At 39.9% G+C, this 142,317-nt stretch overlaps 12 protein-coding genes, 1 long non-coding RNA gene and 1 other non-coding gene across 16 annotated transcripts; 9 read left to right on the top strand and 5 right to left on the bottom strand.

Annotated features, from left to right (window-relative positions):
- Positions 1–31,859: 31,859 nt before the first annotated feature.
- On the bottom strand, positions 31,860–33,587 carry LOC121756992. The gene is made up of 2 exons (XM_042152437.1): positions 33,245–33,587; positions 31,860–32,601 (listed from the first exon to the last, which is right to left on the bottom strand). Exons 1-2 carry the CDS (start codon positions 33,422–33,424, stop codon positions 32,098–32,100), a joined length of 684 nt encoding a protein of 227 aa, XP_042008371.1. The 5' UTR covers positions 33,425–33,587; the 3' UTR covers positions 31,860–32,097.
- Positions 33,588–66,085: 32,498 nt separating this feature from the next.
- LOC121757351 (transcription factor MYB63-like) lies at positions 66,086–67,735 on the top strand. Its single transcript, XM_042152900.1, has 3 exons — positions 66,086–66,340; positions 66,709–66,838; positions 67,095–67,735. Exons 1-3 carry the CDS (start codon positions 66,121–66,123, stop codon positions 67,534–67,536), a joined length of 792 nt encoding a protein of 263 aa, XP_042008834.1. The 5' UTR covers positions 66,086–66,120; the 3' UTR covers positions 67,537–67,735.
- Positions 67,736–71,154: 3,419 nt separating this feature from the next.
- Positions 71,155–71,745, top strand: LOC121757429 (agamous-like MADS-box protein AGL80). Its single transcript, XM_042152977.1, has one exon. It carries the CDS (start codon positions 71,155–71,157, stop codon positions 71,743–71,745), a length of 591 nt encoding a protein of 196 aa, XP_042008911.1.
- Positions 71,746–73,069: 1,324 nt separating this feature from the next.
- LOC121757965 lies at positions 73,070–74,205 on the top strand. The gene is made up of 2 exons (XR_006041282.1): positions 73,070–73,463; positions 73,583–74,205. It is a non-coding gene; the product is annotated as an uncharacterized LOC121757965 (long non-coding RNA).
- Positions 74,206–78,846: 4,641 nt separating this feature from the next.
- LOC121756806 (pentatricopeptide repeat-containing protein At3g24000, mitochondrial-like) lies at positions 78,847–87,580 on the top strand. Its single transcript, XM_042152201.1, has 2 exons — positions 78,847–80,588; positions 85,985–87,580. Exons 1-2 carry the CDS (start codon positions 78,907–78,909, stop codon positions 87,417–87,419), a joined length of 3,117 nt encoding a protein of 1,038 aa, XP_042008135.1. The 5' UTR covers positions 78,847–78,906; the 3' UTR covers positions 87,420–87,580.
- Positions 87,581–88,232: 652 nt separating this feature from the next.
- Positions 88,233–93,493, bottom strand: LOC121758034 (proteasome subunit alpha type-2-A). The gene is made up of 12 exons (XM_042153471.1): positions 93,344–93,493; positions 92,938–93,017; positions 92,783–92,859; positions 92,292–92,356; positions 91,627–91,673; positions 91,116–91,191; positions 90,404–90,471; positions 89,492–89,561; positions 89,144–89,229; positions 88,678–88,740; positions 88,530–88,595; positions 88,233–88,447 (listed from the first exon to the last, which is right to left on the bottom strand). The coding sequence occupies exons 2-12, from the start codon at positions 92,976–92,978 to the stop codon at positions 88,399–88,401; spliced, it is 708 nt and encodes a 235-aa protein (XP_042009405.1). The 5' UTR covers positions 92,979–93,017; positions 93,344–93,493; the 3' UTR covers positions 88,233–88,398.
- A 3,905-nt stretch (positions 93,494–97,398) lies between these two features.
- On the top strand, positions 97,399–102,207 carry LOC121758449 (thiosulfate/3-mercaptopyruvate sulfurtransferase 1, mitochondrial-like). Of its 2 annotated transcripts, none has more exons than XM_042153846.1 (12): positions 97,399–97,605; positions 98,205–98,393; positions 98,742–98,801; positions 99,017–99,079; positions 99,444–99,568; positions 99,674–99,836; positions 99,974–100,030; positions 100,389–100,447; positions 100,719–100,800; positions 101,286–101,349; positions 101,551–101,618; positions 101,786–102,207. In XM_042153846.1, the coding sequence occupies exons 1-12, from the start codon at positions 97,492–97,494 to the stop codon at positions 101,873–101,875; spliced, it is 1,134 nt and encodes a 377-aa protein (XP_042009780.1). In that variant the 5' UTR covers positions 97,399–97,491; the 3' UTR covers positions 101,876–102,207. The 2 variants fall into 2 exon arrangements, with proteins under 2 accessions (XP_042009780.1, XP_042009781.1); XM_042153847.1 differs by lacking the exon at positions 97,399–97,605 and adding an exon at positions 97,641–97,780.
- Positions 102,208–102,760: 553 nt separating this feature from the next.
- On the top strand, positions 102,761–102,833 carry TRNAR-CCG. Its single transcript has one exon. It is a non-coding gene; the product is annotated as a tRNA-Arg (tRNA).
- Positions 102,834–103,379: 546 nt separating this feature from the next.
- On the bottom strand, positions 103,380–106,311 carry LOC121758448 (phosphoglycerate kinase, cytosolic-like). The gene is made up of 7 exons (XM_042153845.1): positions 106,157–106,311; positions 105,862–106,071; positions 105,184–105,261; positions 104,827–105,087; positions 104,260–104,577; positions 103,925–104,083; positions 103,380–103,816 (listed from the first exon to the last, which is right to left on the bottom strand). The coding sequence occupies exons 2-7, from the start codon at positions 106,054–106,056 to the stop codon at positions 103,622–103,624; spliced, it is 1,206 nt and encodes a 401-aa protein (XP_042009779.1). The 5' UTR covers positions 106,057–106,071; positions 106,157–106,311; the 3' UTR covers positions 103,380–103,621.
- Positions 106,312–107,959: 1,648 nt separating this feature from the next.
- On the bottom strand, positions 107,960–111,554 carry LOC121759505 (phosphoglycerate kinase, chloroplastic-like). The gene is made up of 6 exons (XM_042155108.1): positions 110,984–111,554; positions 109,537–109,614; positions 109,146–109,406; positions 108,741–109,058; positions 108,505–108,663; positions 107,960–108,352 (listed from the first exon to the last, which is right to left on the bottom strand). Exons 1-6 carry the CDS (start codon positions 111,374–111,376, stop codon positions 108,143–108,145), a joined length of 1,419 nt encoding a protein of 472 aa, XP_042011042.1. The 5' UTR covers positions 111,377–111,554; the 3' UTR covers positions 107,960–108,142.
- A 2,840-nt stretch (positions 111,555–114,394) lies between these two features.
- Positions 114,395–118,054, top strand: LOC121757003. 2 transcript variants are annotated; one of them, XM_042152460.1, is made up of 7 exons: positions 114,395–114,858; positions 115,103–115,162; positions 115,298–115,393; positions 115,713–115,789; positions 116,334–116,410; positions 116,588–116,720; positions 117,467–118,054. In XM_042152460.1, the coding sequence occupies exons 1-7, from the start codon at positions 114,426–114,428 to the stop codon at positions 117,617–117,619; spliced, it is 1,029 nt and encodes a 342-aa protein (XP_042008394.1). In that variant the 5' UTR covers positions 114,395–114,425; the 3' UTR covers positions 117,620–118,054. The 2 variants fall into 2 exon arrangements, with proteins under 2 accessions (XP_042008394.1, XP_042008393.1); XM_042152459.1 differs by having other exon boundaries at positions 114,397–114,858; positions 115,298–115,546.
- A 667-nt stretch (positions 118,055–118,721) lies between these two features.
- Positions 118,722–127,833, top strand: LOC121759271 (nuclear cap-binding protein subunit 1-like). The gene is made up of 19 exons (XM_042154807.1): positions 118,722–118,921; positions 119,122–119,181; positions 119,429–119,485; positions 120,181–120,252; positions 120,333–120,395; positions 120,556–120,732; positions 120,886–121,017; positions 121,182–121,248; positions 122,015–122,214; positions 122,912–122,982; positions 123,405–123,489; positions 124,005–124,073; positions 124,203–124,321; positions 124,849–124,987; positions 125,461–125,955; positions 126,104–126,409; positions 126,546–126,715; positions 126,831–126,942; positions 127,427–127,833. Exons 1-19 carry the CDS (start codon positions 118,838–118,840, stop codon positions 127,532–127,534), a joined length of 2,586 nt encoding a protein of 861 aa, XP_042010741.1. The 5' UTR covers positions 118,722–118,837; the 3' UTR covers positions 127,535–127,833.
- Positions 127,834–128,614: 781 nt separating this feature from the next.
- On the top strand, positions 128,615–137,643 carry LOC121758658 (ATP-dependent zinc metalloprotease FTSH 12, chloroplastic-like). The gene is made up of 19 exons (XM_042154038.1): positions 128,615–129,141; positions 129,325–129,509; positions 130,210–130,436; positions 130,745–131,022; positions 131,447–131,524; positions 131,609–131,851; positions 131,940–132,071; positions 132,159–132,326; positions 132,957–133,069; positions 134,041–134,257; positions 134,399–134,470; positions 135,135–135,254; positions 135,337–135,453; positions 135,533–135,709; positions 135,861–135,980; positions 136,086–136,160; positions 136,737–136,844; positions 136,964–137,044; positions 137,217–137,643. The coding sequence occupies exons 1-19, from the start codon at positions 128,767–128,769 to the stop codon at positions 137,292–137,294; spliced, it is 2,964 nt and encodes a 987-aa protein (XP_042009972.1). The 5' UTR covers positions 128,615–128,766; the 3' UTR covers positions 137,295–137,643.
- LOC121758659 (peroxisomal 2,4-dienoyl-CoA reductase [(3E)-enoyl-CoA-producing]-like) lies at positions 137,618–139,599 on the bottom strand. Its single transcript, XM_042154039.1, has 5 exons — positions 139,201–139,599; positions 138,953–139,112; positions 138,556–138,725; positions 138,252–138,474; positions 137,618–137,921 (listed from the first exon to the last, which is right to left on the bottom strand). Exons 1-5 carry the CDS (start codon positions 139,384–139,386, stop codon positions 137,767–137,769), a joined length of 894 nt encoding a protein of 297 aa, XP_042009973.1. The 5' UTR covers positions 139,387–139,599; the 3' UTR covers positions 137,618–137,766.
- Positions 139,600–142,317: the final 2,718 nt, after the last annotated feature.

The following is a 142,317-nucleotide window of genomic DNA, read 5'->3' as shown; positions in this document are numbered from 1 at the left end:
CTGGCTTTGCTTCTTTCCTATATTTTTTTTGTGGCCCCTCTGTTGACTTTTTCCTTTTTCCATTTTCAGAGGAACAATATGCTCTGCAAACTCGTCACAGTTGAACTCTCTAAAGCGTCCAGCGATTATGATGAGATGCAGAGGAATTTGAATGCTGCTCGTCACCAGGCCGAACAGGCTCGGGCAGACTTTGAGAGGGCAAGGGCCGCTATGATCTCGGCTCAGGATGAAGCCCAGCGTGCCAAAGACGAGCTCATCATCCAGAGAGAGCGGTCGAAACAGAGGGAGGCGGCTGCCGTGGTTGCTCAGGGGGAGGCTCTCCGTGTTTACACGGAGAAACTCTTTTTGAGCAATCAATTTTCGGCCCTTATCGGTGATCTGCTGAAATTGATGACCGATAATGTTGAGCAGGAACCCGAAGTCGTCTTGCCGCTGTATGGCCGAGAGATTGCAGCGCGTCTCCAGAGTCTGCCGCTCCTTGAGGAGCTTGCGTCTTCATCGGTCCTGCTTTCTGCTGAACGAGTCCGTAATTGCCGTGCTGACCGTGACGAGAACATGGAGGCCATATTTGCCTCCTTGGGGCCTGTTTCACCCGCTTCAATTTTCAAAGAAGAGGGTGAGCAGGAAAATGAGGCCGGCAAGGAGACCGAGCAGAAGGATCAGCAGACCGGCGACGGGCACGCCGAGCAAGAGGTGCAGCAGATCGGCGATGGGGGCGCCGAGCAGGAGGGAGGGAGGAGGGAGGCCGAGGCTGAGACCGAGGTCGACAAGGAGAAAGAAGCTGAAACCCACAGGGAAGCCGGAGACGAAACTGGCGGAGTATGATTTCGTCTCCCTTCTCTTAGTTTAGTTTCTTTCTTTCTATTTGTAAAATGGCCTTGAAGCCCTCCTTGTGTAAATTTTTTCTTGTGAATGAAAAAAAATTCTTCTTTCTACACTCGTGTCTTCCTTATTGCTTTTCTTAATCTCTTTTACTCCTATTGTGGTTTACTGCCTGCTCGGTAAACTGAAATGCCGAACTGACATAGCTGCTTCGTATTCTTAACTCTAAGGAGCTGGAGGTACTTCACTGGAAGCGGCTATACTCTTTGGCTTTAAATGAAGCTGAGAAAAAAGCTATAGATGACCAGATGAAGTATGATGAACTCTTGGCTCGTTTAGTGGAGCTGGAGTCCAACAATAAGGACTTAGAGTCCATAAAGAAAGATCTGGAGGCCGAGCTGAATACTGTCATCGCTGAGAGGACGGCATATGAAGATTTCATCTGCGGGCGCGGGGGAATGACTATATCTGAAGTTCAGAATCAAGTTGATGAACTGTGGGAGAAGCTTCATGTACTCCGGAAGAACAATGTGCTGGAGAGCTCGGCTTGCCAACAAGTTGTGAAATCATTGCGGCGCTTGGCTTCTCTGTACGACATCATTCTTTCCCGGCGTCCCTCAATCGAGAGATTCCTTAGCCGTTTCCCGCTAACAGATGCTCACACTCCAACTCAAACCTCTAATCCACTTACTCAAAATTCTACTCCAAATCAGCAACGGACTCAGGAGCAACCGGAAACGTCAAGACAAGAACGCCCTGAAGTTCGTAGAGGAGTTGTGAATATGAGTGAGCAAGATCAGCGAATGCTTCGTGAAGAGACTCTTCGCCGCCGAGGTGCTAGAACTTCCCGGACTCAGGGAAGAGGCGGTAGGTCGATCAGAGCATCTCGTCCACCTACTTATTCTTCAACTGCTCGGAACGCCCGAACTCAGCATCATGAGGATTTTTCGGATAGGTGGCTCAACTTTAGCAATCGTAGACAGTAGAATAGTCCTTTGTAATGGTGTAACGCATTCTCGTAGGGCAGCGGAATTGTATGCCCAACAAGACTTAGTAAATGAAATTTTTTCATTTCGCTTCTATCACTGCGTATTTACAGTTCAGCGATTTTTTATTTCATTTATTGTACTCGTCCTCGGTCTTATGAAGTAAACTCTTCTTTGACCGGACTTAGTTAGTGTCCTTATTTGGCGAGTTTTATCGCTTGGATTGGACTTTCCCTAGTTAACCGGAGTGGTTTTCGGCTTATTGCAGTTCGTTTCAGACGAATTGCTTGTTTCTTAAGCTGAATTGTGGAATCTTGTATCTTCCTTAGAAGCTTGGACTCACAATTGTCTTTAATACATGATCTAAAAAAAGGGGATCAGCCTTTAAGGAACAATATACCTCAGTAACATTTATAAGAGACAAAACGCACATAGAGAGACAAATAAAAAGGACGAAAAAGATTTTAACCTTTTAAAAAACGACAAGTATAAAGAACAATAAAAATATGAAAGCACATAACCCTAGGACCGAACTAGACACAAGACTGACCGGACCTTGTCTCTTACAAATAGAACTTCTTGAGGTTGGAAATATGCCATGTTCGGGGTACTTGTTCTCCTGACATGTGGGTTAATTTATAAGACCCTTTTCCCAGGACTTCTGACACCCGATACGGACCTTCCCATGTGGGTTCAAGTTTGCCCAGCTTTTCTGCTCGGCTTACTTCATTGTTTCTCAATACGAGATCTCCCACTTGAAACTGCAGCTTTTTCACCCTTTGGTTATAATACCGGGTTACTTGCTCCTTGTACTTGGCTTCTTTTATGAAGGCCAATTCTCTTCTTTCTTCGGCAAGATCTAGTTCGGCTCTCAGTCCGTCGTCATTCAGTTCTGTTGAGAAATTAAGGGTTCGGGGGCTGGGTATACCGATCTCAACCGGAATTACGGCTTCAGTGCCGTACACTAGACTGTACGGAGTTTCACCGTTGGAGGTTTTTGGTGTAGTTCGGTAAGACCATAGGACTTGAGGAAGATTTTCTACCCATTGTCCTTTGGCTTGTTCTAACCGAGTTTTTAATCCTTTCACCAAAGTACGGTTTGTTACTTCCGTTTGTCCGTTTGCTTGTGGGTGAGAGACTGAAGTGAACCGCTGTTGAATATTCAACTCTTGGCACCAATTCTTGAATGTTTTGTCAGTAAACTGAGTCCCATTATCTGAAATGAGGATATGGGGTATGCCAAATCGGCAAACTATGTTCTTCCAGACAAAATCTAATGCCTTTGAGCTTGTTATCGTAGCTAATGGTTCAGCCTCCACCCACTTTGTGAAGTAATCCATGGCAACGATCAAGAATTTCATTTGCCGGGGAGCTTGTGGTAGTGGTCCTACTATGTCTATGCCCCATTGCATAAAAGGCCAAGGGCTTTGCATAGCACATAGATCAGTCTGCGGCGTCCTTGGGATATTTGCATGGATTTGGCATTTCGTACATTTCTTAACTAGCTGTACTGCTTCTTGTACCAAAGTTGGCCAATAATATCCCCATCTCAGAACTTTTTTAGCTAATGCTCTAGCTCCGATGTGGCTACCGCAAGATCCTTCATGAACTTCTCTAAGGATGTAATCCGTCTCTTCTGGTCCTACACATCGCAATAACGGTTGAAGGTAGGACTTTCTATATAGGACTCCTTCATGAAGTTCATACCGACGTGCTCGGCATGTGATTTTCCTTGCTTCTCTCTTATCCTCGGGCAGTTGTCCTTGATCTAGATACTTTAATATTGGCGTCATCCAGTTTGGTGAACTGGTTACTGAGTGGACTTCAGCTTCATCAATGCTTCTGTGCGGTAATTCCTCCACCTTTGAGCTCGGATATGAGGCCGACTTACTTAAAGTATCTGCTCGGCTATTTCCCGCTCTGGGAATGCGGATTATCCGAAAATAAGAGAAATTTCGGCTAATACTTTGCGCTTTGTCCAAGTATTTTTTCATCCTTTCACCACGGGCTTCACTTGTACCCAGCATGTGATTCACTATGACTTGTGAATCACAATGAATTTTGAGAGATTTGACATGTAGACGTTGCGCTAACTGAAGTCCGGCAAGAAGGGCTTCGTATTCGGCTTCGTTATTAGTGGTTGGGAATAAGAACCGAAGTGAATAAGTTACTTCGTGTCCGTCGGGAGCGATAAGTAGAATACCAGCTCCACTTCCTGTCTTATTCGAAGCTCCATCTACGAATCCAATCCAACAGTCCGGCGGCTCTACTTCGGGTTTCTGGGGCTGTGTTAGTTCATCATTGGTAGGATTTTTCTGTTCGGCAATAATAGGGATTGCCTGATCGAACTTTGCCTCTACAAGAAAATCTGCCAAGGTTTGTCCCTTGATGGCTTTCCGAGGCAGATATTCTATTGAATGTTCTCCCAACTCTATGGCCCACTTGGCAATTCTGCCTGATGCTTCTGGCTTAGTCAAAACTTGCCGAAGTGGAAGATCGGTTAAGACGCATACTTTGTGAGCATAGAAATATGGCCGCAGTCTCCTTGCTGCATTTACTAATGCCAGAGCAATTTTTTCCAGAGGTTGATACCTTGTTTCGGGACCTCTTAATGCTCGGCTTGTAAAGTAGATAGGACGCTGTTTTAGGCCTTCTTCTCGTACAAGCACCGCGCTAATGGTTTGATCTGATGCTGCTAAATATAAGAATATCACTTCGGCATCTGTTGGAGCAGAGAGAATAGGAAGTTCGGTTAAATAACTTTTGAGTTCGTCAAAAGCCTTTTTCTGTTCGGCTCCCCACTCAAACTTTGGTGCCTTCTTCAAAACATTGAAGAACGACATTTGCTTTTCGGCTGCTTGGGAAAGGAATCTATTCAGTGCGGCTAGACATCCAGTTAGCCTTTGCACATCATGTATGGACTTCGGCATTGCCATGTTCTGAACAACTTGAACCTTTAGGGGATTTGCCTTGAGTCCTTCCTTTGAAACCCAACAACCCAGAAATTTTCCCGAATCTACCAAAAAGGTACATTTTTGGGGATTGAGTTTGAGGTTGGCTTTTTTGAGCACGTCGAGAGTGGATTTGAGATTGTTTTCGTACTCCGAAGTGCTTCTGCTTTTAACAACTATGTCGTCAACATATACTTCAACCTCTTTTCCGATCAGGTGCCGAAATAGCTTATCTACCATCCTTTGATATGTGGCTCCGGCATTCTTTAAACCAAATGGCATCTTTTTATAAGCAAAAATACCGAAGTCAGTAATGAAAGCCGTTTTTGAAGCATCATTCTCATCCATTAAAACTTGGTGGTATCCTTTATACAAATCAAGAAAACAGAAAATTTCGAAGCCTATCAGAGCTTCTACTTTTTTATCTATGTTGGGAAGGGGGGTAGCAATCTTTAGGACAGTGCTTATTTAGATCCGTAAAATCTATGCACATCCGCCATCCTCATTCTTTTTTCTTGATCATCACAGGATTGGCCACCCAAGAAGGATATTTTACTTCAAATAATACATCCGCTTTCAGTAATTGGCGGACTTCGTCATGGATGACTTGATTTCTTTCTGCCGCAAAGAGTCTTTGCTTCTGTTTTATAGGCCGGACTGAAGGATCAATATTTAACCGATGTGTAATTACCTCGGGAGACACTCCAGTCATGTCCAACGGAGACCACGCAAAGACATCTTTGTACTCTTTGAGGAGCTGGATGGTCTTTTCCCGGAGTAGAGGTGTTCCCGCGAAACCGATCTTGACCGTTCTGGATGGATCATCTTCGTATAACTGAACTTTCATCGAGTTCGGCTCCGGTGTGACTTCGTTCATTTCGCCTGCCTCTGACTCCGGCTGCTGTGATTGCTATGCTTGATGGTGCCGATCTGATTGTTCGGCACTTTTAAGCGCAATCTGCAAACATTCTTTTGCTCTCTTTTGATCACCTCGGATGACTGCTATCCCTCCTTTAGTGGGGATCTTGATTGTGAGGTGATAAGTAGAGCAAATGGCCCGAACTGTGTTGAGCCAGTCTCTTCCCAGTATAATGTTATACGGGGATCGAGCTTTTACCACAAAAAACTCGATCACCGTACTGGAGCTAGTAGGCGCTCTTCCTACCGTAATCGGAAGGCTGATAATACCTTCAGGGCGGGTGTCCTCCTGGGCGAAACTTTTCAGAGGAAGTGGGGCCGGACTGAGCCGAGCTGGATCCACTTCCAGTTTATCAAAACATTCTTTAAAAAGAATGCTAACCGACGCTCCTGTATCCACAAACACTCTGTGGATCAGTTTGTTTGCCACTCCAGCTTGAATGACAATAGCGTCTTGATGAGGAGAAATGGCCGGGATGGGATCTGCATCTGAAAATGTAATTACTTCCTCCTTCTTCAGCCTTTTATGTGTTGGCTCCTCTCGATTGAAGCCTCTGCGCTCTGATTTTAGAGACGATTTAGTCTTCCCGGCTGGGAGAGCGTCAATAGTCTGGATCACTCCATCATATTGCGGCTCGTCATCGTCTTCGGGATCCTGTTTCCTTTTAGGATCCTGAGGAGCGCAGTTCGCACTTCTCTGTTTCTTATTCTTTTTCGGCGGCTTGCTTTGGTATTTTTTTAACGTCCCTGCTTTCACAAGAACATCAATATCTGCTGCCAAATTTCGGCACTCCTCGGTATCGTGACCGTGGTCTTGATGGAAGGAGCAATATTTATCCTGACTTCGGCGCGTGGCCGATTTCGTCATCGGCTTTGGTTTTTCGAACATATCAGAATGCAGTTCGAAAATTTCCGCTCTCGACTTGTTCAATGGTACGAACTGAGCGGGTGGTTTCTCAGGATTGAGACGTGGTCCCAATCTGTCTTGTACCGGTGCCCTTTGAATTCTTTCAAAAGAAGTTCGGCGAGGATGTCCCTGATCGCTATGATCGGGCTTCCTCTTGTCTCCTCTGGAAGAGCTGTCTAAAGACCGTTTTCGACGGTCTGCCTCATCAGCACGAGAAAACTGGTCCGCAATGTCCCACATCTCTTGAGCTGTTTGCGGACTGCATTCAACGAGCTTTCTGTAGAGAGCTCCTGGCAGAATTCCATTTTGGAATGCCGAAATGACAAGTAGATCATTGAGATCATCTACTTGTAGGCATTCCTTGTGGAATCTTGTCATGAAGTCGCTAATCTTTTCATCGCGACCTTGACGTATAAAAAGCAGCTGAGCCGAAGTGATTCGGGTTTCAGCTTTCTGGAAGAACCTCCTATGAAAAGCATCCATTAGATCTCTGTAAGATCTAATGCTGCCTTGAGGGAGGCTATCAAACCACCTTCTTGCGTTCCCGATGAGCAGCTCGGGAAACAGCTTACACATATGAACCTCATTGAGACCTTGGTTCGCCATATTATACTGATAGCGTCCCAGGAAATCATGAGGATCCACTAACCCGTCATAAGTCACTGACGGAGTTCGGTAATTCTGTGGCAACGGAGTTCTGGTGATATCATCCGAAAATGGAGTCTTCAGCGCTCCATACATAGCGAATCCGACATCTCTACGGTATGGTGGAGATGGAGTTCTCCTGTGATTTCGGTAACAAGGAGGAGAAGGAACATATCGGTGGTGAGGATTCTTTCTCCTGGAAGATACGACACTACTGCGGTAGTGACTTTCATGTCTGGAGGGGGAGGGAGAATCCGCCGTTTTCTTCTCCGGCTTCTGGCTCTTTTGCAGGAATGTTAAGAACTCATCCTGCTTCTCAGCCAAGAACAACTTGACAGCCTCATTCAAATCGAGCTGCTGGGGAGGCTCGGTGCGATGACTTTTTGAGTGGTTTGTTCTTTCACCGTGAGAACTGGAGGCAGATTTCTCCCGAGGCTGTTTTCCAGACCTACGGGCTGGACTAGCTTCCTCACGTTCATCACGGACGGAAGTATGAGTATTATGTGATCTGGTACGCATTTTTTGGTGGAAGAGGATCAAAAACTCGCTTTTATCACAGTTTTGGTTTTCTGTGTTTCCCACAGACGGCGCCAGTGATGATTTAGCGAATTTTCGATGGGAATAAATGCAAGTAATAAATGAAGATCACAACACTGAAAATTACGTGGTTCGATTTACTGAGGTAAATCTACGTCCACGGGAAGAATAGAGGGCAAATTTGTATTGCTTGATCTCGCTTACAGATTACAATACTGATTTGCTATCTGAGATTCAGGATCTAGAGAACTTAACCTTGATCTATCTGATCTAAGTTCTATTTATACATTCGAACTAAGATCGTGGTTTGCAGCCCTGGTAGGGGGATTGATAACTGCTTAATACCACTAAATAGATCGTGGGTGTAATGGAGGTCGTGGAGATCCTGCGTGGGTCCACTATCTCCTTGTTCGGTCGAATACTGAGACCGAACTGCTGAACTTTGCCGATCAGCTTTTGCCGATCTGAGAGTTGAGCTCGATTGGTCGGCTTTTACCGAGCTATAGGCTGTGACCGAACTCTTTGGTTGTGCCGAACTGATACTCTTTCTTGGGTTTTGGGCTGATGGGCCGTCACTGCTATTGGGCTCGCAATTATTGTTTAGTTGTTTAGTTCGTATCCCATCAATAACAATAGTTATGAAAATTGACCTTGGTTCACCTGAAATTAATTAAAAAACGAAATGGGGGTAAAAGAAAGAACCGAAAGTTGAAGGGGAGTCGAGTTGGACAGAAAGTGAGGAATCAATTCAACGAGATATATGAGAAATATGGAGTCATATTTATGTTTTGTTTATGGTTAGAAAAATTGATGGGTAAAAATGTATTTTGATAAAATTAACTAGGTATACTATATATGTAACATAGGAAAATGAGTAGCTACAAATATGTTTGAAAATAGTCTTTTCAGTGGGCTTTTTGCGTACCGGATATAAAACACAAGCTACGCAGATTGGTAACATAGCTACCAATAGGGGTGGCAAATCATGCGTGTCGGGTCGTTATCGTGTCGACACGATAACGACACGAACACGATAACAACAAACACGAACACGACCCGTTAAGAAAACCTCAAACACGAACACGAACACGAACACGAACACGACACGAAACCCTCAGATACGAACACGACACGTACCCATTAACGACACGAACCAATTCTGGTCAACACGACACGATAATAACACGTACACGAGATGACACGATAACGACTCGATAACAACACGACCTGATAACGGTTAAACCTATTAAAAATGAAAATAATAAGAATTAATAATATTAAAATATTATTTGTTAACGGATAACACGAACACGACACGAACACGACACAGCCACGTATTGTTAACGGATAACACGAACCCGACACGAACACGACACGAACACGACACGAAATTTTCGTGTCATTAACGGGTCGACCCGATAAGGACACGAACCCAATAAGCTCTGACCCAAACCCATTATTTTCGTGCCGGTTCGTGTCGTGTTATCGTGTCGTGTCAAAAATTGCCAGCCCTAGCTACCAAACACACAAATAAACTCAGATTACTCCTCTTGTCTAGCCGTAACTTAGCTATCAACGGCCCCTTAGTAGTAGTATAGATTTATGAATGATTAAGTAAACACAATCTCAACTCTTGATATTTTTCAATTAATTTTTTTATGAGTATTAAAGATAGCGAGTATGAGTTCAACTAATTACATAATAATCTGCCCAAAAAAAACCACCCACAACGTCAAAAAAAGCCTATAAACACTAAATCAAGAATGTCGGGGTAAATCCAAATTATTTAGGGCTGGCAAGTTTTGATCCGACACGAATCCGCAAGAAAATAATGGGTTTGGGCCAAACCTTAATGGGTTCGTATCCTTATTGGGTTGATCCGTTAAGAACTCGAAAATTTCGGATTGGGTTCGGGCTGGATGCGGGTTGGATACTGTTAACCCATTAAGAAATAATATTATTTTTATTTTTATTATTTATATTATGTAAAAAATAATGCTTTAGTTTAGTTATTTAATTGTTGCGGGTTTAAATCATGGAAAATTGATTTTAATCATGTAAATCAAATTTAATATGAGTTTCTAATCGTGTAATATGAGTTTCTAATCGTGTAATATAGAGTTCAGGTCGTTATCGTGTCGTGTCAACCCATATTATATCGTGTCGTTAACGGGTTCGTGTCGGATTCAAGTCGTGTTCAGGTTTGATGGTAGCAGGTCGGGTTCGTGTTTGAATTTGCAGTTTCCTTAACAGGTCGGACTCGGGTTAGGCTTTATTAGATTGGGCCGTTATCAGGTTGACCCAATAACGACTCAATCCGCACAATTTGCCACTCCTACAGTAATGCCAAAAGCACTAAATCAAGAAATAAACCAACACCATAAAAAACCAAAGAAACAACAAACACAAAATGGGTCTAAAATAACTCAAAAGTAGTACAAACAAGAAAGATATCATGAAATCGCCCTCATCATTCTAGTATTCACGCTCATAGAGTCATAGCCCATAGGATAAGAAATCAATGAATTAGGATAATGAGCCCACCAATGGCCAATAATTTGTACCAAGTGGGCCCAATAAAACGGTAGGACAGAATCACTAAATTGGGACTTTTGAGATGATAATTTCTAATAAATCGCTACGATAATAATTTTTATTTTAGGTTGGAGTTATCAAACAATTCTACAGAATAATATTTATTGATGAAAAATTATTTATTCTATTTATATACCATGGGCTTTACGTTAATTACTTATTGGGCTTGAGCTTTTAATTACTTAAATGGCCCATGGCCAGTTGGGTTGCCTCTATCACATTCAATTTTCTTGTGCGTCAATATTTTCCTTAAGATAGTTTACAAAAAAAATATACTCTGTATCATATATAGTCTTAATTATTAACAAATTATTAGTAACGAAAAATAAGTTGTGGTTTTTCAATCAAAGCCATTAATTTTATACTAGATGCAAAAATGAGTGTTATATCAACATTAACCAACTTGATAAATAGCACTATGAGAGATGATTATTCGTCACTCCCATTTTTCTAAACGGTTATTACATGATGATTACAAATAGAGTGAACTACAAAAATGGTCCTTGGACTATGAGCGAGATACCCATAGTCCATGGACTTTAAAAATATCGTCAGACATCCCTGAACTAAGGGTTTATCTCGAAAATGACCATTTTTCATTGTTTTCGGTCGAAAATACCCTTTTGGGATTTGGATGGTTTGGGCAATTTGATCTTTTTACACTTTTAACATTTTAAATCTGATATTATTTCAGTTATGTACTAAATATGATATTATTTCAAAATTATCATTCGTCTTCCATTTTGTCATCCTTCACTTTGTTTCTTTATTTCAATATTAGATTTAATTTTACAAAATTAAATTTTAAATTTTAATTTTTAAATATCAATAAATTTTTTTAATTATAAAAATTATTAAATAACAAAAATTAATAGTCATAATCAATATTTGATAGTGTCTAATATTTAATCAATAAGGTATGGCAATGCCTTAGTTTTAATCAATATTTAATAGCTTTAATCATAAATAGATCATGTAACACGATTTATTCTGAAATCAATATGCATATAATGTAAGACTAATATAATTTTCGTTTATTAATTTGAAAACAATCAAAATTTACTAGAAAATTTTAACAAAAATACTCCTTTATAAAATTTTTAGTAGGATCAAATTTTTAGTCAATTTCATAATATTCAATCACAAGCAATTATAACAACCGAACGAAGGCTAAATAGAATAGCTCTTATTTTTCCATAATGATTAATACAGAGTATTATTTTTCTGTACTTCTTCAATTAAGCTGAATATTATATTAAATAACAAAAATTAATAGTTTGAATCTATATTTATAGTGTCCATGAATTAATAGTTTTAATTAAAAAAATTTATTGATATTTAAAAATTGAAATTAAAATTTATTTTTATAAAATTATATCTAATATTGAAATAAAGAAACAAAGTGAAGGATGACAAAAGGGAAGAAGAATGATAATTTTGAAATAATATCAGATTTAGTACATAACTGAAATAATATAAGATTTAAAATGTTAAAAGTGTAAAAAGACCAAATTGCCCAAACCCCCCCCCCCCCCAAAAGGGTATTTTTGACCGAAAACAATGAAAAATGACCATTTTCGAGATAAACCCTACGTCCAGGGATGTCTGACGATATTTTTAAAGTCCAGGGACTATAGGTGAGATAAACTCATAGTCCAGGGACCATTTTTGTAGTTCACTCTTACAAATATACATCTTTCAATTAAAAAAAGCTACAAAAAAATGAACATTTGTTATTAATTTAGAAACAGCGTGTTAAGAACTTCGTCGTCCTACCAAATTAAGTTGGTGAAAAAATGACTAATTTCATCAATTTTATGTGGGAGCCTAAAAGATCTCATTAATCATTATATTCACTCCACCTAAATCTATTTTAAAATTAAAGGGTGAGGGGTACTAATCATATAACCTCGTTATGTATTAGTAAGATCTAGTAAAGATTAAAATATAAGTATTTTACCATGGCCAACCACAATTTGGCCACAACTAACAACCATTTTTATTAATTATAATAAAATGGATTTAGAGTAATTAAAGTTGGAGTCATTGTCCATGGTTAATTACCAACACTCTTAATTGCGAGTGGTTTGTGTTAGGTATATAATTTAATGATACATTCAATGCCTTAATTTACACCACGAGAAAAAAACCATAGGACATCTCTTTCGATAAAACTTAGGTAAACACTCTTTTCTATCATAAATCGGTTTCCAACCATAATATATGCGTACCTCTTCCCACTTTTTTAAGATTTTCTTTTTAAAGGAAATTAAACGATACATAGATATTGACGCAAAATTTAATTGAAATTTCAAGGAAAAATAAGCAACAAACTTTAAATTCATGAGACATTTTAGCCATCGCAATTAATGAAAGGATTTAATGATCGAACAACTTGGTCCATTTATTAATGAAGGCCTTCGTGCACGTAACAAATTTTTATTGTTCAACTTTAAAATAATTAATTTGGTTTTATTCAACTAATTAGTAATTTCATATGTTCTATGAACAAATTGGGATATAAATGATCATATTTAATATTTATATTGTACGCGGTCGGGTCTCATTTGATCTTGTAGTCAACACACATTTATAATACTACTTGGCAATTTTTTCATGAAGAATAATAGAAAAAATGTTATTTCAATAATTCAATTCACATGGAGTATAAATTAATGTACACCTATAAGTATCGGTGGTGTAAATGTGTTTTTTGATGGATCATAGTTTAAACTCTACTATGTTCTCATAATCTCATTCACTCTTTTAGTTGGTTGTGTTATTACTTTATTTTATGTATTTCTATTATTTTTTTGTTTTCTCTCTGGTTGAGTTGTGTGCGGCTTTTGATATAGACTGCTTGCTTGCTTCGCAGTTGGAACATTTTGTTGTTTATAAAAAAAATGTAATTTATTGTAAATAACTGAACTAATTCAATTTTCTAGTTACGCATATCAATTTCCAAACATGTATGTAAATTACTCAGCAAATATTAGAAAATTGGTATGACATAATTAAAACGATCGAGTAGCAAGGACGGTGTCGTTATTGAAAACGCTAAAACCGTTTCCTCCTTATCGAGTTCGTGGGTTCGACCAAGTGGCCTGATGGCGAAGAAGTAGCCATCAAACAATCCGATGGATGCGTATTTTTTTTGCGCCGAATTCCCTCTCAATTGGTCACATTGTGTTGGATTTGTTTACTTGATTACTCCCTCCGTCCCCGATTAATTGTCACTCTTTGACCGAGCACGAGTTTTAAGAAATGTAAAGAAAAGTTTGTTGAAAAAGTTAGTGGAATGTGAGACTCACTTTTTTATATTGATTTTATAATAAAATGTGAGTGAAGTGAGTTAGTGGAATGTGAGACCTACTTATCATTTATGGTAAAAATGAAGTGTGACAATTATTGAGGGACAGACCGAAATGGAAAAGATTGACAATTAATCGAGGACGGAAGGAGTACTTATTACTATACCGTAGAATCCCCTATTGTTTTACTTCGTTATGCAATATGAAGTTGGAGTAATTGAAGTGCCCTAAATTGATTGAAGTAATATTTCACCCAATCTCACCTAATAAAATAAACTTTTACTAATATAAGAAATTTGTATGCATGACGAATGTACAATGAGACAGCAAATAGTGTCTCGTGATCTCAGATTCTCAGCATGTCTAAACTTTCTTGTATAGTACTAGTATAGTAGGCTAACAACATATATGGATATGAAGACCTTAAGTTAAGTCACACCACATAAATAATCTACATATATTGGTAGATTCATTCAAGACGACAAATGCCATCTATTAATTAGTAGTATGATTTATTTTATAATAATAACTCCATATGTGTCACATTTTGATTTGGGACAAATTTTAAGAAATGTGAAAGAAGGTATGTGTATAAGGCCACCTGCAACGCGTCATGCGGGTGGCCCGTATTCCGTCACTAAGGGACGGGACGGCGGCGTGACGCGTTGCAGCGCCCCGTCTTGTCCCCAGCCCGTTCCGCGTTCCATCCTGCCGTGACGAATGGCGAGACGCCTCGCCACGCGCCGAGGTGACGTGGCGCGCTCCGGCGCCATGCGTGACGCCCACTCGCCGGCTCGTGAGTGGGCATCGTCACGTTGACGCAATAAATTATTTTTTTTAAAAATTCGAATTAAATAAAAAAATTTTAAAAATGAAAAACGGTAATATTACTGTTATATTACCGTTTTTCCTTTATTTATTTATTTTTTATTTTTTTACTCTATAAATACTCCTAATTCATCCTCATTTCACACACAACTACACATCTATTCTTCCCAAATCATATCCATTTCCTCTCCAGTTTTATCTAACTTCTCATCACAAAATGTCCGGCGACGGGAACTCTTAAATTATGTCATTTTTATCTTTTTAGGATTTTAATTATGTGTTTTTTTTTGTTTTTTTGAATTTTAATTTGTATTTTTATTTTATGTTGTAATTTTATTTTATTTTTAATGAAGTGTGTTTTTTTAATTGAATTTGGTTGGAAATAAAAATAAAAAATGAAATTGAAATTGAATAAGTAATTTAAGGGACCGACAGTTAAGGGACGGAGGGTTGCAGGTTCCGTCCCTTAGTTAAAAACTGGAGTAAAAAGTACAATGGGGCCCATGAATAGTAATTTAAGGGACGGTTAAGGGACGGATTAGTGACAGCATTGGGGATGACCTAAAGTTTGCTAAATGTGAATTCCAATTTTATATACTTTATTACTTTATTAAATGTTAGTGAAATAAGTAAATATTTTAATTTGTAATGATGAAGAATTGATCAAATGAAAAAAATGGGACATACATTGTCTGGCGAATGGAATATCTTTATTTTTGCAAAAATATAAAAAATAGTGTGAGTCACATATCATGTACTGCATAAACCTGGAGGCTGGAGGTAGCAAACATGAGGGGTCAGGCTGAATTTTGGTGCCCAGCCACATAATCGGGCCTAAACCTGTCAAAAAATTAAGCCAAATTAATAAATACTATAATAAAACTGAACTCTAATATAGCAAAATTTTCTATATATTATTCAAAATAAGCTCGCATATGCATAACTAACAAAAATCGGGCGAACTTATTGGGCCGGACCACAATATCTTGACGAGTCTGTAGGTCGTTTTCAAGTGCAATTTTATGTAGGCTTCAAGTTTTTGAGTGAGTCTTAGTTCCAATTACACAAGCTGAACCCTCGGGACGAACCAATTTTTTCGGATCACACGCTTGTGCCGTCTTGCATGTGTGTCCTTATTTCTATTAACATTTGTTTAGTAGGGGGATACTTTTTATTTATGAACTACAATTGTATTACTATATAATCTATATTTACATCGATGAGGAAATACTATCGGCTATTCTTATCTAGATGTGTGATCGTCGCTAACAGATAGCTTTCCTTGTCTCATGATCTATTTTCTTTCCCAACATGATTAAATATAGCATCATGAGTTCATAAAGGAACATTGTGAGAGTTTGAATTTGAATTTACATGTTTTAGGTGAAGTCTACTCAAACATTCGAAAGAGATGGTGTATTTTGGGGTAATATGGATTGTTGAGATAAAGAAGAGAGAGGGGGGCCATGAAGAAATGATGGTTAAACAGAGATTGCTAAATTGAGAGGGACCTAAGAATTAATTGGAGGTATTAATGGATGCTATTTTTATGGTTGCTTGATGGGTGATTGCAGGGCTCCCTATCATTTAAGAATGTAGCATGAGATTTTATTGTACAACCAACCTTGCATTCAATTCCTCATCATAAATTGATTTAGTTGCACACACAACAAGTTTTCTGTTCTTCCACTATTTCATTCATCTTAATTATATCCACACTTTACTATTCTCTTGCTTAAATGCATGCCCATTGGCCACCATTAAATATCTCAACACATGAGAGGATTCAAACAAAACTCATTCATTATTAGGAGGGAAAATAAAACCATTATTATATTTTTGTCACAAAATCTGCTCTATATGCATCTTCTTGCTTGATGAACTCAACATATTATTTCAAATTATATGTGTAAGCATAATTTTTTGTGTTAATACAATGATATACAGTTAGCGCAATGTTCTCATGTTCACATAGTTAGAAGGGATCACTAAGTTAGAAAGGTTTTAAGATTTTGGTTTGTAACCACGGACTGATCCATATTAGACTCATAAGGGGCAAATGCCTCACCTTAAAAAAAAATCATTTATACTATTTTGATCATAATTTTTAAATTTTTGAAAATATCCCCTATATATGCCCATTCTCTAATCCTTAAAATATCTTCATGTTTATTTTTGCCCCATCTATATAGAATTTCTGTCTCCGTCCCTGTTTGTAACGATGATGTTGATGCATGTGATATTCTACCGCTAATGTTATCTGCAAAGAAGTTTTTCAAAATATATGACGGTAATGATTATTGTTATCGAATTAATTATTTGTTAAATAAATTATTATCATGCGTCACACTGCCATGGATGTTTCAAAGCTATAGTTTGCAACGATGAGGTTGATATTTTGTTGTTCGACTATTACTGCTGTTATGAAGATAGTTACCCCAAATTGAGATTATAATTATTAGTAGTAGTTTATTTTATTATTCTTATCATATAATTGGTAGTTAAAACTATTGTTATGTCCATATATCTATATTATTATTCGTACAATCGAACTATAATCGATATAAATTATACTCAGAACTTTGTAAAAAAATGACAAATATATAGCTCTAATGCATCACACCGACGTTATACATGCCCAAGGTTTCGGAACCGAACCTTGAGCGCATTTCGCAATTACGGTTCCGAACTGACGGTTTTCCGGTGTTTTTTTGCAGTTTGGTTCGGTTCGGTTCTGAACCGCCAATTTCATGCGGTTCCGGTTTGGTTTCATAGATTTTCGGCGATTTTTCGGCGATTTTCACTGTTCCAGTTTTGAACCTGACAGGCCAACGGTTCCAAAAGTGGAGGTTGCGTTTCCATTTAAATATCACGGTTCCGGTTCGAAACCGGAATGCAACAATAACGGAAGCAGCTGAAGTTAGTGGATTCATGATAAATTCCTTGTAGTAACAAAAAGAAATGGTTAATGATACAATCAACCAATTAATTAAATTAGGACTTATTTATTCCATCGATAGGATTCACCCAGTCGAAGTCAATAAGAACTTCGAATTTAACCGGAACCGTAAAGCCAATTACGATTTCACGATTAACCACCTGAACTGTAAATCTTGAGCATCTCTGACCGACGTAACACTAGCTAAAAATAAAAATGCACTCGCATACATGATACACGTATTTTGGGATGATTTATCCAAACTCTCCTATCTTTGAAACTTCGGAGTTTTGTATAACAAGAGACTGCATTAAAACATACAGATTACAGTCTATATACTAGTAATATATGAAGAAAAACAATTTTAAAAGGGTAAAAAATGCAATTAAAAGAAATTGAAACTTGAGTACCTAGCTACTTGTAATACAAAATTTTGTTTGAAACTCATTTAATATATAAACACTATATTTTAGTAACATTTGAGGAATCAACCCTTCCAAATACTAAGTACTCTATGATAATCATTATTCAAGATAATAATAATAATAATAATAATAATAATAATAATAATAATAATAATAAACATATTATATAACTACTAGCAAGAGAACATTAATTACTCATCTATTTAGACGGTACAAGTTTAATATAATTCGGACTCACAAAATTTCATGGATAGTTCTTCGATTATAATTCAACCTTAATTAATTATGTACCGTGTTTGGAAGACATGTCGAAAATAGCACATAAACTATTCAATTGAATATTTGCACAGGTGGCTTAATTTGTAGTCGACAATATATAACATTAATTACAATTGTTATGAGAATAATTGCTGTATATTGTAGTTACACTTTCTTGATAAGAGTACTATAGCTACAGATGTTTAATTTGAAGGACTGACAGCTTACTTATAGTTATTACCACTTTCGAAATAAATTTCTCTCATGTGTATGAGAAAAATTTATGTGCCTTTAATAACTCCTTTTATTTGATACTAAGAATTGAATACATATTGAATTAGACAAGAACTAACTACTTGCTTGTAACACTTCGGGAAAATGACATTTAAAAACGATGACATTTGAGAGGTGATATATTTTACTAGATTGTAGTAGTTTAAGTTAAATTCAGGCCACAAATCTCCAAGATTATTTACTGATGATAATTCGTAAATAATAAAATTATGCAATCACATAAATATGATTGCACACAAACTAATGGTTTTATTTAATATTTAATTACCATTTAATTATTCTATTTTAATAAACAATCAATAATTTTAATTCATTTGACCGATATAATGTTATAATTTGGTTGTTTAGCATCATACTTTAAAACCCATCATAACGGTTTTACTTAGGAAAATATTTTCTGTTGATCAAATCGAGTACTAGTGAGCAATGAAACATGCCCAAAAAAACACATAAAAAACCTAAACGCACTGCAACAAAATCAGCAACAATGAGTTAAAAGGTTTATGCATCTCCACTCTAACCTAAACCCATGAAAATAAACAACTACTACTACTAAGAAAGAATTAAATGAGTTATTTATAACATCAATTATTTTGTCTCCACTCCATCTAAAGAAGGTAGTGGCAATGGTAGAGTTTTGGAAAAGCAATAGAGATATACAAGTACTACAAAGCTACAAACCGGAAATTCTTATATATTTAGCGTCGATCAACTTCCCCAGGATTTCTCTTGCCTCACTTCCTCTTTTTCTTGTGAAATTCCCTCCACTCGAGGAATTCATTAAGTCCTTTGACTCAGGAGTTGCCCCTTCGTAAAACAGAGAGTAGGTCTCTGCCTCTATCATTCGGTGGTTCGAACAGAATATAAAGATTTGGATGCTAGAAACTTACCATGAATCGGAAATACATCAGATCTGCGTAAACTAGAAGAAATGAAATGAAAACACGTAAACTGGGCATGAAATTTAATCAATCTTGCTCAGATTCACGTCGGATGCTTAATCCACTCCGGATCCAAGCGATCCGAACCCAACAACAGACAAAATCGACTCTATAACTCCGGTTTTCACAGATCTGTTCCGATCAACTCCGAATTCAAACAATCACAAACATCTCCACAACACCAGCGAACTCAACTCTCCGATTCATCAACAAACAGACTCTGATCACCCAGATCCAACCACAACCTGCATAAATTCAGAAAACAATTGCGAAACGCATCCAAAACAAGTAAACTAACTCAAATTCCAGAAGATCATAGCAGCAAAACCAGAAATCAACATCATCGACATAATTGAAAATAAAACTCGCATAAAACACGGAATAAATGGTAAAAACAACTAGAGGTCCGAGCTTCGAACAGCGAAGCTCGGCGAAATCAGCAAAGTACGAAAGTGGAAATTAAATTGTTTCTTCGCCCCACAGAAGGACGGTGTTACAACCCAATCGAAAACGCGATAAAGCTAGATGTGAACCCAAAGTGGGTCACCCTGAATCTCCCCACGAAAAGAACCCAAGTGTGTGAAAAGTGAACTAAGCTACAGGCTGTTAGCGAGGCCTCCAACCGAGAAGATCCCTCCAGCGTGCATGCTTCTCCCTTTTATAGATGCGGACATAACCTTCTAGAGTCTTCGTAGAAATCTCTATTCTACCCTTCAACTCCGAGGTTTCCTCCGTCAAGCAATTTTTCGCACATTGTTCACTTATCCGCAAGTTTCCTCGGGCGTGTGATTACCGCATTCCCTTCCTGGACCTGGTGGATTCCTTCTACACACCTGGCTTAAAACAAGTGTTAGACCCTGTAAATTCACGAATTTTCCCCCTAGACCTATGCATGAAATTAGCCTTATCAGGTATATAAGCATAAGGATAGGTAGTTGTTGGCTTTGAACCTTCCATAGTCGACACCATCGGATACACAGGCGGCTTAGTAGCGCGATGCTTTGAACTAATCCCCCATAGCGTGCACCGAGACAATGGTGTTAACGCTTAAACACCTCAACCTCATCCGTTCTCACGTTTTGTGTCCATTGCGGTCTTGGACACCACTTTAGATTCATAAGTGTGTTTTATGAAGCGACCACACTTCGCACTTACATAGGTGATTCTTAGTCAAGTACCTTGCCATACTTGGTCTCTATGAGAACTCCATCTCTTTGAGAACTCCATCTCTTTGAGATCCTTAAGAACCATTAAAAGTCATAGACTAGCCTTTACCACTAGGCAAGTTCTCTAACACTCTATTGCTCTCTAGGGAATAGATATAGTTGAGTGTTTCTCATGAACTCTCATAGCTTAGTTATCCCTTTGAACCAAGTTCTTGGGATCTCCAGTCATCATGGTTGGGTTACCACTATGATAATTCTTTAGTTTGTGGATTTCAAACCCATTCCCTCTAGCAACTTGTTCATTTGATCACGGTTTAACCCTTTGGTTAGCGGATCCGCTAGATTATCTATTGACTTCACATAGTCAATTGTAATCACCCCTGTTGTGATCAAATGTCTCACGGTGTTATGTCGTCGACGTATATGTCAAGACTTACCATTATAGAAGCCATTGTTTGCCCTTCCAATAGCTGCTTGGCTATCGCAGTGGATCAGCACTGGTGGCACTGGCTTAGACCAACATGGAATATCTTCAAGGAAGTTCTTAAGCCACTCGGCTTCCTCACCCGCCTTATCTAAGGCAATGAACTCCGATTCCATTGTTGATCGGGCTATACATGTCTGTTTTGTGGATTTCCACGATACAGCACCACCCCCAATAGTGAAGACGTATCCACTTGTTGAAAGTGAGTCTCTATTATCGGATATCCAATTGGCATCACAGTACCCTTCAAGTACCGGGGGGTATCTCGAGAAGTGTAGCCCAAGATTTTGAGTGTGTTTTAAATATCTCAAAACCCTCACAAGAGCTCTCCAATGCTCTTTGCTTGGATTGCTCATGTAACGACTCAACTTGTTCACAACACAAGTAATGTCAGGTCGAATGCAATTAGTCAAGTACATAATGCATCCGATCACCCGTGCATACTCTTCTTGTGCAACGGGCTCGCCTTTGTTTTTGCTCAAGTGAACGTCGAGTTCAATTGGAGTCTTAACTGGCGCGCCATCATAGGCTTTGAATTTATTCAATATCTTCTCAACATAATGCGATTGTGTTAAGATGATTCCATCAGACGTTCTTAGAATCTTCATTCCAAGAATTACATCGGCTAGACCCATGTCTTTCATGTCAAAGTTTCTCTTTAACATGGCCTTTGTATCGTTAATTACTTGAGTGTTACTACCCAAAATTAACATATCATCAACGTATAGACACACTATAACATGGCCGTTATTAGTGCTCTTGATGTAGACACATTTGTCGCACTCGTTGATTTTAAACCCATTTGATAACGTCACATTATCAAACTTCAAGTGCCACTGCAATGGCGCTTGTTTCAATCCATATAGAGACTTTACGAGCTTGCATACCTTTTTTCTCTTGTCCTGGTACTACAAACCCTTAGGGTTGCTCCATATATATTTCATCTTCTAATTCACCATTTAGAAACGCTTGAGATATATCCATTTGATGAATCTCAAGATTGTGCAATGCACCAATAGCGAGAAGCACTCGGATAGATGTAATCCTTGTTACAGGTGAATATGTATCGAAGAAGTCATGTCCTTCCTTTTGTTTAAAACCATTTACTACTAATCGGGCTTTATACTTATCAACTGTTCCATCGGCCTTAAATTTCCTATTAAGTACCCATTTGCAACCTAGAGGTTTCGCACCTTCAGGTAGATCTACCAACACCCAAGTGTGGTTTAGCAAAATTGAATCAATTTCGCTTTGAACAGCTTCTCTCCAATGCAGCCCGTCTGGGCCTGCAAAGGCTACTTTTATCGATGTTGGTTCTTCATCCAACATGAAAGCAATGTAGTCAGGACCAAATGTTTTTGGTGTTCTGACTCTATTACCACGTCTTAGTACTGTATCTTTTGGATCGGGCCTTGCACGCTTGCGCGATTCAGGCTCCGCATCCGCTGATTTAGAACTAGTGGCTTCTTCTTCCACTGGTTTAGAACTAGTGGCTTCTTCAATTCTTGTTTCAGAATTGGTTGAGACTTTTTCCTTGTCTTTGCAAGGAAATGTATTTTCGAGAAATACAACATTCCTCGACTCAATTGTTGTTCCTACTGTGATAGTCGATATTTCAGACTTGTGGACAACAAATCGATATGCACTACTATTAAGTGCATATCCAATGAAGATGCAATCAACCGTTTTAGGTCCGATTGTAACTTCTTTGGGCGTAGGAACCATCACCTTTGCCAAACACCCCCACACTTTGAGGTATTTATAGGATGGCTTCCTTCCCTTCCACAACTCATAAGAAGTAACATCTTTTCCTTTGAGAGGGATTTTATTCAAGATATAGTTGGCTGTCAAAACAGCTTCCCCCCACATATTATGTGGTAATCCTGAAGTCAGAAGCAGTGCATTCATCATCTCTTTTAGAGTTCGATTTTTGCGTTCTGCAACACCATTAGATTGTGGTGAATATGGTGCAGTCGTTTGATGAATTATACCACTTGCGTTGCATAATTCCTCAAACGGGGCTACATATTCGCCTAATCTATCGCTTCGAATCGATTTGATTTTACAACCAAGTTGATTCTCAACTTCGTTCTTATAATTTTTGAACACTTCTATTGCTTCATCTTTACTTCTTAAAAGATAAATGTAGCAATACCTTGTGCAATCATCTATGAAAGTGATAAAGTATTTTTTACCACCTCTAGTTTGCACCATCTTTAAATCACATACGTCCGTGTGAATTAATTCAAGGGGTTTTGTGCTTCGTTCAACCGAGTGAAACGGCAACTTAGTCATTTTTGCTTCAAGACAAATTTCACATTTATCTTGGATATCCAATTCATTAGTCTTTAGTAAATCTAAAGACTTATGCGCCCGCTGCCGGTTCCGCTTCTTTTTGGCTAGGGCGGAAGTGGTCGCGGCGGGTTCGGGATCGGGATCGGAAGACGGCTCCATGTCAGACAACCCGTACGATTCCGTACTGAAATCGGGATCGTACTGGGTGTCGGCGTCGAACGAACGATATTCGCCGCGTTCTGTACCCGGCCAACCCGCCTCTCCGCTAAACATAGGACTATTGAGACTTGAATCCATTTCGCAGTAATTATGTAAATGTAATAATAAGTTTCGAAACTGAAATCGTGAAATGAAATTACAAATGAACTCTATTTATAAAAAAACGAAACCACGTGCCATCGTCCGCATCGATCGTCCGCGTAGCCCACAGTGGGCCGGACGATGGAGCGGACGATGGCCTATCGTCCGTGTAGGCCGCAATGGGGCGGACGATGGCGCGGACGATGGACATCGTCCGCCCTATACTCCGCGCCCTTAGTATAGGGTGCGACGATCGTCCGCGGCTTATGTCACGCACCCGCAATGGGGCGGACGATGGCGGGCGCGCACGATGCGCGCCATCGGGCGTGCCATCGTCCGGCCCATTGCAGATGGCCTTATGATCCAAAAAATAAACATTAGCAACCTTTATTGCACGTGTGACCATTAATTAATCATCAAAGGTAGCCAACAACCATCATCACTCAACCTCATCGTCAAAGTAAATCTTTCAAATATTGTGTTTGTAATTAACATAAAATGTTAAGCTTATGAAATTATACATATTCCAATGGTGAGCACTATTCTTCATGATTATGATAAGTTCAAAGGCATAATTTTTTTTAAAAGAAAATCAAATAAATTCACGATTAACCCATCTTTGATTGAATGTAAAATTTTTTACTAATTAAGCTATACTTCATTGTTTATCTAAGATATTAGTTACTTCGAGAAAATTCCAATCTTTTTGGGATTTATTTCCTAATATCAATAAAGAAAAAGAGAAGTAATGCACATGGAACTAATCATCTACTATCACTAAATTACGCGTCTCTTATGTTTTTTAAGTAAAATAAAAAAATGGATTTACAAGTCAATTAACCCAAAATAAAAGTACTGCAAATTGATCGAGTTTTTAAGCACAAATTTGAACATAATCAAATGTAATCTTTTACCATATAAATTAAAGGTCGTCGACGATACATTTAATCATAATAAATACATCTAACTACTGTAGTACAGGGTGCATGATCGTCGTACGAACAAATCAACCCTAACATATAAAAAAACATTTTAAATTTAATATGCATGGTGATGAATTTTTTTAATAGTAGTTGTAAATTCAATGAATAAGAGGCTATACTAGCATGTTTTTCTAATCTAATCAAACATTATGTATATATATTAATATGATTAAACTTGTGTAAGCTATTTCTCACTGTGAATTTCTAAAAAAAAGTTGCGTTTTAAGAAGTCATTGTTCTTAGGGGTGCTTAAACGGTTTTGCGGTTCTCGGTTAACCGGAACCAAAATCGGAACCGGCCGGTTAATTACCGGTTCCAACTTTTTTAAATAAAATTGATTCCGGTTCGGAACCGGAACTGACGGGTTCCTAACCGGGAACCGGATTAAAATTTAATATACTAATAAATTTAATTAAATTAATTTTGAATTAAAGTAAAATAATTTGAAACATTGAGTAATTTTTTGATTTAGACAGTGTTACATTTGCGAGCTCTGTTTTCTGAAGTATTTAAAATGTTTAAACCGTGATACTTTGAGTCTACAACTATTTTTCCATACTATGAATATTATTGTATTGTTGGTTTGTATTTTTGTGCATTTATTTCAATTTTAAGGTATTATTTGTCATATTTCTAGACGTTGGATTATTATTTTTTTCAGTATTGAACTATTTAAAATTATAAATAAATTCGGACATCGGTTCCGGTTTGGAACCAGAATCAACCGGTTCTTAACTGGCCGGTTCCAAATCGGAACCGATCGGTTCCGGTTCTAGGATTTATGAAAATTTAAAACCGGTTAGCTGGTCAACCGGCCGGTTAGAACCGGAACCGACCGAATAAGCAGGCCTAATTGTTCTTAGAGCATCCACAATAGGATGCGGACTAGCCATAAGCTAGCTAAAAATTTCTCCTGCCATATCATTAAGGACTTCCTGCAGCCTGCCATATCATCAATGATTTCCTTCAGCCCAGCAATAGGCTAGCCAAAGCCCTAGCCTAGCAAATAAATTGACAAATATGATTAATTCATTTTAATTGTTGGTATTTATCAAATTTTAAAAAATGAAGTGCAATGAGTTGTAAATATAGAGTATAAATAAAAAAAATTTAAAAAATTTAAAAATCGCTTAGCCGATCACTCGCGATCGGCTAACTGTGCTAGTCCGCGGATGAGAGCTCGTCCGTCTTCCGGACGTCCGTCGTGTTAGCGTAACGCAATAGCTGTGGATGCTCTTAGGACTATAACTTACTTTAAGTGATTTTAATTATCAATAAAATTTAGTATTACTCTCTCCATTCTATTATAATTAAGTTATTTTATTTTAAAAAATAATATTTTTATTTTTATTATAACCGTACTTGTGTCGATACATAGGAAGACTCTAACCATCACGGTGAGTAACCATTAGTAACACATCAAATTCCTAGCCATAACAAGATGAAATAAAAAAAATCCATGACTCCTAGCTCAACTGGTTGAGAAGGGAGGCAAGGATACCCTCCATCCAGGAGGTCTTGAGTTCGAATCCTGGATGATGCAACCTGGGATTAATTTCCCATGTGGGCCTTTACAAGGCTTGTTGCCTTGGGGCTTGGCAAGCTGATGAGCCTTGACCCGTTCGGGACAGCGCTGGTCTACGGGCCGAACCCGTCGGAGGGTGGCTGGTCTACGAGCCTGACCAAGGCTAGTTCACGAGATCGAATCCGGCTGGAGGGAGGCTAGTTCACGAGCCACGAGGGTTGGGAAGGGCTAGTTAGCTTGCCAAATGTATCACGAACTCCGATGTATGTGTGTGTAAAAAAAACAAGACGAAATAAAAAGAAGAGCCACAAAGTAGATAACACAACAACTAACATGAATATCAAAACTAAAAAGAATCCAAAAAAACCACACTAACCAAATTCTCACATAACCTCGCAGCTAGGAAAATTTTGAGCACCAATCTTTAATCCACTACTCCAATCTCCATAGAATTAGTTAATCCTCTACATTCCATCTACAAACATGAAAAAGAACTTACAAAAGTCAGTTAATCATTTCAGATAATGATATATGACTTGATTTGATTTTGATATGAAGACTATTAATTTGATTGGTGCAGACTAGGAAACTATGTCGGGTCGTCGGCTTTTCAATGACTGAACAACATATTATTTTGGGAATGATTTATCTGAAAGTAAACTTGGTGGCTGATCGAAATAATAATTATAATCATCACCGCAATGATCATAAGTCACTAAAATAGTATTAATAAGAGTCATTATTGTTATTAGCTTCTATCTAAAACTATAACCTAATATATATAAAATGTTTCCCTCAATATTAATAATGCTTATGTTGTACATAAAATTTAATTTCGGAGTCATTTATTATAAATTCATTCCTTATAATAATTAATGAGATCATATATTGTTCAATTCACACTACCTTTAAAGCACACCGCTCATTTAATTACTTTATACATAATGACACATAAAATATATGGTACACATAATTTGATTTTTTAGTTTTGTTTTTAAAGATACTAACATGGTAACACCTTTCGAACAAACCGCCAAATCACGTCGCATGAAATAAATATTTTTGCACATTGTTATGCGTCTTTTTCATTATCAAAGGTTTAAAATGATAGTAAACAATTTTTTCACAATTAAAGTTAAAATAGAATAAAAAACACTTTTTACTGATATCTTTACAGATCTGAGTATATTGTGCTTTGTGGCGGATTCGGGATGTATAAAAGTAGTAGAGTCAGATACAATGAAGGTTGTCATTGATATTGTTTGTCGTAGTCGGCTAGAGAAACATTTATCACTTTTCGCGGTTGCTTCAGGTTTGATACAAAGTTTCCGCCTGCGGCGGTAGGCGTGAGATCACGCCGAGGGACCTCCGGAAAATGAAAGGGATGATGCCGAAGATGACACATGTGTCGCAGTGAAGAAAAGGACCATGAACGTGACAGACGTCAACCCCTTCACTGAAACACAAATCTTTTTATTGAGTATTCCAACAATTTCTTATATAAATCAACTCAGATACACAAAACCACTAGCCATACATGATACATAAGCACATTATACGATAATATCAAAACTTCAGTATTCGAGCATTTAATAGATCTTAACCGGATAATCTGTTGTAAGATTGGAAGTGGAAGTGAGGGATGCAAGTGTTGCACTTGAGGCGAAGGCTAAACTCTCATGGGATAATGGTGGGGTTAGGCGACCCATCTACATTTGTATTAAGTTGCATTAAAAATTTTTTATTTTACATTTATGTATGACTCACGTATTGATATCAACCAACGTTTTAGAACAAATATTACTCAAATAATGTTTTAGTGTTAAACTTAAAACAAACACAATCTCAAATAATTTTACATTTCAAATTAGAAAACAAAAAAAGAGAAAGAAGATGATGAGAGATGGGGAAGGTTGGAGGTTGAAGACATTTGATTGAACTGACACACTTAAGTAGGGTGAACGCTTCATAAATTGGCAGAGATACATAAAAGGCAATAAATGATATTTAACATTACGGTTTCATCTGAATTGGTAGGTATGCTATTTTAATAGCTATCCAATGCATATTACAAAAACAAAAAGTAATACACAAAAATTGTCATTATTATTATCGAATTTATTTCAAGTTAGGTACATAATCAATGAGTCGAGTAAATGCGATAATTAAGTTGATCATGAAACAATTTAATACAAATTCAAATACAATTAAGTAATATGGATACACATCTCTATGTATACCTATATAAAAATAGTGATGCATATAGAATTTATAGAAGTATTTAATATATAGGAACAATTGTCAAAATCATGATAGATAATCAAATTATGATTTGTTCAATATTTTTTAAAATCTGAAAAATTAAATCACGAAAGACAAAAGTTTAGCAATTATCTCATCCACCACATTTCCGGCGAAATATGCGATTTAATGACAACCAATTTCAAATTAACACATGGACATGGAAGTGTTACGATTATGTCGATTCACCTCTTGGCACAACATCACATATTTCGCCAGAAAAGGGATAATTGTTTTCAGATTTTGAAAAAAGTGTGAGACTAGCTAGAATTTGGTCATCTTTCGTGATTTATTTAGCAATTTTTCATATTATATATCATATTCAATAGGTTAATAAAGATGTCCAATTTTACAAGTATAAGTAGATAGACTGTGTTTCAATCATTAATTCTGCAAGCCTTGGGAAAAATGAGCTCAACAGTTACATTTGGAGCAGGATTTTATTTATGTGAAATAAATATATGCAACAGAGAAAGGACTACTCCTTCTCTGACACTCACTCACTGCATCGATTTGCAATTTACACGCTAGTCCCATATTTAATCTCATTTTTTATTTTTATATTTTTCTATTAAATTCGTTGATATTAAGATAATTCTGATTCATGGTAAGTGTTCCTGTCACTTTCGACATTTATGCATATGAAATATTTATGACAAGCTGTTGGTTGATGCTACTTCTCAACATTTTTTTCATTGTGGTTGCACTTATTTATATATATAGTAATTGAATTAAACAAGTCTCCAATTTAAACTTACAAAAGTAAAAAGTGTGGAGTATTTTTTAGTCCTTAGATTGTGAAGATCTACGGTTTGATCGATCTGATTTCGGTTTTTGGAAGATGGAGGTCGATGATCCACATTATGGCTATGCACAAGGCTCTTAAACTTGTTTATTTTTTCTAGATTTTCATTCTATAATATATTTTAAAATGTTAAATTTTAAATTATTGATAATCTATTAAATTTAAACAAATAATGAAATAAAATTCAGCATTAATTAGAGTTATGAATTTATATATATCTACTAAAAAAGGCAGGTAGGCATAGTAATGAATATTAAGTTAGCACCAAAAGTGAGATAAATCACAATATCATTATACACTGAGAAGAAAAAACAAACTTACCAAAGTTGTTTGCAATATTTCATTCTTTGTGAAAATTGTAATTTAAGTTGGATTCATGGATATGTACAAATCAAAGCAAGAAGAATCCTTAAATGAAGGAAATCCAAAATCTCAGATTGCCTTTTTGACGAATTGAAACGACTTTATTAGATCTGAAATTCTACATTACAATATATAGATATTAATAAAATTTTAGTGGTATGAATTAGGTATGAGTAAGTTAAAAAAAAGAAGAAAACAAGGTCGAGGGGAAATGTCAAATTCAGAAATAAATTAATTTTCCCTTTTTTCTTTCTGGTGCCACGCGCTGTATAAATAAATAAATGTAATGTAAATAAATAAAACGTGTGTTTTGAAAGATCAGATATCTGAATCAATTATAACCATTAATTCGATATATTGTTTCACACGTGTTGTTACCTGCACATATGAGAATAAAAGTCTATTTAATCTACTTTATTAGGTGACCAAACTATATAAGACATAAATTAAGTTATCTATGCTAGACTATATATATTTTTATGCACAAACTAGCTCAACCACAAAAGATGAGAATAAGCCCAACAAAAAGTTTCTAAATAAAGGTTATTCTTAAATAAAAATTTAATATATATTATTATTTTAAAATACATTAAAAAAAGTTAGTATATAATTTCATATCAAGTTGTAAGCTAAAAGTTTTAATAGAAAACTAAACGAGCCACAAGCTCTAGTTACAATGTGAGTATATGACTATGAAGCGCATCTTAATTAATATTAAAATGTTTATCATCTATCTAATAAATTAGAGAATCATTATTGATCCAATTTGAAGAAGAAGAAAGAAAAACTCTAACTATATTCTCGCAAGCAAAATATAAACGAAGTGACAAACCACTAATACAGTACACACAAAGGTTAAGTAATCAAATACATATATTTAGGACTAAATAATTTAATTATGTAGTTTAGGATTAATATCCGAACAATTGACCTTTAACCATATGATTCCCAACTATACATAATTACAAATAAATATCCGAACTATTGATAGTTTGAATACCAATAAAAGTTTGGCAATTTGCATTTTAGTTCACATGATCACATCACAGTCGATATGCCTTAGTCAGCAACAATAAAACTTGTAATTTAATAAACGAAACTGAAAGTATGAAGTATTAAATCCTACTTTTTCATAATTTAAAATAAGGGGTAAATTCCATATGTAAAGCATAATTAACTCACTTTGTATTAGTCCATAATTTAAAATAAGGGGTAAAATATCCAGTATAGTTCACATCACAGTCAATAGACTGGTCAGCAAAAAATTGTTGTAATTTTTAATAAATTAAATTAAAAGTCTGATAATACTATTAAATTGTACAATTTCATGGTTTAAAACAAGGGGTTAAATTTCATTTCAATAGTATAATTACTCAGCTATTACTAGTCCATTATCCATCTTCAAAATTTTTAATAACTCAACTGTTTCCTCACGCACGTGTAAGAATTACATTGGGGCATATTCATACAGGACAAAAAAATAAGGTAAGGTTTAGTTAGACTTGATTAGTCCCAAATAATAGAATTCACAATTGTATATATGTTGATATTATTTTAATAAAATACTATAATATATACATTTAGGTCTACATCCAAATTTTCTGACTTTTCCAATTCATGTGTGACAGCATTTAAATTGTCCTAACTCTTACTTTAATTGCTCTATAATGTCCTAAGGCATTCACTTGCATAAATGAGCGTTGAGTTCATTCATTTGACTCAATTAAATCCCAATTTAAATAACTCCTATGGATTCACGCATATTAATGCCACCATAATGTCACACAATTGTATCATATCTCGTTATAAAATATCATATCAACGCCACTAAACTATTTGATATTTTGTTACTACTTCACAGTTCACATGATCAACATAGGAAGAATTAAATAATTTTGCAGGTTATTTAATCTGATTATCCCTCTACGAATTGGTAAAACAAATGTGCAGGATGAAAATGAATTCTGTGCAAAATTGAATGAGAGGCAGAGTATATTAAATGAGGCAGAAGAAAATCAATTGCTACTCTTCACACAGCTGGGGAACTTAAAAATCTATCTCCAAATCCAACAACAAAGCACATTCAACTCAAAAGGCATTAATTCCAATTTATTTATTTTTTGCTGACAAAAACTCTTATGACAAAGTAGGTGTGTGTATTCAAAGATGGTAGGAAGAAATAATTCTCATTTATTATTTGTTAGGTGTATAAATCAATTACTTGATGCCGTAATTTCCCTTTTTAATGCGCATTTACTCCCCCTTTTGACGCCAAAATAAGTTAAATAAAACATTTTCCTCTTTTTTTTCAAGATTTCAACATAACATAATTATTGTAAATTTGGTGATGATCTATATTAAGATTCAAAGGGAAATGTGCATTCAACTTGATCATCTTAGCTAAAGATATGTATATACTAATTCTTTAAAAAGCTTATGAAACAACCTATTTTCTATCTTTACAAAAAATGGGAACCAATAAAATTTGAAATATGGCTCCAACCAACCATTGATTGAACTCAAATGGATATGTTGAGATCAATTCTAGGCTTCTTGGCAGACATAGGCAGTGGCACATTGCAGTTGCACCTAGGGCACTTTGGATTGGTGCTGGAGATGAGCACGTAGAGGAGACAGGTAGGGCATCCGGCTGCGAACGACGACGACCTCTCCTCCTGATCGAGATCACTGTCCTTGATTGAGGACGACGAGTTCGAGGGAAGGGAGGATGACTTGGACATGGATATGGAGCGCTTTCGCACCGTCTCCTTCTCCACCCTCTCGAGGGCGGACTTCACTTTATCCAAGGTGCATACGCTCTGGTACGGGGAGGCGGACGACGAGAGGGAGACGAGATTCAAGTCCAGCACCTCGTCGTCGAAGAGGTTCAGAGTCTGCTTCTTAGATGGAGGGAAGTTGAGGTCTTGTAACTTGGCTGCTGCCTTGCTCTGTTGAGGCTTGTTTTCTGTTGTTGATGATGATGAGTTTGATGAATTGCATCTCTGCAGATACACTTTTCCTGACTGGAAAATTTAACAATTGATCAATGCCAGAATCACTTATTTCATTCATTTAATCATAAACAGGTGATTATGTGCATCAGTGCGTTTTAAATCATATAATTGGACGATCAATTGAACTTTAATTGAAACACAAGGGAGAGAGGAAGGCAATGAATGTGCAATTAAACCTACGAGCTTCAATCATGGCAGAAATGCCTCCACAATCCCAAGAAAAATAACGGCACATATTTTCATCATCACGCCTTCAAAAACACGCTTAATCGGGGATAAATTCACACCAATAAAACTCATTAAATGCCTCATTTAATTAGCTCATGAATGATCAAAAGTCCGATTAATCATCGAAATTCCAAAATCGAGATAATACAAAACAAAATCATTCTACTCTCCACCACAAAACAAACCAAAATTCAACATACACCAATCAATTAAACTCATTAAATGTTTCCGTTAATCAGCTCATGAACGATCAAAATCGCGATTACTCACCAAATTCCAAAATCGAGGTAATCCAAAACAAAATCACTCTACTCTCCACCACAAAAACAAACCAAAATTCAACATACCAATCGATTACACTCAAAACAACAATCAATCAAAAAAATCACCAGCAACGAAAAAGTCACGCATAAAGCGATTGTACCTTTAGGTCAAGTCGCTTCTCCCAGCCGGAGGGGACCTGCAAGTCGAGGTCTAATTCTTTCGAATCAAGAGTTGTACATCCAGCGAGCAAGTCGCGGGTGATCGGAGCCGTCGGTTTGGGCGAATCAGCAGCGTCGCCGCCGTTAATCAATCTCACCAAGGAACTGACATCAGCAGCCATCGTAGGGCGGAAATTACAGAGTATATCTATCTTCTCTCTTCGATTGGAAGCAGAATTTAGGGATTTGGAGAGAGAGAGAAAGGAAGGAGTGACGGAAATGTTTGGGTGGAATGAGTTTGTGGAGATATAAATACAAGGAGGAGAAGGAGATTAAGATGATGAACTAAATTAATCAGCACCTATAATTAATTAAATTGCCATAATGAAGAATTGAATGTATATTGATTTTATGTGTGGGAATTGGGAAAGTTATAATTAAATAGTTTTGAATAAGTGTTTTTGATTTGGAGTAATAATTATTGATGGTTTGAGACAATAAATGTGGAGAGAATACATAAAGGATAGCTGTGAATTAAATACAAAGGCCTTTTGGCTTCCTTGGATAGGCCATTAATGACTGCTATTTTCCGCTCTATTTAGCTTCCATTTGTGTTTATGAGGTTTATTGCATCATTAATCACCTTTTGTTTTCACTATTAATTGAATACTAAGACTTGTTTGGCTCTCATCAATTTCAATTTCTTCATATGGGATATTAGTCTAAAATATTGCTCCTCTTAGTCTTTTAAAATATAAATTTTAAATGACACGTTTTAATGCGTAATTAGTAAAGTAAAAAAAAGCAAGTAAGAGATACGATATTCAAAGTAGTATTAATGAATAAAGAGATTCAAATTATTGGTAGTGCTTAGTAAGACTAATTTAAAATGTTCATAATTTCAAGAGAGACTAAAAAACAAGTACATAGTTCATATTATAAAAGGACGAAGGGAGATAAACTATGGATGAATTCTACTAGTATTTTTCACAAAATTTAAAAGTGATACTATTAAAAATAATAAACTTTTGAAAGTGTTCAATTTTTTCAATCCTACCCAAATAGTTTTTTCTCAGCATATTTTGAACCTATTTGGTTAGCCATGTAACCTAAAGCCATCCATATTCATGTCTCAGTACCGTCTCATCCCTTAACTATTCATGAGTCTCAGTATACTTTTTACCTCATCTCTTAACTAAGAGACCGCACCTGCAATCCTTCATCTTTTAACCATATTCCTTAACTATTCATTCAATTTCATTTTTCATTTTTATTTTCAACAAATTCAATTAATATTTCATTGAAATATTAAATTAATACTAATAATTCATAAAATCATTAAAAACCACGAAAATTACAACATCTGAAAATACGAAAATTACAACATCTGAAAATACGAAAAATTTGGGAGAAGAATAATGTTTTGAGATGAAGAATGTAGAGTGTTTGAGTGAGAATAGAAAGTTTTTTATGGTGGATAATTTGTGGGAATGATTTGATACTTATAGAAGTGATTGTGGGCTTAAAAAATAGAAAAAAAATTAAAATATTGGAAAAAATGGCTAATATTTTTTGGGGAATTTTTTTTTAATTTTCGATTTTTTCAATTTTTTTTAAAAAAATACATTTTTTCAACGGATATAAACGACGCTCACTCGCGGGCCGGCGAGTGGCCGTCACGGCTGCACGGGAGCTCGCTACGTGGCCAACGCGCTTGGCGAGCCAGCTCGCCAACATGCTCTCGGCGGAGGGATGCGGGACGAGACGGAGTGGTCGCATCGCTGGCTCGATGCTGTCTCGTCTCGCCGAGATGAGACCGAGCTAGCAACGAGCCAGCACTGCGGATGCCCTAAGTGACTTAGTCTGAATAGTATATGAAACGACGTCGTTTCAACGATCTAATTCTTGAAGTCGGTGTTTAATGATATGTGCTAACATATCATTAAATAGTATATGAAACGAGCCAGCACTGCGGATGCCCTAAGTGACTTAGTCTGAATAGTATATGAAACGACGTCGTTTCAACGATCTAATTCTTGAAGTCGGTGTTTAATGATATGTGCTAACATGATAAAATATGTTTCGTAGATCTACCAAATTTGAAGGTAGGTCGAATGACCTACCGTAAAATTTGACCATAATTTCTGGCTTTTAAGATGAATATCCCTTTTTTTTTAAAAAAAGTAAAAAAAATTGGTGACCTTCCTCACCACACGCACTTTTATATAGGTCTATTCTTTTGATTAAGATTTGGTGAAGATAGCTTTTTACTTCCAAATTTTCACTTTATATGACAACTTATTCTCCTAAAGCTGAAAATTGGTACCAACTCATTATGCAGATTGTTGTGAGGGCATAACTGATTTGTGGTGGTACTGACTTGGGGTGGTGTACCTAATTTAAAGCATAGAAATGTATAATTATCCAAAGTGTCGAAAAATAAATATCAACAAACATTTATTGAAACGTGGAGAGTGAATAGTTTTAATTGAATTATTTTCAATTTTATGGTGGTTCATATCGTATAATACAACCGCATTGTATTATAACAACGTCCATCTAAATTGGTAATTTGCTTCTCTTTCAACTATAAATATGGGGTTTTTAAGTCATTATTAAGGAATCATTACTAAATGCCCATTTATAAAAATGGCAACATTAGGGTGTAAATATATGGTTAGTTGTAGCTTTATTGTCTAAACTTTTAATGAATTTCAGTTTAAAGTTTAAATTTAAATTTATTTTCTATATCATCTGAATATTGTGAAATCGTTTAATTATCTAGTTTATAGTCTCACAACAACCGTTACCATGTTAAGTTTACGGCTAAATTCCAGTCTTTTATAACAAGACTAGGCTTTGTTAGCATAACAAGACGAAGTTCTCGATATATATAATCTACAATTTTGGTTGAATAGCAAGAAAAAATATTACCAATATCGCCATAGCTCTAGCAAAATTATTTCTCACTACCTTATTGAAATTGCCGATTAATACGTTAAAATCTTCGTCTTGGCATTTACGATGATTCATGCACCAACCAAACGAATAGTTGTAATACCATGGGAAATTAGTTGCAAGTTTGATAATGTTGTAAATTGAAATTAATGCTATAAATGAAATTTAATTTCAATTAATGCTTTAAATAATAATCAATCTCTATCAGTAACAAGTCACTACTTGGTCTTTGATCTCTCGTGTAACCCATAAATGCATGCTACCATATGTATCTTAGCTTTTCATGGTCGCATAGCTCCTAGAGTACCAATCTCTAAGCATCTGTCTCGTGTGGAATGTAAATTTCGAGTATCATCCTCTGGTCCATTTTACTAAGTGCCAAAATAACATTTTCTTAAATGATTTCCTTCCCCATCTTCCAATTGGGCTCAAATTCTTTAAAGATTACCTTCTATATCTCTTAATTTGACTCAAAAACTAGTCCGGTTCACGGTCGACTCAGTCGGTTTTTTTTAAAAGTTTAATAATCAAGTGTTTTTCACCCAAACAAACCAGACAACATACGAGTTTGCGGTCAAACCAATCGAACCGGTTTGGTCCTATTCTTAAAACCCTGGATACGATTAAGTTGAATTTTAAATTTTTTGTTACAAAACACACCTCACATTTTACATACATTAGATTACTCGAAAATCTATCTACCCGTTGGAAGGAAATCCTCTAATCGAGTGAATTCCACTTCTTCATACTCTTCCAATATTATATTACAGAAAATAGATTGAATAAATGTATTTTCAATGGCAATAGATAATGCAGCATTAAATTGTAGCATTTAAGTCAATATTAGTGCCCGGTAGTGCGAATAAATTGATGATACAAAATAGTTTGGGGTTTAGGTATAATTTAGGTGAAAAATTAAAAATAGGTTTGACCAGAGATGAAGAACATGGGTTTAGCATTGAATATGGGGTTGGATTATTTATGTGATGATGATGAAGAGTAATGGAGCATGGACATAATTACAAGTATTCAGCATTCAAAGAATTTTATTGTATAGCTTTTCTTAGTCAAATATATTTATATTTGGCTTGACAGAGAGTAATGGAAGCTGCTGCCCAAAATCACATTAATTCCAAATATGGTTTTCCTTTTGACTCAATTGGTACTTTCACTTTGTTCAATTACTCAATATATCTCTTCATGAGAGTTATACTATTGATTTTTAACTTTATAAAAAAGAAAATGAAAAAATGTATACGGTTCACAACTTCACATCCATCAGGCATCAACATTTTATTTTATTCATAAAAATCATAAGTACAATAATAACGTATCTAAAAAATTATTATAATGTGTGATTAACTAGTGTCCATCCCAAACTTTCAACATTTTTCATGAAATATCACATTATACATAAAAATGTGGTGATGAAAAATTGATTCACACTGCCCAAGTCTCGCTGAATATCGTATAAAGCATCATCATATGGCGAGCCAAAGATGAATTAGCATTTTTACCAGAAAGAAATATTGAGGTGAGTAGCTCAAAAAAAATTATAATGTGAGATTAAAGTATGCTATTTGTTTTGTGAAAGCAACCGTCAATTCTAAAGTCTGGTTATTATAGAAAGTATTTGAGCTAAACATGATTTGTTGTTACATTTTGAATTTTAAATATATAGCAATAAGGGCAAGAAAAAAAAACACCAAATATCGGTATACCACATATAACAGACTTATTGTACCGTAAATATACCAAAAAATATATCGCAATATCGACGATTCGAGCCAATGCTCAACGCCTTAATTAACTAAGCTAATGGCGATCCAAAAACACAAATTGGATAGCCCCAATCCACACAAGACAATACTGTGAAGAAGCAACAACAAAAGAAAGACAAAACAACACTGGGTCCATAAACATCAAACTCTATTTTTGTACATATCTCACTTATCATGTTCGTATAATATCAAAGAAATGTCCAAAAACTAAAAAGTGACCTGTAATTCACTTCTAAATTTGAGTAATATCTAAAATAAATCCCATAAAAAAAACTCACCATTTTATTGAAAAAATATGTGTAGTGCATACAGACAAGACCACTTTATCACCACACAAAATAAGAAATACACAATAATTCAGTAATACAAGACCACGACAAGATGAAAAATATATTGCGGAATTTGAACTCAAATTATAACTTTGTCACTTGAACTAGACTTCATTAGCTGCAAAAGATAAATAATTAAGATGAATGTATATAGATTTTGAAATGATATGGCAAATGTGTGGAAATACTATTTTGACTAAAGTCTCAAAATGGTCTTTAACATATTGCAATTTTTATTATTTTGGTCCAAAACATTATCTTTTGAATTATTCGGTCCCTCACATTTAAAAACGGGTCACATTTGGTCAATTTTGGACTATTCCGTCAATTTTTTGACGGTTTTAATTACCGGGTCACAAATCCGTCATTAACGCCGCCCTCAACGCCTCCTCCACCGGCCGCATGTCCGCCGACGAGCTGAACACCGTCGCCGCCAAATCAACGACGAGCTGAACACCATCGCCGCATGTCCGCCGACGAGCTGAACACCGTTCGGGTCGGGCTCGGGCTGGGCCAAATCAATCGCCTTCACCGGTGAAAAAATCTTCACCGCGCACCAGGATTGCAAAATTAGGGTTTGGACATCTCCAATTTCCCCCAAATTGAAAAATCACCAATTGATTTCAACTGCCTATCCGCCAAAAACTACGTCAAAATCTGCCGCCACAAGCAGAATTTATGGATCCAGCACGTCGACGTCGTCTCCGGACTAGCCGTTGACAGCGATCGCGACGAGCTCTACTCAATCTCATGGGATAAGAGGTTCAAAACGTGGAAAACATCTTCCGGTATGGCTTGCATCGACTCCGTCGGTTCAGCGCATTCCGACGTCGTGAACGCCGTCGCCTCCTCCGGTGGAACCGTCTACACCAGTGTTACGGACGTTCTCCGCAACGGCTCCGTGATCTTCCTTCTCGGCGGAACCACGAGCAATTTCCACGACAAACTCGCGGCAATTGATCGAACCCCTGCTGATTTGGTGGACGTCTTCCACAAAGCAACAAGAAACGTAAGGATAATTGCTTGTTTCACAAGATAGGTTTAGGGAAAATATTTCATTCATAAAAATAATGTGTTGATGAAATACCCTATTTTATACTAGAAACCCTAGGGCGGTTCGACGTATCCTAATTCATCCGGGAAAGAACCGCAAAGAAAACCCGAACGGGGCTTATAAATCAGGCCCGACTCAACAGTAAGTAAATTAATGTTTCAAAAATACTAAAACATAAAAGGAAAGAAATAAAAAGGAAACAAAAAGAATCGGCTAACTCTTGAACTTGTTCGGCGCCTTGAGCTTGTCTCTCGGCCTCAAGGATCTCTTCGACACAATCAATTCTTCACTTCGGTCATTCACGCATTGCGTCGTGCTGCTCGGCTGCGTCGTGCTGCTCGGCTCCGGAAGCGCTGCGTCGAGCTGCTCGGCTGTTGTCGCCTCCAGCTCGGCATGCTGCTCGGCTGTTGTCGCCTCCAGCTCGGCATGCTGCTCTGCTGTTGCGTCTGGTGTCGGGGGTCTCATATCAACCCCCCCTCCGTTAAAAATCGCCTTGTCCACAAGGCGAACCTCCGGGAACTGCCTACCAATCGCCTCAACCGGCTCCCACGTTGGCGTGAACGCATCATCTTCCCACTGCACCAGGCATTGCTTCTCTGGTCGGCCCTCGCGCCAACTAACGCGTTCTTCCAGCAACGCTACTGGCCGTGCCACCGGCCTATTCCCAACGAACTCCGGAGGGAGTTTCACCCCGTCTACATCACCTTCCCCCGCCACAAACTCCCGCAATAGACTTACGTGAAACACATTGTGGATCCGACTTCCATCTGGGAGGCGCAATCTGTAGGCTACTGGGCCAACCCTCTCCAGCACTTCAAAAGGCCCATAGAACCTCGGGGCTAGCTTAGCCGATAGTGGCTTCGCAACCGAATGTTGTCGGTACGGTTGCAGCTTAAGCCAAACGATATCCCCGACCTCAAACTCGACGTGGCGACGGTGCCGGTTCGCCACGTCTGCCATACGCTGCTGGGCGCGCAAACGGTTACGCCGGAGGGTGACCAACAACTCCCCTCGCTGCTTGATAATGTCTGCGACGTTAGGTGGTGTCTTTGCCGATGGAGGGGCTGCGACCAGGGACGGAGGCTCTCTCCCATACAAAGCGCGATACGGTGACGTGCCCAACCCGGAATGGTGAAAACAATTGAGAGCGAGCTCCGCCCACGGGAGAAAATTTGTCCATTTCGAGGGTTTATCCGAAACAAACGCGCGCAAATACTGCTCCAAACCCCGGTTACGGACCTCCGTCTGCCCGTCCGACTGCGGATGGTAAGCCGTGGAGAAGTGAAGTTTGGTCCCACTCAACCGCATCATTTCCTCCCAGGTTGCGTTAAGGAACACCGAGTCTCTATCCGAGACTAATGTCGTAGGGAAACCGTGGTGCCGCACCACTGTATTAACGAAAAGGTGCGCTACTCGGAGAGCGTCGAACTTGGTGGGAAGGGGGGCAAAGTGAGCATACTTTGAAAGCCTATCCACCACCACCATGATGACCGTATACCCGCGGGATTGTGGAAGCCCCGTGACGAAATCCATGGAGACATCTTCCCACACTTGCGATGGGACCGGGAGTGGCTGCAATAAACCCGCTGGTTTGCGGGTCGAATATTTCGTGGATTGACACACCACACATTCATTAACAAATGTCACCACGTCCTTGCGCATTTTTGGCCAATAAAAACTACTCGCCAGAAGACGGAACGTCCTCTCGTGGCCCGGGTGACCCGCCGACGGTGCACAATGGTGTTCTTTCAGCAATGTCCTCTTTGTCTTGGACTCCGTACTCACAAGCACCCTACGATGATAATATATGAGGCCATCCGCCCACGTCAAATGAGGGGGGGCGTCACCAGACTTGATTTTCGACGTTAATTCGACCAAATCGGGCAGTGATGCGGTCTCCTCTTGCAGAACTCGCATTACATCCGGTACTGGTCGGGCCAGCGCAACGAGCAGCTGGTCGTCGGTTACTGTCGTCCCATCCTTGGCGCGAGGCGACTCCCTGGGGGTATCGTCGGTCTGTACCCCCGACGTGTCGTGTTGGCGGGACAAGGCGTCTGCTGCCTTATTTGTGATTCCACGTTTATATTCTATCACGAATTTGTACCCCATAAGTTTCCGGACATAAAGCTGTTGGTCCGGAGTTTGGACTACCTGTTGCAACAAGTCCTTTAGGCTCCTTTGGTCCGTGCGAATAACGAACTCACGCCCCAATAAATATTGACGCCACTTTTGCACTGCCTCCACAATAGCGTATAATTCCTTATGATACGTCGATGCTGCTCTCCTGCGAGGACCCAATTTCTTACTAAAGAACGCGATTGGATGATTTAGCTGCATTAGGACTGCGCCAATTCCCACCTCACAAGCATCCGTCTCGACGCAAAAAGGCAAACTGAAATTCGGTAGTTGCAGTACTGGCGCCGAGGTCATTGCCGTCTTCAGCGCTGTAAATGCGGTCTCGGCCTCGGACGACCATCGAAACGCCTCCTTTTTAAGTAAATCCGTCAACGGGGCGGCTATCGTCGCATAGTGAGCGACGAATCGGCGATAATAGCCTGTCAAACCCAAGAAGCCCCGTAACTGTCTGACTGTTCCCGGCGTAGGCCATGCCGTCATTGCTTCTATCTTAGTTGGGTCAGCCTTGAGTTTGCCATTGTCAATGATGTGCCCCAAGTATTCTACCGAAACACTACAAAATGAGCATTTGGAAAGCTTGACAAAGAAGCTATTCGCGTGGAGTAACTCTAGGACTGCCTCCAAATGCTGGCCATGCAATTCTAGGGACGGGCTGTAAATCAAGATATCATCGAAGAAGACGATAACGCACTGTCTGAGGAGCGGCTGAAAAATGGCATTCATAGCCGCCTGAAAAGTGGAGGGTGCATTTGTGAGGCCGAAAGGCATCACAAGAAACTCGAAGTGGCCGTCATGAGTCCTGAAGGCTGTCTTAAAGATGTCACCCTCATTCATTCGAATTTGATGATACCCTGATCGAAGGTCCAACTTTGTAAAATATTTCGCACTGCCCAACTCATCAAAAAGTTCCTCTGCCGTAGGTATGGGAAAATGATCCGGGACTGTTGCCTTATTGAGGGCACGGTAATCGATGCAAAAGCGAAAAATGCCATCCTTTTTGCGGATCAGCAGTACCGGGGACGAGAAAGGGCTGTGACTGTGGCGAATTATACCCTGCTCCAACATATCGTGCATTTGTTTTTCAATTTCAGTCTTTTGGAAGTATGGGTATCTGTAAGGTCGAACGTTAATCGGTCTTGTCCCTGGTAACAGATGAATCCGGTGGTCAAATAAGCGGGCCGGGGGGACGCCGCGAGGCTGCTCGAACACCGCCCGGTGCGCCGTCAATACCTCCAGTATCTCGGCTGGAAGGTTAGGAGGAAAGCCTTCTAGGTCCTTGGTGGCCCCTGTCTCGAAAACCCTGTCAATTGGCACGATTTCATAGAACTCATGGTCTGCTGGCTGTGTTGTTAGTGTGTACAGCGAGTGTAGAGAAATCTGTCTCGGACCCGGCATTACTCCCTGCAAAAATACCGTCCGATCCCCTTGAGTAAATTCTAACGTTTTTCTGACAAAATCTGCCGATACTTTCCCTAGTGATTCCAACCAGTTCATTCCCAATATCACATCCGGTCCATGGTGAGCGAGAATGTGAAGATCTACCACAAATAAGCTACCCTGCATAGCTAACTTAGTGCCCCGCGAAATATGGGTGCAAAGCAGGGATGCCCAGTTGCCCACCAGCACTCGGAACGGTCTAATTGGAGTTAGTTCCAATTGGAGTCTCTCTGCAATCCGTGGATGGAGGAAATCAAGTGTCGCTCCTGTGTCAATTAATACCCGGACGGTAGAGTCCCCTAATGTCCCCTGGACAATAAACGGTTTGGAACTCCCACGGCCATCTAAGGCGTGCAGGTGTGATAAGTCTGCCGTAATCAATTCCTCGCCGGGAAGCTGTTCTCCCGCACTGACCTCGTGCGGGTCGTCCGTCTCATCGTCCATATAGCAGAGCAACTTGACTTTACAAATGTGGCCCGCGACCCATTTCTCGGGGCAATGATAACAGAGCCCTCGACGGGCTCGCTCCGATTTTTCCGCATTCGACACCCTAATTGGGTATGCTCGTGATCTGTCCGCCTCCCGGACAAACGAGTCCTGTGGTTGTGGCATGGCGGTTTGGTTAGAAACCGGAGCCGGGGTGGCTCGTTGCTCCTTGCCAGGCCACGGTCGGCGCTGATATGTCGACGTGTGCTGTGGTCGCTCATCATGAGTTGCGGCCAAACGCAACGCTAAGGCCATTGCCTCTGCCAACGACTCTGGGTTCTGTAGTTCGACCTTTTCTTGCAGAGGCTGTTTCAGCCCTTGAATAAAGATTGGAATCAAAGCAGACTCCGATAAATCGGTCACCCTATTGAGATACCGTTCGAACGTCGCGTGGTAGTCAGCCACGGTGGTCGTCTGAACCAGCTTGGCGATCAAACCCGTGTAGTTCCTGAAGCTCTGGGGGTCAAATCGATGCCTAACATCGTCCAAAAAATCTGGCCACGTAACAAATCCATTCGTCTCCCGATAATTGAATATCCACTCCGAAGCGGGAGGGTCAAATAGCATTACTACATAATGCAAGCGCTCCGCCTCCGGAACCCGCTTGTGATCGAAATAGTATTGCACGCGGGAGATCCAATTTGGCGCATCTGTCCCATTAAAGTGTGGCGCATCCATCTTTACGCCGGATGAATAATCTGACGACTGGCGGCTAAAACGCTCCCGATTTTGGGGCGGGTCCCAGCAGGTTACCCCGCGCTCCTCGTACGTCTCCTCGTCCCAATCGTCGTGTCGCTGTGGTAGGTCCCAATTATCCCGACGGCGACCCATTCCATACCCTGCATCGCCCCGTCGCTGACCAGGGCGGCTTCCTCGGCCGGGAAGCGCTCCCTCCCCACAACGATCGCCGCGTCCACCCCGATAAGGTCGAACACGGCCCCGACCCTGATGGTGGTAGGGGCGGTCATACTCCTCACGGTCGCTCCGTCCCTTCCCGCGGTGGTCCTCCCACGCGTGGTCGGCTTCTTCCCAATCAGGTTCATGGCCCTCTGTCTGCAGCGTCGGGCGTCGTTCCAAGGTATCGACCCGACGATCCATCTTGTCAAATCGCGCGTTCAACTGCGCAAAACCTAACGTGACTGGGTCGATGTGTTGTTGTCTTCCGTCGACGTCGCCCGAATTCCTCTGCCGCGTCAGGCCCAACTGCAGCCCCGACGAGGACTCTGCCGGCGGAAATTCCGCCGCCATCGATTGCGTAACTAACTAAAACTTGAGTAATCGGGATGAAAGCACCAGATGTTACAGACGTTCTCCGCAACGGCTCCGTGATCTTCCTTCTCGGCGGAACCACGAGCAATTTCCACGACAAACTCGCGGCAATTGATCGAACCCCTGCTGATTTGGTGGACGTCTTCCACAAAGCAACAAGAAACGTAAGGATAATTGCTTGTTTCACAAGATAGGTTTAGGGAAAATATTTCATTCATAAAAATAATGTGTTGATGAAATACCCTATTTTATACTAGAAACCCTAGGGCGGTTCGACGTATCCTAATTCATCCGGGAAAGAACCGCAAAGAAAACCCGAACGGGGCTTATAAATCAGGCCCGACTCAACAGTAAGTAAATTAATGTTTCAAAAATACTAAAACATAAAAGGAAAGAAATAAAAAGGAAACAAAAAGAATCGGCTAACTCTTGAACTTGTTCGGCGCCTTGAGCTTGTCTCTCGGCCTCAAGGATCTCTTCGACACAATCAATTCTTCACTTCGGTCATTCACGCATTGCGTCGTGCTGCTCGGCTGCGTCGTGCTGCTCGGCTCCGGAAGCGCTGCGTCGAGCTGCTCGGCTGTTGTCGCCTCCAGCTCGGCATGCTGCTCGGCTGTTGTCGCCTCCAGCTCGGCATGCTGCTCGGCTGTTGTCGCCTCCAGCTCGGCATGCTGCTCTGCTGTTGCGTCTGGTGTCGGGGGTCTCGTATCAACCAGCTCCGCCGACGGGAAGATCAAGGTGTGGAGAGCCTCCGCCTCCGGCGACAGGAGAAAACGGAGCTTGAAGACGACGCTATTGAAGCATGATTCGAGCGTGAATGCTCTCGCGCTGACGCCGGATGGGGCGGGGTTGGCCTCCGGCGGCGGCAGAGTGATTCTGGTTTGGGAGAGGAGAGACGACGGCGGCGACGATGAAGAGATGGATTTCTTCGTTGCTTGCTGCTTGAAAGGGCATAAAGGGACGGTGTTGAGCTTGGTTTGTGTTAGTGACGGATTTGTGACCCGATAATTAAAACCGTCAAAAATTTGACGGAACCGTCCAAAATGGACCAAATGTGACCCGTTTTCAAATGTGAGGGACCGAATAATTAAAAAAAAAAATTGGACTAAAATTAAAAAATCGCAATATGTTAAGGACCATTTTGATACTTTAGTCTACTTATTTTTAAATATAAGATACCTAGCTATCAAATCATGAATTTTCAGATAACGTTTAATGAAAAGGAATATAAAAGATGTATGAAACGAAATTTGCATTAAAGACAGAAAATAACTTGTCAAGAAAGTGGTTTAGTAATCAATTTTCTTGGATTCTAATCAAATGGAAGATGAAGTGAAACTACCTGCCTTGAAGACTTTGTCATTAAAATTGGATGCGCGAGTCTTATCTTTGGATTGATTTATCGGCGAGCTTTATTGTTTGCCATTTTTTATAAGAAAATTCTACTCCCGACCCCGATCCAATACCCGTAACTGAAACATCAACCTAATCACAACCAAACATCAATATAATCCGTTAGCTGATGTATGTTTGAATATTAATAAAATGCATATTCATGCACGTAATATCGTGGTATTATAGAGAATCTACTTAAAGGTTCAATAATAAATGGTACTATTAACAAGTAAAGTGTTAATATATACTTCCCTTCCAAACGCGTAACTCTAGTATTATTTAGAGAAATTATGTATAATTTAATCGAATTTATTTTGTTACACTTCTTTTATCATTAAAATGTGGAATTTACAAATATAATATTGTTCACTTCCAAGTTTAGAAAAGGTCATAGTTGTTAAAGACGAGGAGACTTAGAAAACTTCAAAATTTAATATTGGAACTGATGGGGTGCGTACTAAACAAGCCCAACAGCAGTGACGGCCCATCAGCCCAAAGCCCAAGGAAGAGTATGAGTTCGGCATTACCAAAGAGTTCGGCCTCAGCCTACGGCTCGGTAAAAGCCAACCAATCAAGCTTTGCTCTCAAGTCGGCACCAAGCTCTCAGATCGGCAACCAAAGCAGTTCGGTCTCAGTAAGAGTTCGGCCTCAGCCTACAGCTCGGCAAAAGCCAACCAATCAAGCTCCGCTCTTAGGTCGGCATCAAGCTCTACTCTCAGATCGGCAACCAAAGCAGTTCGGTCTCAGTTTTCGACCGAACAAGGAGTTAGTGGACCCATGCAGGATTTCCACGACTTCCAACATACCCACTACCACGTGGTGTCAACTCAGGCCACGATCGTAGGCCATAACCTACACGACATCCACGACTTAGGGTGGTGATGCAAGCCACGATCTTAGTTCATTGTATAAATAGAACTTAGATCAGATAGAAAAGGGTTAGAAGCTCTCTAGAGAAAAATACCATATAGCAAGTCTGTGTTGTAAGCTGTAATTCCAGATCAAGCAATACAAACCTGCCCCCATTTCTCCCCGTGGACGTAGATTTACCTCAGTAAATCGAACCACGTAAAATTCTCTGTGTCGTGATCTGTATTTTCCTGCATTTACTAACATCAACAATTCGCGGACTCATCACTGGCGCCGTCTGTGGGAAACAGAGAACCAAATTTGTGATAAAGCGAATTTTTGATCCATTTTTTCCACCCAAAAAATGCATACCAGATCGCAGAGTACCCGTATTCCTGCCCGTGAGAACCAGGAGGAAGCCAATCCATCCCATAGGTCTGGAAAACAGCCTAGGGATAAATCCACCACCAGTTCTCATGGCGAAGGAACAAGTCGCTCCAAAAATCGTCCCACTGAGTCTTCCCAGCAGCCTGATTTGAATGAGGCTGTCAAGCTGTTCTTGGCTGAGAAGCAGGATGAGTTCTTAGCCTTCCTGCAAAAGAGCCAAGAGCCGAAGACGAAAACGGTGGATTCTCCTTCCTCATCCAGACATGAAAGTCACTACCGCAGTAGTGCCGTGTCTTCCAGGAAGAAGAATCCTCAACCCCGACACATTCCTGTTCCTCCTCGGTACCGGAATCACAGGAGATCTCCATCTCCTCCATACCGAAGAGATGTCGGGTTCGCCATGTACGGAGCATTGAAGACTCCGTTCTCGGATGATATCACCCGAACTCCCCTTCCACAGAACTACCGAACTCCGTCGATAACCTATGACGGACTCGTGGATCCTCATGACTTCCTGGGACGCTATCAGTATAATATGGCGAACCAAGGTCTCAATGAGGTCCATATGTGCAAGCTGTTCCCCGAGCTGCTCATCGGGAATGCCAGAAGGTGGTTCGACAGCCTTCCTCAAGGCAGCATTAGATCCTACCGAGATCTGATGGATGCTTTCCACAGGAGGTTCTTTCAGAAAGCGGAAGCCCGAAATACTTCGGCTCAGCTGCTTTCTATACGTCAAGGTCGCGACGAAAAGATCAGCGACTTCCTGACGAGATTCCATAAGGAATGCCTACAGGTAGATAATCTCAATGATCTACTTGTCTTTTCGGCATTCCAAAATGGAATCCTGCCCGGAGCTCTCTACAGAAAGCTCGTGGAATGCAGTCCGCAAACAGCTCAAGAGATGTGGGACATTGCGGACCAGTTCTCCCGAGCCGATGAGGCAGACCGTCGAAAACGGTCTTTAGACAGCTCATCTAGAGGAGACGAAAAGACGCCCGATCATAGCGATCAGAGGCTTCCTCGCCGAACACCTTCCCCACCAAAGGAGGGATAGCGGTCATCCGAGGTGATCAAAAAAAGAGCAAGTGTGTTCGCAGATTGCGCTTAAAAGTGCCGAGCAATCAGTTCGGCACCATCAAGCATAGCAATCACAGCAGCCGGAGTCAGAGGCAGGCGGAATGACCGAAGTCACACTGGAGCCGAACTCGATGGTGTACGGCACTGAAGCCGTGATTCCGGTTTAGATTGGCATACCCAGTCCCCGAACTCAATTTCTCCTCAGAAATGAATGGTGACGGACTGAGAGCCGAACTAGATCTTGCCGAAGAAAGAAGAGAATTGGCCTGCATAAAAGCAGCCAAGTACAAGGAGCAAGTAGCCCGGTATTACAACCAAAGGGTGAAGAAGCTGCAATTTCAAGTGGGAGATCTCGTCTTGAGAAACAATGAAGTAAGCCGAGCAGAAAAGCTGGGCGAACTCGAACCCACATGGGAAGGTCCATATCGGGTGTCAGAAGTCCTCGGCAAAGGGTCTTACAAATTGGCTCACATGTCAGGAGAACAGGTACCCCGAACATGGCACATTTCCAACCTCAAGAAGTTTCATTTGTAAGAGACAGTCCGGTCAGTCAGTCTTGAGTCCTGTCCGGTCAATGTGCTTTATTTGGTTTGCTTGATCTTTGTTTCTCTATGTGCTTTTTATTTGCCTCTATGCGTTTTGTCTATGTGTTTTGTCTGTCTCTGTGCGTGTCGTCTCTTACAAATGTTACTGAGGTATCTTGTTCTTCGAAGGCTGATCCCCTTCTTAGAACAAATACAAGCACACGATTGTGAGTCAAAGCTTCTACAGAAGATACAAGACCACAATTCAGCTTAAAAAAGCAGTTCGTCTGAAACGAGCTGCAACAAGCCAACGATTGTGCGTCAAAGCTTCTAAAGAGGATACAAGACCACAATTCAGCTTAAACAAGCAGTTCGTCCGAAACGAGCTGCAACAAGCCAAAGATTGTGTGTCAAAGCTTCTAAAGAGGATACAAGACCACAATTCTGCTTAAAAATCAAGCACTTCGTCTGAAACGAACTGCAACAAAAGTCCGATTCTCGCGATAAAACTTGCCTGAATTAGGACAAGGGAAAGTCCAATCCATGCGATAAAACTCGCCGAATTAGGACAAGGGAAAGTTCGATCCCGGCGACAAAAATCGCCAAATTAGAACACAGACCAAAGACGAGTCCGGTCAAAAGATGTTTATTTCATCAGACCAAAGACGAGTCCGGTCAAAGATGTTTATTTCATCAGACCAAAGACGAGTCCGGTCAAAGATGTTTATTTCATCAGACCAAAGACGAGTCCGGTCAAAGATGTTTATTTCATCAGACCAAAGACGAGTCCGGTCAAAGATGTTTATTTCATCAGACCAAAGACGAGTCCGGTCAAAGATGTTTATTTCATCAGACCAAAGACGAGTCCGGTCAAAGATGTTTATTTCATCAGACCAAAGACGAGTCTGGTCAAAGATGTTTATTTCATCAGACCAAAGACGAGTCCGGTCAAAGATGTTTATTTCATCAGACCAAAGACGAGTCCGGTCAAAGATGTTTATTTCATCAGACCAAAGACAAGTCCGGTCAAAGAAGTTTACTTCATAAGACCGAGGACAAGTACGATGAAATTTTTCGCTAAGCTGTAAATACAGAGTGTTAGAAGCGAAAACAAAATTTCATTTTTCAAATCTTGTTCGGCACACAACTCCGCTACCCTACGAGATGGCGTTACGCTATTACAAAGGACTATTCTACTGTCCAGGGTTGCTAAAGTTGAGCCATCTATTCACAAAATCCTCGTGAAGCTGAGTTCGGGCGTTCCAGGCAGCCGCAGAATAAGCAGGTCGACGAGATGCTCTAATCGACCTGCCACCTCTTCTCTGAGCCCGGGAAGCCCTAGCACCTCGGCGGCGAAGAGTCTCTTCACGAAGCATTTGCCGATCTTGCTCACTCATAACCACAGCTCCTCTGCGAACTTCAGTCCGTCCTCGACTTGACGTCTCCGGTTGTCCCTGAGTTCGTTGCTGACTTGGAGTAGGGTTTTGAGCAAGTGAATCAGAGGTTTGAGCTGGAGTACTAGCATCTGTTGGCGGGAAATGCCGGAGGAATCTCTCAATTGAGGGACGCCGGGCAAGAACTATGTCGTACCGAGAGGCCCAGCGCCGCAATGATGTCACGACTTGTTGGCAAGCCGAGCTCTCCAGCGCTTTGTTCCTCCGGAGTACATTATATTCCTCCCACAGTTCGTCAACTCGACTCTGAACATCTGATATGGTCATTCCCCCGCGCACACGGATGTAATCCTCGTACGCAGTCCTCTCAGCAATGGTCGTATTCAGCTCGGCCTCCAGATCATTCTTATCGGACTCTAAGTCCTTATTATCGGCATCCAGCTTCACTAAACGAGCCAGAAGCTCGTCATTCTTCGTCTGATCGGCTATAGCTCTTCTCTCAGCTTCGTCCAAAGCCGAAGAGTACAGCCGTTTCCAGTGAAGTATCTCCATCTCCTTGGGTACAAAGCAGCTATATTAGTTCGGCAGCTGTACCGAGCAGATAGTAAAATACAACAGGAATAAAGGCGAGTACGAAAAGCTATACGAAGACAAGTGTAGAGAATTTTTCATTCACAAGGAAAATTTTTTTACACTAGGGCTTCAAGGCCATTTTACAAGGAAGAAACTAGACTAAGAGAAGGGAGACGAAATCATACTCCGCCAGCTTCGTCTCCGGCTCCTCGGTCTGGTACAGCTTCTTTCTCCTGGGCTACCTCAGCCTCGGCCTCGCCTCCTGCCGGCCTCGCCTCCGCCTCCTGATCGGCCTCCTTCTCCGGATGCCCGGCCCGCTCGACTTCGGCCTCCAGCTCCAGCGGCTCGGCCTCACCCTCTCCGTTGTAAGTCGAAGCGGGTGAAACGGGTCCCACAGAGGCAAAGATAGCCTCCAGGTTCTCGTCCCGATCAGCTCGACAACTCCGGACTCGGTCTGCAGAAAGCAGGACCGAGGATGAAGCGAGCTCCTCAAGGAGCGGCAGATTCTGAAGCCGAGCTGCTATCTCTCGGCTGTACAGAGGCAGCACGACGTCGGCCCCCTGCTCGCCTTTATCGGCAATTAGCCTTACCAGACTACCGACAAAGGCCGAGAACTGGCTGCTCAAAAAGAGTTTCTCCGTGTAAACACGGAGACCCTCTCCTTGGGCAACCACGGCGGCAGCATCACTCCGTTTCGTCTGCTCTCGCTGGATGACGAGCTGGTTTTTGGCAAACTGAGCTTCATCCTGGGCCGAAATCCTAGCAGCTCTGGCTTTCTCAAAGTTTGCCTCAGCCTGCTCGGCCCGGTGACAAGCAGCCGCCAATTTCCTCTGCATCTCAGCATAGTCGTTGGACGCTTTGGAGAGTTCGACTGCGACGAGCTTGGAGAGCATATCGTTCCTCTGAAAATGGATAAGGAAAAAAGTCAACAGAGGGCACCAAAAATACAGGACAGAAGCCAAGCCAAAGAATCAAGAAGACAATTCACCTCGGCGAAGTCCGTGGGCCATAAAAATGGCTCACAGATATGCTCCGAAGGAGGCGCCAAGACCACGTCTTTCTCTGGCGCTCTCGGGGGCTTCTGGGTCTTCCCCTTCCTACTTGCCGAAATCGACTCCGGCTTCTTTGGACCCGAAGAGGTCTTTTGCCTCTTCGGATTCTTCTCGGCATCAGGCGCCGAGCTGGTAGCCTTCTCTCTCTCCGGCTCCTTGGACTCCGAAGATTTTCGGGTAGCCTTGTTCAGCATGTACACTGCCAAAAAGCAAGAAAGCAAGGTTAGTTTTCTTCGTTAAAGCAGTAGAGCATAAAGATAAAGAGAAATCCTCACCCTCGGCCTCTTCGTCCGAAGACGAGATGTCGAACACGACGTCGCCCTTGACGAGCTCAGACTCCGTGTATTGTTTCCTAACTATGGGAATCTTGTTGAGCTCGCCATCGAGCTCGTCCAACGGTTCAGGCCGAGGATGACGGATAACGGACTTCGGCCCTCTCCAGGGAAAACTAGGAGCCGCAGTCCTATTATAAAAAAAGAAGCGATTTTGCCATTTCGGCCATTTGGTTTTACAAAAGGCCCTAAAAGGCTGTAAAGGGACCAAGTAAAACCAAGATCCCTTCCTTTTAAACTGGAAAAAATTAAGGATTGCCCTCAGAGACAGATCCTTATCTAGCCTACGCAGTTCGGCAGCAAAAGCCGATAAGTGCCTCCAAGAGTTCGGAGTCACCTGACCTAAAGGGAGTTGAAAAAAATCTAGCAACTCTACAAAGGCAAGGGGAAGGGGGAAACGAAGCCCGCATTCTAAGCTGGCTTCGTAGACGGTGGCGTAACCTTCCGGCGGCGAGTCCGCCCTATAAAGGTCGTCGGGAATCGCAACCTTCCCCCCAGGAAAAGAGTATTTTTCGTGAAAGGATATCACAGTATCCTTACTCAAGATACTGTGAAAATACTCTACGGTCTTCTCCCCGGATTCTTTCCGGCTAGAAGACCCCTTACCCCCTTCACCACCGCTACCAGACTCAGACGAAGAAGAAGCAGACATGGTCCTTACTCTTTGCAAAATCTGAGGAAATTTTTGAAAGCGGAAGAAAATCTTTTTCGCAAAGGAGATAGAGTGCAGAAGAAGCAGTCGCAAAAGTGCTTCAATGATGAAGAAGGGAGGTATTTATCAGATTCGGCGAAGATTTCAAAATCGTCGCACCGTTTCGAATCCCACCTTTTCAGGATTCAACGGCCGGATTTTACTGTCGCATTTAATGCAGCCACATGCAAGGCACGTCCCCTGACGTCAGCCTCCCCCGTACCTTTATCCAGAATGCCGAAGTGACTCGCTTCGCCGAAGTGATTCACTTCGTCTTTCGGGGGGGGTAGTGATGGGGTGCGTACTAAACAAGCCCAACAGCAGTGACGGCCCATCAGCCCAAAGCCCAAGGAAGAGTATGAGTTCGGCATTACCAAAGAGTTCGGCCTCAGCCTACGGCTCGGTAAAAGCCAACCAATCAAGCTCTGCTCTCAAGTCGGCACCAAGCTCTCAGATCGGCAACCAAAGCAGTTCGGTCTCAGTAAGAGTTCGGCCTCAGCCTACAGCTCGGCAAAAGCCAACCAATCAAGCTCCGCTCTTAGGTCGGCATCAAGCTCTACTCTCAGATCGGCAACCAAAGCAGTTCGGTCTCAGTTTTCGACCGAACAAGGAGTTAGTGGACCCATGCAGGATTTCCACGACTTCCAACATACCCACTACCACGTGGTGTCAACTCAGGCCACGATCGTAGGCCATAACCTACACGACATCCACGACTTAGGGTGGTGATGCAAGCCACGATCTTAGTTCAAGGTATAAATAGAACTTAGATCAGATAGAAAAGGGTTAGAAGCTCTCTAGAGAAAAATACCATATAGCAAGTCTGTGTTGTAAGCTGTAATTCCAGATCAAGCAATACAAACCTGCCCCCATTTCTCCCCGTGGACGTAGATTTACCTCAGTAAATCGAACCACGTAAAATTCTCTGTGTCGTGATCTGTATTTTCCTGCATTTACTAACATCAACAATTCGCGGAATCATCAGGAACCATATATATACTCGACACACAAAATATATATGAAGTATATGAATAAAATATGAGGGAATTTAGTTTTTTTTAGGATTTCAATTAGATTGAACGAGATCGTCATTGGCGTTTTCGAAATCAATAAAAAGATAGTAGGAGTAATATATTTGAATTCTACCATGCATACCAATACATGACTTGGTTGACTTATTTCTTTATTAATTTATAAATATTTAAATTGAGAAGTTCACAAAATACACTAAACACGCAGTTTTTAATGAGGTTTGACTTTATGCTTTTGCCTAATTCTCAAACCAAACATCCCATTTAATGACTATTATTAACAAAAATAAGTACAGCACTCGATATAAATTGCTAGACATTTCATTTAAACCAGCACCTATGTAAATTATTACTCCTTTCTTTAGTAAAGCCATTTATGTACATCTAATTTTCATGAATTAATAGTAGTAGCCTAGATGGATACTTCATTTCTAAATCCTTTTATTAGCCACAATTTCCTCTCTTTTCAATCCTATCAAAATTTAACCACAATTTTGCTTGTTCATAACCAATCAAAGACTTTATATATTCTCACCATCCCACAATAGGAGTCATATTTAGTTTGTGCAAGAATTTTAAGAAATGTAAATAAAAATGGATTGAATAAGTTAATAAAATGTGGATCTTATATATATTAATTTTATAATAAAATGTGAGTGAAATAAATAGTAGAATATGATGTCTACTTACCATTTATGATAAAAGTAAAATATGACTCTTATTATGGGACAGACGAAAATGGCAAAATATAACTCTTATCATGAGACGGAGGGAGTATATACTTAGTGCATGTTTGATATATTTCTTTCTCGAAATGAGTAATATAAATGACCCGAATTCTAGTCTTGTTTTCTTGACATGATAGTGCTGATAAGTATTGTCAATTGATAAAATATGTTATATAACAACTTATATCATGTGTTTAAGTCATTAAATATATATAAGATACTCCCTCCGTCCCGCTTTAGGAGTCCCGATTGAGTCGGGCACATGTTTTAAGAAAGTGTTTGAGTGTGTAATAAATAAATATTGTAGTGGATGTTGGGACCCACTTTTAATTGAGTGTGTAATAAATAAATGTTGTAGTGGATGTTGGGACCCACTTTTAACATTTTTTTACTTACTTTGTAGGCATTTTTTATTAGTTTATCTCAACCGGGACTCCTAAAGCGGGACGCCCGAAATTGATCAACCGGGACTCCTAAAGCGGGACGGAGGGAGTATAATGTATATGGAGGATATGAGGTCAATTTGATTTTGAATTTTTGTGGATTAATCAATTTCTCGAAAAAAAAGATAATAACAACTTAATTACGTATATTTTAATTTATCACGTGAAAAAGTGAAGCCACTTAGGCCATCCGCAACGTTGTCACTTATCCATCTCTTAACCGCCCCTTAAATTATTATTCATGGGTCCCACTGTACTTTTTTACTCCATCTCTTAACTAAGGGACGGAACCTGCAACCCTCCGTCCCTTAACCGTCCCTTAAATTACTATTCATTCAATTTTATTTTTATTTCCAACCAAATTCAATTAAAAAAAACACACTTCATTAAAATAAAATAAAATTACAACATAAAATAAAAATACAACTTAAAATAAAAAAACACATAATTAAAATCCTAAAAAATAAAAATGACATAATTTAAAATACAATTTTATAGAAAATAAAAAAACTACTCCACCGGCGAATCATCCCCCGAAGGCGGTGGAGGTGCACTAAAGCCGTGAGGAGGCGGAATGCCAAGTTGTGCTGCCATAAACGCAATTCCGTTAAGATAGGCTAGGTATTGGGGAGGCGTCATACGGGAAGTGTCCGCCATTGTGGCGGTCATGTACATGGACATAAGGGAGTTCGAGGGTCCCCCCGAGCCCGAGCAAGCCTGGCTTGATTCGGCTCAGCCCCTCCTCCCTCTAGCCGCCTTCGCCGCATTTCTCCCTTGCGGTCGACGGCGCCCACGGGAGGACCCCCCGGCATCGTCTGCCGTGCCCTCAACCTCCTGCAAGGCAAACTCGCCTGCGGCGCTGCCCGAACCGCCCTCACTAGACGAGTATTGACCACCCGCCGTGTGCTTCGTGCGCTTCGAGGTCGAGCCCGAGCTAGACCTCACACCGCCGACCCACCTTTCCTCGTATTTGACGACCTCTCAAACATCGACGTATTTGAATTGTTTGCCGGTGTCGTCGAAGTAGACTCGCAAAGCCGACCTCAGAATGTCGACTCCTGTGGCTCCACTTTGATACATAGTCGTTTCATTCTTGTAGATGACGCAGAACTTTTTGACCTCTCTGTCGACTCGGTCAAAGTGAGCGTGGAGCATCTTATATGTGCGGCGGCGGGAGCCCTTCGGCTTAATCTCGTGGTAGGCCGCGGTGACCTTTTCCCAGAAGCACTTCCGGGGTTGTTTATTCCCGATGATGGGATCGTACGAGACGCTGATCCAGGCATTGTACACCGCCAGCGTTTCTTTGGGGCCGTACAGATGCCGGCCTAGATTCTCATCCTCCTCCTCGTCCGCCTCCGCCCTGGAATTTCCACCGTCTCGGCCTCCTCCCACGCCTCGGCCTTCTTTCGGAGTGGGTACAACGGAATAATCCTCCCGAATCTGGGATAATCCATGCGAATACCTCGGGGGCGGAGGGACGGGCGTATGCATCCACATCAAAATGGGGTGGTTGGTACCCCCGGCGTCGACGAACCGGAACCACCACCGAGGACATTGTACATGACCTCCCAGTCGCCGAACGCGTTGATGTCGAACCCGCCAGAGCCGCCACCGCCAGAGTTCCCGTCGCCGGACATTTTGTGATGAGAGGTTAGATGAAAATTGGAGAGGACATGAAGATGATTTGGGAAGAATAGATGTGTAATTGTGTGTGAAATGATGATGAATTAGGAGTATTTATAGAGTAAAAAAAATAATAAGTAATACTCCCTCCGTCCCGGGCTACTCGCTCCTTTCCTTTTCGGCACGGAGATTAAGGAATGAGTGTATAGGAAAGTAAAAAATGACGGCTGTAGGTGAAATTTTTTTACTAAAAATGGAAAGAGTGCAAGTAACTAGGGACGCCCAAAAAGGAAATAAGTGCGAGTAGTGCGGGACGGAGGGAGTAATAAAAAAGGAAAAAACGGTAATATAACGGTAATATTACCGTTTTTTATTTTTAAATTTTTTTTTATTTAATTCAAATTTTAAAAAAATGATTTATTGCGTCAGCGTGACGATGCCCACTCGCGGGTCGGTGAGTGGGCGTCACGCATGGCGCCGGAGCGCGCCACGTCCCCTCGGCGCGTGGCGAGACGTCTCGCCATTCGTCACGGCGGGACGGAACGCGGGACGGGCTGGGGACGAGACGGGGCGCTGCAACGCGTCACGCCGCCGTCCCGTCCCTTAGTGACGGAATACGGGCAACCCGCGTGTCGCGTTGCGGGTGGCCTAATTATCACACGAGCCCTAGAAGTAATGAGAGCCCATCAAGGCTCAATTATCTGTACCAAGTGGGCCCGGTAACTGTAGAACTGCACCACTGCATTGGGCCTTTTGTGATGATCAATTCTTATGACGATAAATTGCTCCAATAATCATTTTTATTTTATGGTGGAGCCATCATACAATTATCCAAAATAATATTTATTCGATTTAGAATGTTTATTATTTACGAAATATTGTCGATGAGATGAGGTCAATGTATGGACATATGAAGTGGTCAGATCGATTACCAATAATGTGGTTAGAAAGTTGTGTTTTGTGTTGCCTATTTGATTTGAGCACACAAATGAGAAAATTCAAAATTGTGTTTTGTATGTTAAGTAAAATTTAATAAACTTAAGTAAGTTTTAAGGGATAGGCATGTAAAATACAAAATGTGGTCCAATTTTTGGCTAGTCTCTTACGATTTGAAAATAAAATATTATATTAGTATCATTTTTTTTTCTCTCTCAACATTGTCATTCTTGTAAAGCAATTTTGTTTCCTAATTTCTAAAAATAGGGATGAGCATTTGTTTTTTGGTTCGGTATTTTATCAAAACCGAATTTACATGTTAATAGAATCCGAATTACCCGAAATCTGAATCCCAAAAACTGAAATTATATAACAATATTCAAAATATAAATTAAACATTATGTTTGCTATTTATATTTCAACGGTGAAAATGATGCAATTAAATTGTTTTACACTTTGTTAAGTTAGACTTTTGATTGTTATTTATAGGTTTATTATTAATTTTGATTGTTAAGTATACTACTATTACACGTGTGACCAAATGAGATTATGTAATGATAGCATCTTTTGTAGATAAATATTTTCTATTTTTTTCATAACTAGTCATGAAATTGTTGTACGTTATTGAATATATTGACACAATAATCAATCATGGGGTCAAAACCTGCATCCTTTTCACTGACTCAGTCATTTACTTTAATAAAAATATGATTAGTAACGTACTTGAATTTCAACATTCTTCATCTACTTAGAAAAATCTCACATAATTTCACTACTTTTGACAAAACTTCCCTTTTGTTGCTGATGTTCGCAGTCCATTTCAACAGTCTTACCAACCTTAGAGGGTAAATTAAACAGATCAAAATACACCTACTTTTTAACCTTTCTAGTGACGAGTGCAAATCAACATGGATTACATATACATTCAATTTTTTAAATAATTAATTGTTTATCTTTGTGAGTTCTTTGCAAGTGGACAACGTTAGGATGTGCGTTGTTCGTTTGCTTTTATTTTCTTGTATTGACTCATTTTTTTCTACAATGGTCTATAATAGAGTGTTCGTTTTTTGTCTATTCGTTGATTTCCTTATTTCTTGTTGTTTTGAACTATGTTTGTGTTGCTACTATATTGCTCACCAATTTTTAGTTTTACGCATTTATTTTATATATAAAAGGGTAGAGCAAGAAATGGTGGAAATAAATTTAACATTCAAAATCCAAGATTTAATTATCTCTATTATATCCTTGCACTAGCCATTAATTGGTTTTAAATCTAGATGATTTTCGCTTAGCAATTAATTAATATGATGATGTGTGTCCCTAAGTTGCACTAGTTTGGTGTTGGAAATGTGAAAGTATACACATGTTTGGTGACTTATACATTGTGATTAGTCGCAAAAGATTTAATTGCAACTAGAATTTAATTATTACAGAATCATGAAAATTCCTAGACATTTTTCTAAGTAGATTTCCTACCCCAAGAAAAACTTGTAGCTAGTAACACATCAGCCGAATTATTGAAAATTAAGTTAATTCTGCCACAAAATGAGGTTTTACATCAGCCACACGTCAGGGGTAAATATATATATATATATATATGGTCTTGTTAGGTTGAGATTTTTTAGCTTAATTGAGAATTGAGATGCATTTTCAGCCACTCATTTTGAAATGTCAACTACAAGTAGATTATATCAACTAAGGGTATTATCGTCATTTCATTTCAATAGCCAGAATATCAAATGTCAACAACTCGTATTAAAATGGCAACAACTAAAAAAAAAATTATTTTTTTATTTTTTTAAAATTTTTTAAAAAAAAATTTTAAATTTTTTTTTATTTTCACGCGATGTCAACTACGATGTGTAGCCTGCACTTCAAATGTCAACAGGTTATAGTTGACATTATATGTGTATAGGTGATATGAATCGTATATGTAGTTGACATTATATATGTGCAGTTGACATGAATTGTATATGTAGTTGACATTATATGTGTGTAGTTGACATGAATTGTATATGTAGTTGACAAAAAATAAGAATAATAAAAAAAATAAAAAATCGAAAATTTTTTTTAATTTTTTTTAAAAAAATAAAAAAATATTTATTAAATAAAATGTATGATGAAATTACCATTCTGCCCTTTCACAATTAATTAATGTAAAAATATTTTCCATGTGGTAAATTCTGGATCACTCATTTAATAAAAATGAGTGGCTGATAATGCATCTCAATTCTCAATTAGGCTAAAAAATCTCAATTGATCACAACCCTATATATATATATATATGCAAAGGTATCGCTTAGTTAATTTTTTAACACGTGTGTTTAGTTAATTTTGTCAGGAAACTAAATTATTTAGTTTTGTAATTATTCTAAAAATATCAATAAAATGAAAAAATTATATACTAAATGAAATACATAAGCGACGCAATTGCATAAAGTATTTTAAAAAAATGTTTACTTGTTGGATCCATAATTTAAATAATCGTGGGATCGAATTAAAAATGACATAGACTAGTAACTCATTTGATTAGTTTGCCTAAACGTTTTCTTATTATAAAATCACCCCGAGGTTGACAAATGAGATTCTTAGTTCCAATGTCATAATCAAGTTTATCTTTGTTTATAGTTAAAAGATGTTCAAAGTCATGACTTAGGGAGAAAAGTTCAAGCGGACCAACAATGACAAAATAAAGTAATAAAACAATACAACATTAATCGTTTGGTATAAAAACAATATAAAAGCTAATAAATGACAAAAAAATCAACTAACAAACAACAAACAATATTCATGTGGCGCTCATGGAGCGAAACAATAAAAACTCTTGAAACCTAAATCAAAAGTAGCAAAATAAAGAGAGAATTTTCGAAGAAAAACAATCTCATCTTCTAATATATTTTTGCATTCATGAGTTTAAGTGAATATGTAATTATGGAATTTCTTATAAAATGTAAATTGCACTTCTACAATTAGGACGATTAAAAAGAGAGCAATTAATAATTATTTGAAATAGATAATCTCCTTTAAGGGATTGAAACGTGTACCCACCAGATTCATGAATGTGTGAATCCACTTGACAAAATAATAGGAGTATATAAAATTAATAGTGGGAGGAATTGGGACGTTTTATTTACCTATTTAGTAGAAAAATGTAGCTCCAAAATTGTAGATGTCACAATTAGGTATACATAACATCACAAAATAAATGTTGGCTTCCTTCCCTAACTGATCAAGACTTTGTTCAAATTTTTTTTTGCGTAAGTTATATATATGAAAACGTTTAACACGTATTGTTAAAAGCAGATGTAACAAAGAAATCAATAGTATTATTACTATAATTAACTAGTGACCTATTAAATTTTGTAATTAGTATAATGAGAAATAACGTGAACCGGTCACCTAAATCACAAAGACAATTTGCGATTCTTTTTTACCTGATGTGGACCATTAGTTTCACCAAATCATAACGTTCTACTACTAACTATCTTACAAATTATAATATGGTATATAGTAGTACACATTTTTTCAAAATTGGATCATACAGTATATTCTACTCCAATATTGTTAGATTCATGTCTTGTGTATTGTTATTTTGAATATATATATAGTGGAGATTTTGTTTTGATAGGATTGTGTTACAAGTTTTAGTTAGTTGTATTTTCTTAATTGCAATTATTGTTGACTAAATTTTGATTTTGTTTACGAGTTTGATTCTTAACGGTTGAACTCCTATTCATTATACTGTATTTGTTAGTTTGAGATTTATAATTTAAAAAAGTAAAAAAAATATTATTAGTGTGAAGCCATCATCAACGCACATAACTATTTATGAATCACACAACACTTATCACCTAAATACTTACGAAATAACACTCACAACTCAAGATCCTTACAGTTTAGCTATAAATCCAAACCTTTCTAAGTCCTGCAATCATCTTCTTGTATACTTGTAGCTGTAGTTGGTCATATTTCATACAAGGCTTTCTACAACACTTTATACATGATGCTTCTACTCGTGTCCCGCATTTCCGTTGGATCTGATCTCGGACATGTTCCGTGCCCCTAGAACGTGACCCCGGTGTTGCAGATGACCCAAGTTGAGTGTATCTATTATTAATTTGAATTGAATATAATTAAGTTGCTGTTTGTACTGATGTTGACTACATAACGATGAAGTGAATGCATTTTATAATTTATACATAAGAGCCTAAGATGATGAAGTGGTGATAATTTACCAATCATAAATCAAAATATTAAGTGTGACATAGTATATAGCAGTCCTGCAAATCCCTTTCTTGAAAATGTATATAACCGGTCACTAAAGTATTATTCACTCTACTTATAGTTAAACATTTAGTCTTTAATTGATTAAATCAAGTTTATTAATGTAGCTTTATTTGTAAAGATTGATTTTTTACACTTTTATTTAGGTCAATACCAATGACGTGACCTTTTAATTTAGTGAAAACTAGAAGCGTATATGCACACGCTTAATTAATGTTTATGAATTAAAGTACAACACAATTCCACACAAGAGAAATTATTATAGGCTTACTATATCAATTATTATACATTCATATAGGGGATGTTTGATTAAGGATACAACACCAAGAGACGTTAATGCCAATTTGAAAACAAAGATGCCCAAATTTTTCTTAAATCACGGTTGGCATTAACTACTATTAGCAATTTAGCATAATAATATGATATTCTTACTTTTAATAAACAATTTAATATATTTGAGAGTATATAAGATAAATAAAATAATTTTATAGTAGTATCTAATATTCTTCAAAGTTGTGATAAAATTAATCTATTATGATAGTATATAGTTATCCCACAAAAGTATACACACTTAGTTGAGCACGAGTTTTAATGCACAACTGGTAAAATAAAAAAGACATAAAACGAAAAAGTAACTGAAGTAGTGTCACTGAAGAACATGTTTGCCACTTAGAGCATCTCCAATGCTGGCGGACGTCAAATAGCCGTCAAATAGCCTTCACACTGCCACATCATCAGCACTACAATTCTCCTGCCACATCAGCTTGCCACATCAACTGGACATCAAATAGCCATCAAATAGCCTTCACACTACCTATCCACATCACTAATAACAATTATATAATTTAATTTACAATTGTATCAACATACATAATTTAATTTACGAGACAAATACGGAAAATTCGAATAATAATATTAAAATTTAAAAAGTACATTACTTTTAAAAAAAAGTACAACAATTTAAAAAAATTACAAAAAGTAAAAAGTACATTAATTTAAAAAAGTAAAACAAAATCACTCATCGCCGCCGTCCTCGTCTCCGTCGTCGCCCAACGCTTCTTCACTGCCGTCGCCGCCGCCTCCGTCGCCACCTACGCCGCGGCTATTCCCGCCGGTGTCCCTCCTCATCGCCTCCAGTTCTTCACGCTGGCTCTGGAGCAATACGCGAAGAAAATCCTTCACCTCGGGGTCCACCGCCGCTTGGAAGTCGGCTAAGGTCTTCACCATTTGAGCGCGCGTTTGTTGGCGCGCGAAGAATTTGAGCTCCTCGGTAGACCTGCCGAGGGGGGATGCCGAATGGACATCCTGGGAACTCGGTGTGCCCCCCCTCGCAACCTGCTGCGCCCGCCTTTGCCCAACCGGGCGAGGTCGGCGACCGAACGACCGAGGAGTCGGGACCTCCTGGGCCGTCTCGGGGAGGTCTGACGAACCACCGCTGCTGCCGCTATAATCTCCGGTATAGTTCAGTCTCTGCCTCTTCGGCCAGCCAGCGTCGACGCCTGCCCGGAATTTCTCCGACTCGTTGAGCACAACGTAGCAGTTCCAGTAGGTGAACTCATAGTACTTCTTATCCGGATCGGGGTAGGCTCTTTCCGCAATCCTCCTGCAGTCTTCCTCTGTTTGGCCACTGGTCTGCATGCGGAGGGCGTTGGCGTACAAACCCGAAAATCGAGAGACGCCAGCCCTGATTCGGTCCCAGCACTTCCGGACCTCCTCCCCGGTGCACGGTCTCCCTTCAGGGCAAAATGCCCTGTAGGCTGCAGCTATCTTCGCCCACAAGTTGACGATCCTCTGGTTGTTTGAAACGAGAGGATCGTCGCAAACACTCACCCACGCCTTGGCAACCGCAACGTTCTCCGCGTCCGTCCACTTCCTCCGGCCCCGGATTTCGGCGCGGGGCTGCGACGACTCGCCGACCTTCTTCGCCTTGCCCTTCTTCTTACCCCGCCCTACTCCCTGGCTTTGAATGAGAGTTTCAGAAACGTCGTTAATATCAAAACCCAAGTCCGCTAAGGAGAAGGTCTCCGAATACTGTGCATCCGTTGGGGTCGATGTGTGCGAAGAACCGGTGGAAAAATCAAAAGTCGGCCGATAGGCGTTGTCCCCCCCGTGCGTCGCCTGCGACTGTGGAATCATATGTTGCGCCGGTGGCATCATCTGCTGCGCCGGTGGCTGCATGCCGGGTGCCCACCCCGGCATCATCTGCATAGGGGGCTGCATGCCGGGTGCCCACCCCGGAATCATCTGCTGCCACGGGTACACGTTGTAGTACCCGCTCATTGGAGGCCAACCACCTCCCCCAGGAGCCGGGGAAGTATGGGACCCTGCCCCGGGAGTCGGGGGCGTCTGAGACCCTACACCGGGAGCCGGGGGAGTCTGAGACCATCCCCCGGGATTAACTGGAGTACCTTCGTAGTTGTTCTCCATTGCTCGTTATTGATCTTGTACAGAAAGTAAGGTAGAGAGAGAGTACTCGTTAAAACAAGTGGTGCGAATGAAAATGAGGTTCAACGCGCGTATATATTGTGTTTTGCGAAAAAAAAAAAAAAAAATATTTAAATACGACGCCGGTTTGGCGCCGATCCGGGAGCCACAATGGCGCCCGTGAGGATCGGCGTGGGAACCGGCGTCAGCGCGGGAATCGGCATGGCGACGCCGATTTTGACGCCGATTTCGCCCACGCCGGTTCCAATGGTTCGGCGTCAAACCGGCGTGGGCGAAAAATCGGCGCTCCGGTGGTGACGCCGACCATTGGAGATGCTCTTAATTGCCCTGCTAAAAAAGAAAAGTTTGGACGTCACCTCCTAAGTCTATGAATCAAGTCTCCATTGATTTTTTATTTTTAAAAGTAACTTTCTTTCTAAGGTATCTTATGAATCATGAATAACACAAAATATGAATGTCAATCCAACTTGTATAATGGTACGTCCATGCAAATTTATTATTTAATTCAATCAATATTACGTTGTCTTATTTTTTTGTTAAAAGACATAAATAATTAATTACTTGGGGGGGGGGGGGGGCGTGCTGCCTTCGATTTATTACACAAGTGCATCATAACACAATGAATAATGATTTATTTAGGAAAAAAACAATTTTTTTCCTCTGTCACCAACATTGCCTTACGCAATTCACCAAAACTTTGGAGAACGGCTTTGTTTTCCTTTTTTTGTCTTTTAAGAATTATTGGAAATATTTTTATTCCAATATATCAAGTAACTAGTTTTTAAAAATCAAACAACATCCCCAAAAAATTAGATATTTATAATTTCCTGTTAAACTAAAGACACGATTACAAGTTGAATATGCAATTGTTTCTTAATAATATTAAGTGCACAACTAAAAAATTAGGTGTTCCAAAAAATAACAAAGTAATGTATGATTAATAAGATATTCGTTTCGATAAGACAAAAGTCTCTTCATCAATTAAGTGTACACTCGTGTACATAAGTTTTTTCCTTCGAAAAATTAATTTCTTAATGGAAAAAATAGTGGTGGATCTACTAATCTATAATTAAATTTCAAAAATTTGGCACTATTGTAAGCCTTGGAATCATGAGTAATGACTAGTCTTACCTAAGTACATTGATTAATTTTAAAAATATGCAAAACTAAAAATCAAGCCATTTGAAAGTTGGTATCTATACTGATATTAGAATAAAAATAGTATACTACTGTAAAACAATACTCCAGGGGTAATAAAAATAGTATACTACTGTAAAATAATACTCTAGGAGTGTTCGGTTTACAAGATTGTATCTCGGGATTAAATAATTATGGGATAATTAGTCATAGCTAACTCTCTCTAACTAAAATAATCTCACAACTCAATCTCAGATCATATCTTGATACTATTTTATCTAAGACCCCGAACACCACCCAAATGTACGTGAATAACTGTGACCTCATATTTGCTAGGTAAATTTTGTTTTTGGTGATGTGTAATAATCTAGAGAATCTTGGACAAGGCATTGACGAATTTTAGGGTATTAAAGTCTTTATTATTATCGTCCAATCAAATAAAGCATACTAGTAAATTAGAAAATCAGTAAAATTAAGTAGGAAACCATTTGTTTCTGTATGTGTACTAGTCCTATATATAGGGATGAATGAATCCACCATGCAAGGATAGTTTTCTCATTTCTCTAAAAGCCTACTTTGTTTTCTTCTTCTTGTGTGAGAGAGAGAGAATGGGTAGAGGCAGAGCCCCGTGTTGCGATAAGACGAAGGTGAGGACCGGTCCATGGAGCCCGGCTGAGGATTTGAGGCTTATGAATTTCATTGGGAAACACGGCCACAGTAACTGGCGCGCTCTCCCTAAACAAGCCGGTAATCATCCTCGTCTCCATCCCCATCCTCGTCCTCATGATCATATATTCATAAATATTTTACTTAGAGTTATGATCCAACCAATAGATTAATTTCAGTATCATGCTAATTAGTATTTTTTGGAGAGGATGTGATTTCATTAATTCTTGTATTTTGAATTGAGAACAATGTAAACATGAATTGAATATGTTTGACATTCCAATTCTGTTAGACAGATTAGATGAAAAAGTTGGGATTAAACTAAGAATTAGTTTTATGAAGAGGTAGGCAGCTAGTTGGCTACTGGTAAATTAATCAAGGGAAATAATTAAATTAATTAGAGAGGTTGTTGGGTGATTAATTTAATTATATATATATATGGTGTGTAGGTCTATTGCGATGTGGAAAGAGCTGCCGATTGAGGTGGATTAATTACCTAAGACCTGACGTCAAACGAGGCAACTTCACACCAGATGAAGAAAATACAATCATCCAACTCCATAATTCTATTGGAAACAAGTACTATTGATAGTAACTCACTAACCGTCGTCGTAATATTCCATTTTGGATTGTCCCATGTTACTTGAGTCAAGTCATTTCCCTTATACTTACCTTGATCCCTCCTCATCTATCGCCTACTTTATATTTTTTGTATTTAACTATTGAACACAATTTTATTAAATCTCATGTCCAAAAGAAACGACTTAAGTAACATGGGACAGATACATAGTCTACAATTTATTGTAATCTAACAACCTAGGATGATGATGAACAGGTGGTCCAAGATCGCGTCTTGTCTGCCGGGAAGAACAGACAACGAGATAAAGAACGTGTGGAACACGCACTTAAAGAAAAGAGTCGATAAGAAAACCGATGATCAGGAAAATTCCATCACCACCGCCGCCACCACCACCAAACTACCTCCACTCTCCAAAGAGTCTCCATCATCTTCTTGTATGTCCGATCCGAAACAACCGGAAACGGGCGGAGGAGACGACGACCTCTGGCACGTGCTGGACTCACTGGACCCCATACAATTACACCCCACCAAAGAGGATGGTGGAGGGAATGAGCTTGTCCAAGAAGTAGAAATTGGGAAGTGGTTGAGAATCTTGGAGAATGAACTTGGACTAGCTGCTCATCAACCTGAATCTGCAACTGATCTCGGAATCTACAACTCAACCTATCTACCAAATTTGGACAGTTTCACTTTTTAACGACATTTCTCCTTTGTTTTGGTTGCGCTAATTTCCAACCAACGCAAGTTCAAATTTTAGTCTTTTTTCTAAAACTAGTTAGGTGACATACTATTTAGTTTCATCAAATTTGTATCCAATTCTAATTTGATGATGTGATGATATTGAAATGAAATTTAAAGTATATAAAGTATCCAATGAAATTTTTTCCTTATACTAATATCGTATTATTAATGTTTTAACAAAAGAGAAATATTACCATTAAATATTACTCCTAGTAAGCATGTGTTCATTGTTTGATTACGACTGTATAATTTCAGACTCTGCACTTGTCCCACTAAACAAATTCAATGAACTAGGGCTGTCAATGAACTGAGCTATTCGGGGGATATTCGAGGCTCAGTTCGAAAAAAGCTCGCTCGAAGCTTGATTGAACAATAAACGAGCTGAGCTCGAGCGTGACTTTGAGCTAGATAGTTTTTATTGAGCTAAGCTCGAGCTGCTAGGTTTGTTGGGCTCGCGAGCAATGTTTGGATTCGATTATACATGAACATGTTCGCAAACCTGCTAATCGAACCAGTTAGAGCATCCACTACACCGTCCCCCCACCGTCCCTTAAACTACTATTTGAGGGTTCCACTGTACTTTATTCCTCCATCCCTTAACTAAGGGACGGAACCTGCAACGCTCCGTCCCTTATTCCGTCCCTTAAATTACTATTCATTCATCTTGAGTTGTTATATAAAAATTTGAAAGGAAATTGAGATGATAGGAAGAATAGATGTGTAGTTGTGTGTGAAATGAGGATGAGTTTAGGAGTATTTATAGAGTAAAATAATTAATTAAAAAAACGGTATTATTACCGTTAGAATTTTTTTTCCTTTTATTTTTATTTTTATTTTTTTAAAAAATCAAATTTTGTAAAAAAAATATTTATTGCGTCAGCACGTGACGACGCCCACTCGCAGGCCGGCGAGTGGGCGTCACGCACGACGCCGGGTCGCGCCACGTCGCCTAGGCGCGTGGCGAGACGGCTCATCGCTTGTCTCGGCGACACGGGACGCGGGACGGGACGGGACGGCGAGCTGCAACGCGTCGCGGGACGCCGGCGCGACGCGTAGTTTAATAAACCTAAAACCGAGCCAATATATTAACATTCATGAATCAAGCGCAAGAAATATGTTGATCAAGGATTCAAGATCATATATTGAATTTTTCAGACTTTCACAAACTTTTAACGAATTCGAACTCGGACATGTATACTCCTTTCGTTTTCTAAAATTATACTTTTGGGACGACACGAGTTTTAATGCACAATTAATAAAACATGAGAAAAATATGAAGAACAAATAATTGGAGTATAGTTAATGGAGAATGAGATTCGCCTTATTAGAAAAAAACATCCCAAAAATAAAAATAAATTATTTTCATCCTCATTGCACACACAAACACACATGTATTCTTCTGAAATCATCTCCCTTTCAACTCCAATTTTCATCTCAAATCAACTCTTTTATTCTTCCCCCAAAGTTAATCGATCTAATGGATCCATATGAGCAAATGCGTCGAATAATGGAAGAATCACTTGAAGAAGATCGATGCCGGGAGGCGGAGGAAGCCGTGCCGCCCCAAAGACGCTCCCGGACTTACATCCATCGTAACCGGGAGGAAGCCGCCGCAAGGTTAGTCCGCGACTACTTTTGCGATAACCCGGTATGGGGAGATACCTACTTCCGTCGCGGTTTCCGCATGCGGAAACCGCTATTTCTCTTCATCGCAAATACATTGGCAGCCCGGGAAGAGTTCTTCCAAGAAAGGTTCGACGCTGTCGGCCGTCCCAGCCACACGACGCTGCAGAAATGTACTGCCCAATCCGTCAACTTGCGACTGGACAAACGGCGGATGTGTTCGACGAATATCTCCACATTGGAGAAAGCACTAGGAGAATGTGTTTGATCCAATTCTGCAAAGGCGTCCGGGCAGCCTTCACCGACGAATTTCTCTGGAGGCCAAGCACGAAAGATTGTCAGTTTCTATTCCACCTTCACGAAGAAGTGCACGGATTCCCCGGGATGCTTGGCAGCGTCGATTGCATGCACTGGCAATGGAAGAATTGCCCGGTGGCGTGGAGGGGGTCGTACACGAGCGGCCACAAAAGCACCCACCCCACCATTATACTCGAGGTCGTCGCTGACTACCGGCTATGGATCTGGCATGCGTACTTCGGGGTCCCCGGCTCGAACAACGACATAAACGTGCTCCACCAATCCGACCTCTTCGCCGAAGTTTTGGATGGTAAAGTGTCGGCCATCAACTTCACCGCTAACAAACGGTGCTATAAAATGGGGTACTATCTTACCGACGGCATCTACCCGAAGTGGCCAACCTTCGTGAAGACGTGCCCCAGGCCCGTGAACGCAAAGCAGACTCTTTTTGCACAGAAGCAGGAGGCTGCTCGGAAGGATGTGGAGGGGGCGTTCGGGGTTCTCCAAGCGTGCTTCAACATTATCAAAGCCCCGGCTCGTACGTGGTTCATGGAGAGCATGGTCGACATCATGTATACGTGCATAATCTTGCACAACATGATTGTCCAAGACGAAGGACCAGAGGCGGGAAATTGGTTCGACCCTGAAGCCCCCGGAAGCTCAACCGCAAGTAGTCCGCCTCGAAGTGGAGTGCATCCGTCTATACAAGAACAATTGTCTATTCGTGCAATGACTCGTGACCCTACCGCCCACGCCCAACTCCAAGATGATCTAATGGAGCACATCTGGGCAAAATTTGGCGGAGGAAATTATTACATTATGTATTTTTAATTTTTTTAGGATTTTATGAATTTTATGTTGTAATTTTATTTTATTTAATGAAGTGTGTTTTTATTAATTGAATTTGTTGGAAATAAAAATAAAATATGAAATTGAATGAATAGTAATTTAAGAGACGGTTAAGGGACGGATAAGAGATGGAGGGTTGCAGGTTCTGTCATTTAGTTAAGAGATGTAGTAAAAAAGTACAGTGGGGCCCAAAAATAGTAATTTAAGAGACGGTTAAGGGACGGATAAGAGACAACGTTGTAGATGGCCTAATATAACTTTGAAAAATAATTAGATTAGTTACATCCTAAGTAATTAAAAAATGCAGAAAAACTCACCCCGGCCCCGTCGCGTCCCTCCTCGCCCGCGACGCCTCGGGCGGCGCGGCGCATTCCCAACCACCCATTGCAGATGGTATTGTTCTTGTTGGAATAAGGAAATCAATTAATTGGAGAACAAGAAGGCAAGTGATGAAGATATGGCAAGAATAAAGAAGGAAATCAATGAAGATTATGGAAAATCAAATAAAAAGGATATTAGTATAATTAGAATATATTTTCCATGTTTAGCTAGAATTAGAGTCTATATATAGTTGTGTAACCATGGAGAGAATATAATTGAAGTCATTCACAATGTAGTCTTTAAAGTTCTTCCCGTCTTTTACTTTCCACAATAATCTTTTATTTTCCGCATTATATTTTCTAACATGGTATCAGAGCAGGTTCGATCATACGGATCGACACTGTCTCTATATATATATATATAAAAAAACCCAAAAAAACCCCCAAAAAAATCTCCTCTCTCACAATCGATCAAATTCTAAGAGATGGGTCGCAGCAAACTGAAGATGGAGATGATTGAGGAGGAGAAATCAAGAATCCTTACTATGAAGAAGCGAAAGAAAGGGCTAATCAAGAAACTCCACCAACTCACCACGCTCTGCGACATCCCCGCATGCATGATCTTCCACGACCCCACCACCAATTCCACCTCAGCCTGGCCGGAGGAGGATCCTGACCAGGTCCGCAGCCTCATCGAAGCCTACAAGGCCAAGAAAAATGACCCCAGTGGCGGAGTAAGGGAGTACTTGCTGTCGAATTTCTTCGACCAGCGGCAGGGGCAAGCCGAGGAGGAGCTCGAGAAGCTGCGGAAGAATAATGTGGAGGGCATGTTTCCGACGTGGGATGATCGCCTCAACTTCATGGATGAGGCCCAGTTGAGGGAATTGGCTGCCACGGTGCGCGGCAAGGCCGAGAACCACAACCAGCAGAGGAGGAAAGAAAGAAAGCATTGTGGCGAAGGAGGTGGAGCCAGTAGTAAGGCCGCAATGGCTGATAGAGAAGCGTTGATCGGCTCAAGAAGCCAATCACGGAGGAACGGAGCAAAGGCTCCATGGAGTTCAGCGATTACTCACTGATTTGGAGGTGGCAGCGAGCCATAGATCCGTAGATAAAATCTGAATTCAAGGTTTGTCCGGCCGAGGGGGAGAGGAAGAATGCGACCGAACAACTCCTTTCCAAATCGATGATGGACGTGAAGGCCAAAGAAGACCGATTTGATATTGCCGGAATGGCCTGAGAGAAGGTCTCCATTTCCTGCAGCAGTGCCTCCGGAAAAGGAGACAAAGAAGTTGATAAATTATCCGGCCTAGGGGGAGAGATGGCCACAACCAAAGAATGACTATCAGACCAAAGGAAAAGATGACGAGTTATCCGGCTGAGAGGGCGAGATATTGATCAACCGAATGACTCGTCTTCCAAGCAGAACCACCAGTGGAGAGAATACTGCTGGAAAAGAGCTGAATCCCAGACACAACCGTATGATAATCGATCACTGCTGCAAAGGTAGCCGTGCCGGAGATGGACAGAAGATGGCTGGCCCCGTCGAGAGAGAAGAAGCTACTGCCGGAGGACATGTTATCTGAAAAAAAAAACCAAAATTAAGCTTTGGACTGCAAATTAAATCGAGTCAAAGTTTTGGCTCCTAGACAAGAGCAAAAACTGTCTAGATTAGCTCCTCGACAAGAGTCAAAACTGTTAGAATTAGCTCCTAGATACGAGCTAAAATTGTCTGATGGCTCCTTGATATGAGTTAAAACTGTCTAAGATGGCTCCTAGATACGAGCTAAAACTATCTAAGTTGACTCCTTGATATGAGTTAAAACTATCTAAGATGGCTCCTAGATACGAGCAAAAACTATCTAAGATAGCTCCTAAATATGAGTAAAAACTGTTTAGACAAGCTCCTTGACACGAGTTAAAACTGCCAACAGAAAATTGAAGAGCTCATTGACACGAGTTAAAACCGTCAACAGAAAATTGAAGAATTCATTGAAACGAGTCTAAACTTTCAATGATGAATGAAGAGCTCCTTGAAACGAGTCTAAACTTTCAATAACTCTTTGATACGAGCCTAAACAATCAATGATGAATTGAAGAAGCTCTATGATACGAGCATAAACTATCAATGGAAATTGAAGAACTCTTAAATACGAGTATAAACTATTTATCAAATTAAAGATCGTGCAAGTTAAGTGTCGAAAAACTCGATACTTAACTTGAGGGGGAGTGTTGGAATAAGGAAATCAATTAATTGGAGAACAAGAAGGCAAGTGATGAAGATATGGCAAGAATAAAGAAGGAAATCAATGAAGATTATGAAAAATCAAATAAAAAGGATATTAGTATAATTAGAATATATTTTTCATGTTTAGCTAGAATTAGAGTCTATATATAGTTGTGTAACCATGGAGAGAATAGAATTGAAGTCATTCACAATGTAGTCTTTAAAGTTCTTCCCGTCTTTTACTTTCCGCAATAATCTTTTATTTTCCGCATTATATTTCTAATAGTTCTAATTTGATTTTGAGCAGAGGCGATTAGGTTTCGTTTCGTTTGAGAGGCAAATCAGTCTATCTTCAACGAATGGGTAAATTCAAAGATGACAAGAGCTCGTCTTCTTCTCCTCGAGGTGCTTTTTTCCGTTTAATAGTTCATTTTGTTGTGAGCGTGGAGTAGGAATTGTGGAGTAGAGGATCCGCTCTGAGAGATTTTGAGACTTCGGATTATTGTGCAGATGAATCGATGAGCAAAAGTCGTAGATCTCATAGATCTTTCGAGCACCATTCCTGTAAAGGTGTTTGCTCATCCTAATTTAAAGTTCGATTTCGATGAGAATTTTCACTCTTCAAATCTAAGCTTATTCAAAGTTTAATTTCGATTGTTTATTTGTTAAGAATTTTCACTCTTCTTCAGATCTAAGCTTATTCAAAGTTCGATTTCGATTGGTTAATTGTTGAGAATTTGGATGATATTCGCCAAAAGGCGAAGGATGCTTTCTTTGGCCACAAAGGAAGGATGTTCGAGTACGAGGATGTCTGGGAAGCAACCCCAAGCTTTTCAGCGGTTCCGAGGCTTCTAGTGTCCCGAAGAGAGCCTGGGTCTCCACCTCCGGACAGGACTCTGTGAGTGGTGCCTCCATCGATCTTGATACTGCAATGGAGGAGACGTCGGAGAGGCGACCAATGGACACTAAAGCGGCCAAGAGGAAGGGGAAGGCTGTGGTGGCTCCAAGCATTGCACTCGCTCAAGACCCTCAACTCGATGAGTACTCTGCTAGAATGGAAAAGCTAAAAAACGCAATACTGAACAAAAAGATGCTAGCACGAGATATGTCGTCTATGAGCTAAAAGTATAGGAAATGGCATCAAGAGCTGCTTGATTTAGTTAGAAGCCAAGTAATTCAGAAGTAATTTATGATTTTAAACTTCCAGTAAGTTCCCATGCCAACCTCTGTAGCTAATGTTCTTGTCTCATGAAGTTCACAAGATATTCTCCTAATCATTGAGTAATGTTCAAAATGTTACTACTTTCTGCAATGATCTTGATTGTGCCTTAGTTGCTCGTTGATTAGGTGTATCCTAGTAAAGTTAATATATTCATCATCAAATGAGATACATTTAAATGCTGCATAAGTAGTGCATTTTTCTGTTCTCATCTGTTTATGCATTGTTTTGTTCTTTTCTTGGAACTGTATTTATTGCATTGTTAGAGCATCCGCAGCGGTGAATGGACACGCGTCCGTCCGTCTGTGCCAGCGGCGCGGCACCGCTGCGCTCTTGCCGCTGGCGCGGCGCTGCTCGATGCATCGAACACGTCTGTGCCAGCGAGCAGCTGACGTGGCGCGTTCTGATTGGCCAACGGCATTTCCGTTGGAAATTCATTTTTTTAAAAAATCGAAAATAATACAAAAAATTAAAAAAAAAAAATCAGATTCCCAAAAATATGGCCGTTTTTACCGTTTTTCTGGATTTTTTTATTTTTTATTCCCAAAATCATCTATAAATACAGACATTTATCATCCATTTTTTGCATCAAATCACCTCTCATTCATCTCTCATTCATATTTTTTCATACAACTTATCTACATCTTCCTCTCTCACTCAAACCCTCTCAAATGGATTTCACCAATCTCATTGCGGAAGCGGAGCGCGAAGAACAAGAATACTATGATCGTGCCGCCTATGAAGCTTATGTCACCGCGAATACCTCCGCCCCTCCTCCTCGACCAACTAGATCAACTCGCCGCTACATCCATCGTGACCGAGAGGGAGCCAACGAAAGGCTCGTTGCCGACTATTTTTCCGACCAGCCGCGGTTTCCAGAAGATTACTTTCGGCGCCGTTTTCGCATGTCAAAACGCTTGTTTATGCGTATTGTCAACACATTATCCGGCCGTGTTGAATACTTTCAAACAAGTACAGACGCAACCGGTCGGCAAAGTCTCTCGGTGTTGCAGAAGTGTACGTGTGCCATCCGACAACTTGCTACTAGGCAAACGGCTGACCTCTTTAACGAGTATTTGCATGTCGGTGAATCAACTGGAATAATTTACCTTAAAAATTTTTGCGACGGCGTTCATTCAACTTCCGGTGAGGAATTCCTTCGGGCACCCACCACCGATGATTGCCAACGGTTACTTCGTCTTCATGAAACAGTCCATGGTTTTTCCGGTATGCTTGGCAGCATTAGAAGTGGAAGAATTGCCCGACTGCTTGGAGGAGGCAACACTTAAGTGGCCACAAAGGCGGCGGCCCAACACTTATCCTTGAAGCGGTCGCCGACTACCGCCTATGGATTTGGCATGTATATTTTGGTATTGCCGAATCCAACAACAACTTGAACGTGTTCTATTTTCACCACTCTTCAATGATGTTTTGAATGGTGTAGCACCGGCGATCAACTTCACCGTCAACGAAAATGCATACAACATGGGTTACTATCTCGCCGATGGTATCTACCCAATGTGGTCGACTTTCGTGAAGACGCTCAGCAACCTGCAAGACCCGAGACGGGTTCTTTTTGAGCAGCGTCAAGAGTCCGCTCGGAAAGACGTCGAAAGAGCTTTTGGGGTCCTTCAAGCCCGATTCAACATTGTGAATGCCCCGTCTCGACTGTGGTACGTGAAAAATATCACCGACATCATGTACACGTGTATTATCTTGCACAACATGATTATAGCTGACGAAGGACCGATGGCGGCTAGCTTTTACGACGAGGATGAAGCCGGAAGCTCAACCACGAGGTCTTCCAGAAGCCGAGGTGTGCATACGACGGTGGGCGAGAGGATCGAAACAAGGAACACAATGCGCGATACCCGAGCCCACATTGAGCTACAAGAAGACCTAATCAAACACATTTGGGTAAAATTCAGCCACGAGTAGTGGGTTTTTTTAATTTTATGAATTTAATTATGTAATTTTTAATTTTTAGGATCTTAATTATGTATTTTTTAATTTTTAGGATTTTAATTATGTAATTTTTTTTTTTTAATTTGTAATAGCAGTCTGGATATTTTAATGCATTTTAATTTTGTGGAAATGTTTTTATTTAAATTGAATAATAGAATGGTGGGACCCTTGAGCTTGTCCTTGCGGAAGAGCATGAATGTGGGTGTTGTGCTCTTTCTTAAGAGCAGGGAGTACGAGCACCCACAACCGTGCTCTTGCTAACGAGCACGGTTGTGGGCCCAACCCCACTTTTTGTGCCTGCTCTTAGGCAAGAGCACAACACCCACAGTCGTGCTCTTCCGCAAGGACGAGCACAAGGGTCCCACTATTCTATTATTCAATTTAAATAAAAACATTTCCGTAATATTAAAATTCATTAAAAAATCAAAATAATATTACAAATTACAAATAAAATAAAATTACATAATTAAAATCCTAAAAAATAAAAATTACATAATTAAAATCCTAAAAATTACATAATTAAACTCCTACAAATTACATAATTAAACTCCTAAAATTACATAATTAAAGACTAAAAATACCCCTGTGGTAGACTATTCATCCAGCGGCACTACCCCCAATTATTTTTGGAGACCCAATATCATGGCCTCATGCGATCGAAGTTGCGCGAGAGTCATAGTTGACCTATCGGCCATATTGAGTTGGGCCAAAATCGCCCACAACGAGTTGGTGGGGGGTGGAGGTGGCGCATAGGAAACGGGAATGGGAGCGGGTTCGGGAGCATCGCCGGATGGAGTCTCCACGCGACGGCGGTTGGCCGCCGCCTTCTTCCTTCCTTGCGGTTGATGTTGGGAACCGCTCGGGCCAGCATCGGGGCTACCCAAGTTAGCTCCGGCAAGTTGGCTAGCCACGTCTTTGGAGCCGGCGTCGGATAGGGATACCAACCTTGACCGTTTGGAGGAGCCGCTAGAAGAGGATGTTACGCCTCCCCTTTACTTCGGATGCGACCGCGTCTCCTGCCAAATGTTGAGGTACTTGAACGGCTTGTAGTTGCGCACCATACTCTCGTTGCGCTCGACCTTGCTTCTGCCGCTCCCCGCCGACTGCTCTTCCTGGAGGTAATATCCCTGGAACTTTTGGATTTCTTCGTTGGCTCTGTATATGGCGTTGCGCACCATACTCTCGTTGCGCTCGATTGTTCCCGCCGGCCGGTTTTCATTGTACCGGCGACAGATGTGCCACCAATAATGATCGCCGGATTGGTTCGTGCCAACCTCCGGATCTTCGGAGATTGACAAGAACGCCTTGAACAATTGCTCCATCTCCGCCGGAGTGTAGGAGTATAGTGTAGGAGTAAGTTATAGTATAGGAGTAAGTTATACTTTGAACAATTGCTCATATAGTGGAGGAGTAAGTTATACTTTGATAGAATTCCCATTAACTCCTCTGTGTTTTAAAAGCATCTTGGAGTTGTATTTTTGGAGTAGTTTTAAAAAGTTATTGAGATAGTAATTGGTTAATTGCAAAAGAATAGACATGGGGGCGGGGGCCACACCAATATAAAACATTCCAAATATTGTGGTTTGCCTCAAGTCAATGTGCACTCTGTAATTTCATGGTAGGTATGCATATGCCCAATATATATAAAAAGTGATGCCTCCAGGCTCCAATATTAGAAATCAGAAAGAGAAGCGAATAGCGTTTATTTTTTATTATTTATTTTATAATAAACCACCACAAATATGGAATATCTAATCCTAATCAGTAATCATTCGTGCAGAGGCTTTTGAGTATGAAGAGCGCTGTGAGAATATGTGGTAAATTATTAGTAAAGCTTTTTTACATTGAATACTCCATATTGGTGTTGTACGCCTTGTTTGAGATGCAAGACTATCTCACTGAAGTTTGGGGGCTAAGTTTCACCCACGCTGCTGGAATCCTCAACGTCTGGAACGGTATCTGTTTGCTTCTCCAACCTCTCTTCCTCTATGCTCGTGCTCTGCAGCTCATCCTACACTCTGGTGAGAACCTTAAAGAGGACCGGATAGAAAACATGGCAAGCATGTTCTCCTGCCTTATGATACCAATGTGGCGGAGTCCGATGAAGAAGGCACAAGCACTGAAACTACTAATCCGAAGGAGGTGAAGAGACGGTTCAGTGAGATCTTTAGCGGGCTGGACTTCATGTGGTTTTTGTTGTGGGCCGGGAAACTAACCAGCTGCTTCCACTTCCACCCGACTCAGTGCAACCATCCCTGCTGCGCTCCTATGTGCCCCGGTGACTTCATCGCTTTAATTTGTGTATTTTACTATTATGTCTCAATTGTTTCATAAAATCTCCTTTGGGAACTAGGGGGCTGATCGTTTTATGTTAGCTGACTATTTTTTTTTCTCCTATCAATATTTATTAAAGCATTTAATAGAAATCTGTCTTTTTTAAGGTTGGTTGATCGTTATGGGTGATGTGCTTTTGATTTTTAAGTATTCTTTTGTCGTAATTTCGAGTTATTATCCAATACTTCCTTCGTCCTAATTATGCTGAATCAAAATATTTGGACACGAAAATTAAAAAATTGTGTTAAATAGTAGGAAAGATAAAGAAAGAGTAAACATGATGGAATAAAATAAGAATGAGAGGATGTTTTATCTAATTTAAAAAATGAAACTACTTTTTTTTTTCTACTCAAAATGTCAAAATAAACTATTTTTCAGAATAATAGTAGTAGTACTATACTACTCCTAGACTCCTAGTATATGAAATTAAAATAACATACAAATTCCAACTGAATCTTCCTGTTTTCTTCCTTCAGTTCATTCTACGACGATTTTATGCTGGTTAGGCACGGCAAGAAGAAGCTCTCACCTTTCAAGTTTGAGTCTTCCTTCAAATTCTCAACCACAGATTCATCAAATCCATCTCTAAAATGCAGAGAAGATCCCAACACCCACATGGTTCAATGCATCATCAGCAATCCCCATTCAGAAATTTCAGGATTTTTCCAGAAAGGCTTTTCGCTGATCACGAACGAAGCCGTGGGGAAATCACTGCATGCTGTGTGCCTCAAGGGATGGACTCATTTAAGCATCTTTCACACCAACACACTGATCAATATGTACTCGAAACTTGGTCAAATCAATTATGCCAAGAAAGTGTTCGACATAATGCCTGAAAGAAACGAAGCTTCTTGGAACAACATGATCTCTGGATTTGTGAAAGCCGGGTGGAATCAAGATGCGTGCGGACTGTTTCTTGAGATGTGTCGCCGAGGATTCGACCTGAATGGCTATAACGTTCCGAGCTTGTTGACTGCATTTAGTAGGTCGGGGGATATGTTCCTTGAAGGGCGGCAAATGCATAGCTTAGTTTTGAAGATGGGTTTGGAGAGCGATGTGTACATAGCGACTTCACTTTTGCATTTCTATGGAGGGTATGGATTTGTTTCTGATGCGGAGATGCTATTCGAAGATTTTCCTGATAGAAATGTGGTGTCTTGGACCTCTTTGATGGTTAATTGTGCAAATGGTGGATTGTTTTATAAGGTGATTGAGTTATACCGGAGGATGAAACGCGAAGGGATGAGTTGCAATCAGAATACCTTCACTACAGTTATTAGCTCTTGTGGAGCACTTGATGATGAGAATCTGGTTCATCAGGTGCTTGGTCATGTTACTAAGGCAGGCCTTGAGACCAATGTTTCTGTCGCGAATTCTCTTGTATCGGTTTTTAGTGGCTTCAGCCTGGTCGAGGTTGCCAGTTATATCTTCGACAGCATGGATGAGCTCGACACCATATCGTGGAACTCAATACTCGCGGCATTTGCTCACAATGGGCTTGCAGAAGAGTGTGTTAGATACTTCCACTTAATGCGTCTTAATCAAGGGAAAGTAGATCAAAGCACACTTTCTACAGTGTTGTCTGTGTGTGATTGTGTGGATAACTTGAGTTGGGGAAGAGGGATTCATGGTTTGCTGTTCAAGCTGGGATTGGACTATGATATCTGCTTATCGAACACTCTTCTTAATATGTATTTCGAGACAGGGCAATGGAGAGAAGCTGAGAAGTTGTTTCACAGTATGCCGCAGAAAGATTTGATCTCTTGGAATTCAATGATGTCAGGTTATGTCTTGGCCGGGAAGAACCTTGAAGCCTTGAGGGTGTTGAGAGAACTTCTCTACATGGGGAACATGACAAATTACGTTACTTTTGCTAGTGCGTTGTCTGCGTGTACAAATGCTGAATTTCTGTCTGGAGGGATAATTGTGCACGCACTTGTAGTAACATCTGGGATCCATGAGAATGAGATAGTTGGGAATGCACTAGTTACCATGTATGGGAAGTGTGGCGTGACACAAGAAGCTAGTAAGATTTTTCATTGTATGCCGGAGAAAGGATTGGTTACTTGGAATGCACTGATTGGTGGTTACGCAGAGAATAAACAAGTTGACGAGGTTATAAAAGCATATAAGTTGATGAGAGGAAGTGGTGAAGATCCAAACTACATAACCCTGATGTTAGGAGTGAAGGGCGGAAGAGAGGCAGAGAGCACGGGATATGCTCTCCAATCACACTTAATAATTTGTAAATGCAGAATAGAGAGGAACGATCACTTGATTGAATGGAATGTAAAGAAATATCAATCCTCCGCAGAGGCCTACGACCAAGTCGTCCAATACAAATGATCTCTCCAAGATATCTTGGACTCCCTAGCTTACATTTATTTATACTGTAAAATAAATACTAGAATGCATAAAATTAGGAATCCCATGATTTGCTCCATTTACTCCTTTGCAGCCTTGATTTAGGAATCCCATGATTTGCTTCCTTTACTCCTTCGCAGCCATGATTTTCTCACTTCCAGCTGACTGTCCCTTATGATCTGCTTCCTTGATCTTCTCACTTCCACTAACTGCCTTCCCACTTCCTCGGCGGCTGTAAACCTTCCAGCCGCTGGTCCTATCAACTGCCCCGGTCGTCGAAACAGCCTTGTCCGCAAGGCTGAAGAATGGAAATTGACCCTTGACATCTGCCACATCCATCCAAGTAGCTTCATCTTCCTCCAACCCGTCCCATTTGATGAGGACTTGGTCAACTGTTTCGCCCTCCCGCAGATCAGTACGCCTTGACAACACCTTCTCGGGTAGAATTGGAGGGTCAGCGCTGACGAGCCCGTCCGGCAGCGTGGCCTCCACCGGTGCATCCCCGATGGCCCGTTTGAGAAGGGAAACGTGGAATACCGGGTGGATGCGGGACGAAGCGGGAAGCTGCAAACGATAAGCTGTCGCGCCAATGCGAGCCTCGACCCGAAAGGGCCCGAAAAAACGCGGAGCTAACTTCCTGTTTCGGGCCGTGAAGAGGGTGGACTGGCGATGGGGGCGGAACCTCAAATAGACCATGTCACCCACGCTGAACTCGACATCCCGTCGCCGCTTGTTTGCTGAAGCTGTCATACGGTCTTGAGCTCGCCGGAGATGATGGCGTAGCAGTTCCAACACCTCGTCGCGAGAGCGAAGAGTGTCTATGACGGCTTGGGCTCGAATCTCCCCCGGGAGGAAGGTATGCAAGGTGGGCGGAGCTCGACCATAGACCACCTCGAAAGGAGTCATGCCCGAAGCCGAATGGGTGCTGGTGTTATAACAGTACTCTGCCCATGCTAGCCACTTATTCCACTGCTTCGGTCGGTCAGATGAAAAACAACGCAGGTACGTCTGCAAACACCGGTTCAAAACCTCCGTCTGCCCATCTGTTTCGGGGTGATAGGCGGAACTCATCTTCAATGTTGTTCCCGTGGCCCGAAACAATTCCTTCCAAAATGAGCTGAGGAAAATAGGGTCACGATCAGACACGATTGACCTTGGAACGCCATGAAGACGAACCACCTCGTGCGTGAACAGCTCCGCCACCTGCCGGGCTGTGAATGGGTGTCGAAGGCCTATGAAATGACCATACTTGGAAAGGCGGTCAATGACGACAAAAATGCAGTCAAACCCCCCTGCCTTCGGTAGACCGGAAACGAAGTCCATGCTAATATCCTCCCAAATACGGTCCGGAATTGGTAGGGGCTGCAAGAGACCGGCGGGAGACTTTGTTTCGGTTTTATGCCTCTGACACGTTGCACAAGCCGCGACGAAATTTGTGACTTGCTTCATCATTCCAGGCCAAAAAACGTTTGAAGCAACCCTGCGGTATGTTCGGTAGGCGCCAGAATGTCCACCGGTAGGCGTGATATGGAACTCTGCCAGCAGCCTCGGTATCCATGGGGAATGGGGGGGGACCACAATCCTCCCTTTGTAAAACAGAGTGCCGTGCACCAGCTCGTAATGAGGGGAGGTTGGCTGTCCGGCCTCCAGTGCAGATTTGATTTTTGATAGGGCCGGGTCCGAGGACAAAGTTGCCTGAATCGTTGACCATTCCGGCCATGACGGAGTTGAGATGGCGGAGAGTTCCAGCACGTCCTCATCTCGACGGGAGAGGGCGTCGGCCGCCCTATTCAGCTTTCCTTCCTTGTATACGATAGTGAAATCGTAACCCAATAACTTGGCCGCCCAATTTTGTTGCGCTGGAGTTGCTAGTGGATGAGCTAACAGTTGACGCAGACTGCGCTGATCCGTGTGAATGATGAAGCGGCGGCCCAACAAATAGGGGCGCCAATGGTGGATCGCGAGGACGAGGGCCATGAGCTCCTTCTCATAGGCTGATTTTGCTAAACTCCTAGGGGACAAGGTTTTGCTGAAGTAGGCCACCGGTTGACGTTCCTGCATTAATACCGCCCCTAGGCCTCGGCCCGAGGCGTCACATTCAATCACAAATTCCTTCGTGAAATCTGGCATCCGGAGTAAAGGTGCGGAAGTCAGTGCTTTTTTAAGAGCGTCGAAAGCGGAGGCTGCCGCCGTTGGCCAGATCCAAGCGGCTTTGGCGTGGGGTGTCGGTGGTTTCTTTAAGAGCTCCGTAAGGGGGGCTGCGATCTTGCCGTAGTCGCGGATAAAACGGCGATAATACCCTGTTAAGCCGAGAAATCCGCGAACACTCTTTAAAGAAGTCGGAGTCGGCCAGCGGAGGACCGCCGAGATCTTGGCGGGGTCCATTTTAACACCCTCAAGGGACACGATATGCCCAAGATACTCGACGCTGTCCCGCCCAAGAAGACACTTTTTGGAGTTGACGACGAGGGCGTGAGCGTGCAAGGCTTCAAAAACACGTCGAAGGTGGCGCATATGATCTGCCCAGGTCGTGCTATAGACGAGGATGTCGTCAAAGAAAACCAAAACGAACTTGCGTAGCGCCGGCCTGAAGATGTCGTTCATCAAGCTCTGGAATGTTGCCGGGGCGTTGGTGAGGCCGAACGGCATAACCAGGAACTCATAATGACCGGAATGTGTGCGAAACGCCGTCTTGGGCACGTCGTTAGGGGCTACCCGGATTTGGTGATAGCCGGCTTTCAGGTCGATCTTGCTGAACCACTTGGCCCCATGTAGTTCGTCAAGTAATTCCTGTATCACTGGAATAGGATATTTGTCGGGAATGGTCCGCTTGTTCAGTTCCCTGTAATCGACGCAAAATCTCCAAGAGCCATCCTTCTTACGCACAAGGAGTACCGGGCTAGAAAAAGGGCTAGTACTTGGCTGAATCACCCCGGAAGTCAACATCTCGGCGACGAGCTTCTCCATTTCATCTTTCTGTAAATGATTATACCGATATGGGCGGACAGAGACGGGGTCAGTACCTGGTCGCAGAGGTATGCGATGGTCAGTGCGGCGGCGGGGGGGTAAACCCGTGGCCTCCCGTGTGATCGAAGGGAACTCCTCTATCAGTTTCAGCAGTTGCGAATGGGCTGCCTGGGACAGGGACGAGCTGATCCCGAAAGGTTCCGCCACGACCTCTTTCTGTACCGAGTGGAGGACCCAGCAGCAGTCACCTTCCTCGAGGCAGCGGAGGTCCTGGGAGGAGCAGGCCCGCCGCATTAGAGTTGGATCGCCTTTGAGCGAAACGTGCCGGCCGTCGACTGAAAAATCCATGGAAGAGTGCTGCCAATTTGCCCAGACGTATCCGAGAGAAGCGAGCCACGATACCCCCAAAATTACGTCGATGTTCCGGAGGGGAAAGACATAGCATGAGACCACAAACTTCTCCTTCTCTAATGTAAGAAGCACGCCCCTGCAGAGCCCTGCTGCTCGTCGTGTGGTCCCGTCGCCCAACACCACCGAGTAGGGCGATGTGGGAGTAATCGGCAGCTGGAGCCGCTGGGCACACTGTTCTGAAATGAAACAGTAGTTAGCGCCGCTATCCACCATCACCTTGACCTGTTGTGAGTCGATTTCCCCAAATAATTTCATTGTATTGGTCGTGTCCAGCCCATTCAGGGATAGGACGGAGAGCTGCGGCTCCACGTTGTTGTCCACAAGTTCTGACTCCTCGGGATCTGAATCAGCGGCTGATCCTTCTTCCTCCTCGCAGATCAGGACGTTGAGCGTCTTGGGGGGGCATCTATGAGTCGGCCCGAACTTCAGGCCGCACTTGACACAGGTCCCTGCTGCTATGTGCCGCCTATACTCCTCTGGAGACACGTTCCGGAAGCGTTTGGATAGGGGTCTTGACGAGCCAGAGGAGTGAGAGGGGGATTGGGAGTACCCCTTTGAGAAAGAGCGAGCTGGCTGGTTTGCATATGTTTGTGGCTGGGTGGATGATTGGGTGGGCGCTGATCGCGGGGGCTGGGCGGATGCCATCATGTCAATGTCCAACGCCAATTCGACCGCATCCTCATACGTAGTGATTTTGGCGGCCTTCATTTGTAGGCGGACCTCAGGGCGAAGTGCCGCCATAAAAAATCCCAGGTATTGATGACACGAGATATCTGGAACCTGTGCGAGTCGCGCCTCGAAAGCAGCCACGAAGTCCGTTAGGGAGCCGGTGTGACGGACTGCGGCGAATGCTTCATATTCATTCAAAGCTCCATTGCCTCCAAAACGTTTCATCAATTCCCTTGCAAATCGAGCCCACGTCAGATCCGGGACTCGTTGTCGTAACAACTGGTACCACGGGAGGGCAGCGCCTGCCAGAGCTACCATGGCGACGCCAACCCGGTGCTCGGGAAGGGTTTCCGAGATCAGAAAAAACTGCTCTGCTCTTGCCAGCCACGCGAGGGCCTCTGAGCCGTCAAAGGTAGGCATGGGTGACGTCGATACACCACCCGCAGCTGTCGACTTTGACCCCCGATTCGCTGAGGTGGCCTCGTCCTCCGGTCCGGACTTATCCTTCAGCTTGAGTGAAGCGAACCCCGCACGCATCTCCTCGCGCATGGCGTTCAGATTAGAACGTACCTCCATTACTTGGTCGTCGGTGCGGCGGAATTGGGCATTCAGTTCAGTCACCGCCGCGTCCAACAAGAGCCTGCCCTGTTCCAGATTTTCCGCAGCCTTCTCCAATTCTTCCAGCCGCGTGTCCGATCGAGAGCTAACCATCGTTCACCGCACCAATTGTTAGGAGTGAAGGGCGGAAGAGAGGCAGAGAGCACGGGATATGCTCTCCAATCACACTTAATAATTTGTAAATGCAGAATAGAGAGGAACGATCACTTGATTGAATGGAATGTAAAGAAATATCAATCCTCCGCAGAGGCCTACGACCAAGTCGTCCAATACAAATGATCTCTCCAAGATATCTTGGACTCCCTAGCTTACATTTATTTATACTGTAAAATAAATACTAGAATGCATAAAATTAGGAATCCCATGATTTGCTCCATTTACTCCTTTGCAGCCTTGATTTAGGAATCCCATGATTTGCTTCCTTTACTCCTTCGCAGCCATGATTTTCTCACTTCCAGCTGACTGTCCCTTATGATCTGCTTCCTTGATCTTCTCACTTCCACTAACTGCCTTCCCACTTCCTCGGCGGCTGTAAACCTTCCAGCCGCTGGTCCTATCACCTGATCAATGTTCTTGGATCTTGTTGTGACCCGAGCAACCTTCTGAAGCACGGAATGCCCATGCACGCACATATATTATCTGCTGGATTTGAGTCTGATGTGTATGTAAGAAACTCACTGATCTCAATGTATGCCAACTGTGGTGATCTTAGTTCAAGTAGTTCCATATTTTGTGCTTTAATAAACAGAAACCCTGCAACTTGGAATGCTATGGTTGCTGCCAACGCTCACCACGGCCATTGGGAGGAGGCATTGAAACTTCTCCTCGACATGCAGAGGGCTGAAGTGGATTTTGATCAATTCAGTCTTTCTGCATCCCTTTCCGCTTCAGCAAACTTGGCTATCTTGGAGGATGGCCAGCATCTTCACTGTTTAGCTATCAAAATCGGTTTTGATAGCAATCATTTTGTTGCAAATGCCGTCATGGATATGTATGGAAAATGTGGAGAGCTTGATGATCTACTGAAACTGGTTCCAGAGCCAAAAACGCGGTCTAGATTATCATGGAATATACTGATATCTGCTTTTGCTAGGCATGGATGCTTCCACAGGGCCAGGGAGACCTTCCATGAAATGGTGACACATGGAGAAAAACCAGACCATGTCACCTTCGTCTCACTTCTATCTGCGTGTAGCCATGGCGGTCTTGTAGACGAGGGTCTTGAGTATTTTGCTGCAATGACCACTGATTTTGGCGTCCCGGCTGCTATAGAGCACTGTGTCTGTGTTGTTGATCTCCTCGGACGAGCAGGAAGGATTGCTGAGGCCGAAGCATTCATAGAAAAGATGCCGGTTCCACCTAATGACTTCATATGGCGATCACTGTTGGCAGCAAGCAAAACCCACGGGCATTTCGAGCTGGGAAAGAAAGCAGCTCAGCACCTCCTTGCAGCAAACCCATCTGACGACTCTGCGTACGTGCTCTACTCGAATGCGTGTGCTACATCAGGGCGATGGCAAGACGTGTTGGGACTGAGGGGGAAAATGGAGTCTCAAAATGTGAGAAAGAAGCCTGCCTATAGCTGGCTCAACGTGAGGAACAAAGTGAACACGTTTGGTGCAGGACTTGAGTCACATCCAGATTCAGAGAAGATATCTATTAAATTATTAGAGCTGAAGAAGGAAATCAAAGAAGCTGGTTATGTCCCTGACATAAGCTTTGCATTGCACGACACAGATGAGGAACAGAAGGAGGATAATCTGTGGAAACATAGCGAGAGGCTGGCTCTTGCGTACGGGTTGCTTAGCACGGAACAAGGCTCCACTCTTCGGATTTTCAAGAACCTTCGTGTCTGTGGAGATTGCCATGCTGTTTACAAGTTGGTGAGCAGTGTAGTACAGAGGCAAATCATACTGAGAGATCCTTATCGGTTCCACCATTTCAGTGAGGGCAAGTGTTCTTGCAATGACTATTGGTAGTCTTGTGAGATTTTTTCACCTTCTTTGGTCTAAATTTTGGTACATTATCATTTGTTGCCTGAGAAATATCGATTCATTAGTTTCTTTCTTTTCTTTTTCTTTATCTTGTAGCTTAGCTCTTAGTAATTACTAATAATCTGTCAGTGCTGTCAGTTGAGTCACTACTGGTTACATACTTACATTTGCTCAACAAAAAAACTGAGATACCAAAACAGCATATTGGGAGCAACTAAAAAAATAGCAGACTTGGGCATAAAATAAATAAAGTAGAAACTTCCCTGAAAAATAGAATTGAGAATTGGAAAAAACAAAAATTGCTATATTGAAAGTCGAACTCCAGACCTCCGCTACCGAGCTTACTAAACGGGTGCTCTAACCAACTGAGCTATAAGAGCTGCTTGTTAACTTTAATATAATATCGAAATTTGAACGCTGTATATTATACGACACTGATATAGAGTAAACAACTCTTGTTGATAAAAATCCAAAACATACACGATTCTGTTTTTGGTTGGGTACCTAAACAACAAATCTTGTTAAATTTACTTTTCCATCAAGTACAATGTAGTGTGTATTCCACCTAAAATAGTTACCACTCAAAAATAATTTTAAAAAGAAGCTATAGTAAAATTTTAAACTTATCTAAATTTGGGCATATAGTAAAATTTTAAATATTAGATTGAGCACTAAGTCCAACTTAACGACTCAATTTTTAATTTGATGAGTAGTCACCACATTAATTAACAGTCGTCTAGCCATTGAGCCTTCAGATGCAGGTTTTAAGGTTATAATGTTAAAAATGGAGCAAAATAGTAGAGCTAAAAAAGTAATCGAAATCAGAAGTCGATACAAATTTCAGTTGGCACAAATCTAAAATCTTTGATTGAAATACAATACTGGAGAAAGAGAGGTGAAGTTATCTAGCCAGGAGCAAAAGGCAACACATAATAATAGTTGGAAGAGTGAAGCTAGAAGTCGACTATTCCGCCTCTTGCAAGTAATCCTCCACTTCAGATGGGCTCAAAACCCTGCCAAAAAAAACCAAAACCATCTCAGATACATTGGTGCGTGCGTATTTCCACAAGCTTCATAAAGACAGACAACACTCACTTGAATATTCTGTCGTTGCCAATCATGCCAATCTCGATATTTTTGCCAGAAATTTGTCCTTCGAATCTGGAAATCGGAGGTGATGATTTATTAATACTAAACCTGCTTCTAGTCAATGGCTAATAAGTTTAAAGAAACAAGGCTTTACCCCTCCTTCAATGTCAGAATCGCTGTATGAACAGCATCGTCAAGTTCCATCTCCTCAGTATACCTGCAGAGAATTCCACGAGTATAAATTACCAAAACGTGAAACAGATGGAGTATAGCAAATTCTAGTTGAACATCATGGAACTGAAAGAAAATTAAGTCAGCCTAGACATGTCTAGATATGAAGCTTTATGTCACCCTTAAAGAAGTGATAATACAGTATGGAGTACATTGCAGGTGTTACGCAAGGATCTTATTTTTACTAACAGCAACTAATCTCATAAAAGTTCAAATAGGTTTAAAAGGAGCTCTATTTCATGACATTAATTATAAGTAGAGATTTTTGAAATGTAAGATTTTATTTAGCTCTTCCCATAACTTAAATCAATTTGTTTGAGCAATCATGCATAATCCTCGTCTTTTAAGAAAGGTCTTGACATCACCAAAAAACTCTAATAATAAACCACCTCTTCTCCAGAAATGTCTTTGCATTGGAAACATTCTTTCCCATGGCTGAAGCTTTCCAAGAGAAGTATGAACCTGAAGGATCGACCTACAGGAGAAAAACAAAAACAGGTACGGTGAAACCAGAAATGTTGTTCATTCTTGACATAATTTTTGTATCATGCAAGTGGGAGTGTACTACAAACTAAGAGCAAGATATGAGTATGTGTTACTGAAAAACTACGAAATGAAGTTCCTCTTCAGGGGAAAATATTCTAATACAAGATAAATATAATGCCGGCCATCAAACTAAAAAACCAATGGAACAGAAAATGCAACTCAAAATTTGATAGAAGAAAGTTTTCATATACCTGATATAGCTGAGGGCCCTTGTCGTCATATCCAGCAACCAAAAGTGACACACCAAAGGGCCTCACACCACTATCATAAAAGCCAGAGGTTTTAGAAAGTTAATTTAGTAGGGTCATTGTCATTTAGTTGCTAGTATTTTATAAGTATTTGTAAGCAAGCATTACATAATTTTAGTTCAGCTTCAGCCCCAACAATTGAGGAGAACATAAGGTTTAAGGAAACGTGGATATATGTAACCCTGTTGAGGATGAGTTCTTTAAGTTAACTTTCTACACCTCTAATTTATAATGTTACGCCTGATTTGCACAACGAAATGCAGAGCAAAAATCACTTCCAACTACCAAAAGAACATCTACTCTGTCTTTCCACATGCCCACTGTGCTAAAGGGCCAGACAGAACACTCTGGCGGACAGATTTATGCGCTAAAAGCAGAACAAAAATCTGAACAGATAAAAGGTCTTATGAGGGCTACCTTAATGCTACTCAGTATAAATCAGAGACTCAGATATAAGTTCTAACTGGAACTACTTCCTTAAGTATCGGGAGCCCAAACATGCATATTACAATAAACTTGCAGAATATAATGACTGGACCAATCCATTGGTAAAAAGAACAGCCAATCCATTGGTAAAAAGAACAGCCTTTGAAAGGAACAGTAATAAAGTAGAAAAGGCAGTGGCAGTGATCATAATGAAATGACTAACAACATACATAATGAAATGAAGAAAGGGAATACATGTAATTGACACCTTAATCCTTATGATGATAAATGCAGTTTACTCATACAAGGTCAAAGGCAGGCAAAGCCAACAGATGAAAGGGACCAAAATAAAGGACCTTGCTTTTGTAGAATAAGATGGAAAAATGGGACAAATTATCTGGGACGGAGGGAGTAATAAATAATACATACCCTGACTGAGTGAATTCCTGCATAACAGTAGCAGTTTCCCTCACCAATTGAGTCACGGGAATTGGTTCCTAGAATTATGTTGGCAGATGACTGGGGGTCAGTATAAATTGAAATAATCATGCTCTATACAGTATACAAATGGATATTACATAAATGCGTACAGTTAGCAGTTAGTTAGCACTACCTATGGGATATTATGTGCCAGATAACTGAATTTTGTAAAAGTAAAAAGGCCGCAATAAGTAAGTGCAGCTTCATAGAGTAAACGTCCCTAGCCTTTCCTCTTGTCATTCTTTCTCTTTTATTACTACTACAGATGTGAAATGGACTACAAGGGAAAATCAGCCAGCACTTTGATTTAAAATATCTAAACTGACTTAACATATAATACTGCCACAGGACTTCCTACATGTTCATACAACTTCCCACAATTCATAGATCTTCTATTAAACCTGAACAAGCATAGAAACGCTAATTCAGTAAAAACATAAGCAACAGCAAGATCCATCTTGCAACACGTTATTGACTGCTTTCGGTTAAAAATTTCAGCTGAAATATTCAGAGGCATACTCCAATATGTGATGATGTGTCATTGTGATATTTCTATAAAAGAGAAAAGAATGTATGTGCAAATATACTGCTATCTGATAACAGAAATATTTTTTCAAAAAAAAAGATTAGCAGATATATCAGTGGGCATAAATTTACATACTTTATAGAGACGATAATATTGCTCCGCCTGTTTTCTACTTTTTCGAACCAATACTCGAGAATCAGGGCCCATGCCACTGCACAAAAGAGAATATATTATCAAGCTATCAGAAAACTCTCAAGAAGTTGGAAGGTTGAGAAGAACTCAATAGATGCTGTTTTGAATTAAACATAACTCATCAGAGAAGGTTAAGCAATCATCAATTCACAAAAGCAGAGATTTTTTTATAAAAAAATGGGTAGCATAGCTTTTGATGAAAGATTTCAAACATTTCATCATTCTTAGGTGTTTATTTTATACCATTAAATGCCAATGCCAAATAGGGGTCACTATTTTTCAGCTCACAAGCAATCACATAGTTGTAGCCAACATCAAAACCAGGCACATTAATATACAATTATATCATTAGTGGCCTCCAGATGATCATTCTCTTTGCATGTCATGCTTTGATTTCAGCAAGTCCCATCAAAATAAAGCAAGTTCACAGGAGTATACCAATACGAAGACCAACCTGTATACAACTCCAATATTTGGAGTCAAAGTCTGAATTTTCTGCACCTGAAAGAAGTAGATAAACCCTCAGAAACAATTTATACCCATCGGGCCACCAACACAATTAGCAGATTTATACAAGTTTAAATTCAAGTTCAAAAATAACCAATGCCCTTGAAACAGCTAACTGGTTGCAAATTCCATGATTAAGTTAATATATGAAGCATTAAGAACCATACAGAATTTTGTATGCAATGGAAAAATAATAATTAACGCAAACTTGTCAAAAATAATTTTTTTATTGAGTACACACACCTCAGAATGCAATGCACAATATCACAAAAGCAAGGGGTGTGTGTGTGTGTGTGAGAGAGAGAGAGTACAGAAGTTGAGGTTTTTCATGAACTAGTCAGATTCGGATCACTCAGGCAAAACAAAAAACCACACCCTACGGTCAGTATATATTAATACTAATGCTAGCTGTTTATGCATAAACACTTCAGTTTATCAAAACGTGGACCTTAAAGACACTCTGGCACTCTAGCGGAGAGTGCAGAGTAGCATCTATTTCAACATTACAATCAGAATAACCATATGGCATCCATGTCAGCATTACAAATAGAAAAACGTGTCAAACGGAAAGAAATATGCTGAAATACCATAGTGAGAGTATGTGAGACTTACTGATGCTTCATCAACCAAAATCGATGGCAGTTTCTTCTCAGTTGCAATAACAACGCCATTAGAAGCTGCAAACACCCCATATGAGCATTCTTACTCTATGGAAAAGAAAAATTGGTACATCTCTATTGTGTTTGTTTGTGTGAAGCAGGAAAAGTATTTTCAATGAAACACCAGTACTGTAATTTTTCTGATATATAGTACTTTACGAAGAGCTTGTTGTTAAGCTCTTTGGAACAGATAATGTAATAGCAAAAACCTTCAGCGATAACTTAACAATGATAATACTTTTTCTTAAACAATAAGAGAAACTGTGGAAGCCCACTTGTGAATGTAACCCATTCATACTCAACAACTACAAATCAAACTCTTATGCAGTTGTAGTTTGGGTCATTTGTCAACATATGCATAAACCAACTCATCACTCAGGCAGCCTATCCAGAGAATGTCCGGTGTTCAAAAAACTGACACTAGGAGCAGATAGAAGAATTCACCTTTAATTCCCAAAGAAGTTTGCCCAGATCCAACTGCAGTAAGAGCATGTTCGATTTGAACAAGTTTTCCTGAAGGGCTGCACAAATGGAAATGAGGAATAGGACATTATAACCAACACGCCACCAAATCATGAGTGCAACCGGTTAATGCATACCTGAAAGTGGTGAGGGAGAAAGAATACTGACTATCACCCATTGATTTCTCGACAAACTATTACCAATCCTGGTGAGCAAACTGCAGAATTAATTAAACGATCAGTCTGATTATGCGAGTAAGAAATATAATAACAATTGAAGCTAGTGCCCTAAATATGCGTAGAAATCCAACGTCGACAATTATAATCCGACCGAGAAAAAAGTAGAGAAAAATTTTCACAAAAACATTAATATCTATGGTAGATATAAAGCAGAGTGCTGTGATCTACATCAAATGCGGCAGCTACGAGCCAAACTGATGAAAACGACTTGCTTTCAAACAGAGAAAAAAATGTCCGAATAAAACTAATCACGACTAACTGACCGAATAAATATTGAATGAAGACACGGACGTCCGTGTATTACCTCAAAATTACTTGTGAAATGAGCTTCCCGAAATGCAGTAGTGTGAATTGCCAGAGCTGGGAAGGCACTTTATATTCGTTTCTTGGAGAAGAAGAAGAAGATGGTTCCGAATATATGAGGATTTTGGGTTGTAGTTTTAGGCCCATTAAGATGAAAACAAGGAAACAATGTTTGAGGATTTAGGCCCAAACTGGACTTAATTAATCTACCTTCTTTTGAGTGTTTTTATACAAAACTATAATCATTTGTTTGAACCATGAAAACAAGGGAACACACACAAATTTATAAAGTACTACTACAGTCTACATACAACCAATTTAAGTTCAACATCCAAATTTCGTAGCTTTCTCTTTATGCATCCACTAAGACTAAGGGTTTTAACATCCAAATTTCGTAGCTTTCTCTTTATGCATCCACTAAGACGGAGGGTTTGACTCTTCTTATAGTGACAGAGCAGCTGCTGCAACATGAATAATACTCCCTCCGTCCAGCAATAGCAGTCTCATTTCTAAAAGGCACATTTAAGAAAGCATTGAAGTGTGTAATAAATGGTGTATAATAGTGGAATTTTGGGTCCACTTAAAATGTTTAATTTATAATTTTCTGATTTTAGTTTTTTTTATCACTATTTTTTATTCCAAATTATATATCCAACAATCAAAGATTTAAAGTAAACAAACCACGCTAATTGCAGTCACAATCACAATATGAAGATTTAAACACCAAGAACAGAACCAGCTCAAGTCAATATACACTGCAAAATCCAAACTTTAATTCAAACCCGATGTGAATCAAAATTTTATGAAATTAATACTCCAATACAACAATGTTTTGGACCATAGTCCAAATCAGACACACAACTAGTCGAAAAACCCTAATTACACTTAACACAACAATTAATTTCAAGAAGAGAAAGAGGATTAGGGTTCGCTGTGAGAGAGAGAGATAAGGGACAATGTTTTGGACTGTATTCCATTTCAGAGAGAGAAGGAGACGGCCGATTCGGGTTTGATATGGGATGGTGGAGGCGGCGCGGTGGAGGCGGTGGGCGATAAGGAGACGGTGGAGGCGGCGTGGTAGAGGCAACGTGGTGCATGCAACAGAAGATAAGGAGGCAATGGCCGCGGCGCGATGGAGGCGATGGAGGCGGCGAGGGATTAGGCTTCCCAAGAGAGAATGGGAGAGTGAGAAAGAGAGAGAATGGGAATTCTCGCAAATGAGGGTAGAGAATGGGGGTTGGGGTGGAAATTAGGGAATCAATTTGGGGTTTTTTAATGGCATTTTTGAAATTGAAGTGAATAAGTAGGGTAATTAGATTGTCCAAATATGGTAAGTAGAACCGGGACTCCTATTCCCGGACGTCCCAAAACGGAAAAATGGGACTCTTATTACTGGACGGAGGGAGTACGAGGCTACAAGGGATAAAAATGGATACTTTTTAGTATCGCGACACTGAAAACATCGGCTTCATGGATGGTAGCAAGCTACAAGAAAATAAGTATCCAAGAGAAATGTTGAAAAGTAGTCCACGAGTAAAATAGAAAGAACATTGCAATTCGAGAGTTTTGTACTCGCGACCTTGTGCAAACCAACGACTCTAGAACCATGACTTGTAGTACCAATCTTAAGCAGTACCAATCTTAAGCAAGTTTTATGATATCTACACAGAAATTGTTAGAGCATCCACAACCGTACTCTTGCCAACGAGCACGGATATGGGCTCGCCCCCACTTTTTCTGACTGCTCTTAGGCAAGAGCACAACACCCACATTCGTGTTCTTCCGCAAAGACGAGCACAAGGGTCCCACCATTCCATTATTCAATTTAAATAAAAACATTTCCACAAAATTAAAATACATTAAAAATACCCGGAATAATATTACAAAATACATTAAAAATAAAAATTACATAATTAAAATCCTAAATATTAAAAATTACATAATCAAACTCCTAATCAATAAAAAATACACAATTCAACTCCTAAAAAAAAAAAAAAACCACTACTCGTGGCTGAATTTCACCCAAATGTGTGTGATTAGGTCTTCTTGTAGCTCAACGTGGGTTCGGGTATCGCGCATTGTGTGTCTTGTTTCGATCCTCTCACCCACCTTCGTATGCACACCTCGGCGTGGGGGAGACCTCGCGCTTGAGCTTCCGGCTTCATCATCGTCGTAAAAGCTAGCCGCCCTCGGTCCTTCGTCGGCTATAATCATGTTGTGTAAGATAATACACATGTACATGATGTCGGTGATATTTTTCACGTACCACAGCCGAGACGGGGCCTTCACAATGTTGAATCGGGCTTGAAGGACCCCAAAGGCTCTTTCGACGTCTTTCCGCGCGGACTCTTGACGCGGCGCAAAAAGAACCCGTCTCAGGTCTTGCGGGTTGCTGAGCGGCTTCACGAAAGTCGGCCACCTTGGGTAGATACCATCGGCGAGATAGTAACCTATGTGGTATACATTTTCGTTGACGGTGAAGTCGATCGCTGGTGCTACACCATTCAACACATCATTGAAGAGGGGTGAAGAATATAGCACGTTCAAATCGTTGTTGGATCCGGCAACACTGAAATATGCATGCCAAATCCATAGGCAGTAGTCGTCAACCGCTTCAAGGATAAGTGTTGGGCCGCCGCCTTTGTGGCCGCTTAAGTGTTGCCCCCTCCAAGCAGTCGGACAATTCTTCCACCTCCAATGCATGCAGTCAATGCTGCCAAGCATACCGGAAAGCCATGGACTGTTTCGTGAAGACGAAGCAAGCGTTGGCAATCATCGGTGGTGGGTGCCCGAAGGAATTCATCACCGAAAGCTGTACGAACGCCCTCGCAAAAAATTTTAAGACAAAGGATTCCAGTGGACTCACTGACATGCAAATACTCGTCGAAGAGGTCGACCGTTTGCCCAGTAACGAGTTGTCGGATGGTACACGTACACTTCTGCAACGCCGAGAGACTTTGCCGACCGGCTGCATCTGGACTTGTTTGGAAGAATTCAACACGGGCGGACAATGTGTTGACAATATGCATAAACAAGTGCTTTGACATGCGAAAACGGAGCCTAAAGTAATCTTCTGGAAACCGCAGCGGGTCGGCAAAATAATCGGCAACAAGCCTTTCGTGGGCTCCCTCCCAGTCACGATGGATGCAGCGGCGAGTTGATCTAGTTGGTTGAGGAGGATGGGCGGGGGTATTCGCTGCGACATATGCTTCATAAGCGGCACGATGTTGTTCGTAGTATTCTTGTTCTTCGCTCTCCGCTTGCGCAATGAGATGAGTGAAATCCATTTGAGGTTTTGAGTGAGAGATGAAGGTGTAGATATTAAGTTGTATGAAAAATATGAATGAGAGATGAATAAGAGATGATTTGATATGAAAAATGGATGATGAATGTGTATATTTATAGATGATTTTGGGGGTGAAAATAAAAAATACAGAAAAACGGGCAAAAAAATGGCCATATTTTTGGGGTTGGGAAAATATTTTTTTTTATTTTTTGGTATTATTTTTCGATTTTAAAAAAATAATTTTTCAACGGATATGCCATTGGCCAATCACACGCTGCCACGTCTCCTGCTCGCTGGCACGGACGTGTTCGATGCATCGAGCAGAGCCGTGCCAGCGGCAAGAGCGCAGCGGCGGACAGCTTCTCCACGCCGCTGGCACGGACGGACGGACGGACGAGCACATGCTCTCCGTTGTGGATGCTCTTAGAGGCAGATCATGCAAATCCCTAGTGTTTTATATACTCCTTAATTTTAAACAAAAATATAAAGATTTTTCCTTTAAAAAGTTGTGATATACTACTGCTATAAACCACTTTTAATTATAAATCCCACCGAATTATAATGATTATATTTGCCTACGGGTATCGCTCACATTTATTAGATGATACAGATTCTAAAAGTTACCCCATAAAAGGTTAGTTTGATATATTTATGAGGAAAGTAAATATTTTATAATTGAAGGGATATATTTTCCTAAAGTCACAAATTTTTATAAATGAAATAATCATGTTGTCTACTGAAGATTTAGTATCTTCTCTATTTGTCTCCGTCTTCGCATCTCTACATATACAGAGCTTTAATCGTTCAGAATTTAATAAACAAAGAGATTTTGTGAGTGATTAATCAATTTTAAAAGTTTTATAATGGCATTTGGAGTATTGCGTAGGGCCCTCTTCTCATCACACTCCATTCTTCACTCTACTTATTCTTTATCAACTCTCCTCCAAAAATCCCAAAGCTTTACCTTCATATTCACCGTAAGTCTTCAATTTCCTTATTCTTCTCCACGACTGTGTATTTGGTCTTCCCTCAGAAGTTTATTTATCCATTATTTGTTATAGTTCAAATGAACTTTCCATCGACTTCCAGCGATTGCTGATTTTCATTGCTATGAAAATTTCTGTTTCACTTACTTCAACGAATTCTTGGAGCGTATGTTTTGGTTTCAAATAAAAATAGAAAGCATCACAATTCAAGAATTAATCGTCAGTTAGATTGCTTTTGTATTTAGGATACTTAATCTATCCGTTTGCCCTTTCAATTTGATTAATTATTATGTGTAGGCATATATTAGTAGCTCTGATAATAAGAAGTTTCATTGCTTCTCAATTTACTATTTCATTCAAAATTAACCAGTAGTCGTGTTTGGTTTAGGGTGAAAAATCTATGCTTGTATTTAGTGAACTTTTTGTTTTTAAATGGGAAACTAATTGGTATACATCATACTCTGCTGCCAGAAAGTCCTGTTTAGAAGCTTTTGGTTTCATTAGTTGGAATAGTGTGTGTCTGTGTGAGTGGCACTTTGTTTGGTGGGTTGATTTTTCATTTGCTAATGTTACTTCCTCTCTGGTGGCAGAAAGAACAATTGACCTCATGCTCGGTCTCCTCCCATTTTTCATATAAGGCGCTGGGTTCAGTTTCACGTTTCATGTCCACAGCAGCTGGTGCATCGCAAAGTTTTCTTACTATGCAGTCCTTGTCAACGAATGAGCCTGTTGTTTCAGCTGACTGGCTTCATGTAAACCTACAAGAACCAGATTTGAAGGTTTGTGGCATTGCATCACAATCTCGCAAACGTTTAAGTCATTGTTGACTGGCTGCCCTGTTTTAGTTCAGTGTGCTATGCTATGGATTACATGTTTTTCCATGCCATTCATTGCCAAAGTGGTTTAATACAGTATCTAATGAGAACAATTTCTGGAAAATGCATCTTTGTACTTGATCCGATTTCCTACTAGACTTTATCCGTGTTTACTTTCTTTCATTTCTTCGCCTATAATGATGCTGAGAGAACACAGAAAATTTTATATGAGTTGAAAACTCTAATTCTACTTTTACTCGAGAGTCGGGTTATAAATATAGCTCTTTTAACTTCGTGCACAATTATGTCCAGGTGTTGGATGCATCCTGGTACATGCCAGATGAACAACGAAATTCAGTTCAAGAATATCAGGTGATGATCCATTCAAAGATATGTTATTCATTTGCTCATTTCTTTCCTTGTACTATCAAAGGCTTCACCTATATGCCTATTATAATTTATAACCACTTGTTGTACAGCTAATTATTCCCAAAATTGAATTCGGTGATATGATTATTTCATATTTAACAGTGTGATTCCCCTTTCTATAGTCTTACATTGGAAAGCTCTGTTGTACTTTTTAACAGGTTGCCCATGTTCCTGGTGCACTATTATTTGATATTGATGGCATCTCAGATCAAACTATCAACGTAAGATGCTCTATTAGTGATGCTCCTCCCTGTGGTTTCATTCCATGCAAAATTTGATTGCTTTTGTTTAGTTTTTATTGCCTTCTCTTCTGGTAAGGCTTTGTGGATATGTTACCTCTTTGTAACCTGCATTAGTTTATTTGGGTGCTCAAATAAGACGATTGAATTTATTTTGATCGTCATTTTTTTAGTTTTCTCATTGTGGTATTATAGCCAGTGGTCGCAGGGTCCATCCATGTGTCTTTAAAATTTATATAATAGTTATATTGAACTTTGTCTTTAAAAAATTTATTTATTATAGATGTGTTAATCATTTTCATGTGTCTGAGTAATCTTAAATTCGTTTGCTCCATGTTGTAAATAGTTGCCGCATATGTTGCCATCAGAAGAAGCATTTGCTGCTGCTGTTTCTGCCCTTGGCATTGAGAATAAAGATAATATTGTTGTTTATGATGGGAAGGGAATTTTCAGTGCAGCTCGTGTTTGGTGGTGAGTTTGTAGTTTAATAGAATCATGTTTTCCATAAAGATATCAATCGAAGACGACATTGACAACACGGTAAATAACTTTTGTGTACTTTTGTTCATTAACCAGGATGTTTCGTGTATTCGGACACGATAAGATTTGGGTTTTGGACGGTGGCTTACCTAGATGGCGTGCTTTAGGCTTCGATGTTCAGTCGAACTCATCAAATGATGCTATATTGAAAGCTAATGCTGCATATGAAGCGGTAGAGGAAGTATACAAAGGACATAAGGTATGTTGTGTGCTACCAACGTTACATACTCCCCTTATGTACTATGGTCAATTTTCTACTTTTTGATATTCCGTGTAAACTTTATGCTTCGTTTATACTATCAGGAATTGGACTAAGAAACACATAATATTTTACAGGTACCAATTACGTTCCAAACGAAGTTTCGACCGCATCTGCTGTGGATGATGGAGCAGGCATGTTTTGTTTACCTTCCGTATTTTTTCCTTCTAACCAAACTTCTATTGGGAATATGATGTCGATGCAAATTATTTCTATTAAAGCCAGAGTTCTTAAATGTGTGATGTCATTACTTGTATGTCAATGTGTGGGAAGTGAACGTGTCTTTTTCATGTATATATGCAATTTTGTGAGCTACCACATTAAGAGCTGTGAGATGGGATTGCGTCCTAGCAATTATAATTTCTTCGGGAAAGATTATAATGTTATATTAAAATCGAGAGATTGTCTTATAAATACGTTGCCATTGTTGTCTCACCTCTACTGCAAAGAGGTCTGATTGGGACTTCTAAGAAGGTGGTGGTTTGTTTTCAGGTTCGTAAAAACGTCGAGGAACAGACATATCAACATATTGATGCTCGCTCAAAAGCTAGGTAGATCTCGTAATTAGCCATTTCTTTTGCAATAATGTTTCTTAATTTCACTAGAGAAACATTTCCTTATACATACATTTCTCATACCTCTGTGCGAAAGATCACTTTTATTTGTTATTTGCACTATATAGTTCATGATATCATACTTTAACAAATATTCTATGATTTTAAATACATTCCCCCTTTTAGCATATAGAAGCCCAAGAACGGGCTAGCATATGAAACACAAAATTCACAACCTTGTATCTGCTTTATATTTTACTTCTCATAGATTTGATGGTGTTGCACCGGAGCCACGGAAGGGGATAAGAAGTGGCCACATTACAGGGAGCAAATGTCTTCCCTTCCCCCAGGTAATAAGACTCTAAGCTCAGCTATGTGTTTTCATTTGTGATGTGAAAAGTTTAGCTGCACCTTTTTTTTATTGTTTCATTCCATTTTTTTCCTTCTGGATTGTGGTTTGCAAGTCTGTCTGCTACTCCTTGTTAAATAAGAGGTAGAAACATGATATTCGGGTAATTTTATGTGTTTTCATTTCTTTATCAATCATTATTAATCTTTAAATGATAATCTATTTTTTAGCATATTTTACGATGAAACGGCAACATTTCACCCGTAGTCAGAAATCAAGTCATAGAGACATCTCACCGGCTGTTTAAGCCATATAAGCATTCTGGCTTCCACCCCAGCTTAAATCAAGTCCTAAGTTCGCATTGTGAAAAATGAGAAAAATTGAAAGTTCATGTCAGTTCATGTGTAAAACCTGAATTATGTTAAAGCTCGTGTACTTCGGAACCGTTACCCCTTTAATCTATATCAATATGGGGTTCCCTTACAGGTGTTGGATGGTTCTCAGATGCTCCTATCTGCAGATGAGCTGAAGAAGAAATTTGATCAAGAAGGTAAGAAATACCATCCTCCTGCATCCTTATTTGAACTCGTAATTGGTAAACCATTCTGTAGCTGGTGTGCTGTTTGAAAATTTTTCACTTTTAAATCTTATTCGTTGTTATTTTTAACGTTATTTATATAAGCAACAGAGTTATGTCTAGATACCTGCAGTTGCTCGACAACATTTGACTGGGGCGCTTGATCTTTTACAGGGATCTCACTGGACCGCCCCATTATGCTATCATGCGGCACTGGTGTGACTGCTTGTATTGTGGTATTGGTGAGTGCCTCCCTTACTCAGCTTCGTATATTTTGTGGCGTTTATCTCGGGTGATAGATTGCATGATCTAACGAACTCAAAATTATCCAATCCATCAACCTTGAAAGTATTTGTCAGTGAATATGGGTGGAAAATGGCAAGCTAATACAGTTAAGGTTGCGTTTCAGGGCCTTCATCGACTAGGGAAGACTGATGTTCCGGTATATGATGGTTCGTGGACAGAATGGGTAATAGTTGAAGATACACCTGGGGTTTGATTAGTATTGATCGCTCGTGGACGTCCAAGGGCGTGAAGTTTTTGTTCCTGTGGTAGACACTTCTCGTGGCATTTGGGTGGTGAAGACAATAGCCAAGCATGGCAACATCACATCAATTTTTCTCTCTTTCTTCGATTCTATTTCCCAGATGATGAACATTGGCTGTCATCTTAAACTGTTTCTTTTTGAGTTAAAAGGTCTTTATTTTTATCTTTTTCTCCATCTGGAAGTTGAAACTGAGTTCCAAATAGTGTGAAGATTCATTTCATCCAGAACTCATTGAGAAACACCTGCACTTGAATGAAGTGAATTTGAAGCTATATTTACTGTTACTTTGTGATAGTGAATGAAGCTCACAATATGACTGTGTGTAATAGCGTTTTCACATGTTTTGTAGTACTAAAAAATCATGAGACAACATGTTCTGTACTAAAAAAACATGTTAAAAGGCTATTTATAACAAGAGATAATACTATCTCCATCCACCTAAATCAGTCTTAGTAGTGGATGTGGCATGTGAAGTATTATTAGTGAAAAATAAGACACGTTAGAGTCTTAGAGAGAAAGACTTGCTATAAACCAATAGAGACCAATTTAAATTGACAGTCCAAAGTCGAAAACATGATTATTTTTGTTAGACGTAAGTAGTAGATCGTAACTAACTTTAAGCTTCATATGGAGTACCAGTATTCACTTGGTCCAAATCACTCTTACAATTGCAAGAAGTGTCCTAAATCTTAAATTTTGTTATTTTAATTTATTGAAATTGATTCATAATCTTACACTTGAATTTAAAAAAAATCATGATGTGGCATTGGAGAAGATGAATGAACAAACTAAAAAGATATGTTTATTATAGTTAATGCTAGAGAAACAGACAAGGAGGACCGCGTGGCCTAATGGATAAGGCGCTCGCCTCCGGAGCGGGAGATTGTGGGTTCGAGTCCCATCGCGGTCGTCAACCTTTTATTTTCAATCATAATTTTTCCATTTTTGTAAAATATGGAGTATTTAATATACACATTATTGCCCTTCTCTTTCCAAGTTTTTTGTACTCCATCATCCCTAGTTTTTATACAGATAGTATTATTTTCGCCCTATATTTATTGCTATTCTATTTTGGTGTTTCCATTTTTATTGTCCACCTTATTTACTTCTGTATACAACGGTGATATAGGAATGACAATTCTTTGCAGGCATTTTTACTTATTCTAAGGTTTTGAGTTATTTACTTAATAATCTAAAATTAAAAATTTATGTGTTCTTTTTTAAAAAAAAATGATTAATTAAATTCAAACTTCAATCGTTCTAGTTCAAATAAACAAGTGAATATGTAGAATAAACCAAGTTAGACATGGTATATGTAATTTCATTAGTGGATGCTATATTAGTTGCCTATATCACTAATATTTTTTTGTTTATTTTAGTATAGAAATTAAGTTTACATAAACAAATTAAAAATCTCACCAAACCATTTGGTCCCAACATACTCAAATATTGGTAATTCATCAAAATGCAACAACGCTTCACGACGTTAATTTAGAAAAGTGAGTGACTGTGCCTTCTAAATACACAAAAAGACGCATTTCCAAAAGGAGAATCGTCAAGGAAGCAAAAATCTCAGTTATTACACCAAAATATATTGGTGGTGATTATTAGCAATTTTGGCCTCTACCACTCTACAAGACCAGCGGTAACATCTCAAGACGACAACTAAAAGCGCATAACATCGAAACAACACATAGCTTAAGCATCATTGAGTGCAAGGACTCCAGGTAGCGTCTTTCCCTCGAGAAGCTCCAAGCTAGCACCACCTCCGGTTGAGATATGGCTCATCTTCTCTGCGAGTCCAACCTTCTCGACTGCAGCAACTGAGTCGCCACCTCCTATGATTGTTGTCACTCCCTTGCCACTGAGTTCCGCCAACTTCTTCGCAATAGCCTAAACAGGAACCATTGCAAATCATCCAGTTTAAAATCACATCCAGCAAAATGAAACTAGGCTTAGCTGTAAACATGAAGATATAGCGTTTTAATGATGAACCGATACCTCTGTTCCTGCTGCAAACTTGTCAAATTCAAAAACACCCATTGGGCCGTTCCAGATTATTGTCTTGGTAGAATCAAGAGCTTCGCCAAATGATTTGATCGAATCTGGACCAATATCTAATCCCATCCACCCATCAGGAATGGCAGATGCTGCAACGGTCTGAAGGTGAAAGCAGCCATTAATATTTATGATGAACAATCAAAGATAGCAGCGAAGGTGCTCACAATTCTAAATCCAAGGCAATAATCACCCTTGATCAAATTTAAGATTATTTGGAACATATATTACCAAACTACAGCTGAGTTTTAATTACCACTTTGGCAAAAACTGCATACCTTGCTATTGGCATCAGCAGCAAACTTGTCAGCAATAACTACATCAGAAGGCAGCAAAAGGGATACTCCTTTAGCCTTAGCCTTCTCAATGAGAGAAGTTGCGAGATCAAGCTTGTCAGCCTCCACAAGTGAGGATCCCACCGCAAGTCCTTGGGCTTTGTAGAAAGTAAAGATCATACCACCACCAAGGATCAGGACATCTACCTTGGCCAACAGTGACTCAATAACACCAATTTTGGATGAGACCTTTGAACCTCCAACAATGGCAGCAAAAGGCTTCTTTGGGTTAGACACAGCTCCGACTAAATAATCAAGTTCCTGAAAAGCATTAAATGGGCAGCATTATAATTTCAGAATGCAAGTTTGTTGATACAAATGTCTATTGCAGCGTTGACGAAACCATCTAAAACTGAATGCTAGAAACCCAATGGCAAAACTTTACCATGCAATCCTTAAAAAAACATTTGAAATTACTATGTAGACTACACAGGATTGGCTTGATTCTTTGATGATGTAGATAAGGATAGTGGCGTGTATAGAAGCACAACAAAAGATTAGTTTGCTGACCTTCTGCATAAGGAATCCAGCCACAGATGGCTTCAAGTACTTGGTAACTCCCTCTGTTGAGGCATGAGCTCTGTGTGCAGTTCCAAATGCATCATTAACATACAAATCTGCAAGAGAAGCAAGCTTTTTTGCAAATTCGGGGTCATTCTTCTCCTCTTCCTTGTAAAACCTAACATTCTCCAGGAGAAGAACACCACCATCTGGTAATGCAGCCACCAACTTCTCAACTTCTTCACCAATACAATCATTAGACATCTTGACCTGACAACACAAGATAACTCAGATAAGCAAAACACTTGGCCGCAAAATAAAAAGGACGTAGATTGACATTGAAAAGGCAATTGATGTTCTAAGAACCTCTAGTCCAAGAAGCTCGGATAGTCTAGGAACGAGAGGCTTTAAACTGTATTTTGGTGTGACACCTTTTGGACGGCCCTGAAAACCAACAATATACAACAGAAGATCAGAAATAAGGTAACACATCATACATGGCAATTGAATTAATACCAACATTTCAACATCAAGCTCAGACAAAATCACAGTAAGACATTGGAGACTAGCGCACAAAAAACTAGTAGATATAAACAAATTGCCTAATAAAAACGAAGAACATGTGACCAAGTATAATAATCAAAGAAAAACAGCTAATATATCATGAACAAATTATAGTATCTACACAGCTCTAACATCAAAATATAACATGAACAAATTACAGTATCTAACACACACTAACATCAAGCAGTCATAACCACATATCTTATCCAATCGACCTAGAAAACACAATTAACCAAACAAGATCCACACTCCAAAGCAGTACCCAAATCAAATCTCGAGATTAAATCGCAAAGTTTAGAAATTTATAGAAATGTAAACATCACGCCATGCTACAAATCCACAACTTATTCAAATTAAAAACAAATCCACAATTTCAAATTAAGAAACGAATCTGAATAATCTTCTAGCAGCATATGTATAAAAAAAATACGAATCCTTCCAATTTACACTACCAATCAGTAATATATCTAAAATACGTACAAGGTGGGAAGTGAGGATGATTTTAGCACCATATCCAATCAAATACTTAATGGTAGGGACGGCGGCTCTGATCCTGGTATCATCGGTGATGTTGAAATTATCATCCAACGGCACGTTCAGATCCGCTCTCACGAGAACCTTTTTGCCCTTCAGATCGGCTTCCTTCAGCGTGCCCACGCTCTTCTTCGTCGCCATTTTCAAATCAAAATCCTGAACAAAACCGATCGAACAAAGAAGAATTAGCTAACAGTATAAGCATATAGATCCGGCGAAGATAAGAGAGATCGAGCCATACGTTAAAAATCAATGAATGGATCGGTGGAAAGTGATCAGTCACGAGTAGATGGAGTGTGGAAGAATCGAGAGGGAGTCATCTTTTATAGATGTAAGTTAAGGCGTAGGTTAAGACCATTATGCTATATGACGCCACCCGACCAGGTGCGCATTTTTCCATTTTATAAAATAAATTGAATACTCATTTCTAATTATTAGTAAAAATATCTATACGGACTTGTAGCATAATTTATTTTCTGATATTTTACTTATGTTTTTAGGGGATCTTTGACTTGCTATTTATCTCTATTTATTACTCCTGTGATTTTAGTATACTAGTTTTTTTTGGCTTGGTGAACACGGTATCTAATGAAAATCAATGAATCTTAATTACGATAAAATTGTGGGCAAAAATAGTTAACCTAGTTTCCTACCAGTAGGTAGGAAATTGTATCTACGTGTTCAGTTTACATGATTTGGCTTCATTTTCAAGAAAATGACGGCTCCTTGTTTGAGTGAGTTGACCAAAAAACCCTTACAAGGGAGGTGAATAGTGCGTGCGGGCCATGAAAATAGTATAAACTGAACAAGAGAATTGTAAAGAATTGAACCCATTTCTCATTTCGAGGGCTTCTAACAGGGAACAATTTACATAAATATTCACCAACTATAATACCTTGTTTATTATCAATTAAAATCAACACATATATATATATACACATTTTAATTGTATAGAGTGTCATTAACATAAGTGAATTTTTTGTTGATAGTTATGTATAAATTTCTAATTGTATTGCATATTAATATACACAAGTTATAACATGTAATAAAATCATTAAAATTAATTTGTTGCCATGAATTCAGTTGTTGTAATGATTAAATAGCAATTATTCACTCAATGTTATCAAGGTGCAACAATACAAGTATGGACGTATTATTTTCTATGAATTGTATATTGCAAATAACTAAGAATAAGTATATTTACAACTACACGAGCGTAATAGTAATAATTATTACTAGTATTGTGTAGATCATATAATTGACATTTTTCTTTAACTACAAGTCTACAAGCTTAATATTTTGCCAGGAAATTATATTCTCGACAAATGTTTAAGATTAATAATAATAATTTGGTGCTGCCAAAAAAAATTTATTTGTCAACTTTGGAAACAAAGCATGAGTGGTGACTTAGAGCGTCCACTATAATGTGGACGCGGCTATAGCCGCGTTTGGGGCGGAAGCGGGGCGGCTTATAGTGGGAAGGGTGTCCGCCGCGGGGGTGGACGCGGCGGGTGGGGGGAGGGGCGGCGGACGCGCGATCGCCGACTCCGGGGCGAGGACGCGGCTGAGGGTGGCTGGAGAGAGAAGGAGTGGGGCTATAACCGCGGCTGTCTATTGCTATAGCCGCGGCGGTTCGATTCGGGGGGCGGCGGTGGGAGGGGCTGTCCGCCCCCTATAGTGGACACTCTTAAGCTCGTAACTAATTATTCGAAATCTTACATAAGCAATCTCAGTTATATAATTTACTATAATGTACTACGTATTATTTATTTTTTAGTCAAATCATGTAGGTTTGGATGTTATTCGGTTTAAATTGGTTTCATTATTGTAAAAGGAGTATTAAATTCGCGATATGGTATCTTGTTTCCAAATTTGAACATTTTCATATTTTGAAATAATTAGGGTAAAAGAAAGATCCAAAATTTTGAATAATAATTGGGGTCATTTGGATTCATCCATGGCTTCAAATGAAGAAGAAATATGAGGTGTAGATAGAACACAAGGATAATAAAAATGAAGAATTGGTGTAGTGTGAATTGTGAAATGATTAAAAAAAAGAGTTCTATATATAAAGAGGATGATTGAATTCCTTGATTGCTTATTGAGATCTGAACAAATGGCAAGAAGAGATCTATAGCACCAAACTCGCATTCTATTACATTTCTCGTTTACAAAAGAAGATAGGTTAGAAAGAATCTAGAAGAGTGCTGGCTGCTGCTTCAAGGCCTTAAACAGCAACCGGCGTGGCTTCATCCAGGGCAACCACGCCCGGGAGCGCCTTCCCTTCTAGAAGCTCCAAACTTGCACCACCACCAGTCGATATGTGGCTCATCACTCCCGCGACTCCCACCTTCTCCACAGCTGCAACGGAATCTCCACCACCAATAATCGTGGTCACTCCTTTCCCACTCAGCTCTGCAAGCTTCTTTGCAACCGCCTGGAAAAGGACGAGAGATTCAACATATAGTTCTCACTAAAACTCGTTAATGACACGTCCGGACAAGATTTCACTTTCTTGGAAAGCTTTCTGGGACTGATACATCACTCAAGTAAATAAAAGAGCAATCTTTTTATCAAGAATTTATTTACCTCTGTGCCAGCAGCAAACTTGTCGAACTCAAACACTCCCATCGGTCCGTTCCAAATAATAGTTTGCGTGGTGTCCAAGGCAGCATTGAACGTCTTGACAGAGTCGGGTCCAATATCCAATCCCATCCAGCCATCAGGGATTGCCGATGCAGGCACAATCTGCATTATTTTATGTTTGAGAAACTCAACTGTCGAAACCATATTTGGAGGTCGAGAAGGATTAAAAGAAGCCAGACCTTGCTGTTTGCATCTGGAGCAAACTTGTCGGCTATAACAACATCAGTTGGTAGCAAGAGAGAAACTCCCTTGGCCTTTGCCTTGGCAAGAAGTGATGTTGCTAAGTCAAGCTTGTCTTCTTCTACCAGGGACGACCCAACCGAGAGGCCTTGTGCTTTGTAGAATGTAAAGATCATTCCTCCGCCCAATAGCAATATATCACACTTCTCTAGAAGCGATTCGATCACTCCAATTTTGGAGGAGACCTTCGAGCCACCAACAATGGCTGCGAATGGTCTCTTCGGGTTTTTAACTGCTCCATCGAGATAGTCCAGCTCCTGAAGCAGCAAATAGGCACAATAAAGCCACTGCATTAGTAAATAAATTTAAATGTTGTAAGAGCATTAGAGTTAAGAAAGTGTAACCTTTTGTAAAAGGAAACCAGCAACTGAGGGTTTAAGGAACTTAGTCACTCCCTCAGTAGAGGCATGTGCTCTGTGGGCAGTACCGAATGCATCGTTGACAAAAAGATCAGCCAATGAGGCGAGCTTCTTTGCAAACTCAGGTTCATTTTTCTCTTCCTCTTTGTAGAACCTCACATTCTCGAGCAAAAGGACGCTACCATCAGGTAATCCGGAAACCAGTTTCTCGACCTCTGGACCAATGCAGTCATCGGCCTTCACAACCTGTTTAAGTATGAATTATCAGAAGAAAGCTAATCTTTATTTACTTCTAACAGCCCTTTGCAAATGCAGAAAAACATGATCTCTCCTATTTGTTCCTCTTCCCCTGAAATTTAATTTCCTATAATTGTACCTGGATACCGAGCAGTTCAGATAGCCTGGGAACAAGAGGTGCAAGACTGAATTTCGGAGTGACACCCTTTGGCCGACCCTGAAAAAAGCAAGCATACGAACAATAGGTGAGTCCACAGTGTCGAGACCAGTCTCATTATTCAGGCAATTTTTTCAATCTGACAACTATGACCTAGTGAAGAATGACTGATACTGTCCTGATGAAACCGAAGGCACCAATGCAATAACACAAATATATATATATATATATATATATACACACACACACACAAATTAAACCTACTGTTTTAAACAGAAAACTACACTGAAACAGAAATTTTGAATTCCCATAGCCAAATGCTAGCATCTAATTGTATAAATTTCTTTAATTCTCCATTACAGGCAATAATGGGGTATGAACTATGAACTTGTTCACAATCCCTTCTAGTATCAGAAACAAAACATAGTTTTAAAAAACAGATTTTGAGGCCCAAACATCAAATGAATTACACACAACCCGAGCGAAAAACAAGAATCTGAGCTGAACCAAGCAAATCAAAGTCATACAGTCAAGATTCATAAGAACAATTCAGCAAAACAATATCACAAATATGGAAAATGAAGAACAAAATCAGCATTCCATAAAGTCGAGAGCTTTAATTCGGAGAAAGGTTGACTCACTAAGTGGCTGGAGAGCCAAATGTTAGCATCTAATTATTCCACTTCTCTAATTCTCAGTTACAAGCAATCATGAAGTATGAACTTATTAACAAACTCTTCTAATATTGGATCATGAGGATGAAGCCTATGGCTATATCACAAACAAAACATAGACTACGAATCAGATCATGAGCCCCAAACATAGCATGAATTCTACATAAACTGGTGAAAAAAACAAGAATCCAAACTGTCCCAAGCAAGTCAAGGCCCAACAGTCAAGATTCATAAGAACAATGAGGTTCAAAACAATACCTCAAATATGAACTGAATAACAAAATCAGTATTCCATAAAGTCGAGAGCTTTAAATTCGGGCTGGAGAGCCAAATGATAGCATCTAATTAGTCCATTTCTTTAAATCTCAGTTACAAGCAACCATGAAGTATGAACTTATTCACAAACTCTTTTTTGGATCGGTAAATAAATTTAAATTTAAAGGCCGCGTTGTGGATGACTCGGACCTGAGACCTCGGTCATTAACCTCTCTAATGCATGGCCAACTCACACACACTTCGCAAACTCTTCTAGTAATGGATCATGAGGGTGAAGCATATGGCTATATCAAAAACCAAACATAGTCTAAAAATCAGATCTTGAGCCCCAAACAACCCGTAATTTTACATAAACTGAGAGAAAAAAACAAGAATCCAGACTGAACCAAGCAAATCAAAGCCAAACAGTCAAGATTCATAACAACAATGCAGATCAAAACAACAACCCAAATAGAAATCAGGCGCTTAATCGGACTCACCAAGTGACTGGAGAGAATGACTTTAGCCCCATTGTTAATCAGATGCTTAATCGTGGGAATCGCAGCCCTAATCCTAGTATCATCAGTGATGTTCTGATTGTCGTCGAGGGGCACATTGAGGTCGGCCCTGACAAACACCTTCTTCCCCTTGAGCTCGGCGGCGGAGAGGTCTCCGACGCTCTTCTTGGCCATGGTGGCGGCGCCCCTGAGGGGCTTGGCGGCGGAGAAAAATCGCAGCTTGGTGGCGACGTGGTGGGCGAGGAGGGGGTCGGCGGCGGCGAAGCCCAGGCGGCGGAGGGAGGTCTTGGCGAGGAAGCGGGTGGTGGGGGGGTTGAGAGAGGCGGAGGACTTGGGGATGGCGCAGAAGGCCGGAGAGGCGGCGGTGAAGGCCATTGCTGCTATCGGGGAGTGTTTTGTGTGGTGGGATGGAAAGATGGAGAGTGAGAAAGTGGGGTGTGTATTTGAGGGAGAGAGAGAAAGGGGGTTTTTTGTTTGTGGTATGGGATTGAGATTTCTCTTATCGTTGAATAGAGGTTGAGGTTGAGGTTGAGGTTGAGGTTTCGATGATTTTCTGGTTCACTGTTTGAGTGTCTTCTTCTCTTGTGGTTAAACAATTTATGCCTTTCAACTTTTCGGTTTTGCATTATTATTTCTTGCCCTCTCCTTTTTCTTATATTTTTTTCTTTAGGAATAATGGCATCTACACTGGCTTTCGTCCAGCAATAGTCCAGCCATAAACTCCTCCTACCACATCATCAGCACTAAAAATCATCATGTCACATCATCAGGACAAGTAAATAGCCCAGCAATAGCCTAGCCACATCACCCCTAATTATATAAAATAAATAATTGGCAATCACACAAAATACGGAATTAAATTTACGACACATATACGGGAAAATCTAATTATTTTATTTAAAATTTAAAAAAAGTACATTTTAAAAAATTACATAATTAAAAAAAACTAACGCCGTGCAATCCTCCGCGCCCACAACTCTTCAATTAATCCTTTTGGAGTCGAATATGAGCATCTGTTTGGCGCATGTCGGCATGTGCTTGGAGGAGGCCGGCTTCATCGTGCGGGACCCCATTTCGTACGTTGGGGGCAGCTATGACATGGCTTGGACCGGCTTCATTATCATCGTTGACCCAACTAGTCAGTCGTACACCTTCATCTTCGACAATCATGTTGTGCATGATAATACATGCGTACATTATATCAGCAATGCAGTCGATATGCTACAAACGCGTTGGACCCCTAATTGCCGCCCATCGAGACTGGAGCACACCAAATGTGCGCTCCATGTCATTGCGCGCCGACTCCTGGCGTTCCGCAAAGTAGGTCTTCCTCTCATCCGATGCGCATCTGATCGTCTTCACAAAGACGGGCCACCTAGGGTATATCCCATCCGCCAAGTAGTAGCCCATATCATGCTGGGTCCCGTTGGCGACAAAACTGATGGCCGGACCGACGCCCTGGCACAGCTCGTTGAAAAGGGGCGACGAGTTGAGGACGTTGAGGTCGTTGTTCGACCTGGCTATCCCAAAATACGCATGCCAAATCCATAGCCGGTAGTCAGCAATGGCCTCCAGGATCATCGTGGGATTCTTTCCCTTGTAGCCGGTCGTGTAGAACCCCTTTCAGGCAGCGGGACAGTTCTTCCACTCCCAATGCATACAATCTATGCTGCCTAACATACCCGGGAACCTATGCTTCTCCCCGTGCATCTGCATCAGCTCCTGGCAGTCTTCGGGGGTAGGGCTTCGAAGGTACTGCTCACGGAAAATTTCAATCACGCCCTGACAAAAATACTTCATACATTCAAGGGCGGTCGACTCACATGTCTCCCGCGCCTTCGTAGGCCAACTGCCTGATTGTCGCAGTGCACTTTTGATAGGTGTGTGGCCGGGTATGCCAGCCGCATCGTGCCTGAAGCGGAAATACAGATATCGCTGCTCCAAGGCGTTAACAATACGCATAAACTGGGCCCTGCTCATCTTAAAACGGCGCCTGAAATGGTTGTCGTTGAACCGCGGCTCCTGTGCGAAGTAGTCTGCGTATGGGCGTTGATGTGCAACTACGTGATCAAGTTCAATCACTGTTCGGCGGTGGACAACTGGTCGTGGTCGAGGTCGAGGTCGAGGTACTGCCGGCTGCAAGCCCCTCTGCAGCAGCCGATCAATCTCACGGTTCGTATATGCCTCTAACGCTTCGTTCATTCGACTATCGTACTCCTCATCATCCCTACCACTACCACCACTACCACCACCAACGTTGCTCATTTCCCGCTGTTGATCTTGTACAGAAATTAAGATAGATAGAGTACTCGTTAAAACAAGTGGTGCGAATGAAAATGACGTGCAAATCGCGTATATATAGTGTTTCGAAAATTAAAAAAAAAACATTAAATTCGCTCGCCGGTCCTGAGCCTGCAATGGCGGCGAGCAGACCGGCGAGCGCATCGGCGAGCGCTCGCGAATCGGCCAGAGCTCGCCGATTTTTTTGCCGAAATGGCGCTCGCCGGTTCCAATGGTTCGGCGAGCGGACCGGCAAGCGCCGAAAATCGGCTAGCCGGCCCGCTCGCCGCCATTGGAGATGCTCTAAACGGATTTTCATTATTACTACTCCTCCTTCAATACGTTCCTATTCATTTTTATTTATTTATGTGTAGTCCGTTTTTGGAGAATTTTTCTCCCAAAATGTGCAAAATAAGATTACAATAGAAGAAAAATTAATAAATGGCATTATATATTTAAAAAATATTCACACATAGTCATAGGATTTTTGATCCATCTATATTTTTAAAAAATAGTGAGTTAAATCAGAATTTTTATAACTTTCACAATTTTTAAACATCCGATGAAAGTTATTGTAACTTTATATCTTTTGTCATATATCATCACACATATATAATAAACCATCTAGAAAATTGATCACTATAATGTAGAACAATGCCAAATTTTTCTACAAATCAATGAAAAATTATAATTTAAATGACAATTTTCAGCAAAATTTTAATCGCATGAAACAATTTTGAGAGGTATAGAAGTTATGGCTTAATTCGTACTCCACATCCGTCTTATTATAGATGACACACTTGGCAAATGACACGAGATCGTAGGAGATGTTTTGTGTATTAAGTGGAGAGAGAAATAATATATTTGTATTAATGTGAAAGATTATTTTTTTAAAAAGAATGTGTGACATCTTTTATAAAAAAAGAAAAAAAAATATGACATCTAATTAGAATATCTCTCTAGCTTTTAAAAGTCAATGACAATAGTAAGTCAACCAAAAGGTGATACTACTATGATCATATCAACATGACCGGGCTTTTAACTCTGAGGCCCAGTATAACAGAGTCCAGTTCCTAAATCGAGCCCATTAATCTAACCAACTCCAACACCAAACAAAGCCCAAACGCAGATAATTCAGGAATTCATGTTCTCAACCAAACCATTCTACTCTCCAATGGCGAAATCATCACCAGTTTTTCTGCTCTCCCACGCACCCCCACCGTTGCTATGCCGACCGTCTCCATTCATTTTCCACAGACGATTCCTGCGCAGAAGGATCCACGGACGCCGCGCCAGAATCAGAGCGGCCGGGGAGTGGCAGGACTACGAAGAAGCGGTGAAGAAGAAGGATCTCGCAGGAGCGCTTCGCTTCCTCAGGCTTAAAGACCAGCTTCAGACCTCTTCAATTGAGTCGACTGCTCAGTCGAATGAGGATTTACGCTTGTTTGAAATTGAGCGGGATTTTCAGGTGCTGAGCACGTGCCTGAACGCCGATGATATGCGACTTGTCGGCACCGCCTACGCTTTTCTAAAGGATCGAGGACTGTTGGCCAATTTCGGGAAGTATCGGAACATAGGTAATTCACACCTGTTAGTTTGATTTCGATGTTTTATACTGTATCGGTGAATGTGGAGGAGGTCGTGCCAAAGGATGGAAAAAGGGGAAGGAGATATATAATTAAAACAATAAGGGATGGAATTAGTAGAAATACAAGGAACATCTTCAGCACATTGCCTGTCATTTTGCAAATGGGTAGACTATTCAAATACAATTTGAGGTTTTAGGTGTATGAATAATGTTGTATTCGTGCTCCGATGCAGTTTTAGGGGAATCAAGAGAAGTTACACCATCTGTGTTGAAGTCTTCCACTGGCTTAGAAGGTATACGATCATCAAAATATGCAGTAGTATAACATATCTTGCTATATTTCAACTCGAAGCTATGAAAATATTTTGGTTGCAAATTTTATTCATATATGATCAATAATTTCTCTTACATTTCTGTTGCTGTTCCAGTGTCAAAGTTCTCTCCCAAAAAGTGGGGAGTTTCTGGGAGCTCTAGTGTTGTTTTAATAGCTGTACTTGCTGGAACATCTATACTGATAAATCAAGGTATAGACATCCGGCCGAACCTAGTAGCAATTTTAGCATTGTCTATGCTAGATGCTATTCTTCTTGGTGGCGTATGCTTAGCTCAAATCTCTAGTTATTGGCCTCCATATAGGCGCCGTATCTTAGTTCACGAAGCTGGTCACCTTCTTGTGGGTAAGCCATCCTAGTAAAACATGTTTTCTCCACACTATATCCACGTTTAATTATGCATGGCTATATTTTTTTTCCTACTACTCTACGCCTGGATGAAAAAGCCTTAGCCTGGCGCTTGGATTTACTTTGTCTATTACAATAATGCTGTAGCTATGTGAATTTGCAGCATATCTAATGGGGTGTCCAATACGTGGTGTAATTTTAGATCCTATCAGAGCAATGCAAATGGGCATCCAAGGGCAGGTACTTCATTATCCTGGGTCAAAAGTGATATATCAGTTATTAACATATCACTTAGCCGAGCTTAATCCTCCATAGCTTCTTGGACTCTACCATAATTTCAGAGTGGTTGTGCTTTAAAGGATTCAATAATTATGAGACTAAGTGTTGATGTTCAGTTTATTTTTGAGAAATTTGAAAATTTTCCAAACAGAGTGACTGGTGATGGAAACCTTGTTCTCTGGCGTGTCTGTTGATTCACCGTTCATCTTTGTACTGGATAATCTGGATTCTATTTCTTTGCCCATCTTTCAGTCTTGAACTTTAAAAACATATAGGGGCTGACGCCCGACTGTTTCTCTCAACTTGGTCATCCATGGTGATAGAGCACTGTCCCAGTTGCCAATTTACATCTCAGATTTCTATATATTCCTCATCACTGTTTTCACGTCCAACACTTTCTATTGTTTTTATTCCTTCTTTTGACTTCAGGCAACTACTAAAACCTTGCTTCTCTATGAAGCTTCTCCACGAACATATTTTATGCTTTCATTATGGTCTCTTGCAGGCAGGAACACAGTTTTGGGATGAGAAACTTCAAAATGAGCTTTCTGAGGGCCGTCTCAGTGGGTCCGCCTTTGACAGGTTGGTGGTGATAAAATTCGGTCAGAGAGACTCTTAGTAGTATCCTCATAATGCTTTATGCATTTAATATAGGTTGGTTGGAAAAAATGTGTACGTTGTAATATGGATGTAAATTGTGATGTTCAAAGTGTCTTCTGGGTTGTAAGTCTTTATCAAATCCAAGTTCTTCATGTTTAGGTACTGCATGGTGCTTTTTGCTGGGATTGCAGCTGAAGCTCTCATATATGGAGAGGCTGAGGGTGGAGAAAATGACGAAAACCTCTTCAGGAGTATCTGTGGGCTTCTAGAACCCCCATTCACCATTGCACAGGTCTTCCTTTTCTAAAAAATGTCTGTTTTTGTGTAGTCCGAGCTATTCACTTTGCTCGAGTAAGTATTGAGAATTAATCTCCTGGTCAAGCAATGAATGTAGGCACCAAGAATTCTTGTCGTAGGGTTTAATTGATCCTCATTCATCCATGCACATAGTAGTTGCTCCAGTGACCAATAATCTCAGTTTTAGGGTTTAGGGTTATATTTGATCTCATTGATGGGGCACTATCACCATCCTATATTCCTATGTAAGTAAGTAGAACTGGGGTTGCAGTTTTGGGCTGAGATAAAAATTTCTATTTTAGTTATAGTTGGAGCTCAATATATTAGTATACCGATCAATGTGGGAAGAGAGGATGGCCGAGTGCTCTGTCTGCGAATGTTATCATCTCTAGCTTTGTCTGCAGACTCAGCTTAGTGATTTGCAAAAATGTGGAACTCTAAGATGAGCAATTAAAAATGGGTATAGGTTGTGAGTGTCCACGCTACTGTGAACCAGATACAAAATCAGCATCACTATTGTTGATGAGTCTTTGCTAGAACAAAACCTGGGTTTTTGATAAGCATTAGTGGTTACTCAAATATGTGGGTGGATTTTTTGATTAGACGCATAATAGAGCAGCCTAATGCCAAATAGCTATCTCAGTACTTCATCCAAACTCTAGATTCCTTGCCAATTTAAATGCAATTACTAATAAGAATATTGGCTTTCGTAATAATGTATATCATCAATGTGGTTCACAGATGTCAAATCAAGCCCGTTGGTCTGTGCTGCAATCGTACAATCTGCTCAAGTTGCATAAAGCTGCCCATAGAGCAGCTTTCATAGCTTTGGAAAGTGGAGGTGAACTGAGTCTAGTTATAAGGAGAATTGAAGAGGCTGTGTCTTCCACATAGATGAAATCCATGTGTATCGCTTGGTGCTGTTGGCCTCTTGAAGTACACCCAGATGGAAGAAAATGCAGTAGAAGCACAATCTGTTTCGGCTCCATGAGTTCATAGACATTCTGAACTGACCACACACCATGGCAGCATATGGTTCTGGTGTGGGTTCTTCAACAACTCTACTGCTCGGGGGGCTTCAAGAGCTTCCATTCGAAGCATTTCACTGCAGAAGATTGTTACGGTGGGAATAGGAGAAATGCTGTAAATAAGGCAGAGTGATGAATACAGGGTAAAATAGATCAGTGCAACAAACAGTAGTTTGCTTTGGCTCAATTTCTTGCAATCAGAGATGATAGATATTTTTTGTATGCTGGTCTTATTGTTTATACACTTTTTTGGTATTTATCTGTTTCACACGTCTTGAATTACTATGATCCTTTATAGTTATTGTCTGTTAGTTTATTGAGCAAATTAAATTGTTGATTGCATTGTACCCATGAACCTTCTAGTGCATTGTACTAGTAGACTGCTATGAAAAAACTGAATTAATATACCTCAGTAGTTGTTAGTAAAAGTTAAAGGGGGGAATGTGCATGTGTTGCCTCGTGGTAGATTGATTAATATTATGGCCAAAGGCCACCGATTTAAGTAAATTTAAGTTTATTTGCTAATTGAAAAAAAAGTTAAGAGTAATTTTTTTTCAAAAAATATTTGTATATGATAAATTAAGTTAGTACTACTATGTGTTATAACAAAAACTCATAGTACAATTTTTTTCACATTTTTATCAGACAGCACAAAATACTATAACAACATTTTTTTCCCCAATGGAAGTTGATTTGGAAAAGTTGCAAAGTCTACACAATTCCTCCAATTCCTCTAACTCAGTTTTTAAGGTGTTCAATTTCACTATTTTAAAAATTAAAATATATTTTAATTATATGATTTGTTCGCCGGTCTAATTATGGGAACAATTATACTTAACTTATTAATATTTTGATGGGCCAATATATTTTATACCTGAATTTAATTATTTTATATACTTTAATTTCATTAATCTTTTTTAATGGTGTCCAAATTATTCTCACAGCACTAAACCACACGCTCAATTTGTCCCCAAATATATCGCCCGCTCCTATAATTTAACGTTGCGCTAACTTAAAAAAACCCTCTCCAGCTCCACTGAGCTCGCGCCACCGCCTTTTCTTCCGACCTTCTTCCGCCGCCGGAATGAGTAGTTGGAGAAGCCTGGTGCTTCGACTCGGAGAGAAATGCGCCGAATACGGCGGGAATACCGATTACAGAGACCAACTCGTCAGTCTTAATTTCTTCTCTTAAACCCTAATTTTGTTTTTTTTTGGGCTCAATTTTTAATGTCTGCAGCGGTGTAACCCTAGAACTATGCTATTCGTTGCCTGCCAACACTTGCATTTACATCAATGCTCCAGTTCTCAAAATTTTAATATATCTCGCCGAGAATTGCTACTTGCTCATCTTCATATATTTCCCCGCAGGAAACTTGCTTTGGTGTGGTTCGCCGTGAGCTGCCGCATTCCCAAGATGATATTTTATCTGTAAGGAGCTTGCTTCCATTCCTAGTGCTCAATGTTCTTTCCTTTTTGACTATGTGTAAATTTTGTTTCCATCAATATTAATTTTGGGTCTAGGGAGCTTGGTTTTGAATTTTAAACTAAGTTAGTGGAAGAAAGGGGCTTAACAAAATTTTGCTAAGTTATCAAGTCTAGCATGCTTAGATATCATGTTTACTTTTTTATTATTATGAGGGCTCAAGCTTCTTGCTTTTTTATGGTATTGTGGCAGTTCCTTCTCCAGTGTGCAGAACAGTTGCCTCACAAGATACCTCTCTATGGGACACTGGTATGATTGAAGTTCTGTTTACATATTCATTGTCTTATACTTGTATTATTTTGATAAGTACTAGTAATATACACTTGTCGATAGTCTGCATATATCAATTTTACGTTTTCGGAACATGGATGCTTGAAGGTATCTCTGTGATACTCAACTAGAAAATTGAATGGATGGATGGATTCAAGAATCTATCAACTGTTTTCTCTTTTCATAATAAATACTTATTATGGTTAAATAAAATTTCTTTGATGACCTTAAGTAATCTATTTCAACTATATTTTAAGGAAATCATGATGATGCATATTCTTGAAACCATTTCATAAGGCTTCAATGTTGTATCTATGTTTTGTACCCTTTAATAGAATAGGATAGGAATCCACCATTACACCATATAGCTGAACGACAGATATTCGATGAAAATCAGGATCACTGTCTGCCACACATTTCTTTTCTAGAAGCAATTTTACTGTATGCTAAAATTTGAAATATGTGCTTACCTGACTCTCCATTGGGATTCCTAGGTTATTTCTGAGTTCTCATTCTCATTAGACTGTACTCTGTAGTATGTTACTGAATCTTAGTGAATATTTGCTTTGTCTGGACGTAGAATTGCTACTGATGTAGCATAATGTTTTTGTGATCTTTCTCATTGATAAGAACCTTTTCAGTATACTTATATATAGATTCTCCTACTATTGTAGGTTGGTCTGGTAAATTTGGAAGATGAAGATTCCGTCAAGAGAATTTTGGAGGACACATATGGAAATTTACAGGTAACAACCAAATTATAGACTACATTTATAGGACATATGTTCACTTAGACAAAAATCTGTTGATCATTGTTTTCTGGCAGGCTGCTTTAGATAGTGGAAGTTGTAACAGGATCCGCATACTCATGCGCTTTTTGACTGCCTTGGTATGTGTTAGTCGTAAAATTCTTTGATCTTCACTCATCTGGTGCTAACTAAGAAGCTAATGTACTCACTTCCACACTTTGTATAAAAGACACATATCTCAGCATTTCATGTAATTATGAAGTTTGTGCTATTGTGATTATGAAGTGATCCGTTGTACAGATGTGCAGCAAAGTTCTCCAACCGAGTTCCTTAGTTGTTTTGTTTGAAACACTGCTGTCCTCAGCTGCCACTACTGTAGATGAAGATAAGGGAAATCCCTCGTGCCAAGCTTGTGCGGACTTCTATATAATTTGTATCTTGTCTTGTCTCCCTTGGGGTGGAGCAGAACTTGTTGAGGTAATTTTAACTTTTGTTCCACTTGATGATGATGATTCTTCAGTTATTTGGTTTCAATTATTTAGTGAGAATGATAAAAATAATACAGGGCTAAGGTGCCCTAGTTTGGCTGACCTTTTCGAGATGATCATACAAGTTTTTTTTTATTGCCAGCAAGTCCCTGAGGAGATCGACAGGGTCATGGTAGGGATACAAGCCTACATGAGTATAAGACGGCATGTTTCTGATGCTGGCTGCTCTGCTTTCGAGCATATTGAAGATAGAAGTCAGGATGATGGTGGAAAAGTATGCCATCTATCTCTCTGTTTTGTATCAACATGATGTGTTCATGTGTTCTTTCTCTTTCTTTGAATTTTGCATGTAACCTATAAGATATGTGAAGGAGGATGTGGACACCCTTTATATTACACACCTTTGAGTTTCCAGTTGTTAATCTGAGTGTCTTTTAGGATTTCCTGGAGGATCTTTGGAGCCGGATTCAGGATCTCTCTAGCAAGGCCTGGAAGCTGGATAGTGGTACTGTTTCTGAATCTAATTGTTTTCTTTATTTCATCATGCTTCTTGCTGTGCTCTATTTGGGATGCACACATGATACATCAATTTTATTTCTGTACGCAGATATACTTATTTGTTTTGGTAACCTATGTCTGATCTTGATAGTTGATAGAACATCTTCACATATGTAGAGCATTTAATATAAGTTAACTTCTTCCATTTGTACAACTATGAATTATCCATTTCTCCTTTGGTTCATTAATAAGTTGAGATTGATAGTATGTTGTGTCTTTCAACCTGGTTTGCTTGATCTTTTGTAAGTGGAATTTAAATTGCAAGGACAATCCCATTTAAAGAATCAAAGATATCAACTTTCATATAGTGGCCATTTTCAATGTATATATGAACACCAGACAACTTATTTTGCAAAATGTGAGGTTTTCTTGTGTCCATCAGGAAGCACCGACAGTAACTGAAATATAAGTAGCAAGTGGACACTGTGGGCTTCAATTTAAGTTCCTGTTAGGCATGCTGGCGTGGCTTTCCTTTGGTTGTATATGATTCTCCTAAGCAACTATTATACTATATCACCTTCATTTTCATTCTTGGATTCTTGATAGTTGTGTAGAGTAGATTCATTTGATAGTGCCTATGAGGAAGCACTGAAATCTAAGAAGCAAATGAGCTTCAATTCAAATTGTTCTTCAAGCATGACTGTGGCTTTGTTTTCTTAAGATTGAGTGCGTGCATACACACGGATTATTTTCTGAATGATATTCCTTTTTAGTTCCTAGACCGCATCTTCCGTTTGAACCACAACTAGTAGCTGGGAAATCTCATGACTTTGGTTCCTTGAACTGCCCTGAGCTTCCGGAACCTCCGGCTTCAGCTTCGAGCATCACATATGGAAAACAAAAGCATGAAGCTGAATTGAAGTATCCCCAGCACATTAGGAGAATTAATATCTTTCCTGCTAGTAAATTTGAGGTAATTTTACTGGACTATACTGACATTTGAATGGCCCACTTATTTGCACCTGTTATCCTTTTTTTGTGCCTGCATTATACTGTGGTTGGTATAGTTTTTCTATTTATCCATTGAACTTTCTACGTCATGCTACCCTTTAAGATTTGATTTATTCTTTTTGGAGATCATTCTTTTACCTTGAAGAGTGCCCCCTTTTCTTTGATAATCAACATTTCCCTTCTTCTTGGGCTAAAACCTTTCACCAAATGCAGAAGAATTTAGCACACTTAGCTTAATCATGAAATATGGTTTATACAACTGAATTTCAGGAAACTTCAACATAGTACTGTTAAATGATGAGTTTAAATACCTTCTCTCCAATAGCCAAGTTTCCGTCATTCGGACTTACATTATTCATTTTCTCTTTTCCCTTTTAATGGTAAATTGACAATATCACGATGTTAGTACCTGATGCTTAATGTAATTCTTGGTCTCTACAATCTATTTTCGTTGTAGAATGATAAGTAAATTTTTGAACTGTATAATGTATTTATGAGCATAAAACATGTCTGTTTTTTGCGTTGTTTTCAAAATAAAATGAGAAGTTGATTCTTGAGTTGTATTTACTTTCCTAGATGCCGATCAGTTGCATATAATTCTTTCTTCATCCCTGATACCTTATTAGCGGTTTGTACCCTTGTTTTCGTTTTCTTTGCAGGACTTGCAACCGATAGATCGTTTTGTCGTGGAAGAGTATTTACTGGATGTTCTGTATTTTTTAAATGGATGGTTAGTAGCCTGTTTGAACTTGTTGTTTGTATATTATTTGTAATTGTACTGCTGAGTACTAATTTAGCGAATTAGGATGGAGACTTGGTAGGATCACATCTAACACATGTATTTGGAAAATACCTTCATTTAATCTGCAGTTCTAGAAGTCAGTGTAATGGCTTTGAACTATCTCTGTGTGTTATGGAAGCTAGGAGCATGTTCTATGATAATAAGTTTGTCAGTATATAGAAGATAGAGAGTAGGTCATATCTTCTTTTGATTTCATCTAACTTATTTAGTACCGATCAGTTTGTTATAAAAACAATAGAGAAATATTTCTGGCCGAACACTTCTATTCATTGTACTCACTACTCAAACGTGATTGTTCAAGTATCCTTATTCTTTTATTTTAATTTCTTTCCTTGTTTCTGCAAAGCTAGTCGAAAGGAGTGTGCTTCATCCATGGTTGGCCTGCCCGTTCCCTTCCGGTACGAGTACCTTATGGCTGAGACAATATTCTCTCAGGTACATCTTAATGGTGCATCATTTTATTTACTTTGGGTTGCTCTATGTTGAATTTGATGTTTGAAATTTGACCATAATCTATTCCTGCCAAACCTGGTTGGAAATATGTAAACATTGGGTTTAGAGTTATTAGCTATGTCCTATGTGAATGTAATCATGGCTGCAGAGCATATTTTTTGGGAGTTCAGGCGCTGTCATTTTCTTTTGTTGGTCTCAAATATTAGAAAGCTGGAGTCTCTTTGGATTTGGTATTAAATTAAAGATTGTCTTGATGTTAACTTCAATTGCCATCACTCCTGAGAAGAAAATTAGTCAACTTCAATTTGTTTTTTTTTGGTAAATTTGTAATAGCTCTGTAAGTAGTGGAAACAGTTGGAAAATACCTTTTACTAATTACTAGCAGTAATTTTGGGTAGGGGTTGGGTAGAGTTTGATGGAGCGTGCCTTACCTTAACCAGTATCAACTTTCCAACGAGATAAGGTATTGCTTTTTAATGTTTCTCTCTTACATGCAGATTCTCTTACTGCCTCAACCTCCTTTTAGGCCAATTTATTATACATTGGTCATTATGGACCTATGCAAGGTATGGTTATCTACTTCTGCTTCTATTGCCCATGACAGCCAACTTTGTCTTGTAAAGCATAATTTGCAACTATAGTCTATACTACTAGCTATCAAGGATATCTCAGTTCTTAGTGCAAGATTTTTCCAGGCTCTTCCTGGTGCCTTTCCAGCAGTTGTGGCCGGGGCTGTTCGATCACTTTTTGATAAAATTTCTGAACTAGACATGGAGTGCCGGACTCGTCTGATCCTTTGGTTTTCACACCACCTGTAAGTTAATATTCACAATATCTCGGATCTCCACATTATAGAGTCCACAGTTGTAACAACTGCTTGCTTTACACATTCTTGTGGACCTCACACTGATATCTTTAATTAGGCATCATAAACAAGTATTGACATGATTTATTGTTTCTGAAAGCATCTGGATTCCACTGATGGATATATTTGTGACCAAAATGGAATCTTTCACTTGCTCATTGTTAGCATCATCGGGAATTATTCTGGCAGATTAATTGATTGTTTGCCTGTTTCTAATTGCTCCCCCAATGTGAAATCTCTGACATTTTAGAGGAACCGTCAATGTTTTCTTAGTTTTATTTAGTATTTTACACCTCAATTTTTCCAAGTGTCAGTTTGTTATATATAGTTCATATATCAGTTTCTAAGCAGTAAGATGTACCCTCATGAATCAGCTGTTTATGAACCCCAGATCATTTTTTTCATTTAAGGGGACAAACTTGTATTTAGACATCAGTCTTGAGTACTTTTCTTCTGACTTATTTTTTGTGTTTCAGATCAAATTTTCAATTCATTTGGCCATGGGAAGAATGGGCTTATGTCTTGGACCTTCCAAAATGGGCCCCACAGCGAGTGTTTGTCCAGGAGGTTTTGGAAAGGGAAGTGCGCCTATCATATTGGGACAAAATCAAGCAGGTAAATTTGTTTTTTCATAAATTACGTTCTGGTTGTCATTTTTTACCAGCCTCCAGAATTTAGTCACTGAATCTTATGTGACAGATCATTTGCGAACATGTGTAAGTTTTCATGTGAAATTCTGAAAATTTTGTATAATATCAAAAGTTATTAGGCAGACCCCTTATTGCATGTCAGATGATATACAAGTCTTTCGTGTGATGGTGTAACTTTGCTTCTTCCAAAATCAGTTAGCTTGTTGCTACTTGCTACTGGATCTACACAGTGGAAGTTAGATAGTGTTTCTTACATCCAGCTTCTTCACTTTTAAATGTTTAACTTTGTTGTAAATTTGATGTTGCTACAACCAAATGCTTTGGAACTAAACTAGTACTAGTAAATACATGTGAATACAAGTATACAACATTTGAATCATATTTCTATAGTTTTTCAATATTGATTCAAGTAATTTGTGTTTGTCTGCATTCATATAGAGCATAGAGAGTGCCCCTGCTCTGGAGGAGTTGCTTCCCCCGAAAGGTACGGCAAATTTCATATACAGTGCTGAAGATGGAGATCAAACCGAGCGCGGCCTCTCTTCAGAACTCAGTGGCATGGTTAAAGAACGAGTGACTACCCGTGAAATTATTTCATGGATTGATGATCATGTGCTCTCAACTCATGGTGTGGATGTTACTCTCAGGGTGGTTGTTCAGACCCTTCTCAATATTGGTTCAAAAAGTTTTACCCATTTGATTACTGTATTGGAGAGGTATGGCCAAATTATTTCAAGGATTTGTCCGGATCAAGATAGGCAAGTTATGCTGATTTCTGAAGTGAGTTCATTCTGGAAGAACAATGCTCAAATGACTGCTGTGGCGATAGACAGAATGATGGGATATCGTCTTGTATCTAATGTGGCTATTGTGGGATGGGTTTTCTTGCCATCAAATGCTGATCAGTTTCACGTTTCTGATCGTTTGTGGGAGGTAACACTACTAACACGCACAATGAGATCCTTTGTGAACCACATCCTTCATTCTAAATTTTTGCAGCAAATCAAATATACAAGGGAAACGGTTTGGTTGCCTTGATCTCTTGATTACTTTTTCTGTTTAACCTTCTTTTCATCTACAGATACTGAGAAATGCTCTTACGAAGACATTCAATCGTATTACTGATTTAAGAAAAGAGGTATCATCCCTCAAGAAGAGTGTTGTATTGGCTTCTGAAGCTGCATCTAAAGCTCAAGCTGAATTAGAGGATGCTAAGTCAAAGATTACTCTTACTCTTGTGGATGGTGAACCAGTTCTTGCTGAAAATCCTGTGAAAATGAAGCGGTTGAATGCAAATGTTGAAAGAACAAAACAGGAGGAGCTTTCTACTCAGGAATCATTAGAAGCAAAAGAAGCCCTTCTTGCACGAGCCGTGGATGAAATTGAGGTATATAGTAAATATCCAGTTGGAGGGTATTGTTTAAAGTTTTCATGATATGCCATGTCTGGAAATTGTCTTGATTATGGTATATAATGAAGAACATCAACCTTCAATTAATATATAATTGCTTTGGAGCCTGCAGGAATTGTTTTTATGTTTGTATAAAAGCTTCTCTGAGGTATTGGCAGAACCACTTCAAGATACGGATGGTTCCTTGCACCCATCTTCTGTTGAGGCAGACGGAATGGCTATTGAAAATGAAGACACTACGGCAATGGAATTAGATAAAGAGGGTGGTAAATCTGAAAAAAGGTGTGTTGTACTTAAACTTTCCAAGGTCCTATTGTATGGACATGATATGGTATTTTAACTTGGACTTCTACTCATTGTTGGTTTCGGGTGCATTGTTGTTCCATCATGTTTGCAGTGATCTGAATGGAGGAAGCACTGTAAATGGTTATAATGTTGGTGAAAGGGAACAGTGGTGTTTAACAACCTTGGGTTATGTGAAGGCCTTTACACGTCAATTTGCTTCAGAAGTAAGTTCCTATGCTTTCTCCAAGTTTTCTTTGCTGTTTATACGATTCTTTTCCGTGGTTCAAAAGTATATCATTGCTATCTAAAGTTGATTACTTTAAGAGATGTCAATTTTGTTTCAAATTGATAATGACATGATATGATAAGGATATGAACTTTACTTGAACACAAAATGGTAATGACGAGTTACAGTCCAATAGATACAAATATGAAACTCCAATGGATAACACATAAATCCCAGTAAAAGTTAACCAATATATACTTATATATTGTTTTCCTTCTTTTTAACCATTTTCTGGATGTTCTTCAGTTATGTTCGGTGCATAATGTAAATAACTAAATATTGAACAAAATAAGCATGTTTTAATGAAATTAATGTTGGTGTAGGAACTATGTATTTAGGTCTCAGGATTGCTCTAAGCTCTTGGTCCATGCATATACTATTGCGTCTTTAAGTGATTTCATATTTCTGTGTCGTGTACCCAGATTTGGCCGCTTGCTGAGAAATTAGACGCCGAGGTTTTGACTCTAGAAGTTCATCCTCTTCTAAGGAAAGCTGTATATTATGGTTTGCGCCGGCTTGATGAGTTTTAGTTTGGTCTTTTTGTTCCAATTATGAGTTTTGCTATCATCAGTGTGTCAAAACACAATCTCTAGACAGCAGATATGAACGAGTCTTGGTAAGTTGTGTAGTTTTGATTAGAAATGATACTTGATTTATAGCTTATCTTAGCATTAAAGATCGGGATATTCTTTTTTCTTTGCAACTAACTGGGAGAAAGTGTCTCGAATCCAGACATTCTAGTAAAATTAACACATGTCTTGTACTGTTCAATACCATCTGTCAAAACTTTAGTACTCTTGTGTAAAATGTTATGCAACCTTTCTTTGAATTTTTATAGTTTATAGCTTCAGTTTTAAATTATTTTTATATAGTCAATTTCGAGAAGAGGTTGTTCCATAGCGAATAATAGTCATATCAATGCCAAGAACAAATTTTTAGTTTGATGCATATGCTTTGTTAGTAATTTCAAGACTAACATTGTGTTACTCGCAACTTTAGCTAAGAAATGAAGACTAAATTTGTCACACAAAAGTTAAAGAACGATTACTATCGTAGTTTAAGTAAAAATCATCCTTTTTATTCACTCGAAACCATCCATGCATCATATGGACATATAGTCATAATTACCATATATTTTATTCTATGGTTATGGTTTATTATACTCCTCCTTCTGTCTTACAAAAATATGCACTATTTTCTTTTTAGTCTGTTCCACAAGAATATGCATTTTTTTAATTTTAGAAACTATTTTCTCTCTATTGAGGTGTGATTCATTCTCGATTTACAATACTTGAATTACATTTTTTTCTCCATGTCTTTCATACCTTATCAATTTTACATTAAAATTCATGTCGAACCCAAAATGCATATTCTTTGGGGACGGAGGGAGTAATAATTAAATACATTGATAAAAGTTGGGCTGTACAAAAAATAAATTGAAGTTGAGAATATATGTTGAAAATTCGTTGAAAGGTAAAAGTACATTCAAAGTTGCCAAATATGTAAACAAAATGAAATACAGGGGGTTTATTTATAATTAAAAGAAACATGAGAGGTATTAAAATAATAAACTAAATTGGCGCTTTTAAAATTCAGATAAAATCAGAAAACCTTGCATAACCCAAGCTTCTTCTTCTTCTCCCTTGTGTCGATATGCCAATAGCTCAATGCAGCTGAGAACTGCTGCAAAGAAGAAGAAATTTCAGCTGCTATTCCAAAATAAAAAATATCTTAAGTTGTAAAAGAGAGATTTTCTCTTGCTATGGAAATAGCGACAGTTCAATGGAGACCAACAGCTCTTCACTCCGCCCCATTTTCCGCCCCTTACGGAAATTACAGGCTGAAAATTTCACGGCGGAAGAGGTTTATAGTTTCAGCCTCTTCGTATTCTTCAAGTGATCCAGGTGGTTTCTCCTGGCTGCGGCTTTCTCAGTCCATTCGCCGCGGTTCTCAGCGGTTTTTTGAGAATTTGGGGGAGTCGGTGAAGAGGGAAACCGGGTTTGATTTGAAGGTTCGAGTAGATGAGTATTCGGGAAGGGCGAAGGACTTGGCGCAGAAGACGCAGGAAAAGGTAGAGCGCGTGAACTCCGAGCTGCTGCCTCAGTTTATTGCTTGGAATAAAATGGAAAGTTGGAAGGTATGATTTTTAGTGCTATAAGCTATGAAGATGGGTTGAAGTAATGTTTAGCAATTAGCGCTGCAATCCCAGTCTTTATTGGGTATGTGTATGTGTATGTGTATGTGTATGTGTATATGTGTATGTGTATGTGTATGTGTATGTGTATGTGTTTCAGTATTCGAGCGATTTTATGTTTTTCAGGATGTAAAGAATTGGGATTCAAGAAGATTGGGTGCTTTACTGTTATACGTATTTGTGGCTGTTTTTTCCTTTCGAAGCATATTTAAAGCGATCCGAGCTCCTATTATTGAGCGTGAGAAGAGGGAGTTGGCTGAGGCGTACATGGAAGCATTAATTCCTGAGCCTACACCCACTAATTTGAAAAAGTAAGTGGTGTTCTCATCTAACTTTTTACTGCTTCTTGTGTTATTCTCCGTGTTATTCTTAATCGGTGGGAAACTAGTAAAATCGTATCAGCATGTAATGTTGAATATTTGATGCTAGAAAGTCAAAGTGGTGACATTTCTTGGCATAGTTGGATCCGATAGTTTACTTGAATGACAGTTTGAAATGTGATATAGAACGAATGAGACAATGTCATCTTTTTTTAGTTATAAGGATTCACTAGGTGATCAAATGATGTGATTATATTTTTTAATTTTATTTCTGAACTATTCCTTCAATCCCTGGTTGCTGATTGCATCACAAGGAACATTGCACAAGTTTTCTAAGCTTCTAAGGGTGGCTTGAAATAGGCAGTGTGCTACAATTCCAATAGGTTTATGTATTAAGAATTTAAGCTAATAGCAGAAGTTCTTGGCATGCACATGGTTGGTTACGAATGAAGCTGTTGCAAGTGATGGCTAGATTTGAGGAATTCCCGAACCCTGAAATCCATTTCACAGTAACTTTCGTTTTATTGCCTAAATGACACACTATGAGATGAATCTTACTTATAACAAGGAAAAGAAAAGAAACATTGTTTCTTTGGACAACTACATAAATTTCAAAAAAATTGCTTTGGTCCGGATGAAATTGGTGGTCTGTTTTCTTCTTGCTCAATAATACCTTATCTCGATCATGTAGATTTAAGCAAGGTTTATGGAGGAAAGCTACTCCCAGAGGCATGAAACTCAAAAGGTTTGTTGAAGGAATTGATGGGACACTTGTACATGATACTTCTTTTGTTGGGGAGAACGCATGGGAGGATGATGCAGAAAAGGCCCAAGAAAGCATAAAAAAAGTAATAGAACAGGACTCAGCATTGAACACTGAGGACAAACAGGTTCTCCAGGCAGATTTGGGTCTATCAGGTTTGTTTCTTGTGATTCCTTTAGTTTCATGGAGATTGGGTTTCATATGGTATGGTTTAAAATTTTCCTCTACTCTAGGTTCCAGGATTTGATAATCAATTTTACCATCAGCTGAACAGTTTTTAGCTTTCCAGTTTAAGACTCAAAGATTGCCAGCCCCAGGAATATTGTTGAGCTTGTATTGCTGTTTGTAGGAGAATTACTTTTTTGCATGAATTCGAGTTATGCTGTATAATCTGACTACTATGCATACAAGTGTTTTATTGCCTGTGTTTTTCCATGGTCTTTCTAATTGGAGTTTCTGACAGGTGGGAATCAAGTAACTGGAGGAACATGGCGCGATAGGCTTGCAGTGTGGAAAGAAATTCTTCAGAAGGAGAAGTTAGCTGAGCAACTGAATTCATTAAACTCCAAGTATGCGGTGGAATTTGACATGAAGGAGGTTGAGAACAGTCTTCGCAAGGATGTAGTTGAGAAGGCCCAAAACCAACAAGGAACAAGGGCGTTGTGGATCTCCAAAAGATGGTGGCGCTACCGTCCAAAACTTCCTTACACTTATTTCCTACAAAAACTTGATTCCTCTGAGGTACAATTATACCTTTGTTCTTCCTTCTCGTTAATGCATGATTTGTTGGAATCTCCCAATATGTAAATATGGTGCCCTCATTCAGACTGATAATATTATTCTGTAAGATCCTGAGCGCAGTCATTGTGAATAGGCTTTTAATTGTGGCTTTGAAAGTCTCAAAATGAAATCCCTTGCATAATGCTGCCAGGAAGCACATATGTTTCAATATATTCCTTTAATTGGAAGTCCCTTACATAGTTGTTGTAAAATGGAGGCACGGTCACTGAACCATATTTGGCATGGTTCTTGATCACATAGAAATCAAAATCATAAATTTCAGAAGGCACTATTCTAAGATTCAAAATGTTCAAAATATGCCATATTATTCTTAGTGCAACATACATATACACACACAAACTTATACATTTTCTCATTTTTTCAGGTTGATGCAGTTGTCTTTACAGAGGATCTAAAACGGTTGTATGTGACCATGAAAGAAGGGTTCCCTTTAGAATATATTGTGAGTATAGTGTCATCTTTATGTTCTGACAGTGGTTTTCTCCTTTGGCTGGACACTTGCTTATTTATTGATCGTATGTCTTAGGTTGATATCCCGCTTGATCCCTTTTTGTTTGAGGCGATATCAGGTTCTGGAGTTGAAGTAGATCTTCTGCAGAAACGGCAGATCCATTATTTTATGAAAGTTGTATTTGCACTGTTGCCTGGAATACTAATCTTATGGTTCATCAGGGAATCTCTGATGCTTCTTCATATTACAACAAATAGATTTCTTTATAAGAAATATAATCAGCTTTTTGATATGGCATATGCTGAAAACTTCATTTTGGTGAGGGCTCATTCTTCTTTTTAATTTTGTGAATCTTTGGTTTTTCCAGTTTCGGAGTAATGTGTGATATATTTTTCATTTTACTCAGCCAGTTGGTGAAGCTAAATCCATGTATAAAAGTGTAGTATTAGGAGGAGATGTCTGGGATCTTCTGGACGAATTGATGGTATATATGGGAAATCCCATGCAATATTATGAAAAGGATGTGGCATTTGTTCGAGTAAGTTAACAATATCTCAAAGATGATTAAACATTATATCTGAAACATGAATTAGACACTAAAGGTGTAGTTTATGCTGTCGTGCAGGGTGTGCTTCTATCTGGACCCCCAGGAACAGGGAAAACACTCTTTGCAAGGACACTGGCTAAGGAAAGTGGACTTCCCTTTGTTTTTGCTTCTGGTGCAGAATTTACTGATAGTGAGAAGAGTGGTGCTACAAGAATCAATCAGTTGTTCTCAATAGCAAGAAGAAATGTAAGTGTCTGTCTATCCTCTCATTCTGTTGTATATTGTGAGATACTAACCGTGAGTAATAGTATCAGTATAAAGATAAGTTTCACTGAACACCTGCTCAACAAGATTTTTTGGGTGGCTTTGCTATCATTGCTGCAGGATTCAAAATCTAAATGTTTGAGCTTTCCATAAATTAAAAGGAATAACAGATGGGTTGAGTGTTCTGTATGTATTCCGATAATTAGATGGAGCAAATTGTACATTTTTAACAAGAAAAATATTAGATTGTATTATGATGAATGCATATTGTTCTATAGTTTCCAGAGATGAAAACTAAAGGATCAGGTCTAGTCTTGTTTGAAATTTGCTTTCAGTTTTGTAATCTACTTTATGCCATGTTACTTTTATGTGCTACTTCTGCGGAATTCCTTGAGGAGCAAAGAATCTCTAACTAAATCATGAAGGGAACCACATCTTCACTTGGAACTACTCTTCGAATTCTGTGTCTTTGTCCTCAATCATAAATCATGTCATCTTGCACTACCTTGAAAAACTTTTAGGGCCTGGTCTGGCATGCTAACAGAATATTCAATGAGCTCATGCTGGTTGTTGGAAGACATAGTGCATTATGACACTCTCCTTTTTTTGTAGGCTCCTTCCTTTGTATTTGTGGATGAGATAGATGCTATTGCCGGAAGACATGCTAAGAAGGATCCACAAAGAAGAGTAACATTTGAAGCACTAATTGCTCAGCTTGATGGAGAGTAAGTGATAAATATGTGCATACTAAGTACATAAAGTTCATTGGCATGGTTACTGTTGGTATATGGTCTAGTCCTTGGATTCTAGTGAATCATCTCACTCACCACTCTCTCTGCATCTTATTAATGTATTTTCTGTTAATAATGGAAGAGTTAGTAGAATAGCAAGTATTTCATTCTACAATTTGTCTGGCTGCCCAACAAAGAATGATTCTTATGTCTCCTTCAAAGACTATAAAAAAATTTCTTTTTCAGTCAAGATAGCTAGAATAAAAGAACAAAATGGAGTGGGTAACATGTTGTCATAAATTATGCAATATGCTTAGAGTTTGCCACAATTGGTCCTTGTTCTGCAACATGCATGCCCTAGGCTAGTTTGGAGAGCCTCTGGAAGGAAAATGGAAGGGCAAAATGTTGATGGATTTTGGTTAGATTGTTTTGATAGTCAATGTTATGGGAAGCAATTGGATAATTCATGGTTTTTTTAATTATATTTATATGACAATTTCAATCCTCTTTTTAAATGTGGATATGTAATAGATGATCCCAGACCCCAGTGTGACATGGCAACTCAAAAATGCATGATAAATTCAAATATTTAATTTCCTTTCAAGCACTATTTTCAGTAAGCCTGCCATATAAAATGTAGACTGTTCAAATGATTAATGATCTGGGGCAAAACAATGTGAAAATCAAGAGGTCTCTACTAAATCATGATCTTCCTTCATTATTACTCCCTACTGTTGGTAACTTAGTATCACCTCTGACTATTTGCCTGGAACACAGGAGTTGTCTCGGAACAATACCCATCCTCGAAGGCCATATATGGCCAATGATTTTTGTCTATTATGAATCTAAAACTGCTGCTCATATTTTATATTTATAATTTTTTCAGTGTCATTCACTCTTGTTTTATTCTTATTGGCATAGTTTTACTGTTTCTTAAGCATGACGAATAAGTAAATTGTTTGCAGGAAAGAAAGAACTGGTGTTGATAGATTTTCATTGCGGCAAGCTGTTATTTTCATATGTGCTACTAATAGACCAGATGAATTGGATTTAGAATTTGTTCGTGCTGGACGTATTGACCGCCGTGTATATATTGGGCTACCTGATGCAAAGCAACGAGTGCAAATCTTTGGTGTTCATAGTGCTGGGAAAAGACTTGCTGAAGATGTTGATTTCGAAAAGGTTGCTTCTGCTTAATGCATTCTCATTTTTAAGTATGATTCTTCTTTTTTCTTATCACTGATTGGTTAGAAGGAACTTCCCAATCAAGTATACGATTCATGCTCAAATGTAATTCTTGTTACTCTTTCACCATCTCTGTAGGTCGTCTTTCGCACTGTCGGTTACTCTGGAGCAGATATACGAAATCTAGTTAATGAAGCAGGAATAATGTCTGTAAGTTTATTTCTTATGATATTTACTAGTGCACATGTATTCGGTGTTTTTGGCTGTTTTCTTGTGTGTTGCCTTCACTCATACGGCATACGCACATTGAACCCTGAAATGAATCATGGAAATAAAAACAAAGCACTGTTCTTTGAATTTGACTTGTCCTTTTTCAGTTTGGGGTCGTGCAGAAAGGTTATTGTTCTACTTCTATATATTCTCTCTCTTTATCTATCTTTAGTCTTCTTTATGTTTGAAATGCTACTTGCCAAAGATGATTTTCTTTATAGTTTATACCTTTCCATGTTTGTCCAGACCATGGTAAGATGTTGATATGAATGGATTTTGTATATACTTTTTCATGTTTTGTTTACTTAATTCATCCCGAGCTTGAAAGCTACCACATTTTGTGTATGAGTTTTCTTTCTATTGTTGGTTGCTATGCTGCAAGTGCATTTGACATTTGAGATCACTCATTACTTTAGTAAAGCACCCACCTCAATTCTCATACTACAATTATCGAGTCACAGAATATGCAGTGCCCATCGCCCATTTTATAGATCACGTCAGAATTTAATCTCAAATTTGCCCACTAGCTTTGTAGGCTTTATTAGCAATTATTCGATCCTTGATGTAAGTTTTTTCCTTATTGATAAGTTATGTGTGTAAGCAGGTCAGGAAAGGACACTTGAAGATCTATCAACAGGATATTGTTGATGTCTTGGACAAGCAGCTACTTGAGGGGATGGGTGTGCTACTCACAGAAGAAGAGCAGCAGAAATGTGAACAAAGTGTACGGCTTCTTTAGAGTATTGAAGACTGCTATTTTATATATTTTCTTTCATATCTGTGATATTACCCAAACACTTCTATAGGTATCTCTAGAAAAGAGAAGACTTTTGGCAGTGCATGAAGCTGGTCACATACTATTAGCTCACTTATTTCCTCGATTCGACTGGCATGCATTTTCTCAGCTGCTACCTGGTGGAAAGGTATTGTGTAATATGTGGACATAACCTTTTTATTTGGATATGTATCTAATGGATTTCAACTGTTTGTCTGCTTGAGCAGGAGACTGCTGTGTCTGTCTTTTATCCTAGGGAAGACACGGTAGATCAGGGTTATACCACCTTTGGGTACCTGCAAATGCAAATGGTGGTTGCTCATGGCGGGCGTTGTGCTGAGCGCATTGTATATGGTGATGACATTACCGATGGAGGAAGAGATGATCTTGAGAAAATTACCAAGGTAACATGAATGGGTGCTGAACCTTACCAATAACTATTTATCCAACTCCATAGTGGAAAGGAGAAATGGGAAATTCATTATTGTCTTCACCATTGTTAGTGTTGTATGTGGTGATTGCACTGCTGATGTATTGTTACTGCATCTCTTTCAGATTGCTCGAGAAATGGTAATTAGCCCAAGAAATCCCAGGCTAGGGCTCACTGCATTAACAAGAAGAATTGGGCTCGTTGATCAACCAGATAACCCAGATGGTGAAATTATAAGATACAGGGTATAATTTACTTCAGTATGGTGAAATATGAAGTAGATGATGTGGCTCTTTTGTTTTAAGTGTTTGTTCTCTAACAATAATTTTCTTTAACTTTCTTCGTATTAGTGGGATGACCCGCATGTAGTCCCTGCAAAAATGTCAGTTGAAGTTTCTGAGCTTTTCACAAGGGAGTTAACAAGGGTAACTTCACTAAGCCTTGGAATATTTATTTTGGTCGTATGAAAAACTATGTGCAATATGTTGCTTTACGACTGCTGCCTACTACAACACTTGTCGTACTATCGTTATTTAGCTCACAGATAGATAGGTTAAAAACTTAACTATTCAATCTCATAAGTACTCATCCTTATTTAGACCTGACCTTAGTATCTACAGTATTGCAAATTATTCATGTATACGAGGGTGTGGTTCTAAAAGTTATGCTCAACGTGTCTTTCATCATATCTGATTATGTGTTGTGCATTAAATATGTGTCATCAGCCATTCTGATTAGGGAACAAGCATGCTACCCAACCTGCCCAAACCAACATCTCTGGTTCCCCACAGGTGTGAAATACGAACAGTCGGATCAAATAAAAGAGTTTATCGTCCAACAAGTTGTATTGAAACCAATCAATCATAACTACAGGAGATAAAGTAGTACAAAGGGGAAATAAATAAGATGGAAGCATGTCAATTAATATTCTGTTAATCATCTTATATTGTTTCGACCTACTTAATAGTGGTAATGAGATCATGGATTCATTATTGTAACAGTACATTGATGAGACTGAAGAACTTGCTATGAAGGGCCTGAGGGAGAACCGACACATATTAGATATCATAACCCAAGAACTGGTCGAACGTTCAAGGATAACTGGATTGGTAAGATATGGTCCTTTTCGCGGATAATAATTTCAAAATTATTTCCCTTGACCACGCGAGTGCCTCAGTTCTCCTCTGCATATCAATATCTGCTCTAATTCGCACTGTTTCTTTCACAGGAAGTGGAAGAAAGAATAAAAGGATTGTCACCAATTATGTTTGAAGATTTTGTGAAACCATACCAGATTAACTTGGATGAGGTGTGCCTTTCTACTACTTAACATTATTCCGACTTAATTAGATGCTAATAATATAGGCCTGCAGCCATTGCTGCCTGGCTATCATCTCTCCGGTTATGTTTCTTGCAGTCCTTATAAATTTGACAGCTAAAATATGCTGCATTTTAATCCGAATCATGTTGTTGTTGAACAGGATGGACCCTTACCGCATAATGACCGCCTTAGGTATCAACCCCTGGATATATATCCTGCTCCGCTGCACAGATGTTGAACTCTTGCAGGAACAGCACGCTTCTTCAAGTAAACGGGCGCTCGATCATACTTGCTCTCTGATGAAATCGGATGGCTGAAAGATGTTGACACATGATATAGAGTAGATAGTTGATAGCAGCCAGCCCTGGCAGGGGCACAACACACAAATTGTAATTTTATGAATATTTTGCACCTTCAGTTTCTCGTGTAGTTTAGATGTGAATCCAGCTGATGCAGTTACTCAATTTCAGTTCACATAATTTTTTGATTAAATCTGAAAAAGGTTCCATTTTTTTGGCACCAGAACAGAACTGCCTTGTATTATGTTCAAACATAAATAAATAGAAAAACATCAATTTGCTTGCATAGATTATAATGCAATCCTCTCTTAATATAAGCAGATGAAGTTGTTAATGTAACATGTGAAATTTGACAATTGATATGATACTATAATTTAAGCACATAACTTATGCAATGTATGAGGACTTGGACTACAGCTTGCTTGTTGGGAGGCCGGTTGGGGCAGCACGAGATCTTTTCTCCACAGATCGAGAAACCTTCTTCACGTCATCTTTAGCCAGATAACGAGGCCTGCTCAACCACAATCCTCCATCTACAGGCAGGATGCTCCCATTGATGTATTTACCTTGACAAACAACAGTTGTCATAAGATAAGGAACAAATGCAGAAATTAATGGTGTTAAGCCCTAAAACCTAAAGACATTAGCTGCTGAATCATGAGGGTTATTTGAGTACCGAGACACATCGCTTCATCAAATGTGCTACACCAAAGCATTTCAATACTCAAACTAGTGTGAACTATGGATATATCAAATCAGTATAGTCTAGACAAGATAACTAAGTTCTGCTATTGCGCGTTTCTATCTATTATCTATCAATGAAACGAAGTGCTGAAACAAGACTCATGAGACTCTGGCAAGAAAATACAGCGATATAAGAATAGACAAAAGGTTACCAGCATCTGAGGCAAGGTAGACAGCAGCCATGGCAATATCCCATTTCTCACCAAGTTTGTAGATAGGAATAGATTCCCTCGTATTGTTACTAATTTCATCAGGCTGTAGTTTACTCATGCCAGCCGTATCTCCTATAGGACCCGGTGCAATCCCATTAACCCTTATATCATAATCGGTGCCCCATTCCAGTGCCAAATTTCTCGTCAATGCATCAACACCAGCCTGGCCATGACAACAAAGACAACAAATCAACTCAAACTACAACGATCCAATCATCTTCACCGCAAGCATCAAACCACAAACCTTGGCCGCAGACACATGGATCTGATACCAGGCTGCCGTGTAGTGCAGAGTGGCACTGATGTTCAAAATCAGGCCTCCATTAGGCACGGCCTTCCCAGGCCCGTCTTTCTTGAGATACTTGAGCGCTTCGTGACACATCGTGAATGTCCCAACAGTATCAATATCCATAACTGTTCATTTTACAAGTAAAGATCAAGTCTTTTTATGGCCAAAATAGACAAGAAGGTTGACTCGATCCCGAGACCTTTGGCCCTCGGACATTAACCACACTACCACTAACACACAGTACAAATTAAAATTTGAATCTCTTCCTCTAGTTAGTGTTCATCACCTCCTTTCAATCAATTTCAGCTAACATCTAATTCTTAACATGGGTGATTATAATAGAAAAGGTAACCTGTTTTAAAGCCATTGGGAGAGAGATCTTCAGCTGCAGCCAGGAAATTTCCAGCAGCTGCATTGACCAAAATGTCAAGCCTCCCAAAATGCCTCACCGTTGACTCCACCACTCTCTTTGCATCTTCCAATTTCCTCACATCCCCTTCAAATCCAATCGCCTAGCAGCAAAATCACACACCAAAATTGACAACAGAAACGAAAAAGCAGCTGATCATGATAAACACAATTAGGGATTTAGAAGAATACGGGGATGCCGAGGGCGGTGAGGGCGGAAACGGCGCCGTCGAGGACATTCCTGCGGCGGCCCATGATGGCGACGGAGGCGCCGTGCTTGCCGAACTGGGTGGAGATCTCGAAGCCGATGCCGGAGCCACCGCCAGTGAGCAGAGCTACCTTGCCTCTGAGGGCGTTGGAGTTGAACGGAGACTCCATTTCTGCGGCGATTGTGGGAAGCAGAGAGCGGAAGTAGTTAGGTCAATCGGCGGAGATGATTAATTTGCCGGCCTATGTTCAATCTGGGCCCTCCTTCTATATGATCAAATTAGGATCTTTCGATGATTTTGGTATCCGTCGTATTCAATGCTTCGATTAATATCGATTTTAAATGTTCTTGAAATAGTGGGAAATCATGAACAATTTACTTCAGTAGCTACACTAGTTAGTTAGTACCCGTACTATACTAAGCCTAGGAATCTTAATGTAAAGACTAAAGAGAAAAAATAAATTTGAAATTTATTGCACCGACTTTTTAATGAGCGTCGTGGACTAGTGAAGTACTTAGCTATGGTGCGGATGTCCCGGCAGACATCCCTGCGGACATCCCAAAAACACCTCCCGCTACGTCATAAGGACTTCCCACTACACTGCCAAGTCATAAGGACTTCTCACTGCACAGTGACGGACATCCCCAAGGACATCCCGACAGACTTCCCACATTAATAAAAATTCACAAATTCACCAAATTAAATAATTTACGGAATTAAAATTTACAGAACGATTACGGAATAAAAATCTCATTAAATAAAAAATTCACCAAAAGAAAGGTACATTTAAAAAAAAAACTAAAAAAAGTACATTTCAACAAATAAAAATTTCATCTACGACGACCCCTTCACTGCCATACTTTTTCAATTATATCGTTCTGGAGTAGAATATGAGATTGTTTTTGGCGCATGTCGGCAAATGCACGGACTCGCTCGACCTCGTCATGGGGTATACCCATACGTGCATTGCCGGTGGCAACGCCGTGGCTTGGACCCGCAGCATCAGTATCATCATTGGCCCAATCCGTTAGTGCTGGACCTTCATCTTCAAAAATCATGTTATGCATGATAATACATGCGTACATGATATTGGCGATGCTCTCAGCATACCACAGCCGTGATGGACCCTTCACTGTCGCCCATCGGGAGCACACCAAATGCCCGCTCAACATCCTTGCGCGCTGCCTCCTGACGACCCGCAAAATATACCTTCTTTTCTTCTGTTGGGCATCTGATCGTCTTCACAAAGACGGGCCACATAGGGTATATCCCATCAGCCAAATAATAGCCCATGTTGTGCTGGTTGCCAATGGCGACGAAATTGACGGCCGGACCGACGCCCATACACTGGTCGATGAAAATGGGCGACGACTGGAGGACGTTGATATCGTTGTTCGACCCGACTACTCCAAAATAGGCATGCCAAATCCATAGCCGGTAGTCAGCTACCGCTTCAAGGATCATCGTGGGATTCTTGCCCTTGAAACCCGTAGTGTACACCCCTTTCCAGGCAGCGGGGCAGTTCTTCCACTCTTAATGCATACAATCTATGCTGCCTAGCATCCCTGGAAACCCGTGCTGAGTCCCGTGCATATTCAGCAGGGCCTCACAATCTTCGGGGGTAGGCTTCCGAAGATACCTATCCCCGAATATCTCCCTAACGCCCTGACAAAAATACTTAAGACAATCGCGGGTTGTCGTCTCGCCGATGTGGAGGTACTCATCGAACATGTCGGTCGTGCCTCCCTATGCCAGCTGCCTCATTGCGGCAGTGCACTTCTGAATCGGCGTGTGGCCGGGTTTACCAGCCGCATCCTCTCGCACCCTAAAATACCTGTATCGACGCTCTAAAGCGCCCACGATACGCAGAAAGAGCGGACGATGCATCCTAAAACGTCTCCGGAACACTTTCTCCTCAAATCGTGGCTCCGGAGCGAAGTAATCCTCGTACAACCTACGGTATGCAGCGAGGTGGTCCCGGGGTACTATAGATCGACGATGGATGGGTTGAGGTACCGCCGGCGCCAAGGCCGCCTGTATCTCCCTCTCCGCTGCCTCCCGCACACGTGCATGAATTCGCCTCGTAATGTCATCATACCCCCCACCACTACCACTCGCACCGCTACCGCCCGCACCAAAACCAGTACCACTACCAGCCATTCTGGATATATAAAAGAAACGTAGAGAGAGATATACTCGTTAATACAAGTGGTGTGAATGAAATGAAATTCAACGAGCCGTATTAATAGAATTTACGAAAAAAATATAAAATAATCGGGACGTCCGTGGGATCAACGCAATGGAGGACGTCTGCAAGGACGTCGCGACGGACGTCCCGGGAACGTCGCGGAACTCTGGTGTCCGCAGCGGACGTCCGTATTCGCGTCACCTTTGCACAATGTCGGCACGTCGGTCGGACGTCCGCCGGGTCAGGCGCTATTGCGGATGCTCTTAATTGAGTTGAAAGTATTGAATAAAAAACATTTTTAAATGTTTGATCCGATTTTTTTTTAATACGACTGCTAACTTACCTATGCAGGACTATTTGTATTCTATAAAATGTAGTAGTCTCATTTTTTTGGTGAGGGTTCAAAAAATGTTAAGAAAAATGGGTATGAAAAGTTTAGTGGAACATGAATTCATGTATATATATTAATTTTAAATGAAATATAAGTGAAATGTGAGAATTGTTTAGCCATTTTTGTATTTTGAGTTTGATATTTGAATCACGTACATGCATTGCCTTTTTATAGAGTCCAAACTTGCATAAATTCAAGAAGAAATGTACTCCTATTAAGCTTATTTTAATTTCATTGATAACCATTTCCCATGATTTTATGTTAAAAGGTATTGGACTTATGATTTTGTTATTCATTTTTAATGCACCCACCTCAAATAAAACAGCCATGGTAGATTAGTGAGAGATAAATATTAATTAATTTGTTGATAAATCTAAAAAAGAGGAGGAGTTGCTTGCATTGCATTTGCATACATAGTGAAGAGGAAATTAACATTAAAACTAGGACATGAGAGGCTTTCTTTTAACATTATTTGCTTTTGGATTCTGCATTATTATCTATTAAGTCTTAGGGTTTGATGC

This window comes from Salvia splendens, chromosome 12 (assembly GCF_004379255.2).
Source record: "Salvia splendens isolate huo1 chromosome 12, SspV2, whole genome shotgun sequence".
Classification (NCBI taxonomy): Eukaryota; Viridiplantae; Streptophyta; class Magnoliopsida; order Lamiales; family Lamiaceae; genus Salvia; species Salvia splendens.
Note: the sequence above shows the minus strand (reverse complement) of the source record. Positions and strands in the feature narration are given on the sequence as shown.

Coding starts and splice junctions, on each gene's coding strand:
- LOC121756992 (XM_042152437.1), bottom strand. CDS start 33,424: ATGGCTGCTGATGTCAGTTCCTTGGTGAGATTGATTAACGGCGGCGAC. Junction 32,602..33,244: donor AGAAGCGACTTGACCTAAAG/GTACAATCGCTT, acceptor TAAATTTTCCAG/TCAGGAAAAGTGTATCTGCA.
- LOC121757351 (XM_042152900.1), top strand. CDS start 66,121: ATGAATCCACCATGCAAGGATAGTTTTCTCATTTCTCTAAAAGCCTAC. Junction 66,341..66,708: donor CGCTCTCCCTAAACAAGCCG/GTAATCATCCTC, acceptor TATGGTGTGTAG/GTCTATTGCGATGTGGAAAG. Junction 66,839..67,094: donor CATAATTCTATTGGAAACAA/GTACTATTGATA, acceptor GATGATGAACAG/GTGGTCCAAGATCGCGTCTT.
- LOC121757429 (XM_042152977.1), top strand. CDS start 71,155: ATGGGTCGCAGCAAACTGAAGATGGAGATGATTGAGGAGGAGAAATCA.
- LOC121756806 (XM_042152201.1), top strand. CDS start 78,907: ATGCTGGTTAGGCACGGCAAGAAGAAGCTCTCACCTTTCAAGTTTGAG. Junction 80,589..85,984: donor CCAAACTACATAACCCTGAT/GTTAGGAGTGAA, acceptor TAAACCTTCCAG/CCGCTGGTCCTATCACCTGA.
- LOC121758034 (XM_042153471.1), bottom strand. CDS start 92,978: ATGGGTGATAGTCAGTATTCTTTCTCCCTCACCACTTTCAG. Junction 92,357..92,782: donor AACTTCTTTGGGAATTAAAG/GTGAATTCTTCT, acceptor GGGTGTTTGCAG/CTTCTAATGGCGTTGTTATT. Junction 88,596..88,677: donor ATTCTGACATTGAAGGAGGG/GTAAAGCCTTGT, acceptor TCCGATTTCCAG/ATTCGAAGGACAAATTTCTG.
- LOC121758449 (XM_042153846.1), top strand. CDS start 97,492: ATGGCATTTGGAGTATTGCGTAGGGCCCTCTTCTCATCACACTCCATT. Junction 101,350..101,550: donor GAAGAAATTTGATCAAGAAG/GTAAGAAATACC, acceptor GATCTTTTACAG/GGATCTCACTGGACCGCCCC. Junction 101,619..101,785: donor CTGCTTGTATTGTGGTATTG/GTGAGTGCCTCC, acceptor GTTGCGTTTCAG/GGCCTTCATCGACTAGGGAA.
- LOC121758448 (XM_042153845.1), bottom strand. CDS start 106,056: ATGGCGACGAAGAAGAGCGTGGGCACGCTGAAGGAAGCCGATCTGAAG. Junction 105,088..105,183: donor CCGAGCTTCTTGGACTAGAG/GTTCTTAGAACA, acceptor TTGTGTTGTCAG/GTCAAGATGTCTAATGATTG. Junction 104,578..104,826: donor CTGGATTCCTTATGCAGAAG/GTCAGCAAACTA, acceptor AATGCTTTTCAG/GAACTTGATTATTTAGTCGG.
- LOC121759505 (XM_042155108.1), bottom strand. CDS start 111,376: ATGGCCTTCACCGCCGCCTCTCCGGCCTTCTGCGCCATCCCCAAGTCC. Junction 109,059..109,145: donor CTGGTTTCCTTTTACAAAAG/GTTACACTTTCT, acceptor TTGCTGCTTCAG/GAGCTGGACTATCTCGATGG. Junction 108,353..108,504: donor AGTTTGCTGCTGGCACAGAG/GTAAATAAATTC, acceptor GTCCTTTTCCAG/GCGGTTGCAAAGAAGCTTGC.
- LOC121757003 (XM_042152459.1), top strand. CDS start 114,426: ATGTTCTCAACCAAACCATTCTACTCTCCAATGGCGAAATCATCACCA. Junction 114,859..115,102: donor CGGGAAGTATCGGAACATAG/GTAATTCACACC, acceptor GCTCCGATGCAG/TTTTAGGGGAATCAAGAGAA. Junction 116,721..117,466: donor CCCCATTCACCATTGCACAG/GTCTTCCTTTTC, acceptor TGTGGTTCACAG/ATGTCAAATCAAGCCCGTTG.
- LOC121759271 (XM_042154807.1), top strand. CDS start 118,838: ATGAGTAGTTGGAGAAGCCTGGTGCTTCGACTCGGAGAGAAATGCGCC. Junction 121,249..122,014: donor GGCCTGGAAGCTGGATAGTG/GTACTGTTTCTG, acceptor ATTCCTTTTTAG/TTCCTAGACCGCATCTTCCG. Junction 124,988..125,460: donor ATTGGGACAAAATCAAGCAG/GTAAATTTGTTT, acceptor GCATTCATATAG/AGCATAGAGAGTGCCCCTGC.
- LOC121758658 (XM_042154038.1), top strand. CDS start 128,767: ATGGAAATAGCGACAGTTCAATGGAGACCAACAGCTCTTCACTCCGCC. Junction 135,255..135,336: donor AGCAGAAATGTGAACAAAGT/GTACGGCTTCTT, acceptor ACACTTCTATAG/GTATCTCTAGAAAAGAGAAG. Junction 135,710..135,860: donor ATCTTGAGAAAATTACCAAG/GTAACATGAATG, acceptor CATCTCTTTCAG/ATTGCTCGAGAAATGGTAAT.
- LOC121758659 (XM_042154039.1), bottom strand. CDS start 139,386: ATGGAGTCTCCGTTCAACTCCAACGCCCTCAGAGGCAAGGTAGCTCTG. Junction 138,726..138,952: donor TCCCAATGGCTTTAAAACAG/GTTACCTTTTCT, acceptor TAAAATGAACAG/TTATGGATATTGATACTGTT. Junction 138,475..138,555: donor TCCATGTGTCTGCGGCCAAG/GTTTGTGGTTTG, acceptor TGTCATGGCCAG/GCTGGTGTTGATGCATTGAC.